The sequence below is a fragment of the Equus asinus genome, chromosome 29 (genome assembly GCF_041296235.1).
Source record: "Equus asinus isolate D_3611 breed Donkey chromosome 29, EquAss-T2T_v2, whole genome shotgun sequence".
Taxonomy (NCBI): domain Eukaryota; kingdom Metazoa; phylum Chordata; class Mammalia; order Perissodactyla; family Equidae; genus Equus; species Equus asinus.
In genome coordinates, this window is record NC_091818.1 from 32853410 (window position 1) to 32997588 (window position 144179).

General features: G+C 43.6%; 1 protein-coding gene and 1 pseudogene across 6 annotated transcripts; both read left to right on the top strand.

The window, feature by feature from the left end:
• The first annotated feature begins 3668 nt into the window (after positions 1-3668).
• FAM107B (family with sequence similarity 107 member B) lies at positions 3669-87465 on the top strand. 6 transcript variants are annotated; one of them, XM_070500872.1, is made up of 4 exons: positions 3669-3732; positions 76212-76395; positions 83610-83760; positions 84732-87465. In XM_070500872.1, exons 2-4 carry the CDS (start codon positions 76268-76270, stop codon positions 84846-84848), a joined length of 396 nt encoding a protein of 131 aa, XP_070356973.1. In that variant the 5' UTR covers positions 3669-3732; positions 76212-76267; the 3' UTR covers positions 84849-87465. The 6 variants fall into 6 exon arrangements, with proteins under 6 accessions (XP_070356973.1, XP_014711412.1, XP_070356971.1 ...); XM_014855926.3 differs by lacking the exon at positions 3669-3732 and adding an exon at positions 11179-11345; XM_070500870.1 differs by lacking the exon at positions 3669-3732 and adding an exon at positions 23710-23805.
• Positions 87466-93175: 5710 nt separating this feature from the next.
• On the top strand, positions 93176-93351 carry LOC123282173 (U2 spliceosomal RNA; annotated as a pseudogene).
• The last annotated feature ends 50828 nt before the right edge of the window (positions 93352-144179 follow it).

Genomic DNA, 144179 nt, shown 5'->3' on the forward strand with positions numbered 1-144179 from the left:
TCTACTTCCACCTTTGTTCCTCTAGAGTCTACTTTCACCAAAACAATCAGGTTAATCCTTTAAAATATGCATCAGACCAGGTCTCTCCTCTGCCTAAAACCCTCCAGTGGCATCCCAGCTCTCTCAGAGAGAAAGCCAGACTCCGTACAATAGCCTACAAGGCCTTAAGTGATCTGTCCTGCCTCCCCCCGTTACCTCGCTGACCTCATCTTCCATCATCTCTCTTTGCTCATGCTCTCTGGCCATGCTGGCCTCCTGCTGTGCCTTGAATTGACTGTGTGTGACAGCCTCAAGACTTCTGCCCAGTAAGCTTGTCCTTCAGAGGCCTGCACAAGGCACTCCCTCCTGTCCAGTAGGTGTGTTGGCTCAAATGTCACCGTCTCAGAGAAACCTTCCCTGGCCATGCTATTTAAAATTACACATTCCCATCACCATTTTCTATCCCCTTCCCAGTTTTATTATTTTTTCTACAGCATAGCAATAATGAATGCTATCTGACATACTATACGCCTACCTTTCTGTTTTTCTTTTCTTCCCCTTCCTTTCTTCGCTTCCTCATTCCCTCCCTCCCTCCTCCCCTGTTTGAGTCCCTCTTCTAGAAGATACATCCCATAATGGCAGGGACTTTTTTCTATTTTATTTACTGTTGTATTCTCAGGGACCAGAACAGTGCCAGGAGCAAAGAATGTGCTCAAGAGCTATTTGTCAAATAAACAAATGAATAAATCCCCTTTCTGCTGATGAGGGAACTGAGTCTTAGAGAAGCTGAACAACTTGGCCAAGGTCACTCAGCTGGTAAGCAGGGGATCTAAGACACAAACTCACCTCAGTTGGACCGTGGACCTGATCACCATAATAACCGGCCCTCTGGTAGGCAAAGCAAGCATTCTTCATCTTCCACAAAGCATGATACTGCTCTCCAAGGTGTTTTTATTATATTACTTGATGACTTCTCTATAACATGAAAAATTTAATTTTTTTCCCATTGTTGGGAGTTACAACTTGCTCAAAAATAAATAAAGATGGTAAAAAAAATTAATTTCAAATCCACACATCATTTTATAGATTAGTAAAGGTTTTATTTTGGGATTCAGTTCTGTTTTGAGAAGATAGGAAAAATCAGGAATGGAAATAACTTTATTATCCCAAGTAGTACCGTAGATCAGAAAAATTCACGAAGGAAGAAACATTCAGAGTCCTTCATGACTTGGCTTATCTATTTTCATCCTAAACATACAAGGAAAAGAACTCATTCAGAAACGATTAACTAGACATATGTTTTGATAATTGTTCCTAAATAAGAACATTTAAGACCCAGCTCCTTCTAAATCCTTAGGAAGCTATTATTTCTGAAGATGTGCAAAGTTCTTCTTTCAAAGTAACAATTCTGATCAGTAACTAAATTCTTGAGAAAATGCATTATTCTATAAGAGTAAATGTCCTCTCCCCCTATATGTTGAGCTCAGCTGAATTCATTAGAATTTGCTCCTTAGGACAACTATTTAGGGGAAAAGAAAATCATTTCTTTTTTTTTTCCTAATAAAAAGTGGATATATTTAAGGCATATATATACAATGGACATATATAAGGCATATAACATGATGATTTGATCTACATAGATATAGTGAAATGATTATTACAGGCAAGCTAATTAACATGTCATCTCTTGACATAGTTGCCATTTGTGTGTGTGATGAGAGCATCTGAAATTTATTCTCTTAGCAAATTACTGGTATTCAATACAGTATTATTAACTGTAGTCATGGAGTTGTACACTAGATCTCTAGGCTTATTCATCCTACATAATGGATACTTTGTACCCTTTAACCAACGTCTCCCCATTTCCCCCACCTCCCTGCTCGTGGTACCCACCATTCTACTCCCTGCTTTCACATATTCGACTTTTTTAGATTCTACATATAAGTGAGATCACACAGTTCTTTTCTTTCTTTGTCTGGCTTATTTCAGTTAGTATGATATCCTCCAGGTTCATCCACGTTGTTACATATGGCAGCATCTCCTTCTTTTTTCAGGCTGAAAAACATTTGATTGAATACATATATGCCACAATTTCTTTATCCATTCGTTCACTAGTGGACATTTAGGTTGTTTCCATATCTTGGCTATTGTGAGTAACACTGCAATGAACAAAGGAGTGCATATATCTCTTCATGGTACTGATTTCACTTCTCTTTGGTATATACCCAGAAGACAGATTGCTGGATATTACGGTAGTTCTATTTTTAAGAAAACCATTTCTTAAAGAAGGAAGTAACTTTGAATTTTAAACTTTGAAGTTAATCTGAGGAGGGAAACTTTGTATAACTTGTTATGCCAGATTAGCCTGGCGGACATGGCCCGCTGGTTGGTCTGTGGCTTGGGTGATAGTGTAGGCTGTGTGGGGAAGATGGAAGGAAAGCTGTATTCGTGGGTATCCATTCAAAGAGTATTAAGTATCTGTGGTCCAGGAAGAATTTGGTAGAGATGGAGAGGAAAGTGGGGATTTGAGAGAAAGGATAGAGAAAGCAATGGCTTGTTTCTGTGACCTAAGTGGATGTGGGATCTGAGAGAGGAAACGAAGACTAGCCTGAAGTTTGTGGGACCAAGACTGTCATGGGACCTCTTGATAAGGGGACATTTGGTAAGTAGAGAAGTTCAGAGTGAAAAGAGAAGTTCTGCTTTTAATTAGTCATGCTGCTAAACTGTCTTTCAAAAAGATTATCTCTAACCAAGCTAAGAATTGTCGTTAACAAATTATTCTTAAAATCAATTTCCATAGTACTAGGTTCTTCCTATTCTGTGAGAAAATTTTAATTGCCCATCCAATTCATTGAAAGTTTGTGGGAGTCTCTGAGTTTCCTATTTCATCCTAAGTTGTTTGTTGCAAGTTGTATTTTTCCAGGAATTTTCCCATTTCATTTAAATTTTCAAATAAAGTTGTTCATAGTGTTTCCATATTCTCTGCTCAGCCTTTGACTATAGATAGTTATGCCTCCATTTTCATTCCTAATATTTTTTTACTTCTCTCTCTCTGTCTGTCATCATTTTGGACAGAGATTTGTCAATTTTATTGGTCTTGCAAAGAAAAAAGACAGTTTTGATTATATCTGTGCATTTCTTTCTTTTATTCTTTAGAGTAGTTTATGCTCTGATGTCGATGATAGCAGATGGTTTAAGCAGTTGTTGCAAAGAGAAATGATCTGGGGAAGCAGGTGCCTGTCGAAGTACAATTTTCTGCAATGTGTTTCAGCTGTTGACTTGCAAAAGGGAGATCATCAGGGAAAGTCAGAATCAGGACAAGACAGGTCATTCTGAGCGTGACAGTGGCTGTCTGAGAGGTGAACGGGGAGGTAATGTTACACAACATCTCCAGAAACTGGCTTCAGCTGCCCGAGAAGGACTCTATCCTCTAATCATTCATTCTTTCTCTCCTTTTCCTTATAAATTTCCAATTTTTATTAATATTAACATTGTCCAGCTAAAGCTAACAGTTAGAATGTTTGTTCATGTTAAATTTTGGTGGAACAGATAGAAGAATGTTATCACTTGGAGAGCATTTTTTTAAAGCCCAGAAGTCACTCGCACTTCCAACATGTAAGCAGAGTTAATAAGCAAACTTTCTCTGGCAAGATTTAACATTAGCTACGGTTTGGACTTTGACTGGAAGCTCAAAGTGGATTGATCAGCTTCCCTTTCCAGCCAAGCCTGGCCAGCAACGGGAACACCTGTGCTGTAAGTTTTATATAGAAGTTACACACACACACTTATGTATATATACACATATGTGTATATATTAGTATGTAATAGCAATGTGATTTTTATGCAGAAGATATAGCTAGAAAGATATAGGTATAGATATATATCGCTATAGAATCAATAATCATTAAATCCAGAGGGAACAGCCTACAGTGAGTTAATATCTTCTCCAAAGTCACAAAGCTAGTTGGTAGCAGAGCCATGATTGGAATCTCTTCTGCCCTAGCTGAGTCTTTATTCCATTACTCCATGAACTTATTTTACTGCATCCCTTAAAAGGCATGAGTATTCTGTATATAAATGGCATTCAACCAGTTATTATCTATACAAACGTTTTCAAGGATACTTCCTGCTAATAGAAATGTGTGTATCTGGAATCTATATTGAAAAGAAAAAAAAAGTTGGAGCACAATGTGGAGTGTTCTCTTGGGGCTGGCCCTATGGCATAGTGATGAAGTTTGGTGTGCTCTGCTTCGGCGGCCCAGATTTGTAGGTTCGGATCCTGGGTGCAGACCTATGCGACTTGTCAGTCATGCTGTGGCAGCAGCCCCCATACAAAATAGAGGAAGATTGGCACAGCTGTTAGCTCAGGGTGAATCTTCCTCAACAACAACAATAACAAAAAATGTAGAATGTTCTCAGTGAGTTGGCCGTTTGTTTTACATGTTATTTGAATGAGGAAACACGTAAGAATTATCTTTCTTGTCTTAAATACAGAGATGTTTGTTTACTCATTAATATCTACTCTTAAGATATCTTAATATTTTGACAGGATAAGAGTTTCAGTGTTTTTCCCTCCTCTTAGCTTTTTAGAGATTTTAGTTTTAATATATAGGAGGGCTCTCAGGAAATGCTTTGTTCTGGTTTTGGATTTATGTAAAGAAAAAGATGTAAAACTCAGATCTTTGCATCATTCACTAATTGTTTATGTGACTAACAGCTGTTTCTCTTGATTCTTAGGTGATATTTAGTTACAAGTCTGAGTCACCATTTTATAGAGTCCCTTTGATTTTAAAATTATGAGTGACAAAGAGCAAGTGTCTTGTAAAAACCGAATTAAGCATTTTAGGCAACACATATCTTAAAGGTTTCAAAATTAAAACTCCTAAATTTTAAACTCTCTAGAAATGGCGAAGTTTTCAGTTACATCATGAGCTACAGCTCTGTCGTGGAGTTTGCAAAATGCTTTGTAGCGAATATCTATTAAAGGGGAGAATATGCATTTTTCTTATTGGTGCTATTAGCATATTTAATGAAATGATTCCATTTCTTTGCTCACAAATGCTCCTGCAAAGAGGCTATTTTAACATAGCTCATGATCTTGCATATAGCACATTCTTTTTGAATTGGATATATCATTTTAATCCTTTCTAAGTGCTACTAATTTTAAAAGGTACATATATACTATATTTACTTGGCAAGCCATATATTTTTTCACAAAATTTTTCCGTAAATGAGTTCCATAAGTCTCTTCGCTGAAAAGCATTGTCTTTGTGGGTTATAGACCTTGCATTAATATTATGCAACAATGGTGCAAAGTTGTTAAGCAAAATAAAGGAAACACTATTATATTCATATTATTACGCTACTAAGTAATAAAATTAGTGTGCCATATTCTTAACTTTGTTTTTCTTTCCTAATTTTTCAGTATTCAGGTCATCAGGGTTTAATGAAGACTTACTGCCCATTGGGCTAGGTGGGAGCTAAGTTATTACCTAATCAGAATTCCTTTCTAGGCCTGGCTTCTTCTAGTTTACCTAGGCTTCCTAGGTAACTGATGAGCTTGTATGACTTCCCCAAGGCTTTCTTCTGCCTATTCTCACATTCCATAGGTTTTATACTAAAGAACATCTGTCTGTCTGCCTATCTGTCCATCTACCTATATTCTGGATTGCATGGGCAGAATTCTAAGATAGGCTCCAAGATTTCTGTCCCTGGTGTGCACACACCTTCTCCCAATTATTCAGTCATACCCAGATGAAAGGCAGGTCTCAAATCAGTTGACCTTAAAATAGAGAGATGATCTTGTGGGCCTGACCTAATCACATGAACACTTTAAATCTGAGTCCAGAGGCAGAGATCAGGAAGGCAGAGATGGAGGGGCTGGAAATGGAGTGGGCAGAGATCAGAAGCACCAGAAGGATTTGATGTGTCATTGCTGACTTGATGGGGAGGGCCACATGCTAAGGTATCTGGGCAGCCTTTAGGAGCTGAGAGTGGCTCCCAGTTGACAGCCAACAAAGAAATGGGGACCTCGGTCCTACAACCACAAGGAACTGAATTCTGCCAACACATCCTTGAGCTCCAGGTGAGATGAGCCATGAGTCCTGCCAAGATCTTGATTTCCACTTTGGGGGCCTTGAGCAGAGAAGGCAGCCAGGGAGTGCCTGGACCATGAGCTAATATGTGGGTGCTCTCTTAAGCTGCTAAGTCTGTGGTAATCAGTTATGCAACAGAAGATAACTAATACACTGATTTAGAACCTGGTCAACCTTAGTGTCTTTAGTGTTAAAGCTTTTTTTTTTTTGTCCCCCCTCTCATTCTTATAAGAAACCAAAAACAAACAAGCAAAAATCAAGTATTTACTTTGATCTATCAATTCAGGACATGAGGCCAGCACCAATTTATTGAATCTGTTGTTGTGGGGTTTATATTCAATTGCAAAGGGCTTTGGGCTTGTTTATGATCAGAATGATTTCCTGTGAGACTACGGTTGTCACCTGTCACAGTTATCCTCCACTATGTAGTTTCTCATCTCTCACTCAGGGGAAGACTTTTTTTGCCAAGATAGCCACAACACTTCCTCCTATCCTAGCATCCTAGCACTCAGGTCCTTTGATAATGTGGCCACCGCTCCTACCATCAAGAGGTGGAGTTTGTTTTCCCCAAACCTTGGATTTGGGCTGGCTCTGTGATATTTTCAAATGGTAGAACGCAGCAGAATGACCTTGAGGCCAGACCTCGTGAGGCCTTACAGCTTCCTCTTTCACCCACTTGGACCCAGATGCCCTGTGAAGAAGTCCCAGCGAGCCTGCTGAGAGGCTGTGTGAAGGGCATCTGAAGGACCCAAGCAGACAGCTCCAGTCACCACCTGGACTTTGAGGCAACCCAAGACGAGTCAGTCCCTGGTCGACCTCCCAACTGACTACAGGCCCATGACAGAGTCTAGCTAAGACGAGGTGGAACAGAAACGAGGTATCCCAGCTGAGCCTTCTCCAGATTCCCAGCCCACAGCACTGTGAGCAAATCATTCGTCTTACTTTAAACCTCTACGTTGTAAGGTGATTTGTTATGCAATAATAGATAACTGATACAGATAATAAAGAATGAGACTTTAAATATATGATTTTAAAATTAAAATTTTATTTCTTTTCAAATGGATTATTACCTATTCCAATGGCCATGTACACAGTGCAAAATTTAAGATACAAAAGACAAATACCCTCCTGTAGGGCACTGTTAAGCTTTTCTCGTCTTTTTGGACCCCTTCGGGATGATGGTTAGGGCATAAAATAACAATCTGGAGATCATGCATCGGGAAGATGACCGAGGTAGAAGATAAATAACAACATATCTCATTCCAAATTGATTTGCTTTGCTCCACTTTACATCCCAAAATGTTCATCTCTGCTTTCTTCAGTTTTCCTTAGGAATGAATTTAAAAGGCCTCCAGATGTCAAAGTTAAAGGATGAACTTAAAGCTGAGTATATGCGTGATCTTGTGGGCGAGTGTTATAAGATGGAAAATTGTTATGTATGTTTTCTAGTAATGTGAGATTAGGGAATCTATCTCCAGAGATGGGTTAAGGGACTCAAAAGCATTCAGAGGAGTGCTTTCTTTGTGTTGTATTTGGAGAAAGCAAGGCAGCAAAGACCCTCCAAGCAGTGATAAACCATGTCAGCCCAGGAGCAGAAACCCACGTGGAACACAGCAGGTGCCTGGGCTGCTGGCTCACCTGCCCTTTCCTAGAGTCCTGTCCATAGCTAGAATATGGAATCTACAGGACACTAGAGTCAGGCTGACAGTTTGGTGTCACCTGCCATAATCCTGGAAAGTCTTGTTGTTCCAGGCACTGTTGGTAGATGGTGTGGATATGAATGTAAATATCACTCTAGTCCATAACCTTAAAGTTCCTACTCTGGGGTCTACCCACAGTGACTCCAGGGGCCCCAAAGCAATTTGGATACTTGAGCATTGTTGTGATGTGTCATCAAGTCAGCTCTAACTCCTGGCGACCCTGTGAAGGAGTGATGTCCACAATGTCCTGTCCCCAAAGCCTCACTCAGCATCTGTAGACTCATGCCCTTTATGGAGTCAAGCCATCTCATGTTTGGTTTTCATCTTTCCTTCTGCCTTCTACTTTTCCCAGTGTTACTGCCTTTTCCAAAGAATCCTGCCGTCTCATATGTGCCCAAAGTAGGACAGCCTCAGTTTATCATTTTTGCCTCCAGCAACAGTTCGGGCTTAATTTGTTCTAGGGTCCACTTGTTTGTTTTTCTGGCAGTCCAGGGTGTCTGTAGAGCTCTCCTCCATATTTGAAATGAATGAATGAATCAGTCCTACCTGGACCAAAGTCCCCCTGAGCCTCCCTAGGAATTTGAAATATTCAGCCCCAAACAGTGGACTCAATGAATGGGTGTTGGTGTCCTGTTTTTTAATAAAGCTCTGACCCAAGAAGTTCAAAGAAAATATTTGATCTGCTCTTATTGTTTTTGGCTTGGGAGAAATTACAGTTCCTGATACAAGGATAGGGCCATGGCTGAGAGCCTGTGGGCATTTATACCCCAGACTATGGAATGAACTGCACGTCTCCATTTCTCTTAGAGGGCAGGGAAGAGGCTGTGCGGTCAGCTGTCACATCCAGACACTCTGCCCACGGTCCTGGCATCACAGAAGTTTGGCCAGGCTGCGTTGGGGGGGACATCACAGGCTCACTGGTGGGTTGGTGCTTTTCCAAGTTTAGTATCTAGAATCTAATGCATGCTTCTTGTACTAGCTTGCTTGGGCTGCCATAACAGTGGCTTAAACAACAGATGTTTATTTTCTCACAGTTCTGGTTCTGGAGGCCGGAAGTCCAAGATCTAGGTGTCGGCAGGGTTGGTTTCTGGTGAGACCTCTTCTGGCTTGCAGCTTTCTAGCTGTGTCCTCATGTGGCCTCATCTCTGTGTGTGCACAGAGAGAGAGAGATCTCTGGTGTCTCTTCATCTTCTTATATAAATTCACCAGTCTTACTGGAACAGGTCCCAACATGACGACCTCATTTAACCTCAATTACTTCCCTAAAGGCCCTATTTCCATAAACAGTCACATTGGGGGTTAGAGTTTCAACAGATGAATTTTAGTGTGTGTGTGGGGGACATACAATTCAGTCTCTAACACTTCTTATATGCCAGACACCATGTTAAGTATAATGATATAAAGATACGTATATATATCAAGCACAAACCCTGCTCAAGGAGGGCACATACTCACAATGCAGTGCAATAATTACAAGAGCGTGCTAGGTATGAGAGGAGCAGAAAAGGTCCATTCAGTCTGAACAGGTCAAGGAAGGCTTCTCAGAGGAACTTGGGTCTCAGAGATGAGAGGAGCTCTTGACAGGTGGGGTGGTGTGGGGTGAAGGTGTGCTGGGGGGTGGTGTGGGGGGGGGAGCCATGTGGAAGAGCATGACAGGTGACAGATTCTTTCATCCTGTGTTCCTATTCACCCAGCAGGGTCATTTGACAAATACAGCCCTCCGGCTGAGTGGAGCCCTGGGTGTCTGGGGGATGTAGGAAGAGCTCACGGAAATGGTCAAAGTGATATCAAGGAGTAGGCTGCCCTATAGTGTCCGGTACTAAGGAGCTTGGACTTGATTGTGTAGTCGGAGTTGGGCATCCACCATCCACTAAAGGATTTTAAGCAGAGGAAGACGCTGAGCAGATTTGCACTGGGGAAGTAGTTTGTTAGGAGTTTGAAAGAGGGTGTGAGATCAGAGGCTGGGGATTGTGGGAGACCAGTGCCACAGTGCGGGAACAGCCCCCAAAGGCCAACTGTGGTAGTGCCAGTGGGGTGGAGAGGGGAGTTATTTGGACATCCTGTGGAATGCGCAGGACTTGGAACCGACTCCCAAGTGGGGAGTGAGGGGAAAATCTAGGCTGGATCCCAAGTTAGAGTTTGGTGCTGAGTAGATCCATTGTCAAAAATAGAAACAACACAATGCAAGGACGGGAGAGAAGGAAGACCCGCGGGAAACACCATGGATAAAGTTCACACTGGTCAGTTTCTTGGGCTGGGAAGGAGTTTTTCTTTCTCTCACTCCTGTGGCACATGATTGCACCCCTCCCCCTCCACCGGCCCCCGTGGGCTTCAAGGCCTGGGGATGGCCAGGCCCTTACACGGCTGTGGCTTTACAGCATCTTTGGAGTCAGTCATTTGCTTATTGAAATCCATAATTTATATGACTTTTCTGTGGGGTCGTGTGACTCAACCTGTTTTAGTCAGAAAAGCTTCCCAATAAATAAACCCTTATTCATCAGTTGCCAAGAAAATTAAAAAGCTTTTGATCTAAAACCCATCAACTGGCTCTCCTTGCTTGTTACTCTGAAACAGCTCTCTCCCATTTTTGTAGATGCCGTGATTCACGTAGATGGTAATCTAAGAGTCTTAGGGTTGGGCAGAGGAGCAATTTGCTGTAAGAGAAATTAAAAAAAAAAAACCAACAACGAAAATCAGAGAGGAAAAAAATGGGAAAAGAAACCCTTTCCTCCTTGTGCACAAATTTAAATCTCCATTTTTCCCTTTGATGATGAGCAGGAGAGGGCGAGGAATAGTAGTAAATTCCCAGGTCACTGGGTGTCAAGCTCCTGCTTGACAGTAAATCTGCACATTTACAACAAATGTTTCCTTTTCCTCTCTGAATCCTGTTGAGTTTTCTTTGGTGACGTATTGGTAGGATTTCAAAGGGGATAGTCTCTCTCAACATCACAGGAAGGGAGAGGAGATGGGACCAGACACCCAGCAGCCAAACACTCCCCAGGACTTGTGGTCGCGTGTGTGTGCGTGTGTGTGTGAAAGAGGGACGTGGGGGGGGGGGGGAGAGAGAGAGAGAGATCTTTAATTGTGAAATCCCCGAATGTGCGCCTGCCCCCTTAGATTTCCCATTTCTGTCTGTCTCATCTGGTGACACTTAATTTTCTCTTCCAATATTCCCTCTCCTCTTCCCAGAGTTTCCCAAGCCAACCAAACTACAGCAACAGCAAGCAAACCTCCCGGACTGAATCCCAGACTTTCCCGAACTCCCTTCTCGCGGGGCGCGGTCCCCACGGGCCGCTGGGGTCCCGAGCCGGGCAGCCAGAGGCCCTAGCGGCGGGGCGTGGCCTGGGCGGAGAGGGGGCGTGGCCTCGCCTACGCCCCGCCCCACCGCCCCGCCCCACCGCTTAATTCGGCCGCGCGGGGCCGCGGGGTGTGAAAGAGCTGCCGCTCGCTGGTCCGGCCGCCTCCGCCGTGGGAGCAGCCTTCCGCACAGTCCCCGGGCCGCCCAGAGCCGCCGCGGCCGCCCGGAGCGAGCGCCGGGGAGGGAGCCGCGTGCCTTTGTGTGCGCGCCGAGGTGGGTCGCCTTCCGCGCTTACTTTGCACACAAAGACTGGGCTCCTGGGGGAGGCGGGTGCCCGCCGGAGAGACTGCGCTGCTGCCCGGTCTCCCGCCCCCCGGCCCGGGGACCCCCGGCTTCCCCTCCCCGCGGCGGCGGTCCGCGCGGGCGGGCGGTGGGGCGGGGGTCCTCGCGTGCGCGCGAGGGACGGCGCGCAGGGCGGTGGGCGTGCGGCGAGCCCCGGTCGTCCCGCCGTGCCCGGGGAGGGCCCAGGGGCGCAGGGCCGGGGCGTGGCGGGGGCCGGCTAGGTGGCCCCCGGCTCGGAGGGTGCTGCGGCGGCGGGGGGCGCCGCGAGGGAGGGGAGCCCGGCGGCCGCTCCGCTCTGCTTATTGTTTTCTTGGCCCTGAAAATGGAGAGACCCTGCCTGGAGCGAGGATGCACTGCCCACCGGGTGCGCTGCGCGCGGCCAGATGCCGAGCCCTCGGCGCCCGGCTCGCCCCTCGCTGCCCGGGCGCCACCGGGGTGGCCCGAGCGAGCCCCGGGGCCGGCCGAGCCTCCGCCTGGGCAGACAAAGGAGGGGCCGCGGGGGGGTTGTCCCGCTGGTTAAAAGGTGACCCTGGCACTGTTTCCAAGCAGTCTGCAAGTAACTTTTCCGTTTTTGACTCCTCTCTGTTCCTGTTACTCCACTGAACCCGCTATCTTGGATGGCGCCTGCACCCAAGAAGTCCCAAAATCTTGGTTCCTGTGATTTCTCTCCACGCAGGTTAGGGTCCCTTGGGGATGGCGAGGAGGCGTATGGCCAAATTTTAACGTGCTGTGTAGCGGATGGTAAATCCCCTTCTGAAATGTGCACAGACATCCTGTTGAGAGGATAAATTACAGATCTTATTCTCTGCAGCAATATCCCATGCCCTTCCTGCCTCCTACAGATTTTGCTTAGAATGTGTGTGATAATCAAGGAAAATACAGAAAAAAACAGGACGAGGCCTGTTAGACTTCACCTTCTTTAACTTGAGGATTTCTTACTAACAGGTTTATTAGTTTTCTTCCCGGGCTGTTTCTCCCTCTATCACTTTGGAGATTTTAGCTGCCCAAGTTGCTTTAAGTTGAAATAATATTGGGATGCCTGTCTGGAGAAGATTTCTTAGAGTTGGTAGTTTCAAGTTTAAAACTTTTAAGTATAAAATTATATATGTTTATGAAAAAGATTGAAAAAAATATAGAAAAAAAGTCACTCATATACCCCACCACTCAAACACACCCCGAGGATGAAGGCGTCTTTGCTTGATTCATGGCTTGGCAGCCATGGGGGTGTGTGTGTGTGTGTGTGTGTGTCTGTGTGAATAAATGAGAAAATTACTGATTCTTAATCTTTACCAGTCACATCAGTCTAGAATATGATGTCTAATAACCGTGGTCTGCAATAGTGGTTTGCCCCTTTCATATAGGACTGATACCAACAAGTTCATTGAAATATATTTTTTTATAGCCTTGCTAATTATCACCTGTACAGACTGGGGAGGGAAGAAATAGGAAAAACAACGCAAGTTCTGCTTATTTTGGAAGAATGGACTGACAGAAACGTTTTGTGGACTCTATTCTTTGGATTTCTGGAGTAGTTTTGGATTGACTTTTTCTTTTTTGTAAATAAAAGTGATTACTTTTGTCTTTCAGCTTGTAAAATATTTGAAAAATAAAATCGTGTTCTGAGATTCATGAGAAATATGTGATGGAAAGGAAGTCTTTTTGTAGAACGAGGAATAGCAGTGATTTTATAGTTGGACGCAAGCTGGCTTTTAGAGAACTGCATTGAGAAAGTAAAATAAGAAGGATTTCCTTATGAGTAGTGAGTAGTTTTGAGTGTGTGTGTTCTGGGAAAAAAAAAAAAACAACCAAAAACCCCCAAACAACACATTGTTCCACCACAGATTTGGCCACTGAATGCTTTTGTCATTACATACTTTTATTTTCCACTCATAACATTTTTGGACATTTCATTTCTCCAGTATGCCAAGGAAAAAGAGGTCCTGGAGACAACTCTGTAGAAGTAGATTGATCATCAGGATGATGCAATGCTTTTCAAAGTTAGAAGACTTTACAAGGAGGAAGTCGTGGTTATGTACGGTCAGGTGCAATCTTTGTTCCTGTTTGTAAGTTGGGGCTCCCTCGGCTGCTTCAAGAACTTGGGTGGTGCAGTAGTGACCTTTCAGGAAGCGTATGACAGATGTGATCTGCTGTCATGATCAGCAGTCCCTCAGAGATAATGGTACCTTTCTGCATACAGAAGTCAAAAGAAGCTCAGATAGGAAATAGCAGAATCGCTAAGCCTCGTTGTCAGCCCTCCTGTGGCCTTGAACAATGGAAGCTGCACAGCCAAGCTGGACCTGAGTCAGAATTGGGTGGCTTTGCTCTTCTTCTGTTGGCTCGCAGAAAGGAGAGAAAAGTTTGGGAGTGGTCCATTGTTATGCCTTGCTGTGGCTATTTGTGATGGCCAGCCTCTTGTCCTTGCAGACCGTGGAATCCACTCCTGGGATGTTTAAAAGTAGACTTGGTTTGCAATTGAGAGAAGTATTGTGAGAAATCCTGTTCCTGAGCTGTGGCAAGATGGATGCTGTTATTCATTCCTTCATTCCTTCATTCCTGTGATTCCTTAATTTGTTAAAATGTCGCAAGTAAGGTGGAAAAGATTTTTACTGATTTTCTTTGGAAACGATCGAGGCCTGGAAAACTTTGCTCTGAAAAGAGGGAGCATAGTAGATTAGTAATATGGCTTAATGTTGTTATTAATGCCTCTTCGGCCCCTTCCCTGCAGAGTTCTCTGTGCAAGTGTTTTGAGAAAATGGGTCAGGAAGTTTGGTTGAGTGAGATCTAGATTTTTCAGGCATTTTTAGAAGTCCCTGGATGTCTTGAGATAGTGAATTGTCACCCTTCTTGAGGTCTAGAGAGAGTGGCTGTGGGCACCGACCCATTTTGCCTCTCCCTTTGGGCACGGTGGTATTGGGAGAGCTGCTGTGTGAAATGAGAAGTCTCTAAGTGCCGCCCGGGGCCATGTGGTACTGGGATGACCTGATGAGACTTTATTTCCTCGTGTAATTTCCTTGTCTTATCTTGGCCTATTTTTGGTTTTCCTTCATGAAGCAAACCATCTTTCTCCCCTTTTCCTTTCCAGTGCAGGAAGGGTGGGTCTTACCCATCAGAACTTTTCCTTACCCTAAGTACCTAGGGAACATAGCCGAAAAGGAACAAACACTCTTACCTGTCTGATATTATTGATTCCGGTACTCCATCAGGAAAAGAAATCAAACCGTTTGGCAAGCTGCCTTAGGTTGCCTTTACTCGTGGTCAGTGGACGAGATTCTATTTCTGAGGCTGAAAGGGGAAGCTTTGCTTCTGATTCATGCCTTCATTTAACAAACATTTACTTAGAGCTTCTTCTCGGCCAGCACCGTCCTAGCGTCGGATGTGCTGCAGTTGACAAGACTGATGGAGACCCTGGCCTCCTGGGCAGGGGAGGCGAGGAGGATATTTAAAAACAGCACCAAATCACGCACAGATTGTTTAAGGACAGTTCTGTTAAGAGCTGTGAAGGGAAAGTAACAGTTGGTGAGTTCAGGTATCTCGGAAAGAATGATGCAAATCTCAGCTGAGGCTGCGGGGTTGGGTTTCTGACTGTAAGGTGCGGGCTGGGAGAGACGCATGGAGGAAACAACAGGACCTGCACGGGGCTGATCAATGTCAGAGCGTGGCGGTAGGGGCTTGGCTGAGCAGGTAGGGAGGACTGTTGGGTTTCATCTAGAATTTGGCTGAGGGGTTGGGACCCTTTCTAGGGCAGAATTGAGGAGGGACTAGGAAGCTGGTCTTGTTCCAGTGTTCTCTTTGAAGGTAAACCTCAAGGCCAGCGGCCCTGGGAAGCCAGCGGTGGTGGGGACATGGTGTCCCCAGCTGGTCTGAGGGGTTCCCAGAGGCAGAAGGCTAGTGTTAGGTAAGGGGAACTGACCACATCTGTGCCCACTCGAGGTTCTGTTGCAAATGAAGAGATCAGCCAGGGGTTTGTGGGGAAATTGTGGCAAGACTTACTTAAGCATCTTTTTGAGACTCAGGTAAACTGTAGGAAGGAAAACAGAGGAGAGAGCCAGAAAAAGGAGGGAATGCTGCGTTAAGGCTCGGTGAGCTCTTTAACCCTGCAGTTCTAGCAAAGATTCACTGAAGGTGAAGCTGGGGCAGAGCAGTTGTGACGTGGTAGCCATATTCTGTGCTCCACAGTTGTGTGTGTGTGGGGAGGTGAGAGGGAGGCATGGTTTGCTCACAGTAATGTCCCCTAAACACAAGATCTTAGGGTTCTGTGTTGTGAAGGAAAGCCCTCCTTCTGAGGCCGTGAAACAGCAGGCAGGGGCCTCTGGGCTGTTTGCAGTGCTGTTCCTGGTCATGCTACTGAATCGTAAATCCTTAGTGGTCCTTAAACTGAGAAGTCTTAAGTGGGGGATTGCCGAGCCTAGGCAAAGCAAACATGCAGGTGGACCAGCTCTCCGCATCCTGGCAGGTGGTAGATAGGGGTTGTCCGGAGGATTTTCTTGCCTTGCTCTCTTCTTTTTGTTGTCAGTGCTGACTTGTGTTACACTGGGGCATCTATGGGGCACAGTCCTGCTCTCTGCCAGCCTGAGCGAGTGGGGTGGGATTGGAGAACGGGGCGTGTTGCTCAATGTAGTGGAGGAGAGCAGTTTCGAGCTTTGAAGTCAGGCACGTCTGAGTTAGCGCCCAGGCGCCCCCAGCTTTGTGACCCCCAGCAAGTCACTGAGCCCCTGGGAGCTCTGGCGTTCTCACAGGTGAGATGAATTTCGGAAGATCTGTTTCCCATGGCATGGCGAGGGCACATGCAAGGTGGTGAAGCCCCAAACACACCGTCCCCAAGGTGTGGACCGCCATGGGTGTCAGGCTGTTGTGTCATTGCCCACAGCTGTTTAACTCAGATTTTTAGTAACAGCAGCGGTGCCAAGATGCCGATGAGGGACACGTGGCAGGGGAGGGACTTCCTCTCTTCTGTCACCTGGCTCCTCAGCATGCCTTCAGGAGAGCTGTAAAGATAACCTGGCTTTGGGATTAGAAATGGCATATTTTCTTCTATTCTTGGACACAAGTCTTGGCAGTCTTCACAAAGTGTCATAATAAAGTGTATAGGGGAGATGGCTAGGATACTGTGGCATAAGCTTTTCTGTGTCCTTATTAATATATGAAATACAGAGGACTCTTTGAGAGTGAAAATTGACACTCGCATTTTATCCAGGGTCTTTGGGTATCTGAGCCTGATGCATGCTAATGAGTTGACAAAGCCATCCAGTCCTATTATAAACTCCTACAGTAGAAATAATCAGAAGTGGTTTATGACTCTCTAAGGTGAATGTCATTGCCCATATGGTCTGTAGAGGGACTGTCCTTGTAATGTTCTTCTCCCTTATAGCTTACTGTCATTTGAAATGGGGAAAACTATGGCCAGTGTTCTTTTTCTGGCCTTCCTTTTTTAATGAATGCATGGAGTAGTGTAGTGTGCTGGAAAGATAGGGGCCTAGACTTGAAAAATTTTCAGACTCTTAGGCCCAAGTTCACCATTAATTAGTATACGATTTTTGCCTCAGTCATTTGTTTCCGGTTTTCTCCTTCCTCATCTGTAAGATGGGGGTCATCACACTCGCCTCCTCGTGGAGCTGTGTTCGGGGTGAGGCGGAAGCCTGCCTTCTTCCTAACTGGCAGAGCGTCCTGTGACTATGAGTTGTCTTTCTAGGGACTGCCCGGGCTCTGAGAGCATGCGGGCCAGCCCTCCAGGATAAACGTGACTCTTTGAAGGTAAGAGGTGGCAGGGCACAGAATAGTAAGAGTTGGTTACGTTGTCCTTTGCTTTCCTGCTGGGATGGGAGCATCAGTTATTCTGTGCTCATGGAATGGAGACATCATGGAAGGACTAGACTGCCAGACTTAAGAGTTTGACCTGGTTAGCCAGTTAACCTAAGTAGGGCTTCCATATTCTTATCTGTGAAATATAATAATAAATATAAAAATAGGATTTTTATGATTGCCAACTGACAGTTCTTGAGCACTTCCTACATAGCAGACTTTGTGCTAAGTGCATTATGAGATGTCGTCATTCATTCAGCAAATATGTGATGAATTTTCCAGGCCAGAAAATTCCAGGTGCTGTGCCAGACCTGGGGGTATGTGGTAGGACAATGGGTCGGACTGACAAAAATCCCTGCCTGTATGCCGTTTATATTCTAGTGGGAGGACAGAGTGTACATAAATCGTAGATAATGTGATTCCAGGTAGTCAGTGCTGTGAAGAAAAGTGAATCAGGTGAAGGGGCTGGAGCCCAGCGGGAGAGGAGGTGGTGTTTTTCATGGTGCGAGGCCCCTCTAGGGGGAGAGTTTGAGATCTGGGTGGAGGAAGGAGTGAGGCTCGCTCCCATCTTTCTGGCAGAAGCAAGTGCAGACAAGGGCCCAGAATGCAGAGGAGCTTGCTTCTGGAGGAATGGCAAGTAGGCCCATGTGGATGGAGCCAAGTTGGCGGGGCGGGGAATATGAGATGAGGTCCAAGTAGGGGCTAGGTCCTGTGGGGCCTGTAGGCCATGATCTGGACTTGGTTGATGGGGAGACTGTGGGAGGGTCTGAGCAGGAGATGGTGGAGATGGGCTTTGTGTATGTATATATCCCTCTGGCGGTGGAGTGCAGCCCGAACTGCCCAGGGGCCAGACTGGGGATGGGGGACATCAGTGGGAGGTTTTTCTGAGTCCCCAGGGCTGTTGTAATGGCTGGGGTGGAGCTGGGGAGAAGCAGTTGGACACCTGATATATTTTCAAGATGGAACCATCAGGCCTTGCCAGTGGATTGGAGCTAATGTGAGAGAGAAATGCATCTTGAGTGACACCTACATTTTCAGCCTCAGCAATTGGGTGCAGAGGGGCACCATTTATAGATATGGGAAACCTGGGGGCGGATTATGTCATGCTCACAACAAGCCTCTGAAATTCCTGCTGTTAAGATTCCCACTTTACAGATGTGGAAACCGAGGGTTAGAGCAGTAAAACGTTTGTCCTAGGAAGAAGCTGAGTCAGGATTAGGATCCAAGTCTGATCCTTGCCCAAGCCTTGTGATCCTTGCCCAACTGTTTTTTGCTACGCTGTGTAAAATACCTGAATTTGCTTTCTTAACAGGTTATTGTGAAAGTGCCTGTGCGAACACGTTGAAACCACCTCTCTTTTTCTTTTAGTGCAGCTTGACTGAGGTATAATTCCTATACCATACAATTCACCCGTCATAAGTGACCAGTTCCATCATTTTTAGTAAATTTGTGCAATTGAACAACCATCACCTCAATCCAATTTTAGGCTTTGCTGTCAATTCCTGTTCCCATCCCCAATCTTAGATCTTTCTTCTGTCTCTAGAGTTTTGCCTTTTCTAGAAGTTTCATGCACACAGAATCATACAGTCTGTGGCCTTTTGTGTCTGCCTTTGTTCATTTAACAGAATGTTTTCGAGGTTCATCCATTGTTGGCTAACACATCTGCTTTTAAGGAATGTTCTTTGCCTCTTTCAGAAAGAGGGAGTCTGTGCTGATGAGAATGATTTCCACTCAGACGGGCCTGAAGATGATGTTAAAAGCAATAATAGCTAGCATTTATGGAACATTTACCGTTTTGCCAGGCGTGGTTTCCTTCGTTTTCTTCTGTGATCCTCCTAGTGATTCTCTGAGGGAGGTACCATTATTAGTTTTCACAAATGAGGAGACTAAAGCATAGAGAGGTTAAAAGGCTTGCTCTGGGTTAGAAGAGCGGGAATCAGACTCGTTCCTTCTCTCTGCAGACCTGCGTCTACACCGCTTACTCTGTGTTCCCTTAACCGTGTTGATAAAGCTTTGGACTTAGCTTCTGAAAGGGCTTCAAATCCTGGCTGGAATAATACTCTTGCCAGGTAAATCTAAAATTTATTTTGGCCTTAACCATATGGAAATTAGTGTCTTAAAGTGATCTATTTGTGAAGCAGCTTTCTTAGGCGTAACGTGAGGATGGCGCCAACTTAAAAACACGTAATTATGTCATTAGGCAGAGCTTGTGTGTTGTGGTTGTGTTTCAGATATTATGTTTACCAGAAATGCCATTTTTGTACGAACTATCCTCAGGCTCTTGCCTTATTATTAATGGATGGAATTTAATTAGGCATCATGCATTTTTAAAGATGTTTATGTAATTCTATGTTAATACATTTTCCCCTCTTTGTAACAATTCTGTATTAGAACAGTATTTTTTTGTATATACATATAATCCATATTGGTGGAGTTCATAGTCCCTATTGAAGAAGAATTCTTTGTGTATCCCAAGCATCCTGAAAATTTTGAAAAGGTTTTAAACACCGCCTATCTATCTATCTACCTATCTACCTACCTATCTACTTTTCTATCTGTCTATTTTTGTTTTCTGAAAGGTTATAAATTAGCTTGATGAGAGCTAGTTATCTAATTTTAGCCATGATGAGTGATAACCTCTTTGGAATAAGGACTAACTTGACACCAGAATTCTGCCCTTGGTTTCTGTTAAGGCACTTTTTCCTGGTGTCACGGCTTCCTAACTTTCTGAGATGGAATTATGGCATCGTTAAACTAACTCTTTAAGTGTAGTCCCTCTTTCATTTTTAGGAATTTTTAATTAGAGTCCCAAGTTACCAGTTCAAAATAGCAAACAAAAAAGCTGCTTTTTATTTTAGAATGCCTGGTTTTAAAAGTAAAAAATTAACAGTATTACATTTTGATCTAAAAAAGATTTCCTTCAAATCTTTGTAAATTGTTTTTACGAAAAGATTTTGCAGTAAAAGATTTTTGCAGATCTTTATTAATCTTTGTAAATCTTCGTTTGGTATGATTAGAGCCGCAGGGGAGTCTGCTCTTTTTTCAAAGATTTACCAGTGAAATGCAGGTCTTTGAATTAGTGAAAGGGGACGATCTTTGTTCTATATCCATTGGACAGTTCCGGGCAGTGGCAGATGAAAAACCCTTATGACTTGAGCTAGAAGCTTCAGGAAAGGAGGATGTTGGCACAGAGGGAGAAACTTAAAAGGTGCATTGGAGAAGCTGTATCTTTACTTGCCATCTCACTATTCACCTTTACTCTGTGTCCTGGCTGGACAGCATGCCTCAGCTGCGCAGGTTGTCAGCATACAGAGCTCGGAAGCTGAAAGGGAGCAGGTCCCAGCTTGTTTCTTTTTTTTTTTTGTATTCCAGTCTTGGTTCTGACTGGCACTAGCATTGAGGAGAGGGGATGTGATATTGGAAAGCCAACCCAAATAAAATTAAAATTGCAGGAAGTAAAAATTGATGGAGCTGTGCCTGTAAGAGGTGCACCCTTTACTTTATAAATTATACCTTAATTATGTATATTTAAAAAAAGATAGACAAAAGCTAAACAAAAACAAAATCCTCCAGGGAGCAGAGGTGGTAGGATGGAGCACCACTCAAGAATGCGAAATCTAAGTTACTACTTGGGTGTGCTGTCTCTTCTCGTCTCTCCTCTCCCATTTCGTGGGTACCCTCCTTGTTTCAAATGCTGATTTCCTTGCTCCAAGCAGCAATTTTATGCATTTTACGTGAATGGATTTCAGATGAAGCTTGGTGTTGCTAGAAACCTGTTGGAAAAAATTGCCAGCAGGGGAACCTGTAAATTTCCTCTCTAAATAACCTCAGGAATTGCCTCTTGTTCCACCAACCACGATTCTTCTGAATCTTCTTACCTAAGTTTCCCCTTCCTGTGTGGAGCTGGGTGTGGCTCAGCCATCCAGAACCCAGTTTCTGCTGATGGGCCCTGCCCTTTCAAGTGGGGAGCAGCCAAATGTGCAGGTTCAGAGCGTCTGATGGCAAGGGGTCGGGGAAGCCCAGAGGTCTGCGAAACTCCTCATCTCCTAGCAATAATTTCACCCCTATTTGCTTAAAAATGTCTTTTCACAGTAGGTTTCTTCAAACTAGGCTCTGAATGAAGCCCACACAGCACTTTGGATCGTTACGCCTCTTGAAGCATCTGATCTCTAGAATACCTCTTCTTGTCCCAGCCTTTTCTCCCCAGGCTATTAATTTCTTGAAGAATCAGGTCAATTGTCGTGTAGAATGTCCCACATTCTGGACTTGGCTGGTGTTTTCTCTTTAAACTTGTTCCACGAGTCTCTGTATTTCTGACACCTGGAAGTGAGCACTAAAGCTTGATCAGATTCGTGTCCAGCTTTTTGGGCAAGATTAGTTTGTGGGTGGTGGTGTTGACCTCATGGTGCATCATATCAGGAAGACGTCTCGTCGTCTCCCTTCTGGTGCTGTTGAGGGTGATCTTTGGGCACATATGGTCCTTTCGTTGTGAATTTCCCATCAGCCTTTCTCCCAATGTCTGTTAGCATCCGTTGAGGATGGTTGCCTGAATTAATTATTTCATTAGAGGTAGTTGATTCTTCTCTCTTAATGAGCCTGTTAGTGTGAGATGAGATTTCAGCTGGCCAGGGCGTCAGGGAAAACGGTCAATGTTGTTGCATCTTAGGGACATCTAGAGACTTCACAGAGAAGGAAAGATTGGCCTGGCTTCATCCAGGCGTCACAAATACTTCCAATCATTAGTGCTAATTACCTTTTGCATAATCTTTTATGAATGTTACTGTGTCAGGTTAATCTTATTGCAAGTCCTGTTTAACAGCAATGTTAAATTCTGTCTGGATATGCTCACTCTTCTGTTTATATAACTTGGGTGCCTAGGCACCACCTAAATTAAGAGATTAGGACATGGGTTTATAGGAGAGAATTCCATATCATGGTGCAGATCATGATAGCTTACCCTTTTTAATAATCATTTTAAATTTCCTGACATCATGGGGACATTTATTAAGGAGAATGATAAATCTGAAACAGTTTAGTTTCTGTTCTGCCAAGATAGAAGAGAAATGGACCTGTGGTGACAACTTTCGAATTCATTGTTATGATTGGAAAGCAGAGATGATTGCAGTGTTTCCAGCAGGAAGTAATTGGGAGTTCCTTTTAAAGGAGGGTGGTTATAGCAAATGAATTTAATTTATGTATGCTCCAGCACTGCTAGGCTACACCAGCAATCTGATTTTGGGACAGCCTCAACGTTGAAGGCCACTGGAATGGAAATATATTAATTCCTCCTATCATAGGCAGTCCTTCCTTCTCCCACAGTGTGTTCCTGGAAACCTCATTGTGAAAAGGATCCTCATAAAGAACCTTCTGGGATTGCCGCAGGCACAGTCTCATGATTAGGAGTTGTGCTTGTGACCACACACTTCTATCAGATAAGTGTGGTCATGGTCATGGCCATGACCAATAGGTTATAAAAGAAAGGTATGAAACACAGAAACCCAAAAGAATTTGAAATGAAAACTCTACTGTGTTGTCACAGATGGTTTGAGCTTGGAGAAGCTGTAAAGATCAAGAGATCATCTAATCTAGAAGCCTCGTTTTTTAGTGAATAAACCAACACTCACACACGTTAACTAGCTTGCCCAAGACCACACAGCTAATTATTGGTAGAGCTGGAACTAAAACTCATCCCAGAATAGCAATCACTGATGCTTGAGTTTTTTACACACATGCTAAATGCTTTGCATGCACCCTTCTTTTTGCTTCTCACCATGCGATGCAGGACTATGATTGACTGTATTTTATTGAGGAGGGCAGTGAGGCCTAGAAACGCTCAGTAACTTACCCGAGATCACACAGGATTCAGACATACTCACTACACAGCATGTGCGCTTATCCACCCTGTGGTCCTGCCTTTCCCTCCACCCCTTCCTTCTTTGCTTCCTTCCTTATTATTATTATTATTATTTTTAACTTTATTATTCCTCATGAAAGGAATACCTTATTCCTAATGGCCCATAAACATTGCCTTTCCAGGGCTTCCCATATACTCTAAAGGTCTATTTTAAACCCACTGGCTCTAAATTGTTCCAGATATGGTCAATGGAAAATGATGCACTAGCTGTAATAAATATTTAAATAATTAGTAATTTTGCTTGGCTTCTTAGCATTTAAAAGAGCTTTGGCTGATAGTGCAGGCTGCTTAAAAGATGTTAAGGTAGGTTTGAACTGATAGCTTTTTCCTTTTGATCAATACCCTGGGTAACCCAAAGCTTTAAAAAAAATTCCTTTGATCATTCTTTACAAAAAGAAAAAGCACTACTGATCTTTTAAATACTTGAAAACATCACGAAGGAGCTGACTTGCGTTGGGTTCTGGAAAGCAAGTTTCTTACATGAGAGCCTCATCATTTCTTCCTCCTCCACTTCCTCCTCTCTCTTCCCTTCCTCCTTCTGTGTAAGCTGTGTGGGCAGCCCTGTGGCAGAGATTTCACAAAGAGCGAGTCTGCTTTGGGGAGCACATGTGCGAAGGTTGGTGGGCAGGCAGTGGAGGTGAGAAGTCAGCTCCCTGGAAATTGGAGAGGGCCCTGGTGGTGAGTTTCTGAACATTAGCCTCTCGTTCCTTAAGGTGGGAAGACACGCCCTTTTCTCTGTCTGCGCTGCCTGCCTGGTGTGGGTGCCACAGAGGTGTTTGTTAGACCAGATGATCCGGATTAAGTGAGTTCACACAGAGAGGGGAATGTAGAGATCCTCCTGTGTCCAGGGAAATGTCCACTTGGATGTGGTTTGTACTCTGACCCATGGGTGACTTTAAACAATTTGTGACAAAACAAAAACACAGTTGGCTTTGCAGCTCTCCATCGATATGCCCAGAGTAGGATTTCTTGTTGTGTTTGTTTGAAGTGCTTCTAAATTGCAATTCTTCATGCGCTTCCTGTTTCACATGTACAGCTGAATCTCTAATGATTGGATCTACCAAGACTGTTTCTTTTTTCTGTCTATTTGTGCTAGAAGCGAAACAGCTTGCTGATCCAGTCTGGACCATGTTGCGTCCATGTGCTTCTTGGTGAGCCATAGCACAGAGCTGACTAATTTCAAATCCTGCTATTTATAGCCTCTTCAGAATAATCGTAAGACATTAGACATTCTCTTGTCTAACGTCATGTAGATTAACGCTACTTTTTTAGTGGAGATAAATTATTTTTTACTCATGGATGATTCATTTGTAGTCCTCTTTAAAGACACACCCCACCGTGTCTCTGAAGTACGTCACTCTAGTCATCAGCCCCTACTGGGGTTTTCTCGATGGTTAGAGAATCGAATGGGGAATGTGGCCTCACAGAACGTGCAGCCTTTGGATTTGAGAGGGGAAACTGAAGCTCAAAGGAGCCGATGATGATAGCAGCATCTTACAGAGCTCCTTGGTGCATATGGAGGACAGAACTGTCTTCCTGTGACTTCTAGTTCAATACGGTTTCCTTGCTCTTACTCTGCTTACCTCATGTGCTGGCACTTGCCGCCCAGAAGAATGAAAACAAGAACAAAAAATAAAGCTTCCTAGTTACCGGGATGATGGTGACAATTTTATTGTAGAAAAAGAATAATGTTAACCAAAAAGCTCACACAGTTCTGTCATCCTAAAAAACTGTCTTCTTCTGATGTGTGTTCTTAGTTCTGGTTCATGCTAATACAAAGTCTTAAAAACATTAAACAGTAAAAACAGTTATTCATACCATAAGCAAACGCCTAGGTATTTATTTCAGTGTATGAGAACTATCTTTGCCAACTATTGTCTTTTATCTACATTTTTTTTTGTTGGTTGTTGTTGAGGGAGATTGGCCCTGAGCTAACATCTGTTGCCAATCTTCCTCTATTTTGGATGTGGGATGCTGCCACAGCATGGCTTGATGAGCGGTGTGTAGGTCCATTCCTGGGATCTGAACCTGCAAACCACAGGCTGCCAAAGTGGAGTGTGCGAACTTAACCACTATGCCACCGGGCTGGCCCTGTATTGTCTACATTTGACTTCTAGTGCTAAGCAACTTCCTAAGAGTGAATAAATATATGATTTCTTTCTAAATAAATAAATATATAAGCATATATTTCTCTGAATAAGAATATATGAGTTCTTTCCCTGATTGTGGAAGGATGCTTTTCACATTACCATTCCCTGCAAGGCTTTTTCTTTTTCTTTCTTTTTTTTTTTTTTTTTGAGGAAGATTAGCCCTGAGCTAACTACGCCAGTCCTCCTCTTTTTTGCTGAGGAAGCCTGGCCCTGAGCTAACATCTGTGCCCATCTTCCTCTACTTTCTATGTGGAACGCCTACCACAGCATGGCGTGCCAAGCGGTGCCATGTCCACACCCGGGATCCGAACTGGCGAACCCTGGGCCGCCAAGATAACTGCTGCGCCACCGGGCCGGCCCTGCAAGGTTTTTTCAAGTGTTTGCTATCATTTAGTAGTTCCAACATGGGTGTACTAGAAAGAACATGAGGCTTATTTTAGATAGATCTGATGGTACGTGATAAGTTCTCTTACTCTGAGCTCAAGTTTTCTCATCTCTGCGATGTGAGAATTAGGCAAGTAATGCAGGTAAGCATCTGGCACAGTGTGTTAACACCTGCATATAGGTGTCAGCAAATGTTAGGGTCTTCCCTGTGTATGCTGCTCCCAAGCTGGTGTCTGGACATGATGTCATACATTATTGTTTACGTTATTGTTTTCACTCCCCCTAATGGAACAAAACTATTCAATTCCGTTGGGACTCAATTACAGAGAGTTTGCCCCAGCTCTGGAGTGATATCTGCTTCACCTGCTCCATCCCCACAGGCCTTCTGCACCTGGAGTGCTGTGCCAGTTTTATAAGTAGTGGGGGTCGAGGGATGAGGTAGGAAGCTGGGGGTGCAGGGCCAGAGCTGGAGCTCTGAGGCTTATTGGAGAGTGGAGGAGGGAACTTTGGGGTAAAGGTGTGGACGGCTGTCTCAGTCAGCTCGGCTGCTCTAGCATATACTGCAGACTGGGCGGCTTAAACGACAAGCATTTATTCGCATGTTTCTGGAGGCTGCGAGGGCCAAGATCAAGGTGCCGGCAGATTTGGCGTCTGCTGAGGGCCCTCTTGCTGGTTTGCAGATGGCCGTCTTGCTGTGTCCTCATGTGGCAGAGAGAGAGTGAGATCATCTCTCACGTCTCTTCTCATAAGGGCACTAATCCCATTCATAAGGGCTCCACCCTCATGACCTAATCACCTCCCAAAGGCCCCACCTCCAAGTACCATCACACTGAGGAGTGGAGCCTCAACATGTGAATTTTGGGGAGATACAAGCATTCAACCCATAGCAGTGGTCAAGGTGAGCAGAGGTTGAGAGGGGCAGGCAGGGGTCTTAGAAACAAGAAGCGGAGAAGGTACCTTCTGTAGAGAAGGTGGGTTTTCAGTGGGCCAGGATGGAAGTGGAAGTGAGGAGGACATGATGAGTGGAAGTGGGAGTGAAGCTGTGGGTCAGGAATCTGAGCCAGCAGGGGAAAAAATTAGGTCAGTAGGTCACCAATAACTAGGAGTCGGCAGTGACGCTGAGTGAATCTCCTCACCCAGTTCATTTGTTGGTTTGTGGGCTCCTGTAACGCAGGGACTGATTGCTGGGTGCGGGTAGCCCTACACCCCAAGCAAAAGGGATCCAAGGTCAGCAGTCAGTGGCAGAGCAGCCCACCTGGTACCTTACACTCAGGGAGGGTGTACCTCCTGTTTGGTCCGGGGTGAGCTTGGTTCGCATCTTTTCGGTCCGGGTGTAATTATTAATAGAGCCTTCATCCGCACTCCAGGGTGACCTGGTCTGGTTTGTAAATAATATAGCCATCCTGTGTGGACATCTTTGGTTGCTGATGGGTGTTTGTTGTGTATGTGAATAATGATCCTGATCAGAGGTCTGACTGACATGAGGTTCTCTGGGGAGCCCATAGATGAGCCAAGGCTTACCGCCCTCCCTGGGGGACCTTGGCCCCCATCTCTGTGTCTGCTTATCCTTTGAACTCTAAAGAATATGCATGACATGTCTCAGCGTTCTCTTCTCTCTTGGTTGATGTTTTTGATGGCTGGCTGTTTTGGCGGTGATCCGCTAATGCTGTAAACTTTCGTACAGTCACACCCAGCAGTGTCTAATTGCACCTCTGCCTGGAGCTCCTCGGAGACTCTGCTCTTTCCCTGGGGCTCCCTGCGGTGTAGTCGCCCCGCCGCCTAATGCCCTGGTGGCAGGGACTGGTGAGAGAAGGAGAGGATACTTTGTCTCCTTTTATGCGTCAGCCTGATTCGAAGGGTTTGGGGAAGTCTTTTTTTAATTTTAGTTTTTTTTTTTGAGGAGATTAGCCCTGAGCTAACATCTGCTGCCAATCCTTCTCTTTTTGCTGAGGAAGACTAGCCCTGAGCTGACATCCATGCCCGTCTTCCTCCACTTTATATGTGGGATGCCTACCACAGTGTGGCGTGCCAAGCGGTGCCATGTCCGCACCCGGGATCCGAACTGGCAAACCCCGGGCCACCGATGCGGAACATACGAACTTAACTGCTGTGCCACTGGGCCGGCCCCCTGGGGCAGTCTTATTTGATCGCCTGAAAGTTGGGGCGTGAGGGAGTGGAGGGAGGTGGGGTGGGTAGGCAGGCCTCAGGGTGCCATGATGGTGCTGTTGACAGCACACCCCATGCATGTTTCTTGTTCTTTTGGCATAGGTTCCCCATCCCTTCTGGTAAGAGCTTCATTTCCCAAAAGACGAACTGGCGTTCTGTCCTGAAGTTCTGCATGAACTCTTTTGTTTGGGTGCCAGCATCACACAGGGTCTTGTTGCGTTTTGAGACGGCTTTGTTTATGACAAAGTGGAGTGAAAGATTCAGAGCGCTCGAGGGCCCTGGAACAAGGAGGCGGAACTCATCCGCACATCGCCCGAAGTGCTTTTCCACTGTAAGATTTCTCTCTGGTCACTGGATCATGCTCTTCCATCTCTGATCGGAAACTCTGAGGCCGGCACCTCATCTCGTCCTGCAGAGAGCCAGTGCTTTTTCCTGAGGAAATGCTGCTGTTCTGGGTCAGACACGGACGGCCTGGATTCAGATTTGACTGTTGCTGTCTGTTGAGGGGCAGGGCAGGCTTCAGTCTTAAAGTTCATAAAGCATGGGAAGAGTGCCCGGCCTCTTCATCCATCTGTGTTTCAGACTCAGTGTGTGTCAGCCTCTGAGATCTGCAGGAGTCACTAGGCGTTTCTTTTAAAAGGCATTGTTCACTTCCATTTTTGTATCATCCTACATGCCCTGAGCTTAACACCCTCCCTCCTAAGGACCTGCCTTGAAATACACACACACACACACACACACACACACACACACACACGAAGATCCTTCTAGCAAGTGGACCATCTTGTGCGTTTGTGTGTTTTCCTTTCCTTTGCTTCTGTTCTTACTTCCACGGTGAACTTTTCGCCTTCCTCTGTGGCGGCTGGTGTTGGAAAGTAAATGTGCAGATTGGGTGGGTCAACCCTTCTCTTCCTCCTCCATCCCCACCCACCCTATCTTTATCATTTGGGTGGGGTGGGGTGCCGGGCCACAACTTCCGTGACTCCTTTTTGAAAAAAATAAACGAAGAGTTAAGCAACAAGCTTAGATGAAAGAATATTAAAATGCACAGAAGGGCGGCTGCTGGGTGGGTGGGTGCATGCCCGGGAAGGAGGGCATGCATCCTGTTTTCAGAGTTCTGCGGGCCATACTGTGGTTCTGCATTTCACGCCACTTGTCATTAGTGAGCAGTAGATTCTTACCCTGGAGTGTCTTTAGCTCTGGGTCATATATGTGTCCCCAAAGAATCCTGACTCTGGGTCTTAAGTCACAGACTGTCTCATTCACTAAATGGAAAAGGATATGTGCTCCCCTCGCTCTCTGGGTAACTTATGTCAAATGAGTAATTTTCCTCTGCCCAGTTTCTTTAAATGGAGAAGTCATGTGATTGGCAGGCTCTGGAATCAGACTGCCGGGGCCCACCTGGGTCTGCAGTTTCCTCGCTTTCTCAGTAAGATAGGGATAATGGTAGCACACACCTCAGAGAGTTTTACAGAAATACAGCTAGTGCGTTAGCCGCGTGCCTGCATATAGTCAGCACTCAGTAAAATGTTAAAAAATGTGGCTATGTTATGGATAATAGCATACACCTCGGGACTGTGGTTCTGTTTTTAGAGCCATTATCTACCTCTTAGAGGGGCCGTCACTGTCTCTTCTTTAGTGAACAGAGTGAATTTTCTGAGAGCTGTGCATGCGTTTCTGGGGACGGCAAGGAAGAGTAGTTGAAATTGGGAGCATCCCAAAAAACCTGGATCCCTTTCTTTACCTGCAGCACATGAGCTCATGATAATACACTGTATGGTTGAAGACAGGGTTTTATTTTCATGTACCATAACCTGGAGTTGTAACTGCTGTCACAAAGAATGTGTCCCTATGCCACATTGAAACTGTCACCCTGAGCAAGCATCCTGCCAATCTTAAACAATAATCCTGAGCTCCCCTACAGTGTGTCTTCTTGCGGTAACTGAGCATTGATTTTAAAACTGCTGCTGGGGTGGACACCTGCACAGGAAGCCAAAGGTAGACATCCCCTGGGACTCTCCTGATCGTTTCATAAGGCTGGGGCAGGGGCTTGCTTTAAATTTTTTTCAGGCCAGTTAATTTCCACCAGTTCAGTGGTGCAGAACTCTGACCTAAATAAACCATTTCTTCAAGTGTTGGAGTGAATCAGAAGCTGGCCTCGCCCCTGCCACCTCCCTGACCTAATTTCCAACCACTTTCTTCTTTCAAGTGCTCCAGCCACATTGGCCTCTTTCCTGTTTTTCCTAAACAAACCAATCTCACGCTTGCCCAGGGCTTGCGGGGCTTTCCAGAGCCGCTCTCTGGAAAGCTCATCCCAGATAGTCAGAGGCCTCTCCATCACCCTTTAGCAAACCAGCCCTGACCTGCTGCGTCCTCTGACCCTGCTTGTGTGTCCTCCCGACGCGTCACCAGATGCGTTGCAGATGTCTGGGATGCTCGTTTGTTTCTCGCCTGTCTTCCTCTTCCGCTCGCCCCACCACTGGAACATCCAGGATGTCCATGAAACCAGTGTGTCCAGCAAAAGCCTCTGCGTTCTCTTGCAGTGGTTTGCTGAAACCCTGGGCGTCCTTCCTATAGGTGGGATGGCTTCTCATACTTCCAAAGCAACGCAGAAGAAGCGTTCTTTAGGTTTTGATCACTGAGGGTAACCGAGTCGTCTGTCTTCTCAATAAGCTGGCAGAGGGAAATATTTGGGAAGGAAATTCTGCAGAATATGTTCCATCTTTTAAGTTCCGTCTTGGTATGAAGTCAGGATCTTGGGAGGCCAAATATGAGGATCACGTTAGCCTTTCCTTTCAGTGACTTAAAGTGAATTAAAGGCCAGTGAGTTAAAGGCCAGGCACGATCCTCTGACTTTTGCCTTGAGCAGTTTGTTTTTTTAAAATAGAAAATAGCCATGTGTTCTGTGCACTTCTATTTTTGAGTAAATGAATATAGGATCTTGTCTACGCTGTTGCTCGTTGTTCCTTCTAGAAGGTCTCAAGGGGGAACTTCTTGGAGACTATCATGCCATGATATCTTTTTCTTTCTCTTAGGAAGGAAGATAGGATGCCAATTTTTCTCTAATAATAAAAAGTATGTAAGTTTTTTTTGGTCCTGGCCACTGGGAAGCTCAAACCCACATTTGGTACTTGGTTCTGGAAATTATAGTTGCCTTAATGTGCCACACTCACCGTTTCGTCTCTGGTCTGGCCTTGACTTTTTAACTCTATGTAGTTGCGTACATGACTTTTATTTTAAGGTACGCCACATCTTCTTCGGAAAGAACTAGAAAATGACCAGACAATTTTGTCCTAATGAGAGGGCTTGAGTCACCAACTGGGTTTTGAAGTTCTTTTGCGTTTGTGTGTTTTTACTTGGGTAGCGCTACTGCAGACGTTTCTGTGCTTGCTTAGGTAGAGTTTCCGTTTCTTTGGCTGATCAGCATGGAGCAGCAATTTTAGGGCGGTTGCCAGCTGGGTAGGGAGGGAGGGAGGTAGAAACTGGCAAATAATCAGAGTAGAGTTTTGAGGTGAATCTTTCACTAGTTTTATCTGGTCTATTCCAATTGCGAGATTTTGGTTACTTTGCAGTAGAAGGCTTTAAGATAAATATGTGCTGTTACAGGGAAACCAGGTAACTGGTTTCTGGACATTAAAATACAGTTTCTTTTTAGCTGTCCGTTGTTGTCAATGGACTTGAGTTTTTTAATTCGGTAGCTTAGTGCCTTTCTAGTTCAAAGATTTACAGTAGTCGCCGGATTTTTATAAGTGAGGTTTAACTAGCTGATCCTACCTTCGAGAAGTTTACATTTTAATAAATTAGTGTTCATAATTGCTTTGTCAGGGCCTGCCCGGTGGCCTCGTGGTTAAGTTTGGCGCACTCTGCTTTGGCAGCCTGCATTTGGTTCCTGGGGGCAGACCTACACCACTTGTCTGTCAGTGGCCATACTGTGGTGGCAGCTCACATACAAAAAGAGGAGGATTGGCAACAGATGTTAGTTCAGAGCAAATCTTCCTCAGCAAAAAAAAAAAAAAAAAAAAAAAAAAATTCAAATTGATAACTAGTTCATAAGCAGTTAACGAAATATTTTTCCCCTTAGAAAGTTTATTTACTGACTCAAGTTTAGTGCCTAATCTAACGAGTGGGTCTTTTCCAGGTGTTTGGTTCCAGGGTTTCTCTGAGAGGCGTGTAGAAATTAATAGAAAATGAGTGTGTGTTTTTGCTTTGTTATGATTTTGGTAAAATTTTAAAATGAAGTTTGTGAACCAGGCTCTCATTTTTAGCACGCATTTGCACGGAAACATCCTATACTGGTGGACAGTATGACTGGAAAGGCACTCACGAGAGTGGTAAATCACAGATGAATGAAATCATTGCATTCTTTGGGTTAACTTTGGATTCTGTTGTTGTTAGTTTCTCAGCAGTGGTTTGTAAGGCACAATGTACTTATTTCTCTTCTGCCTCTTTCTCCCTTGTTTTAATCTCTTCTAAAATAGTCTCATTTTTCTTTTGCTCAACAGGAATTCCTCCATAAATACTTCTTTCTAGTGACTGAGGTGCACTCTGTATTTTCTTGCCTTATCAATGGCCCCTATTTGCTTCCTGACTATGGGGTGTAGATCCTAAATGAAGAACGCTATTATTTACTTTATAGCAAGGACCAAAACGTGAACAATTCGGCAAGATCCCATCTCTTGTCAGGTCTGAGATGGATTTTTTTCTCCCAGTGAAGACTGGTCATATTTATAAGCTGGTGGTATTATTTCAGAGTCTCCAAAGGAAATGTGTATCCAGGATAGAGAAGGAACTTATTTATTCTAGATTTTTCTTCGCTGTAGTTCTCCCATTGAGAAAATTACTCAGAGTGGTTTGGCAAAGTGAAGAAAGATGAAAAGAAGTGGGTTGAGTTTATGGAATGTGTTCATTCAACTGATGTTTCTTAAACTCCTGATGAAAGACCCAGCGTCCTGAACAGAGATAAGTAGGCAGGATATTTACCCAAGGAGTTTCCATCTGGTTGGGGGGCCAGGCCCATACTTAGCGTCAGCAAGTATGTTACACCTTTGCTCCTTCTGTTGGAAGTGCCGTCCATTTTGCTTATTGAACTTTCCTCACGGGGAGAAAGCTTTGTCCTTCCACACTCTTGCTCTGGGCCTAGAGACTGAGAACCCTGTGAAGCCCTGTTGAAGCAGAAAAATAGTTGTCAGCCTTAGGACTGAGCTTAGTTTAGGGGAGAACTGGGGGCAAAGGAACCATTCTTAGGTGGCATTAGTGATAGTACCTTTAATAAAACTTAGTTCAACTCATTGTATTTCCTGGCCTACTGCTGCCACAGAAATATTAATTGCCCAAAAATGTTTATTTGGAGAAAATGACTTTAATACTGAAGTTGTATGTGAATAGAAAACTGTGGATTGTAAGTGACTATGTTTATTTACATTTGTGGTAAAAACATTGGGCCTGCTTGACCAGAGTTCCCAATGCGGACATGTGTTGTCAAAGTATAGGTTTATAGATGTAAGTTTAGAGGGCTTGGTCCTTGGGGACACTAGGAGTGAGATGAGGGTAAGAGAGCAAGGCCTCTCCTGCCATCTTGAGAGCTGAAATCCTCGGATCTCAACCTAAAAAAGCAAGGGCAAACACTGTAATATTAATCAGCATCTTTAAAATAAAAGGAGTTTTAGAAAAGAATTTTTTGATAAAAAAAACCTTGCGTGATTATACTCTTTTTTAAAAAGACGATTTTTATTTTATTGAGGTCATGTTGGTGTTTAACATTATGTAAATTTCACGTGTACATCATTATCTATCAGCTTCTGTGTAGACTGCATCGGGCTCAACCCCAAAACCATCCGATTATACTCTTTTTGATTTACTGGGTGAAATCAATGTTTAATTTCCTCTTTTCCTAGTTTTTAATAGAGATGGCACATTACTGATCCCAAAATAATTTGGGAAGCTTTAATTAATGAGATATCCTTTGTTTCTTCAGTGGTCTGATAATTTCTGTTCTTCTTAACTAAATTTTCATAGCGTTCTCAACTTTTTCGTCAACAGATATTTTCTGAGCATTGCGAACTTTCTTTAATTTTATAGTAAACATCCTTATTTCTTTTATAGCTGGGAAAAACTAAGGAGCTATAGTGTAAGTTGAGTACACTGTTAGGATTCTCCTTGTTTTAGGAGAAAAACCGCACACTTTCCTCCTGTCCTTCTCCTTTACTCTCCTACTACCACCGTACTCACAACGCTTGTGACACCAGATGTATAGAGATTTTCTCCCACCAAGCAGTTCTGATACTGACTGGGCGACCTGCGATTTAACTCAATCCTGACACTGTCTACCTGGAGACAATGTCGGATCCCACAGGTTCAGCGCTCAGTCCCGCGAGACTGCCCGCTCCCCGCTTCAGATGCCAATCGCAAGTAGTAGGTCCCCAGGTTACCCACAACTTCTGTCCGACTTGGCTACAAATCGGGGATTCCCATAACCTCCTCCTCCTTGGATTTGATCATTTGCTAGAACAGTAAACACTTACGTTTACCAGTCTGTTAAAAGAGAAAGATGAACAGCCAGAGGAAGAGATACGTAGGGTGAGGTCTGGGAGGGTCCTGAGCACAGGAGCTCCTGACCTGTGGATTTGGGGCGCACCACCCTCCCGGTATATGGATGTGCTCACCAACCCAGAAGCTCTTTGAACCACGTACTTTGGGGATTTTTACGGAGGCTTCCTCACGTAGGCAGGATCAATGATTAACTCCATTTCCAGCCCCTCGCCCCTCTCTGGAGGATGGGGGGTGGGGCTGAAAAGTCCAAGCTTGTCATCATGGCTTGGTCTTTTTGGTGACCAGTCACCATCCAGGAGCCATCCAGGAGCCCCTCCAGAGTTGCCTCATTAGAAAAAGATGCTCCTAGTGCTCTTATCACTTAGGAATTTACAAGGGTTCATGAGCCCTGTGTTGAGGACAGGGGTCAAAGAGCAAATAGTAAAACAAGTTCCTGGTGCTCTGGGCCAGGAACGAGGGGAGAGTCCACTATATATATTTTCTGTTATCTCACACTAACGCTACAGAATACGACTGTAGATAGTTCTTCCCAATTGTGCTGATTTCCTGATTTCACTAATATCACCTAGTATAGAAAGCCTTCAGTTGTTAGGGGAATTTCCCAGTTGTTCTCTGCTTTCTAACTCAGTGTTTTCTGTTTTTGTTTTTCTGGTGGTAAAACATACATAATGTAAAATTTACCATTTTAACCGTTTTTAAGTGTCCAGTTTGTTGGCATTCAGTTCATTCACATTGTTGTGCAACCATCACCACCATCCATCTCTAGAACTTTTTCATCTTCCCGGATGGAAACTCCTTTCCCATTAAACACTAACTCCCTATTCGCTCCTTCCCCAGCAGTCCCCGTTCTGCTTTCTGTCTCTGTGAATTTGACTACCCTGGGTACCTCATAGGTGGAAGCAGACAGTATTCATCTTTTCGTGACTGGCTTATTTCATGTCCATAAGGTCTTCAAGATTCATCCATGTTGTAGCATGTGTCACAATTCTCTTATTCCATTGTATGTCTATACTACGTTTTGTGTATACATTCATTCTCCAGTGGGTCTAACTCTCTTTTTTATACTGTGGGTCACAGTCAGCATTTTAAAACATGAACTACAGTAGGAAATGTGTACCATATTAGGGATCAGTGCTGTTGGGTGAAGTGGGTGTGTGTGTTTTATTAAACCCTGTTGGTTTTTTTTACATTTTTTACGGGCAGAGTAGAGCTGAACTCTTAAGTATCTGCCAGGTCTTATGACACTTTTCATGTTGAGAGCTACGCAGCGCTTCCTGTGTTATGGGAGGGGTGGGGCACGAAACGAGGAGCAGGAAGAGCTGGTTAACTCATGGGGCCTAACTGGTTTTTTAGGTATCACGTGTCCACTGTGATACCCTTGGAAAGAATTCAGGTGAATCAGATGTGAGCCAAACAGCATTGTTTGTAAACAGTTTTCAGGGTTTTCCATGGCACCTGTCTCCATCGTGTATCTGGGGTTCTTTCTCCCAGTGTTCCTAATGAATCAGGGCTGTGTCACAGGAGAGGCTGGATCTCTGTGTGTCGGGCTGGGGGCAGGAATTCAGCTACACTGTGGACCAGAGCTGATGTTAGTTCTCCACATAAATGTCGTTTGTGCCTCTGCAGTTGTAATTCTGCACTCCTTGCCTTCATCCAGATTTGATGTTTTCTAATTTAGTAACAACCATCTAGAACTGGAAAGAACCTCCTTGGTTTCAAGAGGCAGACCCTTCAGCCTGGGGGTCACACAGCTCTTTGGCCAGAATTGGGACTAGAGCTCAAGGACCTTCTTCACCTGATTGCAGGGTTTTTTTCCACTAGGTTAAACACTTGCCCCAAAAGAGAAAAATCTCAGCACATTTCATGACTGGACAGTAATATCATGAATTATGACCCTGAAGAGTGCAAGTTTCAATTTTAAAGGCTTTAGGCTCTCAGTATTATGTGGCCTTATAGTGAATACTGAAACTCAACCTCCTCTAGTTGGGGAGGGTACTTATAAGTAGTTGGAAAGGTGAATGGGGCATGGTTAGGCTGTGTGAATGTTGGGCTGGGGATGGTGCACATGCCGGTCGGGGAGGTCCTAGTGCATTTGATTTGTGTGTATGTGTGTGTGTGTATATATATATATATAGTGTCACACTGCCTAATGAGGGTGCTGATTCAAAGCGGACGATGTTTGTTTTCGTTAATAGGTTTCAGTTAGCTTGTATAGAGGGTATTTGCTTCCAAGCAGCGTAGCTGATGTTTATGTGTTTATGCACATTCTCCTTGTGCTGCCAGAGACATGTTCCACTGGTCTGGGAGGTCAGTAACTGGTACCAGAGCTGGAACAGTTTGTTTTTCATTGTTTGCTCTTGTTTCTATGCCTTATGAGGTCATTCAGTTGCCCACAGAGATGGATATGCAAACTTCCCTGCTTTCTGAAGTTGCCACAGCGTCTCCCTTTGAACTTGAACTGGGACTTTTTTGATTTCTGGAAAGAGAGTTTCTTGGTAAGGGGAATGGGGCTGGTGGTAAATTCTTGTTTGGGGTGCTTTTCTTCACCGCTGGCAGGAACCTCGACTGTTGGGAGGTGCGTTCTTACTGTCATCTTTTTAATTTGTTGCCTTGAACAAGGGCCTGCAGGTATCTAAAGAGGTTAGTGTTCATTCTGTGTAAACTTTTGTCCCTTCTGCCTTGAACAGGTGACAAGTGTGGGGCAATATCCTAGGCAAACTTAATCTTACTAAAGGATGATTTTTGAAAACTTTGTTCCTGATTAAAGCATAAACAAGAAAATGCATCTGAGGTCAGAATAAACCTTGAGATCTTCCCACGGGTCATTGAGTAATCTGGTCCTTCAAATGTGTGAACTTGAACTTGTGGGTTCAACCGAACAGCAGACTAAATAAAAAGTTGTGTCTTGTTATGGTTTTGGACTTCGTGTCTTTGCTATCTATAAGAGGCTGTCTCTCCTGCAGGCATAAACTATTTTTCCCTCAAGATGTCTTCAAATGCCCGGACATCTCTGTCAGACTCTGGTGGAGTTGCCCTTTGCTTGCCCTTTAAAAATGTCTTTGTATGCTCAGTAAGTTTGATCTCCTTTATTTTATTCATGTTCTGTTCAACGTCTGGGATCCTGCTGATTAAACTGTGCATTTTCTTTGAAGGTATCCACTTCCGGTACAATGCGACTACCCAGTGAAAATCAGAGGACTGATAAGTATTTTGAAGTACTTCATCTTAGCAAAATAGCACTTGATTTGAAATTGTTTTGCTCGTTGCCTTCTCTTTCTCCATAGTATTTGTGGATATGAAAAAACACAGACGTGCGACAACAACAACAGAACACTCGATATGCCCTGAGTTTAATTTGCTTCTTATTCCTCAATTGGGATTAGGAGATGTGGTTTCTTGGGCATCCAGCATGGAAACAGTATTTTCAGTCTCTGCTATTACCTATCTAATGAGAAAAGATAATGCTTGCCTTCATCGTGGTGTGATAATTACTCAGTGGCTGTGACTTGTCTTGCTGTCTCTACTACCTGACCACACTCCGGCCTGGCCTAGGTGTGCTCAGATATTTGGTGATGACGTAATATTGATGTAGACAAACAGATCACGCACACCATTTTTTTTGGTAGGTACATTTGCACTGTCTTTTCATTTAAGAAAACATACGGGTTACCCTTATTATCATAGGGTTCTCATCTACCTTGTGCACATTCATATTTATTTATATAGAAATAAAATTTTCAATAGCAGTGGTACATGCCTTCTTAAGTAATGCTGGCTTGGCTTTTGAAAGCTTTAATTTATAAAAGAATTCTGTTTCTGTATCCAGTGAAGTGATTTGGAAATATTTCTTTATTGGTAACTGTGTTTGTAGAAATTGGGCTTAGTTGGGGGTGGTTTGTGCTCCAGTTTCTGTGTCTGGTTTCTGATGAGCCTCTGGCTTTCCACCCAGCTCCGTTGGGTACTGGGCTGAGGCTGGGCAAGGATCTGACTCCGTCGCTTCCCCAGATCCTGAGAAACTGCAGGAGCACCCCGGTGAGGCGTGAGAGTGCCAGTTCTCCTTTGTGAAGCCCGGCCTGGAATTGACGGGGAAGACGGGGAGCGAGGACTTGTGGGCCGTGTGAGAGGAGGCAGAGGGCCCTTGATCACCCTCCCAGGTCCTGAGTGCTGAGTAACCATCACATCTCCTGGCCACCTGTGAGCTCACTGTCCTGTTTTGTTTGGTTAGGGCCCTGCCCCCTGGGCCTGGCTTGACTCTGTCTTCCCCACAACTTGAGAGCAGGTTAGACCGAACAGAAATACTTGAGCTGTTCTTGAGTTGAGGGGATTTTTCTGCATTTTTTTTTTCTAAATAATACTAAAAAGTTTTTACTGAAACAGTGTTTTCTTGTTGAGACTTTCTAGCTGCCATAGGACTTAAATCTCCAGATGGTGTAATCTTAACACACATGTACGCACACGTGGGTGTGTACAACATGACAGAAAACACAACTCATCGTGATGCAACACAACACAACACATACTCTTCCCTTCTTCCTTCCATAGTGATGTAATAACTTTGGCATTTTATTGTCAAGAAATATATTTCTGTGTTAGTTATCGACAGTTATATCAGCAAATCCGTGAGGGTTTTCTGGATTCAGTGAACATACACATGTTATTAGTGAAATATGAGAGATTTAGGAAGAATCTGAAGGTTGAGCGACGGTTTGAATATCAGAACAAAGACGATTATCTGTGAAACAGACATCTGAGAATTAAGTCTCAAGAGGAAAGGACTTTTAGACAAGGCCCAGAGGAACTCCTTCTGGAGCTTAGAAAATTTCTAATCTCTTTTCTTCAGCATGAATGTATATCTTTACACCAAACAGCTGTCTCAGTGTCTTAAAATACACCTATGGTCATGTCCCACAGACTTGGGACACCAGCTCCCCTCTGGTTGCCATTTAGTGTCTGACCAGCCAGCCATCCCACACACCACATGGGGTGCACCTCCCACCCTATTCCCTTTCTCTGTGGCTTCCCCCAGCCCTGGGATTCCTGGGACTTTCCTTCTGGAACTGCTCTGTGCTTCCCCCTCTGACCCTAGCCTTCCAGACTTTTCCACCATGAGCTGTGACTCTTGCCCCATGGTCAGCCAGCTTCTCCTGGACCTCACTGATACCCGGCTCTCCCAGCTTACTGCTGCCCCCGGTCCTTGTGAGTGGAGACCGCCCTTTCTTGCACACCGTGGGGTAGGGCCCCTGCTCCTCCACTGTCAGATCCTTACTCTTCTCCTCGCTGCTCCTTTGAGGCTCATTTTAATCCTCTTCTGTCTCCTCCTCAGTGCTGTCATTTACTGGTCATATCTCCTTACTCGTTGAAAATGTTGGCACCTGGATCGCGGTCTTCTGCTCCAGGCTTTGGTGGTTGTTAAACTTTCAGTTTTGAAACCATCCAAGGTTGCCTGGGTCTTGGGCATTTCAGACATGGGACTTTCAATCCTCAAACTGGGATGAGAGGGTAACCCTCAGAGTCACCATTCTAGATCTTGTTAGTACTGGGAGCTGCTTCTGATCTGAAATTCAGAGATCCCACTTGCTGGCTAGAACCTTCTGTCCTTCCAGTTCATCAGACAGGCTATCCTTAGTAACATCAGATTTGTCCCCTTCCAGGCCCACGTCCAGCCCCTCACCCCTGCTGTCACCATGCCTGTCAGTCACGTCCCGCCTCTACTTTTCTAACTCGGTGGCCAGCGTTTCCACTATGCACTTATCAATACACTGAATTCCCTTCCGTCTGCTGTCTTGGCACATTGCCACCCTGGAGGATTTAGCGGCCCACTGTCCCCACACCTGTCCCTGGACTGCCAGGTCTGCCAGAGAAAGTTACACAGATGCCACTACAAAATCTGGTCCCCAGCTTCACTGGGACCTCATCACTGCCTGAAAATTAAATGTTTTCCTCATCAGCACTCTCACTCTCCATAGCGACTGTTTCCAGTCTTCTCAGCACCTCTTAATCTCCAGTTTCATGGTCACCCCATCCCTCCTACTTGTCCCTCACTCTCAGCAGATTTTCCACTACTAATAAAATGGTCACATGAAGGCCATTCTCTCTTCTCCCTACTGCCCCTTTGCAAATCTGCTTGCTCCTGGATCCTTTTCTCATTTTTCTATTTATAGTGTGAGAAGCATCCTCCTCACTTCCTAAAACTCATTTTCTCCACAATCATCATCTCCTATTTCAACCTTGGTCCTAGTGTTCCTTTCTCATAAGGATTTATGAATGCTCACGTCTCTCGCATCTTAAAACAAAAACAAAATAGAACAAACACTGTGGAACCCAAGCGTTCCATGGTGCCCTCCTCTTTTGGCTGCCGCTCTCTCTTTCCTTTCCTCTGATTAAACTTCTTGAGAGGATATTTTACTTTCTGGCTTGCACTGCTGCATAACCATTTATCATAAACTTAGTGGCTTAAAACAACACAACATTTATTATCTCACAGTTTCTAAGGGTCAGGAATCCAGGCACAGCTTCTCTGTGCTTCAGAGTCTCACCAGGCTGCAATCGTCATCTGCACCAGGGCTGTGGTCTCATCAGAGGCTCAAATGGGGAAGAATTGGCTGCCGGGCTCACTCAGATTGTTGGGAGAATTCACTTCTTTGCAGTTGTGGACTTAGGTCGCCCTCAGTTCTTACAGGTCATTTCCATTTCCAGGGCTGGCTGGGATTTCACTTACTTCCTGGCAACTTGCTTCCTCACAGATGGCAAGGGAGAGAGAGAGACGCCAGCAAGATGCAGTCATGAGAGTGACACCCTGTCACCTTTGCCATGTTCTGTTGATTAGAAGTGAATCACAGGTGCTGCCCATACTCAGAGGGAGAGGATGATGCTAGGGGGTGACACGAGGATCATGGGGGCCACCTGAATCTGTCCACCACCTGTCTCAGTTTGCTCATTCTCATTCACTCACTCCTCAAGCCACTATAGTCTTTTTTTTTTTTTTTTTTGTCTCCATCACTTTACTGAAACTGATCTCAGAGAGGCAGAATTGGCCACACAATGTGCAGGGCCCAGTGCAAAATGAAAATGTGGGGCTCATAGTTCAAAAAGTATTACAAGTTTCAAGATGGCGACAGCAAAGGATTAAACCAAGCATGAGGCCCATTGAGCGTGGGGACTGCAAAGGTCACACATCCGAGAATCCAGCCTTGCGGGGAATCCTTCCTCCTTGTTGCTGAGTCCAGAGGTCACTTCGGTCTGCTCTCGACCACCAAGCGTCTTCCTTGACAGAGTCGACCACTCCTGAGAACATCTTCCATCCTGAAACAGTCTCAGATCTCTGAGCTTCTGAGACCTTGCGCTCACTAGATTTTCCTTTCCTTTCTGGATGCTGCCCTTCAGTCTCCTTTGCAGGCTCCTCTTCTTTACCCACCCTTTTATATTTGGGGATTTGGGGGTACCTTTATCGCCCTATTGAGTAATATCAGCAGTTTCCATAGCTTGTGGACTTTGGCTCCCGAATCTGTTTCTAGCTGTTATCCGACTCTTGAGCTCCAAGCACTTACATCCAATGCTTCCTTTACACAAAGTTCACTTGCATGTTTCATGGGCATCTAAAACACGGCATGTCTAAACGGACCTCTGTGTTGTCTCTCCTCCACCACGCTGGTTTCTTCTCAGGGTCTTCCATTTTGGCTCGTGACTTCACTCTCTCCCCAGGTGAGTTGGGATTTCTGAATAGGCCACGCTCCTGGTCTGGAGCCCCTCCTGTCTTCTCATTAATCTTACTTATACTTAAAGGCTGTGCCACCACATGTCTATGAAGGGCTCTCCCTGGGGCCGTATTTTATCCTGATGATCTCCCTGGATTTCTGCAGCCTGGTTTCAGGGTCTTCTGGGCTTCCTCTGTTAAAACCCAGCACACCTCCTTGCTTCTCCTTTGTCGAGTGTCTGCTTCGCCCATTAGAATAGAAGCCTCACGAGAGCAGGAACTTTGCTCAGGGCTTTATCCTTAGGGTTGAGAAGTGTGCTGGGCACCTGCTGCACACTCAGTAAATACGTATTTTAATGGAAAAGTTTTTTATTTTCAACCTGGTTTTTTAGATATGACCGTTTTGTTCCTTTGTAGAAACTATGTTATGGAAACACAGGACAACGGCATGAATTCGTGTTCTTGAGATACTAGGAATGTCTGTCATAGTTAGGGGTGTTTTGATTGCATTGTTACTGATTAGAAAGTAAAGCTGTAACGGGAACCTAATGGGTGTTTTCTAGTTTCCCGTGAGTTCTGGACACTGAGAGCTGGAAGGCTGTGTGCATCGTTCGGCCTGCAGCCTTCGCAGAACTGCTTGTGTAATGTTGGTCGGAGGAAGTATAAGATGATAATAACTGTGAAGATGAGTGAGTGTCAGGTGCCATCATCTGAATCGCTCTGCTCTTACCCCAGATGGATTTTGACATTTTTTTGGTTTTTTTTTTAACCAACAAGTAGAGAGGTAGTTGTGGTTAGAGATGTACATCTCTGATTTTGTGGGGCCCTGTTTTCCTTGCAATATCTGCTTTACAAAAGGTTTTGGTAATAGGATGCTGAACTGTGTTAAACACAGTGTTTGGGGGTCTAATTATTTAGAGACTAAATGTGGGCCAGAGAAGGATTCCACTCAAAGAAGACACTGCTGATCTGTAAAAGGGCTTGGAGCAGTCTCATTTTAAGCAGAAGTCAGTTACAAACAAATAAAATGTAGTACCTGGGTTTATTTATTTGTTGCAGAGACTCTTAATTCTACAGCCTAGTGGTTTGCAAACTAAACTTTCTGATCTCAGGACCCCTTTAAACGCATTGTTAAAAAGCATTTGAGGACCCCCAAAGAAGTTTTTCTGTTGTAATATCTATTGATAGTTACTGTTAGGAATTAAAACTGAGAAATTTTTTTTTTTTTTTTAAGATTGGCCCTGAACTAACATCTGTTGCCAATCTTTTTTTTTCTTCTTCTTCTTCTCCCCAAAGCGCCCCAGTACATAGTTGTGTATTCTAGTTGTAGGTCCTTCTGGTTCTGCTATGTTGGATACCGCCTCAGCGTGGCTTGATGAGTCGTGCTAGGTCCGTGCCCAGGATCTGAACTGGTGAAACCCTGGGCTGCCGAAGTGGAGCACACGAACTTAACCACTCAGCCCTGGGGCCGGCCCCCAGAACTGAGAAATTTTAAAAATTCACTTATATGATAAAAATAACAATAAACCCATTACATGTTAGCAAAAAGACTGTTTGTAGTGAAAAATAACCTTTCCAAAACGAAAAAAATAGTGAGATGAATAGCATTGTTTTACATGTGTGCAAATCTCTTTAATGATTTCTTTTAAAGGAAGAGTAACTATTTTCCAAAACAAAAAAAAATTTAGTGAGAAGAGTTTACATTTTTTGCAAACCTGTTTCTTCACCGGCTTTAATGGAAACTGGCTGGGTTCTCCTGTCTGCTTCTACATGTGGTCTGCTGATAGGTTGTTTTGGTTGAAGTATAAACTGAGAATGCGGTCTCACACAGATATGTAATTGGGAAATGTAGGAGTGTTGAAATAACCTTTCAGATAATTATGGATGTTCTTCTTTGATACCATGCCAGAGCTTGACAAGTGGTAGTTTCTTAAAGGTTAGGTACAGTGTGGATTCTGAAACCATAACAATGACCTTTTCCTACTCTGTGACATCAAAATTCATTGGTTTATCTTGCATATTGGATAGGACAGGAGAGGGGTAGTTAAGTCAGTTATGACACATCCGTGTAATGGCATGTTGATGCAACCATATTTAATTATTTTATTGACATCATATTGGCTTCTAACATTGTATTAATTTCAGGTGTGCATTATTATATTTCAGCTTCTGCATAGACTGCATCGTGTTCACCACCAATAGTCTGGTTTTTATTTGTCACCATACATATGTGCCCCTTTACTCCTTTTGCCCTCCCTGCACTGCCTTATCTGTTCTCCTTATTTATGTGTGTGTTTGTTTGTCTTCCATCTATGAGTGAAATCTTATGGTATTTGTCTTTCTCTGTCTGGCTTATTTTGCTTAGCATAATACCCTCAAGATCCATCCATGCTGTTGCAAATGGCACAGTTTTGTCTTTTTTTATGGCTGAGTAGTATTCTATTGTATATCTATACCACATCTTCTTTATCCATTTATCCATTGATGGGCACTTGGGTTGCTTCCAAGTCTTGGTTGTCGTGAATAATTGTGTGACCATATTTAAAAAGTATTTTATCACAGATGAAATGCTTACAAATATAGTATATCATCTACTCACTGTGATCCTAATTTTGCTAAAAAATGAAGAGAGGCATGTGTTTGTATTAATTGAAAGGAAATAGATCAAAATATGGATATGTTTAGTGACACATTTACGGATGATATCTTCTTCTCTCTATTTTCCGGATTTTCTATAATCAGCCCATTGCTTCTAAAACCAGGGAAAAATAAATTTTTTAAAAAAAAATAAGTATGTCTATTAAACTGTTTCCCCTATTCATAGGCTGCCTTTTACAAGTAAAACCCCAGTATATACAGTTGGAGTGGAACAAAGATGATTTTTTTCCCCTTAAGTTTTTGTTTATTTAGCAGACGTATGTAAACTTTCTATGGCTGTTTAAGCCTCACAATTTTTCCTCTTTATTTTAATGGCAATTAATTGATTGATTTGCAAAACTGTATTCAAGAAAAGTGTTAAACATAATTTGCTTTTCCTCATTTCTGTTATGCCTTAGGCAAGCACTGATTCTTTTTTTTTTTAAAGATTTTTTATTTTTTTCCTTTTTCTCCCCAAAGCCCCCCAGTACATAGTTGTATATTCTTCGTTGTGGGTCCTTCTAGTTGTGGCATGTGGGACGCTGCGTCAGCGTGGTTGGATGAGCAGTGCCATGTCGGCGCCCAGGATTCGAACCAACGAAACACTGGGCCGCCTGCAGCAGAACATGCGAACTTAACCACTCAGCCATGGGGCCAGCCCCAAGCACTGATTCTTTATCTAAGTAAAATGGCAAAAAGATCTTGTTCTACCATGGTAATAGAGCTGCTCTCATAGTTGAGAAATATCCTGGAAATTAGCACGTAATTAACCTCTCAGTTATTGCCTCTGCCTGGTTTTGTCAGGGTTGTGAGTCTCATGTTTCTCTCTGCCGGAGGTTGAAGTGGATTCAGAGAAATGCAGAGGGCACTCACCTCTGGGGATCAGCTGTCTGCTTACCCCGGGTTTAGAAAGGCTGTTTGCTCGCTGTTACGTAGCAGACATGGTGTTGTCCTAAGGCATTGCTGCTCTAAGGCTTTTGTCCTCTGTCTGTGGACAGCAATCTAAATCTGCTGATCGTGTGTTTTCCCGAAAAACAGAGGATCTCATCCTGTTGATGTTTCTTTGATTTATGCTCCTTATGATATAATTAAGTGATGGTTAAGATGTCTACAGAAGCTACAAAGCATCCACCAAGCAGGAAACAGGCAGTTTTTGCATCTTACACTTAACCGTCTTAAAGATGAGAACATTGTCATTTTGACTTTTCCAGCTGAGCATCCACTTCTGTGGCTTTAGTTAATAAGTTAGTGACTCAATGTTTGCAGTCTCTCCCAAGACTCTTTACTGAGGCATGGCTCATGTCGAAGTGTAAACTCTGATGGGAAAGGACTTGATTGCCTATTTTGTTTTACACGAGAAGACTCTTCTATCCTGTGCTTAAAACAATTGAGAATATTCTACTTGGGGCATCCCTAATGATTAAAGTCATCAATAAATTTGGAAATATTCTAATTTAATTTCCATTGGATTTTATGAGTTGAACATTCTGGAGGCTAGGAAACGCACTCTAAATATATCTGGTGGTTTCTTCCTTATTGAAATCGCTCTTTGCATTTAATTATTTCTTGGATCTGTCTGTCGTCTTTTCTGTAGTAGCCTGGGCTTGGAAGGCTTTGCAGATTCTTAGTAAGGAATGAGGCGTTATTGTTATTGTATTACATAACCATAAACTGAAGAGGAGTTTTATCCTTGCCTGCTTGTGGTATTAAGAATAAAATCTGAAATGCTGGGGCTGGCCTGGTGGCGTAGTGATTAAGTTCACATGCTCCGCTCTGACAGCCCAGGGTTTGCAGGTTCGGATCCTGGGCATGGACCTATACACCTCTCAGGCCATGCAGTGGCGGCGTCCCACATGGAACTAGAATGACCTACAACTAGGATATACAGCTATGTACTGGGACTTTGGGGAGAAAGACAAAAGAGAAAGATTGGCAACAGATGTAAGCTCAGGGCCCATCTTCCTTACCAAAAAGCATACTTTATAAAAAGAAAAGAAATCTGAAATCCTTGCCATAATCTGGCACCACCTTCCCTCCCTCCTGCTCCGTGTGCTGCAGCCGTGGGGGCCTCCTTGCCATCTGGCCTCGGCCTCTGCACTTGCTGGTGCCTCTGCCTGGAGCAGAACTCTTTCCCCACATAGCACATGGCTTGCTCCCTCGCTTTATTCAGATACCACGCAGGTGTTTGCTCTGTCCTCAGTGCAGTCTTCCCAGAACATCCAAGATAGTGCAGCCTGTCCCTCTCTGTTTCCTTCCTTGTATTTTTCCCATAGAAATTATCAGTGCCTGATGTTATATTTCTATTGTTCGCTCATTGTCTGTCTGCCTGCCCCACAGAATATAGGCTTCATGAGGGCAGGATCTTCGTTTCCTTTGCTGCTAATTCCACACTGGTTAGAAAAGACACGGAATAAGTACTTGATGAATTATGGGAAAAATGAACTCACCAGATCCTCACTCATGGGCTACTATAAACAAGATTGTGTTTGCTTTCCAAGTGTTATACCTTCTTTGAGAGACGGAATGAAAGGCTTGCTGTGTTGTAGCTTGACTCAAACAGCAACAAACACTGGGCCTGACATACAGCTGATGGTCAGATGTTTAGAGAACAGAATTACTGGTAGATGGCCAGCTAGTTGGCTGTTTATCTTCCTGTTTGTCAGTGGCTCCTTGAATAGTAATAATCTGTAAGTGGAGAAAATGGGAGCATGAAAAGCCCAGCAAAGTTGGTGGGAAGCCATTTGAATTTCTAATTTGTCAATATGGGACTTTGGCATACTTTGATGTGATTTTTGCTGCTACGAATGGAAGTGGTATGAACAACCCTCATGGGATTCTTGTTGAAAATAATTGGTGTGTCAGTCATTTGTCACAGGCTCAGTCAGAGCGTTGATGACGGCAGTTTTATCTGTGTGCCTACAACAGTTTCCATCATGCCTCCTCCTTCTCAGGGGCCTGCCACACCTCTGTGTGTCTGACCGTGTCACAGGTGAGCCACATCTGGTTTCAGAGCTCTGTGTTAACTCCTCCTCCTACCTATTCGGTCTTATTTCCTGCCACTCACCTGATGAGTCCTCCCTTGATTCAGTCAGGCTGGTTTCTGCATCATTTCTCCCATCTATGGGCCCTCGGTCCTCCTTAGAACATCCTGCTTGGTCAGTGCTGGCTCCGCCTGCCCAGACCCTTCTTTCAAGGCTTGCTTCAGTGGAGTTTCACGCTCTGACTAGTCTATTGTCCCTATTCTTTGTACACTTTAGTTCTGAATCAGTATGTACTATTCTGTAATATTAATATGTTATATATCTATTTAATTTAGTTTTTACTAAAAGACTAAATATTCTTCAAAGAGAGTCTTGTACATCTCTTATATTCCCTAAACTTGTGATGGGCATTTGTTCCAAATGAAAAATCTAAAAGAAAAAATATGAAATCCAGAATGCCGATGGGACAAATTTGATTTTGGAACACTCCGGTTATGCATTCTGAGGATGGGCGGCCAGTAAGGGGCACTGAGCAATATTGTTTGATTGTCTGGGTCAAGCTGTTGGGTAGAGTAACGTGTTGGGTACCGCCTGGCCTGTGAGTTGGAATGAGAGTGGACAGGCAGGGGTTGTGGATTTATAGACCTGGAGAGAGAATAGGGTCACTTAAATCTCCCCGGTGTGGTTTCCCCTAGAATGGAGGCTCCTTGAGAGCAGGTCCACCAGTGTTGTTCACCATGTGTCCCTGGTACTCAGTGCTGGCCCAAGAGGTGCTCAGTGACGGAGATAGATGGATGGTTGGTCGTTTCAGCCACTTGGTCTTAGAGATGGAGGCGGAGGACATGTGGGGACTAAATGGCTGCAGGTGTTACCAGACTTCCCCCTTTCCACCATTATGTTGTGGCCCAGACCCTGTTGTAGGTGTGGCTGATCATGCTTGTTTCTCCTTCAGTGGTTCTCCGCTGGAGCTGGACGCCAGTATTTTTCTTATTTTTGAAGCTCCACAAGTGATTCTGATGTGCAAGCGAGGGTTGAAAACCATAGCTGTACAGTATTGGAAGGAAGACGGACGTTCACTAAAAGCCAGTTGGTTCACCTGTAAATAAACAGAATCAGCAAGTCCTTTTGGGGGATGTATTATTTTGCTGTTCTTTAGCTGGACCCACCCAACTCAGTAGTCGAAGGGTTTTTTTCCCCCTATGTCTTCATCTGCTGCTTTGAGCTTCCTTTCACAGTTAGCTCTTGGCTGCTCATAAGAATTCAAGCTCTTTGGGCGTATTTTTATTCTACCTGGCAGAACATATTATTAACGTGTTGCAGTGTTTTAAAAAATTCAGCAACAAGCTGTAGGTGTTCGCCATCTCCAAACACTAGGTTTTGAATCTCCCTGCTTGACTCCCCACCCGTCCTCCAGGTCTGCGCTCTCTAGACCCACAGTTAGGAGCCACTTAGACTGTGAGTTCCGAAGCAGAGGAAGGAATACAGTTAGGAAAATCTGGGTCAGGTGAGTGGTTGACAGTTGGCCTCCCTGTGTAATTATCTTCCTGGACACTTGTTGAAATTTCCATCCAATTTTGGTCATTTTCAGGCTGCGTAATAATTCAAACTATACTTTGCGAATCAGTAACCTTGTATAAGTTAGGCATTTTGGCACCTCTTGGAAGGTTGGGTGGTTTATTTACCTTTTACAGTACAGAGTGAAGTCATTTAATTCGGTGACTTCTTTACCTTCTGTCTTCTAAAAGCTAGAGAGAGCAAACAGGAGTTTGGAAACAGGAGTTTGTGTGTGCGTGTATGCACACGCTTGTGCACACGCACTTGCACAGGCAGGGGAGGAAAGTAATGAGGAACTCTGTGATGAATTCCAAAGCAGAGAGAAGTGTCAGTGTTGGGGGAGGTCAGGGAATTGGGAAAGCACTGGGGACATGAAAGGACAGCTCGAGGAATTAGGAGGGAATTGCATAGACCAAAGCGGAGTGGGTCTAAAGATAAATTTAGTCTTTTTTCTAAAAATGTTTTAAAATGGTGTCTGGGACATAGTAAGCACTGAATAAATGTTAACTAGTAGGAGGAGTCGTATTTCTATGGATTACCTGGGAACCAAACCATCATTGATAATATAGTTTCTGGTACAGATTTCAAACAATTTTTTAAAATTCCCATTTTAATCAAGAGATTGCAGTGGGGCACCCACCCAAGCAGGATAGGTATTTAATAGAGAGACCTAGAGTAGAAATTGTTTTTGCCCAAGACCGGTGAACAACTTTTTTTGTTCCGTGACCAACGGCACAAGTGAAAGGATAAGTGAAAATGTTTATGGGCCACATCTTTTCTCCATGCAAAGTTTATTGACATATTGAATCACTTTAATAACAAATGGTGATTGAACATTTCGTATATTCTAAGCCTTGGAGAGACAGTGGTGTGGCCCTGGCCCACAGGTGGCTATATATCTAGAGGGGAGATGATCAGATAGCATGCACCCAGCCATAAGCTGGACAGTTCCAGACTGCGAGAGGTGGGGCAGAGACTGACATGGAGAGACCCAAGTTAGATGGGGAGATCGGGAAGGTGACGTTTGAGTAGAGATTAAAAGGGCCAGGATGAGGCAGTGGTAGGGAGAGATTTGGAATGGGTGTGGGTTGGGAGGGGGGTGCTCCAGGTAGGGGGAATTGCTTGTGCAAAGACTCAGCCAGGTAAGAAATGAAGGAAGGCCCAGTGCCACTGGAGTGCAGGGAGCACGGTGGAGGGAGAGAGAGACTGGGCTGAAGTGAGACGTAGGCTCAGGCCAGATCAGGTAAGGAGTGAGGGCCAGGAGGTATTGGGAGTGACCTGACCTACTTTACCTTTTTTTTCTTTAAATTTGAATAACACTTTATTGATATTGAAGTTGCTTTTTTTTGTTTGAGCAAGATTAGCCCTGAGCTAACATCTGCTGCCAATCCTTCTCTTTTTGCTGAGGAAGACTGGCCCTGAGCTAATATCCGTGCCCACCTTCCTCTACTTTATATGTGGGATGCCTGCCACAGCGTGGCTTGACAAGCGGTGCCATGTCTGCATCCGGGATCCAAACCAGCGAAGCCCAGGCCACCGAAGTGGAATGTGTGCCCTTAACTGCTGCACCACTGGGCCGGCCCCTAAATTTACTTTTTCAGACAATCCCATGGGAAGAAAATCAATTCTTAGTGCAAGTTTCCTGCTCTGACATTTTTCTATTCAGTGACGAAAATTTTGGTATTGCTCTTTTAGCCACGGAACTGTTGGTATCTGGGTATATTTCAGAAGCTGCAATGCCCAGACAGCCTTCTAAATTTTTACCTTGAAATTACATTGTAGCTGAACTGTGAAGCCAGGCCAGTGGCCTGTGGCCCAGGTCACATCCTACAGATTCCTGTTGAGAAGAGCACCCAGTAGGTTGCAGATAAGGCTGGAGGTTCCACACAGCTTTGTTGTGCTGAGCAGAACTCTCGTTCGGTCAGGGCTGTGACAGATGAGAATATTGGGACCTGGCCGGTATCTGGCATGCTGAGTGCTGATGGGCACGTTTCCTTTGTCAATCATGGCATCCTGGCTGAGCCAGGAACTGTCCAGAAACTCTGTGATCAGCACTTGTAAATCTTTTGTGCTTTTGGGGGGAGTAATTACAGACTACTTTATTGTAAATTTCTGACATTAAATTACTGACTTTCAAATCAGTCAGTTCTGATGACAAGGAAGGAGTCTCTGGAAGCCCATTTTAAAGGAATCGTTTTAATCACCTAGGGCTCTTTTTCATCTCGAATATTGAGAAAGGCGTGGAATGCTCTGTTACATTAGTTTGCATTATCTCTGTGCCGGTCACCTCCAAGTATTGAAAGCCCGGACGCGGCAGGGTGGGGCTGCATTTCAGACACAAGCTTTCAGAGGGCTTTGCTATGGGTCATAGATCTCTTATGAGTCCCCTTATTATTCCATATTGTAGCTGCAAACAGGTGAAAAACTGACTTCTCACATTTCCCTTTTTTAGAGGGGGTTGGAGAAGTGTATGTGGCTTTGAAAGGCCTCTCATAGAACCTGACTCTGTTGTCTGGGGCAGTGTGCATGCGTGTGTGTGTGTGTGTGTGTGTGTAAGCCTGCAAGTTTAGATCCGATGTCCTGACTAGTGAGAATCTCTGATCTCTTGGTCCGGAGCTCACGGGTGAGGACACTGACCCCAGGGGCGAGGTCACTTTCTGAAGGCACAGAGCCTGTCATTGTCACAGCTGGGAATAGGACCTGGCATTTCTGATGCTTGGACCTGTGCCCTGTGACAAAGCGTGATGTTCAGTTAATTGTAAAGAAAATGGTCAGTAACAGATACAATGAGGAAGTAAATAATGTCCAATTATTGCAGGTTACTGAGTTGAATCTTTTTATCTGTGTAGTGAACCATTTTAAGAGAAAACGAAATTTGTTTCTTGCTAATGAGGTGGAAATAGAACTTATTTTAAAAAATAAGAATGAGGCAAAACAAAACTAGATTAAAGACAGAAATAAAGTGTTAGTCTAGGATACTTTGTATATTTATTTTATAATCAGGCATTAAGTTATAATGTCAGTGGGAGTGACAGTAACGATTCTGAGTTCATAATATCATCAATACTTAATTTAATTAAAATGATAGATGTATTAGTAAATCTAATTTTGTTAGATATTATTATTTAATCTGGCGGTTGGTTTCATAATCAGTTTTTTTCCTAAGGCTGAAAAACAAACATTGTCTCTCTTTTGATTATTAAATAGCTTTATAATAACAATGTCTTGTTTTCTGAATGTTCATAGTTCAATTTATGTCGTTTAGGCTAACAAATGCTTTGTTCCAAGTCAAAGTTATGGATTATATTCCTCTTTGGTTTGGCAAACTAGTGATTTCTTAAAACTTGGAAGGTAGTTTTTATAGTAATTGGTTGATATGTATATAATGTGAAAGAAAAGAGCTAAAACTGCTAAATGCCAGTCCGAGCAGGCAGTGTTGTCCAGTGTTGCCATGACAGTTAACGATTTGAGTCTAACATTTATAGCTAATTTGTTAATAGGGGACACATAATCACCAGTTATTCTATATATTTTTTTAAATGACCTGATTCAGTAATTAGGTGATGGTATGTTATCGCTTCCCTGTCTTCCATCAGCTTGATTAAATGAACTTGGTTGATGCAGTTTGGTTATTTCCATTGAACAGCCTGTCCATGCCTCCGTTTACCCACTTTTTTTTGGTAAGGAAGTGGAGGGGATAGCATTTGCCAACTAACGTAGACGGGAAAGGAAGGAAGCCTGTAACCCAGTTTTGAAAAATTCTGTCAACACTTACTCACTACTTGGTACTGGTACTTCCTGTTTCCAAAACTGATGTTAATGCAATTCTACCCTCCGTTGTGAGATGGTTCATTGCCCTCAGCAGAATTCCTGGCATATTTTTGGCCCTGCGCCTCTAATTTCTGCCGTATCCCAAACCACAACTCGCCCAGCCCGCTGCACAGCAGCACCACCAGCACCCCCGGTCTAGTCTCCCCTGCCTTCAGTCTGTCCGTGGTAAAGACCTTGTTGAATAAATAAGTTTAACCCCAATGATAATTCCAGCCCATTTCCACTGCACCTTGCAAGTCCCAGGCTTGATGGCTCTCTGCCTGTCTTTGTCTTGGCTTTGAGTTAAGCCTGACAGCTTTGCCCTGTCTTGCAAACATTAGACACCCATCTCCCTTCCTTTAGTAAATATACTCACGATAGGTGTTATGTTACCCCACCTCCAGGACTGATGAAAAGGTCATATTTCCTGAGGTCAGGGAAAGCTCTCTGTGGGGGAGGTGTGTTTGAGGGGTGGGGCAGTGGGAGGGTAGAAGAAAAAGAGATAAAGAGAGTTTCTGACTCTGAACAAAAGATAAAGACGTTTCTGACTCTGAACAGGTGGAAGCCGGCTTACCTGAGATCCTTTGTGACCTGTGTGGGTGGCAGCTGTGGGACTGGCTCCTGGAGAGGATGCATCCTTATAGGACAGACTCGAGACGTTAATCCATATAGCAGCCCTGAGAGGGAAAAATAAGGAACCCGGGGCTTACAAGGCAACCCCACAAAGGTTTTGAAATGAGTTGGCCTGTGTTTGAATTCTGGCCTTCCCATGACGAATTGTGTGAACTTGGGCAAGTTTCTTAGACTTTCTGGCCCTCAGAACCGACCTGAGAAGGTGGTTGTGAAAATTCAGTGAGATGGTGGTTGTGGACATTTAGGACTGTGCCAGCTCACAGCTCCTATTTATCGAGTAATTATTTAAAGTGTTTTTATTGTTGAACTAAGCTCACACTCTCACACACAGCAGAGCTGTTTGAATTTCTCAGACTCTAAAGCTTCGGCTCTTTCTGCTGTTCCATATGACCATGACTTTTCCCCTGTCTCTCCTTACCAGGAAGACAAATAGATCAATTCTTAGTTTTCTCCCTTAGCCTCTTTGGCCCCGTTTCCTGTGTGGTGGGGATAAGTGGCCTTTGTTTGGTTCCAGGTACCTGGGACACCGGAGGACTTCCTCTTGCTCATTGTTAGCTCTAAGTGTGTGGAATTTTACTCTGCTTCTTAAAAAATGATGCAAATAGAATTATTGTTCTGGCATTAAGAAACATAGTACTAGCTGAGCTACACTGTGATTTTTGGAAAAATAGGCAAATGCCATTAAAGTTAGTTTTAAATATCGATGTACTACACCTGTCATTTTGTTTGTGGATAAACTATTGAAACTGCTTTAAAGAATATGTTAATAAGGGGAGAAAATATTTTCTCAGTCATCTCTATTCCCCACCTTCTGTCAGTGCAGGAAAGAAGACTTATCTAACTATGCACAAGTACAGTGCTCTGAGCAATTGGTAATGTGTGTTCCATTAGTCATTCACACACAGAGAGAGAGATCTGAGGTTATTCTTTAACAACTGGAGTAAGGGTCGTTTAAAGATTAGGCAGAAGAGAAGATGATGGCTTTAGGATCAGCAATACCAGCCAAATAAAACTTTTAAAAGGTCATGGTTTTTAAGTGTGTCCTTTCTGGAAGGGATGACGACGATTGGCACACGGCACCTCATCCAATTTACATTTCTGATGGAAGTTTCCAAGTGCCTTCCCTGCTCTTCCGAGGGCTGCCAGATTCTTGTGGCAAGTTTAAGCAAGTGAATTAGGGCAGGATTTTTCAAGCTGCATCCATTAGTGGGTCATGAAATCAATTTGGTGGGTCACAGCAAGAATTACAAAAAATGAAACAATGCAAATATCAGAGTGTACAGGATGTGGTAAAGGCTGCCTATTGTTTCTGGAAAAACGGACTTCAGCTGATTTTAGTAGGGTGTGCATTAGGTCACTGTGTGTAAAGAGGATTCCAGACAGCAAAATTCAAAAGCCATTGATGTGAAGTATTTTGGAAAGCTTTAGAACTTCAGAACAAGTCTAATTGTGCATAGAAGGAAAATGCTTATAACCGAGTCCTTAACATTGCTGTCAGACATAATGAAATTTAGGAGTGGTAGCCCAGAGATTTTTTCCAGAGCTACTATATTTTCTAAGTGGAAAATAAAGTTCATGACTTCAGTTCTGCAGATTCATAGATAAAATTAGGAAAATAAAGTTGTCACTGTCCTTCCTGATGGCCATGTCACGGGTACCATTGTGTATGTAGATTTTGTACTGTGAACTGAATTTAAAAATCTTAGATAAACTGTATTCCCAAATACTTGGAATCTTATTCAGTTTGACATTTGTAAGATTATAAACTAAAGAGTAGAGGATTTATTAACAGCTTTTGTCCTTTGAATCCTGAATTGCTTTGAAAAACTTTCAAAAGAATTCTCTCACTTTTCCTGGTCCCTTGGCTACATTTTACTTTGAATACTTAATTTAATTAGGTGACACTATCCTGTTTTAATTAAGCTTTTCAGATTAATTTTTTTAAAAAGATGGAAGGGAAGTAGTTAGAAATCACAATACATCTGTGGTTTCTTGTTAGAGAATTATTTTATAATTGTTCTTCCAGAGGCAGTTAATGATTTCCTTTATAACCAGCTGTAAGTAGAGGACAAGTTTTTGTTATGATTGTGTTGACAGGTCGCTTGTCCTTTTTCATTTAATTAAACAGTAGCTCTTATTTGGATGGATTTTCAAACAGATACTATTAAAATAAGATTCTGAATTTTTGACAAGAGCTATGACAAGAGTCAGTTGATGGGAAGTTTCTGGATTCTGAGTTCTTGAGTAATGAATCTTAATTGCGACAAAAGAAGTGAAACCATTTAAAACTTGGGTAACTTCAGGGAGAGAGAGAAGCAGAGTTCTCTATTTCACGTGGAGCTGGTGTCGGGCAGAGCATTTGCTAGTTACCAGCCTGTCCGTTTCTTTTACTTAATCGGTATTACTGCTCCGGGATTTAGGTAGCTTGACTATGTGTCAAGACTTGGGGCCAACATTATTTGACTGTCGTATTATAAGGTAGTAACAGATTTGCTTGAAATGCCAGAGTGAGTAGCCTGATGGAGGATATATTGGTTCTTGGGGCAAAAGTCCTAAATCCCTGGTGGCCGAGGACGTGGGGGCCATAGACACAGTGCTAGGTGGTTTGAGTTCTACATATTTGCATGAGGGGAGGAAGGGGTGATTGTCAAGGCTTTATTTTACTGAGGGTGGAATCGACCAAGTAAATATGAGACAGCTGCCGTAGTCATAAATTGTCCTTAAAAGCATCCTGTTTGAATAAAGGTGAATGAAATCAGCTTCTACAGGAGCTGGATTATGAGTGATGATGGATCTATTCCTCATCACTGAAATTAAGTGACTATTTCTCTAAGGCCTCTAGTTACTCCAGAAATAGATGAATTTTTAAAATCTTGAATATTTCCTAAAACAGTGGGCCCCTTCCTGTTCCAGTGAGAAGAAAGGCTCACCCTTTTCACGCGTTCCCCTGATGTCTGCTCGTTTACATATGGGCTGCTTGTTTTTAAGCTTTCATTTTTCTCTGTTCCTTGCCTGCCAGGTAGGTTGCTGTCGTCGTTTTCTGTTCTCATTTGGAAAGTGTTCCTCTGCCTGTCACTGTACATAGACATAGTCAAGCCTTTGGCGACATCAAGTCCAGTTTTTGATCGGGTGTGCCTGTGAGGCGGAGGGCACTGGAATAGCTGTTTATGGTAAGAAGATGGCCTCATGGAGCTGGGGGTGCCTTGTTTCTCTTTTCCTGTGACTCTGCAAGACAGCAGAGTGGGAAAGTGGTAAGGCCCGGTGTCTTAGAATGACAAGCCTCCGGAGGGAGTTGAATGAATGTGCAGAGTTCAAGCCGGGAAAGTTAAGAGTCAGAGTAGTTTACCCCCTTCTTCCGGGGCCCACACCCACTGCAAATGTATTTCCATTTGAACTTTTGCCCAAACTCCCTTAGTTTAAAAAGGAAGGTTTTTGAGCGGATGGAAAAGCTAAGGATAAAAGGGTTTCCATTTGAAAGTCTCCCGTCTTTGTTGCTTATTGCAGCTCTCACTATAGATGCTGTGAGGACTCAGCACTTCTAAGAAAGGATCGTTGCTGTGGTTTCTCTTTCGGCTTTGGAGCTGAGGTCCAGAGCAGCTAAGCGGCCTCACCCAGATGAGCCCCTTGTCAGGAGGTGGGAGTGCCTTTGAAGTCCCCTGAATTGAGTATGTGTGTTAGTCTGCCGGGCTGGCTAAACAGAATCCCACAGCGGGGGTCTTAGGCAACAGACAGTTATTTCTTACAGTTCTGGAGGCTGGAAGGTCAAGATCAAGGTGCCGGCTGATTCGGTTCCTGGCTTGCAGATGCCCCCACCTCCCTGTCCCCACGTGGCAGAGAGAAAGTGAGCGAGCTCTGGTGTCTCCTCCCTTTACAAGGACACTAATCTTTTTTTTAAAAATATTTTTATTGTGGTCTGAATAGTTTATAACATTGTGAAATTTCAGTTGTCCATTAGTGTTTGTCAAACAACATATAAATGTACCCCTGCACCCCTTGTGCCCACCATCCCACCCACCTTGCCCCCCATCAGTAAATTATTCTCCTTGTCCGTGAGTTTGTTTATATTCCACCTGTGAGCGAAATCATCTGGTGTTTGTCTTTCTCTGTCTGGCTTATTTCGATTAACATGATGCCCTCAAGGTCTATCCATGTGGTTGCGAATGGGACGATTATGTACAAGGACACTAATCTTAATCTCATCATGGGAGCCCCACCCTCATGACCTCATTCATGACCTATTCACCTTGCAAAGGCCCCACCTCACGGTACCATCACCCTGGGGCTTAGGGCTTCAACATAGGAATTTTGGGGGATGCATTCAGCCCATAACTGTGTGTGTGGCAGAGTTGATTGTCTCCCTGACGGCCTCTCCTCTCTCCCCTCTTCACTGCTGGATGCCAGGTCCCCATTTCCCCAGCTTGTACCTGTAGTGGTCACATGACACAGTTCTGGCCAGAACTGTGAGAACAGGGAGAACTCCCCCGGGGGCTTCTGGGAGTGACTTCCTCCCAGATAAAGAGACTGGTGAGAAGAGGCTTTCCCTGCCTGCCTTTTCTCTTGGAGGTCCACGGGACTGCTGAGAGAGAGCAGAACCACAGCAAGAGCCCCGGTCCCCCATGACACCACTGAGCTCTGAAGCCGCTGGGGATGCTCTAACATCAGATTCTGTGTGAGCTGAAAATGAGCACCCGTGCTCTCAGCTCCTTTTCGTCAGGTGTTGATCTGTGTGTCCCAGAGCATCCTCACTGATATAGTCTTCAAAAGGAAACCATCCTCCTCTGGGTAGGAGGGTAGAAGGCAGTTTTAGGATGACCTGAGGCCTTTCTGTACTCCCCACCCTCAAGGTGTACGTATCACTCCGTATTTCTTGTGTGTCTTTGTCTTCTCCCCTAGGTGTGAGCTCTGACATCAGGGACCACGTCTCACCCCTCTCTAGGTCTTTATTGCCCAACCCCTGCTCATACCTGGGAAGGACACCGTGAATGTTTATGTACACGGGTGGGCATTCTTGGTTCTGGTCTTGCTGCCAACTGTTGGTTTAATATTCCTGCCTTGGTTTTGGTGGCCTCCGTAACAAGACCAGATCTTTGTTGTTCACAGAAAGCCCACAGGGTAGCCTGAAGTGAGTGGGAAAACAGACTTGAGCTAAAAGTACCTGGCCTGTGTCAGTAGTTGCTCTCTGGGGTTTAGTTAGAGCCAGACAATTCTCTGAAGACCCAGAGGGAGACATGCCCCATTTTCATAGTAGAAGTAGGAATCAAGGAAGAGTCAACTTATATCCTTACAGTCAGGCAACATTTTTTACCATTCAGAAAAACTTATAATCATAACCATTGTTCTGGCATGAAAGTCTCCCTTTTTCTTTAAGGGTGAAAAATCAAGTTCTCCAGACAAACTCCAACAGGGAGATAGTCAGTTCAATGACTAGGTGTCAGAGCACATTCTTCCATAGAAAAAATCTATTTGACCCACAATATGGCCGAAATTTAGCATATTTGAGATGAAAAACTGTAAAATGGTAGAATTACTGGCTATCCTTTTACCAGTAAGGAAACAGACCCAGAGAAATGCTAAGTCAGGATCTGGGTTTCCGGGCCTTTTATTCGAGGTTCTGTCTACCCTACCACACGCTACTGGTAACTTATTAAGAAAGAGTGTGTTGGGGCTGGCCCGGTGACACAGCGGTTAAGTGTACACATTCCACTTCGGTGGCCCGGGGTTTGCTGGTTCAGATCCTGGATGCGGACATGGCACCGCTTGGCAAGCCATGCTGTGGTAGGCGTCCCACATATAAAGTAGAGGAAGATGGGCAGGGATGTTAGCTCAGGGCCAGTCTTCCTCAGCAAAAAGAAGTGGATTGGTGGCAGATGTTAGCTCAGGGCTAATCTTCCTCAAAAGAAAAAAAGAAAGAGTGTGTTGACTCCCATCAGCCAGCAGCCGCCAAGCACACATGTGTGGTTATATAGAGGATTGGCTCATTTAGCTTGCTGCGGTAGGTGAATGTCACCCGGGGGAACCTTGGGATTCTCTTGGAAAGGCCGAGTTGGGTTGTGCTTATGCTGGATGATTTGAAGGTCGGATAGGAAATGGGGCCAGATCTGGTTTGCATGTGGTCAGGAAGCAGGCACTGTTCAGTGATTGAGTATCTTAACAATATTTATCTAGGAGGCAGGGCTCCTTCAGATGACAGCAGGGCTGATTTTCACTTTTCTAACAGTTTGTTATTTAATTTTATCCTGAACACTGATGCTTGAGGAAGGGCGGGTTTTAACAGGAGAAGGATGAGGTGGGGAATGGAGAGTCTAACGAGGGTGTCTGAGTGGTCACTGTTTTTTAACGTTGTAGTTGCTCAAGATTCATATTTCAGGGGACGAAAAAAGGCAAATGAGTGGTTTCCTCCTACTCTGAGAGGCTTTAAAAACAAAAAGTCATCACAATGACTTTGTACACTTCTGGAATTTGGCAGGATGTGGAAGCAGATAGAATGGTGGTGCTGCTATGAAATTAGACTTATAATTTAAGCAGATCATCATCTTCAAAGATGCCATCCAGTTATTGATCAAGAAGTAATGTTAATGGTGGTGTTAGTGATAATGCCCAAAACACACCCCACATGTGCAGAAAATGTAGAAAATTAATTTAGAAAATTCCGTAGAGGGGTCAGAAGTGAGAAATGCCGTGTGACAGAGCGGAGGCTGGACCAGAGTTGGATGCTGGGCCTAATCCAGGTTGCCACCTTCTCTGTGGATTTAGCCAAGCTATTTTGCTCCCTGGGCCTCAGTTTCCTCATCTGTTGAACAAACGGTCTCTGTGCTCCTTCTAAAGTTTCTGTCCTAAGTCCTTCTGAAGATAGTCTCCTCTTTTGAGAATGTTTGTTTGGTTGGTTGGGCCAGGTCATACGTTTTGTGGAATGGTTCTTCAGCTCTTGAAGACGGGAATGTTTGAAGGCTTTGAAAGCGAGTCCAGTGGGAAGTTTTTTCTGGTGTGTGGTGTGCGTGTCCTTGCTCTCGGGAGTGCTGAGGCCTAAATCAGCCATCTTCTCAGTCCACCCTCTCCGTGGCTTCTTGAAATGAACGACTGAGGCGTTTCCTCCTTAGAAAATAGCATATAATAAAGTGCTCAGGGAGAGGCCTCTAGGAATTTGCAGTTTGGGAATAAAGTCTGGTAGCATTTGTTTGCAAATTTGAATTTTGTGAAAATGGAATAGCCTAATATAAAAATTTATGATGTGCAAATTTTGAAATAATGCGGAAACCAAAAAAGTAGAAGAAATGGATCAAAAGCTGCAGTCTCTCAAAGATGGTAGGCCAAGCGGGGTGTAAAGTGTGTTTGTGGGATTGCAATCGGAAAGCCTCTGTATGTCGTCGGTGTCATGCTCCACGCTGCCCGTCGCTGGTGGGCATGAAGCTTCCTGCTCGTTTGGGTGGGTATTTAAATATGCGCTTCATTCTAAACATGTTATTATAGGCTTTAAAGATGTCAAGCAGGTGTTCACCAAGAGGAATGTCAGTGGTGGTGCCCGCAGTAGTGTCCAAAACCCCCACCCCCAATCCCCAATGCATATCTTGTAACAGAAGTGCTAAAATGCTGTGAAGAAATGGGGTGCGTCATGTGATTAATTTAGTGGAAAGAAAGCGGAGCACACCTCCAAATCTGAGATTAACCTGGGAGCACGAGAGCAAAGTGGTTAAGAGCGTGGACTTTGGGGCTGGCTGTGTGTTGCTGCCACTTACTAGCTTTGTAGCCATAGGTGAATTACCCAGCCACTCTGGGCCTCGGTTTCCCCATCTGTACAATGGGGCAAATTTTAGGATTTACCTGAGAGGTTGTATGGCACATAGTAAACATGAGAACATAGATTGCTGGCCCACCCCTGGCGATTCTGGGTCAGTAGCTCTCAGCCAGGCCTTTGCAAATTAACGAGGTCCCTGCCACGCTGTTGTGCTGGTCCTGGACTATGCTTGGAATGGCTTTTCTACACAAAAATTCACATGTTAGAAAATAAAGGGCTTGCCAATTTGCAACCGATATTTTTTGCCCATTTGATACATCATGAGTATTTCCCCTTTTAGTATTTATTCTAATAATACGATTTTAAGCTGCATTGTATTCCATTACTAGATGTTTGAGTGGTTTCCATTTTCTTCCCTTCATGTGTCATAGATAAATGTTCTTCTACTTACATTTTTGTCTACATCTCTGATTATCTCTTGGAAGTAAATTCCGAGAAGTGGAATGACCAGCTTCAAGGGTGTGTACATGTTAAATTCTTTTGCCACAGACTGCCAACAAATTCTTCAGAAAGGAAGTAGTAAAAATTTATCTTCTCACAAGTAGTCTTATCAGAGTAGATACTGATTTTCTAAATGTAAAGGAATGAGGAAAAAAATTGCCATTGACTTATGAAACTCACACGTGTTTGGTCTTTGGTGGGGATAAGCAAGAAGAATATGTATGGATTTATAGAGAAGACAAAGGTTTGTCAAAAGAAACGAGGGGAGGAGTAATAGGACTGAACTGGCTTGATTCCAGCGTTGTTTTTAGGATTCAGACTTGAATTGATTTAATATGGTGTAATATATACTCAAGTTAGGGGATTTTAGGCAAAGAAGAATAAACAGTGCTTCCTTTTTATTTATCATGTGTGGTATATGATGGTGTGTTTCTTGACTGTGGTATCAGGAGCCTCCTGGATCTGGAGTTTGGGTTTAATAAAGTCTCGTCCACACTCCATCCTACGTGGACATCTCTGGCCCTTGGCCACACATTTGAGACTCTTTTAGGGGGACTTGGAGGGGCCCTAATGATGCGGCCAGAGCTCTGCAGCCCTGGCTGGAAGCCCCTGTGGTGGAAGGCGACAGATAAGCCTAGCTCCTCCGTATTAGCAGGATGTTAGAACTAGAGAGGGATCTCAGGGTCATCTGGTCCAGCCTTCTCTCTTTACAGATAAGGAAGTTAAATAATTTATTATTTTCAATTCAACTTTACCTCATAAGTTTTTAAAATCAGAGAGTCAAGCTTGGAACAGAATTGGCTGGGCTTTCTTTCCTTGTTCGGGAAGAACTGAGGCTTTTGAGAACTGCAGTGGCCGAGTGGTGGGCAGTAAAGCAGACGGCAGGGCTGAGTGTGGTCCTGGGGCTCAGCCCTGGGACGCTGAATTGATTGAAAGTCAAGCCTGCACTGCCCCTGAGTCGCGGGAACTTTGCTTGTCCCTTTCTTCAGATCCACTCACTCCTGCACCATCCCTGAAGGCTTCAAAGTAACCTTGGATGTGGGGTAGCTCTCTTCTTGTGCCAGTCCCAGGTTTTCTGGAATTCACACACACTAAATTTCTTAGTGCAATTCCAAAAAAAAGAGGCTTTCTTCTTTTCCTTTTAGTGAAGAAACACATGTGACAAATATTGCTTTGAAAAAGCACCAGCTGCTCTGAATACAAACTGTGCCGTCTACCACTGGGTGACACTCTTAGACCGCAGAACAAACTTTGCTGGTAGAATCCAGGGTCCTTGACCTTCAGGTCTCATCGGGCTTCTTTCTGTAGGAGAGAGAAACTCAGAGTCACTTAATGGTCATCTCTCAGCTATTATTTGATAAGTGTAATTTATCAGTCTAAGGCAATTTTAAGGCCAAAGAGTTTAAGGTAGTCGATTATTAAAGAAATCTACTAATTGGACAGCATTTCATTTGCATAGAGATTTGTGCAGATTAATGCGCTGCATGTTAATGATGTACTAATTAATTACTGCATGGGAATATGTATGCAGGCCAACGTACTAACATTTATTTCCCACCAGACAAGAGTCTGAGATACTTTCTGTGGCAGAAGACTGCTTATACACAGCAATTAGTGTTATGGACTTTTAGTGAGGGTTTTATTGGGTCATCTTATTCGAGAGAGAATAATCTGCTGGTTTAGAAAAATGGACATTTGGTTCCCTGTGCTGATCTGCATCGAGAGAAGCAGGAACTTGTCTCTAACTCTTCTGAGCTCCTTCAAGATCAAACGAGGACAGGGAATTTGTTCAAAGCGCTGGTTGACGTCCCCTCCCTTCCCCTCCTCTGTTTTTGGCAACCTGTAAACCTGAGCTCTGCACTTTTCTTGACTGGAGTAACAGTTGGTCAGATGTAGTTGAACCATACGTGGAAGGCACAGTGGGATGTTTCTGGGGAGAAGAAATGAGTAAAAGTCAGGTCTTCTCTTTGTGAGTTTAATGTGAGGGATAAGAAAACTTCTGGTTAGAAGGTTATGTAAGCATCTTAAGAGAAATGTTGACAGTGTCCCACTGGGATAGAAAGGAGGGAACCCTCCAGAGGACTCAGGAAAGGTTTCATGGGACAAGTGACTTCATTTGGGTACTCTCCTCCCTTAGAGGATTTGCGTATTTGCCCCATCATTCAGTACATTTTTTTTTTTTTTTGAGGAAGATTAGCTTTGAGCTAACTGCTGCCAATCCTCCTCTTTTTGCTGAGGAAGACTGGCCCTGAGCTAACATCGTGCCCATCTTCCTCTACCTTATATGTGGGATGCCTACCACATCATGGCTTGCCAAGTGGTGCCATGTCCGCACCCGGGATCCGAACCGGCGAACTCCAGGCCACTGAGAAGCAGAACGTGCGAACTTAACCGCTGTGCCACTGGGCCGGCCCTCCGTACGTTTTTGTAGAGTGCCCACCGTGTGACAGACAGCATGGTGCTGGGGACGCAGTAGGGATAAAACCAGGTAATTGCTGGCCCGCATGGAGCTCAGCCAAAGCCACAGGGAGTCGGCGGCCCCAGCTTTCTACTGGTTTTTCTCTGTCAACGAGTCACCATGGAGCTGCTTCTCCTTTGTATGGCTGTGTGTGAGGCACTGTGCGAGAGCTAGGGGAGTGGCTTACGTCACTCAGGCCTCCTCTCTTCCAAAGGGACACACGTCTGTCCTTGAAGGGAGACAACAGGGAGACACGTGAAAAATTAACTCGTAACTGTCAAACTCATGGGGGAAGGGGTCATCCAGTAAAACTGTCCACAGTGGTCCAGACGAGAGGGAGATGGCTCTGGAGGAGTGGCCATGGGGAGGTTCCTGGAGGGGTGAGCTTTGTGCTGGGGCCCTGCAAGGTGCCTGGACTTGTCATCCGTCTTGAGGAGGGAATTTTACCTGGGAGGAAATCAAGAAGAAAAATTGCCACTGGCCCCTCCTCTAGGATGAGACAGGAGTGCGCACGAGTTTGGGATGTACTGGTTTGCCAGAGTAGAGAGTTTGTGCTGGAGAGGAGGAAGCAGACCTCTGAAAAGGTGGCTGAAGACTAGATTGTGGAGAGCCTTGAGAGCGGGGCCCAGAAGTTTACTATTTTATCCTGATGTGGCAGTGATGCTCGACCTGGCGGTTCTTGATCTGGTTAAATAGTGTATCGGATTTCCTGAGAATGCAGCTGGATTATGGGAAGAGTGACCAGGAGGGATGGAAGCCAGTGAAGAGCTGAGCCATTTGCACGATTCTAAGAATGAGGGCTGAGAGTGTGAACTAGGATTATAGCAGCGACAGTAGGCGATGGTTTCAGACATTTATGAAAAAGAAACATTGATTGATTATATCTCAAGGCCAGGTGTGGGACATTGTCAAAGATAACATAGGTTTGAAAGCTGGGCGATGGCATCTTTGAGAAAAATAAAGTTAGGGAGGGCAACACGGGGTTATTTCTGACAGCGAGAGAGAATGGTGCATGTGGTGTCTTCTCTGTTGCTATTGAGAAACCATACTTGAACTTAAATTAGCCTGGGGTGATTTCCACTAAAATATAAGGGGTCTGCCCTGTCCTGTGTAGTGTTCTCTCCCTGGTCTGGCCCATAGGGAGCACTAAGTAAATGAGCCAGCGGGGTTGAGCTCAGCTTTAAACTTGTTGCTCTGGAAGGGGAGTATCCAGTCGGCAGTTGGAAGTTTTGACCTGGAGCTTGAGAAGAAGGGAACGGTCCTCACAGGCACTTTAGAAACCGCTCACATAGTGGAAGGGCCAAGAGCGTGTGGGGTCTCCAAAGGCAATACGGAAGAGTACAGGGCTAGGGACTGCTTCTGGAGAACTCTTGGCGCTGAGAGATTGGTAGGCAGGAGGATGCTTAGGCAGATGGATGGGGCGAGACCCAGGAGAGGGTTGTGCAGGGGACTGGCTTTGAAATCGAGGAGATGGCCAGTGGCTTTGGGTTCCAGGGAGAGGTCGAGGAGAATCCCTGAGAAGCCGAGAGCCCAGGAGCCCTGAGGAAACCCCTGGACGTGGTCTCTTATGCAAATAGGAACATACTGCGCAGGCAGCGAATGTCGCTGCAGGGAATTTCTTTTCTGTTAGTGATCCAGTGGTGGGCTTTTTGTCGTTGGATGCCTTACAGAGCACAATCCTTGTGGACAGACCTGAGGGCCAGAGCTCAGGACCCTTTATCTGAAAGAACATCTGCCTGACCCCGTGGCCGCAGCCCCGTTGACAGCAGCTGGTAGAGGGGCTATTTGCTAAGGCCCTTCTCAGGCTGAAACGTCTCTAGCTGAGGACCCGGACCCAGCCATTTTCTAGGCACTAGGCCCACATGCATTTGTTTCATTGAGAAACTGTGTTGTGCTTTTGGCTTCAGCTAGCACCGAGGAGTCTGGGGCATGCAGGGCGGGAAGCCTGGCAGGCTCCAACACACCGTGGTCTAGACTGAATTCCCACAGCTGTGCTGCGTGTCACCATCCTCCATGGGATGCCCAACACCTGGTGGTCCTCTCTCCTTTCTTTCGGATGCCTGCTGCTGTTGGCCAAGGCTGAGAAGTGCCTCTCCCTCCCTGTCTCACTGCTCACAGCATTAGGGTGGTACTGCCAGCCACGAGGGAACTCTGGAATCCATGCTGGAGGCAGAGGGAGGGAGTGCACAGAATCAGTGTCTTCCGAGGGAGGGGCTCTGTAGAATTAGTGTCTTATCTGAAGTTCTAGGACTCCTGTGAGTCTCTGAGTGAAAAAATCGCCAAGGCCCCGCTGCCTGCCAGGACAGGGGAATGTCATCATTGGCTCAGGGCCGTGCGAGGATTTTACTCACCTCTTACACCATTTCCACTTCCTCCCCCAACCCAGCCAACTTAGTGAACTTTTATTTCTTTTATGTTAGTTTTGTTCTACCCAGAGACTTCGCTTTTCTCATGACCCCCCAGTGTGTTTTGTTTTTGTTTTCATTTTCCCTTTCTATTTTGTTTTGACGCTTTTCCAAGTTAGCCTGAATACGCAACTTGCTAGCAAAACTGGATTATTCAAGAACTGCCTTTGCTTTTTTTTTTTTTTTTTAACTTTTACTTGGCTTTAAGCATGATATCATTGGGCAATATTGAAACTCCTCTTTTGAACAAAGCATTGGACTTTGGGGAGCTGGAAGGCACCTTCGGTTGCAGGATTGATTTTCTGGTTTCCATGGAAAGCAACCCACATTTTGATTTGTTGCCTGTCAGCGTCGCTTTCTTCTGCTCAGGCCTCAGCAGCATCTTGGGCAAGCAGCTTCGGCAGAAGTGCTCTCAAGTCCTGCTCCAGTCATTTGCTTCCTGGATATCCCTTGTATGTGTTTAAGTTTTTGTTAGATGTGAATGCAAATGCTTAATGGTGTAGAAACTCGACTTTAACCATGAAAGAGCAGTAAACACTACAGATGGTACCCATCTAGTGAAATGCAAAAGGGTAAAATACTGCAGTGTTTTTGAACACATTTTTATTATCTGTTCTTTACTCATTGCTTATCTGCTTGCCCCTTTTCCACAGGGTATGATTGAACATTATGCAAAACAGACCTCTAAAAAGATCTTGCCTATTTTCTGCTTTGCCTTTTTGTAGAGTTGTTGGCTACCAATGGGTTGTTAGTTCCGATCCCCCGGGGAATGTGGGAGGTTAAGTCAGTTGTGAACATTAAGCAGATTTATTTGATGTTTGAAGAGTTAAACTCTTTATATAGGGCTAACCTAGGGGGTGTTATGTTCTTGCAGATCCCTCATATTTACATAATTGCCCTATGCTCAGAATAGTTATTTACAACAGATGACTGAGAAATCAGAGCGAAATGGCTATCAGTGGTGCAGATAAGAAGACCGATGCGGAGACTGGAGAATGATCAGTATTCTCAAGGCATTGGCAGGCTCTGGCTTTGCCTATTGGGAATTTTCTTTCTTCTCTCCACTTTCTCCCTCCCTGTCCCTCTCTGTTACTCGTCTAAGTCCAAATTGGAAAAATGAGAAGAGGTCAAGACTGGGTTCATCCATTAAATTTTGTCTAAACTAGCATACTCGTAGTGTATGGTCATCCATTTTCACTTTGATAGGCATTGATTAATGGCCAGTTAGATTAAGGAATTAATTTGTTAGAACTATTTAAGTGTCCACTTTATTGAGCCTGTGCCATGTGGGCAGGTACTGTGTATGGTGAATGCTTTCAGTAAGTTTTCTGTAATGCTTGGAGCCACTCTGCAGGGGTAGGTCTGTGAGCTCTGATTTACTGTTGAGGAAATTAGGACTTGGGTTAAGTCATTAGTACAAAATCACATAACTGGTCAGTTACAGCACCAGGATTCTAATCCGGGAGGGGTGGTCTTCAGGCCTGGTGCCCTGTGCCGTTATACCGTATTACTTCTCATGGGCTGGACAAGGTTTCAAACAGATGAAATAACAAAATTGTAATAAGACAGCAGCAACCAAATGATCTCTAGATAGTAATTTTAATAGCTATTTAATATTTAATGTGGTATGCATTTCTCATTTACTCTTCATAACAACTCCATGAGATAATCTACTGTTCTTTCTTTTGAGGAAGATTAGCCTTGAGCTAACATCTGCTGCCAGTCCTCCTCTTTTTGCTGAGGGTAGCTGGCCCTGAGCTAACGTCTGTGCCCATCTTCCTTTATTTTCTCTGGGACACCTGCCACAAGACGGCTTGATAAGTGGTGTGTTAGGTCTGCACCCAGGATCCCAGCTGGTGAACCCCGGGCCAGTGAAGCGGAGCTGCTGTGCCACCGGGCCATCCCCGATTTTTTTTTTTTAAACTGGTGGAGAAACTTTGCCCAATGTCACCCTTACAGTAAATCAGAAAACTGGAATTTAGACCCAGTTAGCATGATTCTGAGCCCATGTTCCTGAAGCTGTCCGAACCCCTTTTGGAGACTACAGTCATGTATCACATAATGATGTTTCGGTCAATGACAGACCGTGTATATGACAGTGGTCCCATGAGATTAGTACCGTGTAGCCTAGGTGTGCAGTAGGCTGTACCATCTAGGTTTGTGTGAGTACACTATATGATGTTTGCACAACGATGAAATCGTCTAACCGTGCATTTCTCAGAACATCTCCCTGTCGTTTATTGACATATGTCTGTATAGGGAATGAAAACTACTCATAGGGCCATCATGAGGATTAAATGATGGGGAGACACACAATGACTGCAAAATGGCTTCCTTTCATGGGTGTCTCCAGTGCTTTCGGTGTGTACTTTTACTAGTGATGCTGAGGGTCAGGGTGAGGCATCCCGGCTCTTCTGGTTGTCAGGATGGAAAGGGACACCCAGTTATTTGTGGAGCCATCGCCACCTACTGGTTGGTCCCCACTTACTCCGACCAGCTCATCTTTGATATTGGCATGTGTTGTCTTCCCGAGGTTTCTTGCCTCCTTTCTCATTTTCTAAATATAAAATACGTGCCTTTTTTGTAAAAATACATTTTTTGGGGGTGAAAAAGCTGATGAGAAAACGAGTTTGGTATTTTCCCAAGAGCGTCACTGTTTGGCCTCTGTACAGGAGCGTATTGGCGGCCAACTTATTGAGTTCAGAGTTCCACCCGCAGTGGGGCTGGGCAGAGTTGAAAAAGTCACGTGTCTGTGCTTGCACAGATTGTTCTGGTTGGGCATCCTTTGTAAGCCTCAGTTTAGATTTGTGGCCATCAAGGTCCTCTGGGCACTTGTCTGATGCCTTCGGGTACCAGATGGTGTCACTGTCTCCTAGTCCAAGCCTGAATTTTTAGGTCTGCCTCAGATCAGGCAAGTCAGGAGTTTGTCAGCAAAACCCTTTGCTGTTTTGGAGAAATTCCTGTCTTAACTCACTCTGCCCTCTCTCTTACCCTTTTTCCTCACAGCCAGCTGCCCTTCTGGGACCCGTGGGTGCTGAGGGAGATAGCCCTGGATCCAGGGAGAGTTCTTGCCTTTTCTGGCCGACCCAGGCCTGCAATCTTAAGACTTGGATGTTTTTGCATATTGCCGGAGGATTGTTAGAATCTCTCAGAGCCAGCCTGGGAAACAAAGTCTCTTGAAGAATGCCTTGGAATTACTCTTAACTTCCCAAAAAGGAGTTGTGCAGTCCAGAAGTTTAATGCTTGAGCTTTGATTGATTATAGGACACTCGTAAACTGTATACGTTGCCATGTTTCAGTGATTGTTTTAAAAAGGACTCAATGGTTAGTACTCCTAGGTAGAATTAGATTTTAAATATTTAGGTAAACATGCAATTTAGCATAATCTCTAGATTGTGGTTTTTAAATCTCATAGGATTAGGTTTTAAATGTTATCTTTCTGATGTAGAAATATGCACATGAACTACTGGAGCCAAAACAGGATGATGGGGAAACTCAGATGTACCAAATGTTTGTTTTTGTTTTGTTAGTCCAGTTGTGAAATTCTTCTGTGGGAATGGTGGTTCACCTCTGAAAGCAGTCAACAAAAATTGCCCGGGATGGGCATAGAGCTGGGCCCAGAATGAACCTTTGAAAGGGAAAAAAATGAAAAGCAGCGACTCAGAATTCATCTAGAAGGATGGGATGTCCTTATCCTTTGGGATAGTGGAATTGAGTCATGACTTCCATTTGTTGATTCGCAGAAATTAAAGGCAGAATTCTCATCAGGTGGTGTTTTTTGGTACATTCTGTTGTATCTGTCTGAAACACAATTCTGCGTTATTCACCTGCTTAAAATCGTTCAGCAAGTCCCCTCCCCCTCAGAACAGCATCAAAGCCCCTCGCCACCACACACGTCTGTCCTCCTTACATCCTGCACACCAGCTGGAGCTGTTCAGAATTCCGTGTAGTGCCTCAAAGGTACGATAGACGTATTAACACTTTCCAGAAGGTTCTTAATGTTTGTCGCATACCAGTGAGAAGGTCTCTGGGTCATTTGGTTGAACTCTGACGTTTCTGAAGAAACCAAGGCCTACGGAGGTGGAGTTTTGTGTATAAGGTGTCCGAGACCTCTGAATAAAATCTGGAATGGTGTTGGCTAATAATAGCTTCCATTTATTGAGTTATTAGAGACATGCCAGGTTACACACACAACTCAGATCCACATTTCAACCAGTTCTTACAACAACACTCCTTTCAGCAGATCAGAGGACTGAGAGTCAGGGAAGGTCAGCTTTGTCCGGGGTCGCGGGCCAGGTTTATGTCTCCTGGACTGAGCTGACACTGGTTTTCCTTTGTTGACTTGATAATTAAAAAAAAAAAAATTTATGGATTGCTTATTCGACCGGGGGAGTGAATATGACAAGAATGCCTTCATGTTTATTTCTGGAAGAATGTTTCTTGTCCTAATAATAATATCCCCTTACAATAATATGCACTTACAAAATCCGGACGTTTTTATCTCGGCTTTCCTGTCTGGCTCCTGGAGTACGTGATGCTGCGGAGGAAACTCTGGCCCCTAACTCCACGCTCTTCACCTGGTTGCTATGGACGCTGAACAGCTCAGGGGCGCCCTCTGGTGGTGGTTAGCCCGCGAGTGTGACTTCATTTAAGAACTATTTGTTGACCCAGTTCAAGGAGTCTGAGGAATATGAGCATAAACCCGAGGTGGTCTCCACCGTGAAGAGATGCTCAGATTTATGTCCATGTTGCTGTAACACAAGGTGGGGATTGGTGAGCTAGGACAGGGGACCAAAGGAAATGCGTAGTTCTTTACAGGTCAGAGAGTCTAATTGCAGCCGGGGAGTTAGGGAAAGCTGCGTGAAGATGTGGCGTTTCTCTGGCTCTGAAGGGATTCATGGGGTTTGGCTTTGTGGTGACCCAGGGATGGGTGGGAAGAGGATCAGCATCTCTGCTGGAGGGAACCGTGCCAGCAAAGGCCTGCTGGGGAGGAAGGCGAGAGGAAGTGTGGAAACATGGGGAGCGGTAAGTGTTCATTCCCCTGTAAGCGGAGGATGGCATCTGTGCAATGGAAGAGTTCCCTTAGGATCAGAGTGGCATTTCCCAGCCTTGGTGGCAATGAGGATGACGGTTGGCAGAGGGAAGAAAGCTGAACAAGAAGGTCATCTGGATGATTATTGCCATGTGTTGGTCATGGCTCCAGGGTGGAAAGTCACTGAGAAGTGGCCGGAAGCAGATCGCAGGTCCTTCCCCAGCCGCCACCACTGCCGTGAGTGCTCAGAGTCTCACAGAGGTTGCCCCTGGCCAGTTCACCCTCTCCTTACGAAATGCCCTCTTCCAGACCCCAGTGTGGTCGACTGCAGGAGGGGCCACAGGGCTCAGCTCCTTCAGCCTGGTCCACAGGCCGGCTTACGGTCCACACACTTGGCTCATGCTGGGGGGCTTCCATGGCCCCTTTCCCAACTCCAGTTGGGAGGAAGGGCAGACCAGTGAGAAAGAAGAAGGAAAACATTTGAGTCTTCATTTCCAGCAGAACTCCTCCAGCCCCTGCCCACCTGCTCCCGTGTCTGCCTCTCTCCACTAGAGACAAGCTGAGACCCATGCACTGCACTGGGCCCGTGGGAGAAGAAATCTGAAAAAAGCCAAGCTTGAACTTGTTTCCCAGACTCAGAACTGCAGCCTTTTCATTCTGCACACTGAAAGCTCACCCTGCCTCTTACGCCGGCACTGACCTCCAGGAAAGGCCAGGCTGGGCATCTTGTGTTGGCTCTTGTTGTGGGCATAGTGGGAATGGACGGGCAGAGGGAAGGGCTGGTGGGAGGAGGGCAGGCAAAGGGAGAGACCATGGAGGTCGGATCAGTAACACAAAGGAAAGAGCCACCCAGGGTCTGGGCACTGGCGGCCTTTGCCTTCTTGAGTCACCACTTAGATATCTAGCCGATGTCTCAAACTCAACGTGTCTCAAACGGAAGTCCCGATCTTATCTCCTGTCCTGCTCTACTCACACTAAACTCTTAGTTGCTCAGGCCAGAAACCTTAGAGCCATCCTTGATTCCTCCTATCCAGTCCTTCAGGAGATCCCAGAGCTTTACCTTCTAAATGTATCCTGATCCATCTGCCCTCCCACCTCTGCGTCACCCAGCCTGGTCTACACCGTCTCTCACCGGTACTACTGTAATAGCTGCCTCCCCAAGTCTTTCTTTGTCTGCTTCAGTCTGTTCCAAACTCAGTAGCCAGAGCGATCTTTTGAAAACATGAGTCAAATCTTGCCGCTTCTCTGCTCAAAAGAATCCTTACGATGGCCTTCGAGTTCTCACACCTCCTGCCCGCCCCTCCCCTGTGTGTCCTCACTGTCACTCACTCCCCTCCGGCCACACCGGCTCCTTGCCTATTCCTCAGACCCATCGGGCAGACTCCTGCCTTAGGGCTTTGCATGAGCCTTTCTCTCTTCTCCCACATGTCCACAGGGCTCCCCTCCTGACTGTAATCTCACCCGGAGGAGGCGGTCGCCTGTTTGGTTTGGTGTCATGGAGATTGTTCATGGTTTAGGGCAGAGGAACATCCTTTTATGGAAGCATATAGGCCTTCTTGTCTACTGATTAACTAGAGTGAAACTGCTATCGGCCTTTAAAGACAATTGGGGCCACGTAAAAATGTGCATGGTACGTTTCAGGTTTCAGCCTAGGGGCACATTTCTCCGTGGGGCAACAGTCAGGCTGGCTGTGATGGGTTCACTGACTTTCCATGTGCAAGGTTTGTAATTCTCCCTTCAGGGCGGGTAGCAAGGCGTTCTTACTTACAAGATCAATGCAGTAGTGTGTAAGGCATGTTTGGTGTAATTTGTTATCCTATATATATTATCGTTTCGTAATTCTGAGCCTTAATTATGCACTTATACCTAAAATATATAAACATATGATGCCGCTACAATTTTTCTATTTTAGTGGATTTATTTATTCTTTGGATTTTCACTCTCCTTATTTTCACATTAATTTTCAGAAGATTTTGCTATAAAAAAGTTAAGTATCATAATTTGATTGATAGAACATAGGTGTTGAGATCAGAGGACATTATTTTCGTTTGAACTGTATGCTACTATCCATATTAGCACGGGAGAATTGTTTAATTTTTGTTTCTCCATCTTGCTGTCTGTAAAGTGAAGGTGCTAGTTCTTCTGTTTGCAGGGTTGTGGCTGGGACCAGGTGTGATCATAGACCCGCACGTGCCATGTCTGAAGCACTGGCTCATTGTTGGCCGCCAGTTAGAATAGCATTTCCTGTTGGACGCCTTAGAGTACAACAGTGTTTTGGATCCATTTAGGGATTCAGGAAAACATCATTGATGGCTTTGAAACCGAAACTCCTGCTTGTAGCTGACAGTTAGCCACTGGACCTGGCTTTTTAAAAAATTGTGGTTGAAGACACTTCTTTATGCTTTTGCAGTATCTGTCCCCTCGCACCCATTCCAGAGTCCATGGGAGGACACCCTGTGTTCTTTGCTCCCTTCGCCCTAGCCCCCGTTCTCTTAGGTGTTTGCTATTGATTGATTTCTTGGGCAGAAACCAAGATGGAGCTTGTCTTCCCTCTGGGGGCTTGTTCATGGAAGAACTCTCCACTTCTTCTGTTTAGTCCAGATTTGATTTAGTTCAACGTTTTTTTCGGCTTCTGCTATGTGCCAGGCACTTTGCCAGACCTGGGGATTTAAAACTAGAAAAGAAGTGGTTCTAGCTCTTGCAGAGGATAGATGGAAACCATGATTACCCTTTATTAGGATGCATTTTATGAGGGCAGTATGTCTGCAGCGCTGCTGGGGTGCCGAGGGCATGAGAGGCGGGGAAGGTGGCGGTCCTGGGTGTGAGCCCGTTTGGATGGGGAACCTGCCTCCCACCCTTGCCCTGTTCTCCGATCACCATTCCAGCTGGTGCCATAGAGCTGGTCAGAGAATCGGTAAGTGCACACTCTGGACTTTCTAGGGAAGACCCATATCAGATGCTCTGCTCTTGTCAGGCACTGCATCTGACTTTTGGTTTGGAAAATAAAGTCGCCATACAGGGACAGGGAAGCATAAAATGGCGTCTTAGTTATCTTGAAGCATTGGCCAGGTTTGTGGGGGGACAGCGGATCAGGGATGAGGTCAGCACCAAGAGATGTGCCTTGGGGTCTCTAGCAGTTGGATGCCTGCCACATGGACCCGCGGAGGACTTCCAGCCTGTTGCTCAGCCAGCTTTCTTCCTCCCAGCTCTCGCCCCTCATGAGTTTTTTCTTCTATCTCATTAAATATAACATATGTGCATGGACCACCCACTGTGTGTTGCACGCGGGGGGGCCCCCGATAGCTACAGGGGTGTAGGGAAGGAGACGTACGCGGCTCTCCAGCAGCTTCTCTTATTGGGGAGGACACACTCAGTTGAATTATAGAATGAACAACTACAACTGAACATGGGGGAAGGGACCCTAGAGGGATTGTCATCTGTCCCCTTCACTTTGCTGATCTGGAGTCCAAGCCCAGCAAGGCTTTATGGCCCTGCCCAGGCGTTACAGCAAGTTGTTCTTCTCCTGTACTCCAGTGACCACCCCTCCTCCAGAAAAACAGAAAAGCCTGCAGAGACAGGCTCTTGCTCCTCCCTCCCTCCCTCCCTCCCTCCCTCCCTTGCCTCTGGCACTTCCTCTTAGGTGCTGTGCTGCTGCTGGGGTTAGAGCAGCTGGGGCTGGGCAGAGGACATCCTTGTCCTCAGTCACACGTGCTCTGGAGAGCCAGTAACAAACCAGTAAACCGTGCAGCACCGATAAAGCAGGGAAGTGTCGGGGGTGGGATTGCGGGTTGAAGCAGGGTGGCCAGGAGGTCAGGCCTCTGAGCAGGTGACAGTTGAGGAGAGACCTGAGAGGATGTGAACAGGATGAAGCCCCAGGGCTCTCGTGTAAGGGGTGAGGGGACCAGGAGTGGTAACATGGCAGGATAAGGAGCATGGCTCCGTGCTCTAGACACTTCTCATCACTGATGCAGGGCCAGGGGTCTGCACATTTCTGGTGTGTATTAACTTGGCGAGGCTGAAGGAAGCGATAAAGGCCCTGGGTCTGGTGCCCAGGTGCTCACTGTGGGTGAAGTGGGTCTTTAGACCAACCTGGCAGTGGGGGGAAGCGTGCCATGTGACCCAAAACTCAAGGTGTGACTGGTGGTGACCAGAGTCAGGTTGTGGGGCTCCTCTGCTTTTGTCCCAGGTGACACAGAACAAGGCGGACATTCGTCTCTCTCCTCTCCTCCCCCAGGGGCTTTCACAAAGCTTCCGAAGAGTGTCCAGTGAGGGGGGGAAGTGGACTGAGAAGGATGGCACGTGTTCACGTGCCGTACCTCCACGGCCACGTGGGCCTCCGCCACCATGCACGACACCTGAGCAGAAAAGAGCACAAAGGAGCCTTGGCTTTCTCTTTCAGACAACCCGTTTGAGGACACCAACCTGAAGGACGCCTATCTCATTCCGAGAAGCATCATGGCTGAGCCAGACTACATAGAAGATGACAATCCTGAACTAATTAGGCCTCAGAAACTAGTCAATCCTGTCAAAATGTCCCGGAACCATCAAGATCTTCACAGAGAGCTGCTCATGAATCAAAAAAGGTAGGATGGTTGCTTGAACAGAGTTTTCCTTAGCGGACTTTGAAGGGAACCAGATTTAATTTTAATGACATTTGCAAAGGTTTCGTGGGGTTTTTCAGTTCGTGGCCGTCTGCAGGGCTTCCCTGCTCCTCCCAGCATTCCTGAGCCTGGGCGTCCCCCCAGAGAAGTGCCGGCTGCAGGTGCAGCTGCCACCATCAGGGTTGTGCAGAGTTCTGCGGCCTGAGCGCCCTCCGAAATGGTTGCATATTTAAAATGTGGATGGAAGGGGCTGCATTAAGGATAAAAGGGAGTGTCCTAAGTAGAAGAAAAATATGTTATTTCTCAGATTTGTAAAAATTCTAAATTTTACCCCTACATGGCAGAAGTGTTGGAATCAGATGTAAATATCGCCTGCCTTAGCATTCGTGAGTGGCAGAAGTCTCTAGAACCACATCAGACTTAGCAATCCATCAGCAGCCTCTTTCTGGTGTTTTTGTTTGTTTTAAGTAACATTTTAAACTATTACTGTCATCATTTTTATTATTAATTTTTTGGAGAGGAGCGAAACATTTACTCTTCCATCTTCTTTGTAAACCGTTTGTTAGCTCCATCTGGGCTGTGAAAATTTTTGGATGTTGGGCTGATGTACTCTGCTTTGTAAGTTATTCTGGGCAGGGTTAGTAAACATGGGTGAGCGGAGGAGACACAGGTACTGTATTTATTAAGATATGAAGTTACTTTAAGAATTATTAAGCTTCCTTGAGAACTATTTTCATGTCTTCCAAATGAAGCTGTTGATCTGAATTGTGGGCCTATAGATTACTCACCCACTCTTTGCTAAGCCCTGGTGAAAAGGTGGCTACGATTGAACCGAAAGGTATGCAGACCAAGTTAAGTGCTAGGGTACTCTTAGAGGAAGGGCTAATTAAAAAAAATTCTTGAAAGGGGATGAGGGGGCGTTTTTGTTGCATTTCTCCTTCCTGAGTACACACCTGCCAGAAATGTTGCCTGTCCTGGGAATTCTCTGTAAATACATCCTCCCTCTAGACTGGGAATGTGGCTTATTCCCTTTTTACCCTGTCACACCAGTGCGCTTTTGGGTTAATGCTGATGAAATCGAAGGCAAGTTTGATTCTTTTTGAATGGATGTTTAGCTTCTACCTGTCTTTATCAGATAAAAGGAAAAAAAATATGGATTTGGTGTCATCATGCCCAAAGCAGAACACGACTGTGTAAATTCCTAGTAAGGCCACAGAATTTTGAGGCTGTCCTGCCCTGGGAAACCTGTCTGCGTTTTGGTGGAAAGATCGAAAGTTGAATGTATGCCAAAAGAGAGTTGCTAAATTGTTTTCTAAACTAGGTGGTATTCTGATTGTTTTCACATCTTGGACCTCAGTTCCCTTATCTGTTAAATGGGAGTAAGGGGCTTAGTTAATCTCTAAGAAACATTCTTGCTCAAACTGTTTATTTTTTTTTCTGTTATATCTATGAAAAGGCTCCAAGTCAGAATAGAGGCAAAAGTAAAACCAAAATTGGCAGAAGAACTGTTCTCTGAATTAGAGGCTACAAATTATTCTGCAAAAATTTCTATTAGTGGCCTGGGTTCCAGCTCTGGGAAATATATGGGTTCGTGCACTGAATAAGTTTCCGTATTTCCTAGAATAGGCACATTCTGTGAAGATGGACCTCGCTCTGTCTGACCTGCTCTCGCCCATGCTTTCTTTTCCTTGTTTACACAGCTGACTTTCTAGCCAGGCCCAGCTCAGCTAGTTTTGGAGAATGCTGCTGTGCCCTCAAGTACCACAGTGTAGAGAGGACGTGGGGTTGAGGTCAGAGAGAAATGGTATGAATCCTGACTCGCCACTGAACTTGACCTTTTTATGATCTTGGACAAGCTCCCCCTTCGTGTTCTGTTTCTTCATCTATAAAGTAGGAGATAAAAGTCTCTTTCTTATAAAATGGAATTAAATAATAGCATGTATAAATACCTATTAAAATACCTGGCATACAATAAGTACTCGATTAGTCCCATCCATCTTCCACTTCCTTCCTATGTAGCATCATCTGGAAATTCCTGTTGCTTTTTCCTCTTTTTCTTTGAAAGGTTCTGGTCTGGCTGTACAAGTACCTTTTAAAAAAAAGAAAGAAGAGAAAAGGCAAGTTTCAAAATTAAATGAGTATATCTCATCCTGTGTCTTCAGGTTTTTCAAGGTAAAATCTTAGTTGGGTCAAGTCCTCCTATTAGAAATATGACCTTTTAGAGTAAAAACTTCTCAGGCAATTTCTTCTCTTTTGACCGTCTTCTATCACATACTTTTAAGAGACTGTAGGCTTTTTATTTCTAAATTTTGGTGCCAAATAATAGGAAGGATCACATCGATAATATGTAGTTAAAGATAATCGTTCTTAACTAGTGGTTTGTACCATAATGAAAGTCTGCCTACTTTTCTACAATTTATCAAGGGCCTGCCCGTATTTTATCTTATCCAGACCCTTTCCATTAACTCAATATGTGTTATCTTGGAGTTGCCCTAATTTGGCATGTGAATAAGAGACAACTCAGAATAACAGGCTAAGGATCTTCTCAGGATCACACAATAGTTTTCTGGAATAAAGAAGGGTAGAAATAAACAGAATTAAAGGCAGTTTATAGAAATAAATCAGATATAGTAATAATATAAGAAGAAGGGGGTAGGGAAATTGGAGGGAGACAGAAATGAGATCAACACAAAACCAGCTGTCCATGGAGCCTTGGACCTTTGCTCTGCCTAGCCACAGATTTGGCTCAAAGCCCTGTGGCAGTTAGTTCAAAGGGTTCTTCCTAGTTACTTTTTAGAGATTAGAAGATAAAGCCCAGTCACTGTTTAGGAGAACAAACACTGATAGGTATTCTAATGTTGAAACCTACACTCTTGCAAGGTTATAATTCTGCTCCTCTATTTGCCATCTTTTGGACCCAACTAACTTTCAGGTTAAAAGTCTTTAAATTTCAATTGGGTCAGTTTCCCACTAGGTCTGATTATTAAGACCCTTTGTCAGGTTCTCAGGTTCTTTAGATGTTCCCAATGGCATAAAAAGGCAGATTTCAAGAGGCATTATTTTTTGTAGTTGAAAGATCAGTGTTCGAGAGGTCTTAAAAAAAATTCTCATATAATTTAGAGATGCTGTCTTCTCTACAAAGAGTACTTTTTTGGGCAAATATAGACTACCCAACTACTTAAGCACATTCCTAAATTTGGTTCTTTGGCTTGTACATATCGGTCAAAGGTCTAGTTTCCTGTGTTTTTAGTTGATTTTCATTTCGCATGCTTTGCTAGACAAATAAATCCTCAATAAATACTTGTTGCTGTACGACACGGGAAAAAATAGGGGAAGTTGTGATCAGAGTATTTGCATTTGAATCCATGCAGATAGATATCGCTCAGCCAGAAATGTGGATGAGGCAGGCCAAACCAGAAGGTTTCAAGATTAAAATCAAGGGCTTGAACTCCAAATGCAGCTCTCGCCCGCCACCCTAAGAAAATAATTAGGCCAGGAGATGTTCTGTTTGGGTCTGAGCCAGTCCTGGCCTCCTGCTCAGTGCTGTCCCAGGTGAGGAGGCAAGTTCACGTTTGTAGGTTCAAGTGCACCTGGAGTGGAGGTGGGGCAAGTATGGACGCTCCCAGTGTGCCCCTGACCTTATTCGGTTGTTTATGTGAAACCTGAAACGTACCATTGAAAGTTGTCTATGCATTTCATCACTGGTAGTGAAAGTATATACGTTGCTGCAGGCTTTTTGGAGGGGAGTTTGGCAATGTATATCAAGTATAAAATGTACACATGCTTAGCCAACAATTCTACTTCCATGAATCTAGCCAACAGAAATACTTGTATAACAGTGCAAATATAAACGTACAAGGAAGTTCATTGCCTCCTTGCTTTAATAGGGTACAGCTGGAAACAGCCTGTTTGTCAGGATGGGAGTGGCAAAATTATGACACTTCTGTTGTGCAGATATTAAAAAGAATGTGGAAGAGCTCTGTTGGTAAAGGTGTAGGAAGCATGGAGGAGCATAAATGATTAGTTATCTCTGGGTGCAGCGAGGGGAAGAGTCCACGGGGGCAGGGCCTCTAACTTGTACAATTTTCGGGACCACCACTCACATACAATACAGCGTAAGTTTTAGGTGCTCCCAAGATTTGTTTAACGAGGAGAATTTAGGAGTACGTTCACTTTTTACTTTACATTTATGTATATGTTCCCTAACCTATTTTTTTGCAACATGTACTTACTAATTTTAAAAATTGGCTTGGCCCACTGTAATCGTCACAGGAAGCAGGCTTGGGAATAACTGGTCTTGAATGGTACAAAGCCACCAGTCCTAAAAGGATGGAAATTCCTTGTTAATTGTGTATATGTCAGAATTGATTCAAGAGAATCAGCTGTTCTCGTGCAAAGAATGATATTATAGTTTTTATGAAATTTGGAGAAGCTCGTTTCTGTCTGTCTACGCTGTCTGTGCAGTTGGATCCATTTTTGGACTCAGCCATATGGGCGAGTACTTAACTTTTCCATTCAGCAAGGAAAGTGAAGTGATCCGCTGAGATAAAATATTAACTAAATTTGGATGACTTCTCGACTGTTCGAAGTGCAGAACATTTATCATATAAGCACCATTTTCCTGAGCTTTCTTTTGCTAAATATTTTATCTGACTGCCACCATTGTGTAAAATCTTTGAACAGAAAATGAATACTGTGTATTAGTTAAACCCATTCATACATTGCAATAGAATGTCAGCTTGCTGTGTCATACATCAAAGCTTATTTCCACAGCTTTTGCATAATCCAGAAGAATTTAATAACAGTTGCGGTTAATTTTGCCAGTGATATATAGGGAAAGAAAAATGTTTGAAATTTAAATTATGCAGAGAGCTAAATTCTTAATCCTAAAATTTAATCCCTTAATTCTGTAGTATCATACTGAGGCTTTTTTAATAGTCATGAAACGGATGGGTCTTTACTCAGATTATTTACAAACAAATTTTCCTGTGCTCTTGACACATTTATTGTGAGCGAAGTACCATAAGCAGTTTTTATTACATTAATTAAAAATTTAATTTCCAGAGTAATTCATCTATACCTCTATTCCCCTCATGCGATCTTCATAACTGTGAAACTGTAATTAAATCACAATGATAACCTGTCTCTTTGGTTTCACTGGAAATTTAATTTAACATTTATCAATATTATATGAATTTATGAATTTAATACTTTTAAATTTTTTAATATATGATTTTAATATATTTTTCCTCCTTCTTTATTGCCAGAAGTTCTGCTAATGCATATTGGGAATGTGAAGACATATGCTATTTTGACTATGAATCCTTTATCTTTATTGACATACTGATCTTTACTTTGTAAACAGCTACTTTGAAAAGCTTATTGTGATTTAAAAGAATAGGTAGGTAGGAGAGATGCCATAGTATTTTTTAAAATGATAATTAGATAAATGAGGAGTGTGAAATTGAGGTTTCATTTACAGATGTGATAGTGTGAACCTGAAAGAGATGGAGAGGAGTGTGTCGTTGAATTTCTTACAACCAGAGCACACATTCTGGAAATTATTTGATTGAACAGCTACTCAAATGACTCCCAGGTACTTAGTCCCCTCGGGTGATTGACGCAGCTTAGGGAACAGCCACAGAGGTAGACGCTCCTCATCTGCAGACTCGCAGTCAGCAGCAGCAAGAGCAGAAGGTAGGGGGCAGGTGCACAGGCCCGTCTCAGGCCGGGGGGATTCAGCAGTGTTCATTTCCGCAGCCCAGAAAAGCCCGTGTTACTATTCGGTCAAGTGTGTGTGTGGACGTGTGCGTGTGAGTGTGAAAATGCCCACCATTACCTATATCCTGTGCTGCCTGGAATCGATAGTGTTTTTCCTGTGCTGTGAGTTGTTTCCTTTTTATTTTAAATGCTGTTAGTAACTGTTATCGTCAAGTTGAAATTACTTAAGAGCTAACGTGAAGAGAAGGAAGACAGTCCAGAGGAGGTGGACGGGCTCAGTCAGCATCTTGGGAAGCCTGGACTGGAGAAATCCTAAGGAAATGGCAGAGAAATAGACAAGGAGAGTCGTAGCTAACAGTTAACACAGACATCCCGCCTGAGGAGATCCTGAATGTCCTTACCCTGACCTGCATCCCACCTTTCTGAGGGGAGGGCTCCTAGGGAGTGGCCTCAGTTTTGGGTTTGGTTCTCCCCGATTGAAGAGACGGCAGCCCTAATTTACCCCTCAGAAATGTGGCGCTTCCCCTGAAGCCTGGCTCCCGTGCGTGGGTGTTAGTAAACGACACACGTGACATGGCACCCTGCAGGGAGCACTGGACTGGGAGTCGGGGGTCAGAGTTCTCCGCGGTCGTGCCCCCCAGTAATGAGGAAAGCTTAGAGCTGCCTTTAGATGTACAAGAACCCTCTTCCCAATCTGAAAAATTCGGAAGAGGTTTTCAGGGCCATTTTCTCTTTAAATTTCTGTGCTAGCCTGTCTCTAGGCTACATTTAGTGCATGAAATCGGGGGCTAGAACTTGGGAAGCTTCCCCTGAAACTCCAGGAGGGGGCATTTCATGTTCTAGCCATCTCCATCTCCATCATGGGTGCTCGTTGCATCCATCAAATGAGTGTGCTGTTCCCCACTCCATCCTACTCTCACTAACCTCCTTTGCATGGCCTGATGCCTGGCGCACAGTAGGTGCACAATACATTTTTATTGAATGAATGGATTTCCTTTGCTTACATTTGGAAGATGCTCTGGCCCTTGCTTTATGCTTGTGAATTTCTGAGACCACCGGTGTTGATTAGTAACAGGTAGTTGGCCTCAAAATCATGCTAATTTGGGGGCCGGCCCAGTGGTGCAGCGGTTAAGTTCGCACATTCCCTTTCTTGGCGGCCTGGGCTTTGCCGGTTCAGATCGCAGGTGCAGACATGGCACTGCTTGGCAAAAGCCATGCTGTGGTAGGCGTCCCATGCATAAAGTAGAGGAAGATGGACATGGATGTTAGCTCAGGGCCAGTCTTCCTCAGCAAAGACAGGAGGATTGGCAGCAGATGTTAGCTCAGGGCTAATCTTCCTCAAAAAACAAAAAAAAAATCATGCTCATTCGGTAGACCCCTTTTCTGAGGCTGATGCCTTCCATTAAATTTCTCTGCATGAAAGCTTGGTCCGCTAGATTAAAATCGTTTATTTTTCTCAATGCTTTTTTTTGCAGGGGTCTTGCCCCTCAGAATAAGCCAGAACTGCAGAAAGTGATGGAAAAGAGAAAACGAGATCAAGTGATAAAGCAGAAGGAGGAAGCAGCGCAGAAGAAGAAATCTGACTTTGAAATCGAACTATTAAAACGGCAGCAGAAGTTGGAGCAGGTGAGGGTGAAAATTGTCTTTTTTTTTTTAATGGAGAAATACTTGGCATACAACCTTGCGTCAGTTTAAGTTAGTGTCAGTTCAAGTGTACAGCATATTGATCTGATGCCATCATATTACAGTGTGATCACCACTGTCGCGTTAGCGGACGCCTCTAATGCATCACGTTATTATCATTTCTTCTAGCGTTGGAAACAATTACGATCTAGTCCCTTAGCAAGTTTAATGTTCAGAGTACAATTTTTTAGGCTTTAATCATGGTACCGTGTATTAGGTCTCCAGGATTTACTTATCTACAGTGGCAGTTATGTTCCCTGAAATAACGTCTCCCAATTCCCCCAGCCCCCAGCCCTTGGTAACCACCGTTTTACGCTCTGCTTTTACAATTTCGATTTTTTTAGATTCCACATATAAGAGAGATCATACAGTATTGGTCTTTCTTTGACTTACTTCAAAAATAGCCCTTTTTGGTCCTGAGAAATATGGATGTTGTAAAGAGCAGAATTCGCCAGACACGTCAGGTGTCAGTGTTGATACCATGACAGGAAAATAGGAGACAAAATGTCAGCAAATAGGCTAAAATACCTTCAGGGTAAAGACAGGGATTCTGTCGAGGGCCTGGAAGAGATTCAGGGGCCAGAGCCCAAACCAGGGGCTGTCACGGATTTCACGGCAGAGGGTTGGGAAACTCAGCTTCACTGAGACAGACTACAGGGCGACGTGTTATCTGAGCGTCTTGTGTTCTTAGCCTTGATTTTTAGGTTCTCATCCTCTCCTGACATTGCTTGTGGTAACAGCCAATGGGCTGCTGCTCCTGCACAGAATTACTGCAGGACCATATGCATCCATATGTGTATATATTTAAAGTGGAGACCGGGAGAGACTTTCTCCCCTTGGGAGATGAAGTCGCCAGGGACTTTGAAAAGCCGCTCAGTTTGTGAATCACTTTCCTGTTTCTGAATCCCATCTAGCTGGAACTCGAGAATCAGAAATTGCAAGAAGAGCAGGAAAATGCGCCAGAGTTTGTGAAGGTCAAAGGGAATCTCAGGAGAACAGGCCAGGAAGTGGCCCAAGCCCAGGAGTCGTAGGCCCGGGCCGCAGAGACGCGCCCGGCCCGTCGCGCTCGGAAGCGGGCTGCAGGCGTCTGCTCAACACTTCCTCTCAGGGCCGGAGCCCCTGGGGAGAGTCCCAGCCAGCAGAGAATTGTTACCTTCAGAAGGATTTGGTTTGGTTTTCCTACAATCTCGGTGGATAAACTACCTGTGACAGTTGCAGTTCTGTTCGCCAAACGAAGGACCTTGACCAGCACTTGAGTTAGGCTAATGGACCTGTGTTCACAGACCTAATCAAAAGAAGCATCAGCGACAGAGGAGGAGGACACTGGAATAAATTCTTGAGAGTTGCACTACTTGGTTTTTCTTCCGGTCCAAGTTTAGTGGGGCACAGAGCCTTTTTTCTTTGAAAACCTAAAGAAAATGTGTTTCCTTGTTCCTTTAGTTATCTATTGGATTGCACAGAAATGTGTTTGATTTGTTACACCCAATGTTTGTAAATTCCATTTTGAGAACCCAACATTTTCTTGGTCAATTTCAATACTTTCACCCACGTTACAGTTAACGCCGGAGAATGTTCGTGTGGATGTTGAGCACAGCTACTACCTTTGTTGGCACTAAGACTCAGAAATGGGGTGAGAAGGTTTAAAAATACGTAAACAAAAATACGTCAACATCCATCTTGATCTTATTTTAATTTCTTTCGGTTCTGTGATATTAGTAGGCTCCACAGTGACATTCCAGTTCAGAGAAAGCACATCATATAAATCCATTTATTGCTTTGATAACTATTAGGGTTTTTGTTTTGTTTTGCTTTTTAATTTCTTGCTGAGCTGGCCCTTTTAAATGAAATAATCTCCCAGTCATTTGGAGAATAAAAACTAGTCCATATAACCCAACTTCAGTGTCAAAAGTAAAGCGTCCACATCTTTTGATTTCTTTTGAGAGCTGTTTGAGGAAAGCTCCCATTGGGAACTGGGCAAGGAGTTTTTCGGGTATTTTAATGTGAAACAAATGTGGTTTGGTCTAAGGAGGCCTTCTTGGAAGATTTACAGCTTTTGTACATTTTGAATATTATTAGAATCCAAGTTTTGAAAGTTTCTGATTAATGATCCCCCATTTCTTTGCCTTGTTTTTCTTGTGAAGAAAGACTGGTCCACCACTCTCTTAGTGATGATGATGCTGTTGATAACAAGGACGTTGATGACTACTGTTCTGCATCTCTCAGGAAAAATTGAGGTGAAGGGAGAGGCTGCTTGGTTTCTGCACTCTAGCTAGCATGCTCCTCCAAGTGATGTCCGAGTTAAGAATAGTAGCAAAATTCTTACACAAAATCCATTTCATACAGCTGGTCTGGGCAGAGGTACATTCTACTTGGGGTCATCTGGAAGAATTTGTGTGGATTCAGTATGTTCTCCATGGAGATGGTACAGCCAGTAATTTCTACATTGAAGATCTTCTTATACTTCCTTTAAAGGCTCATAGAAAGCTAGATCCCAAGCTTTTGAATCCTTAATAAACATAGTAGAAATTAGCTTTCTATGGGAATGCTTTAGTTTTCAGAGTTGATGATTAGGCTCATACTCAGTCCTCATGTGAACAAGATACGAATAAATGCAATGAGAATATACTGCTAGTTAGGGAACATGTTGATTACACCTGAAATGGATTATTTCTCTCATCAGCAAGTATTATTTGAATAAAATATGAGATGTTTAAGGTAAAGTGTTGCTCTATCATAGTTTGCTTTCGAAGGATGGAATGGTAACTATTTTTTTCCATCGTTCTTCCTTTTGAGAGAAAAAAGTACATTAACTCGTCATCTTCAAAGTACATTTCTGATTGCACATTGACTAGAGTTCTTTCTTCGTGTATATGGACTAACAATGTGATTTGTAAAGTGAAGATTCAGGACCAGCTCCTAGCCTTTCATCTAACTGGGTGTTAGATCTTTATAGATCCTGTGTTCTGGAAGCAATTCTGCCACTTGATAAAATTCCCAAGGGCCCCAGCAGGCCCCTTTCGAAGGACCAATCCTGTTCCTAGAACTTACCAAGAATTCCTTCTTCACTGGGAAAAAGAAAATCACAAAAGCGTTTCCCTCCCAGTCTCACTCACAAATCTGCAAAATTTTGTGTAGTTAGTATGCAAGGTCTACTTGTAAATAGCGCAGGCTGATGTCTTATGACGAAAAGTGGACTGTCCAGGGAGGGGAGCTCTCAGAAGTTGTCACATCAGGTCGGCTCACTAGCTTGATTACATAAGCATCAGTCTCCCACCTACTGTACAGTCCAAACCCCTAGGACTCATAAATATCCAAGCAGTTTCGTGCTTTGAGCCACTTTTTGACAAAAATGGCTCCATTTTTCCACTCTATGGTTTTCTTAAAATAGTCGAGTGTTTTATAGTCTCGTAGTAAGGCACTGTTGCTTTCTAAGCTATAACAGTTGACTCTATTCTTCTACTCCGAAAAATCTTGACTTGTTTGAGTGTATATAATATATATAAAGGGAGCCTTAATGGGTTTGTTTTCATAATTTAATATTTTTTGTATTTGCTCTTGTATAATTGTTTTTAATGAAAGTCTTACAGAATCGAGGGTGGAATTCTTAGAACCAAAGTTATTCTTAATAAAAATCAATACTTGCTTGGACCACGCCGCCGAGTGTGTCTGATCTGTGGAGGATGGATGGCAGAGCTGACGGTGGGGGGCCGTGTGCAGTTGGAGGGTCAGAAGGCGGTTCTAGAGTCTCCCTTTGGTGACTGTCTTCTTGCACAGCCTCCCCCTCAAATAAATTATGTCCTCTTGCCTTGTGTCACTCAAGGCTGACTATTCATTAGGTCAAACAAATTCATGCTAAGAGGTTATGCTACACTTTGCGTAGGATATGTGGTATTTTAGCAGCAGTTGTCAGTCCTTCCGATCAAAGTCTTCTGAATTTGGGGAGCCTGCTAGGACAGTGGGAGATGTATTCTGGGAAAGGCCATTTCTTGGTGCTTTTGAGCTAGTACACATGGCATGTCTGAAGCATGACCATGAAATTCTTTTGCTTATTCAGCTGAATTCAAGTCATCTTTGAGTTAGTTTGGCAAGGTATATGCATGATTGCATTATACTATTGGTTAAAATAGTTGGGAAGTTCAAGTCTACTTAGAGTTATGCCTTTATTTTCCAACCCCAAATTACTACTCGGCTCGATCACCCAACCCCTAGTGTCTTTGGACTCTTGATCACATCTACTCAGGGCAGTGAAGACTTGCTGCGTCCAAGTTAAACCATGAGTTCTGAAGGCCAGTGCAGAAGGTGGGTTCCCAAAAGGATTTGAGTGGTAACTGCATCCTTGGAATAACCGGGCAGTTACCAAGGTGACAGTTTTGAGGCTGTCAATCCATGTCATTGGGCCACTATCTGTTTGTTTCTTACAGGAGTAGTAACAGATTGGAAAGAAGACAGAGGGCAATTCAACGGGTTTGGTAAGATTTAAAATGTTATAGTGCAGCTACAAGAGGTATTAAAATAATACTGCCAGGCTTCCATTTACTCGTATAATGGGAAATGATGTATTTTATTTCCAAGGTCTTAGGATAAAGAAAATCTTCATGAGCTAGCCTCACAATTGTAATTTCTACTTTTTTTTTTTTTGTCTGCATGAGGAAATGCAGCCTGATTATCAAGTGGGGAGGTTTTGGAATGTCTTCCCACGTGCTCCGAGATTTCCTAGCAAGATGGTAATACTGAACAGAATCTGGTACAAAGGACATTTGGTAATTTATTGAAAGTGTGCTGGTTATTACTGGGAAATTGTTGCTCCAAGGCCCCTCAGAATTAGGAAATATATGTGTGTGTGGAAGTGTAAATATGTATTCACACATTTGCATTGATGTTTTTTGGAAATCATGAGCTCACATCGATACTCCCAATTCTAACCCAATAGCGTATTCCAGCTTTCCCCACTTCCATGTTTGTGGCGCCCCTGTCTAGCCGTTAAACCTGGCTGCCACCCTCCTCCATGCACTTAGTTATTTTCTCAGTCACCCTGTATGTAGCCAGTCTCCTAGCTTACTCACTCTCCCTTGTCCCTCTGGCCCTGCCTAGTGGCTTTGATTGAACTATTCAGGAAGAAAAGAGGAAACACCAATTTTTCTTGAGCATTTAAACCTTTATTGTAAATTTAATTACATTGCCTCAAACAACTTAAACTGTAATTACAGATTTAGTATACCTGACTGTTTTGAACCTGTCTCATTCCTTAAATGGTACACAAACCATTCTCGATGTTTTAGTTAGGATTCTCCAGAGAAACAGAGCCAATAGGAAATGTATATATGGGAAAGATATCTATAAATATATATAAGGCAAGAGCCAATAGGAAAGATATGTATGTAAACACATGTAAAGCAAGGTATATTATGAGGAATTGGCTCATGTGATCCTGGAGGCTGAGAATTCCCACAGTCGGCTGTCTGCAAGTTGAAGACCCAGCAAAGCTGGTGGTATGATTAAGTTCAAGTTCGAAGGCCTGAGAACCGGGGGAGCGGATGCTGGAAATTGCAGTCTGAGAGCAGGAGACCATGTGCCAGCTCAGCGGTCAGGCGGAGAGAGAGGGAAGCCTCCCATCTTCCACCTCTTGTTCTCTGCAGGCCCTCAACTGATTGGGCGAGGCCCACCAACATTGGGAAGGGCAGTCCACTTTACTGAGTCCTCTGATTCATATACCAGCCTTATCTGGAAACACCCTCTTGGACACACCCAGAAATAATGTTTAATCTGGGTACCCTGTGGCCCAGTCAAGTTGACACGTAAAATTAACCTTCACATTTGAATACAATGATTAGCACGTTTAAAAAAATAATTTTACAGAAACCTATTTTTAAAAATCAACTTTTGAGCTTTTTGTCCAATAATTTTTACTTTCAGAATCGTTTACTATTAAGGCCGTATTTATTTTCATGTCTTCTTAGTCATTCAGTTATACTTTATTATATTTCTTGGGTTGGTAGTAACCTTACCAAGCCTAAAAGAAAAGGAATATTTCTTCAGACTAACAGGGAGCATAATCTGGGTCGTTGACTGATTCTTGCTTAGGACAAAGCCTGGCTGCACAGTCCACGATGATTCAACCACGAGCCACAGACATTGGGCTGAGCCCTTTTATCATTAATTCTTACTTGCTTTGTCATGGATTTTTAATATCTTGTCATTTATATTACTTTAAATTTTTGAAACTTGCTATCTTTCCTAGCAATGAAATGTGCTTTAATTTTGCAAGGCCAGCGTTCTCTAACTCATTGTCTTGCTTTGATGATAAATTGATCTTGTCCATTAGCATTAGTGAAAACTTGTGTATGCGTCGTCAGTATCTTGTATAATTACTAGGCTCATATTGATATTTGTCTGTGAAGAGTCATCAAGTCTGCATGGGGAATTCTTTTAGACATTTGGTTATTTATCATCTGGGACATACTCTTGAGTCCTTTCAAATTTGTTATTGTGTGTGATGAACAATTCCTTTTCTGCTTGATTACTACATGTGACCACTGACAATGGTCAGCTTCTTCTTGTACTATTGTTTTCTATTTTCTCTATTGTTCAGATTTCCTATATTTATTCTTTGCTGTATGCATCGCTAGAAATAAGCACATGGCCATACTTTAAAAAAATGTTCTTAGTAGAACAAACAAAATACCCTCATACATGAATATTCCCTTAAACATATCCTATAATCATCCTTATTTTGTATTAAAATTCCTTTTTCTCTTAAGTATCATGAATCTGTGGCCTTCTGTAGATTCAGCTTATAATTTTCATCTTCTTTTTTTGATGTTCAGAATATTGCAGCTTGGCTAGTGGAACCCCTTCCAGCTTCTTCCTTTGTTTTTGTTTTTTGATTTTTATAAAATAATTGCTTCTAATAGCTATGAAAGCATCCTTAATTTGTTACAACAATAGGATGTTTCAGACCATCCTGATTTTTTCTCCTGACATAGGATGTAGGACTATGTGCCTTTCAAGAAGTCCCGGTTCCTCTTGATGGAGAATCGAAGGAGAGGTCAAGATCTGGCGTAAGAGGTGACAAGGGCGTTACGAGTGTGCTCCTGCACGCGTAGGAGTGATGGCACTAAAGGACAGGAAATCGCCCTCGTTTCTCCATTTTAACCCCTTATGTGGTTCTACCCTATATTTCTTATGGTATGAGTCTCATTGAACCAGAAGTGTTTTCATTACGCTTACAAAGATTAACTGAGATATTTTGTTATAAAATAAGAATTATGAAAGGGGACTTTCCGGACCAGATGCCAAAACACACTTTGAAGCAATAGTAATCGAACTGGTCTGATATTGGCCCAGAGGACACCAATAGATCAATGCAACAGAATATAAAGTCCAGAAAGAGACTCATTTACATATTGAAATTTGCTTTATGATGGAGGTAGAATTTTATTTCAAATCAGGATAAACAATTCAGTGAAAAGCTTTGGGCCATTGAAACCAAACAAATATGTATTCCTCTATCTAACACCATATGTAAGACTAATTTCCAAATTTGTTCAAGTGTTCAGCATAAAAATAAAACTGTAGAAGTTTAGAAGAAAATACAAGGGAATATTTATATAATCCTGGGAGTGGGAGAGGCTTTCCTAAGCAAAATATCTAACCCAAAATTTATAATGAGGAAAACTGACAGATTAGTCAAAATGAAACATTCTTGTACAAAAAAGAAATCATAAGAAAGGTTAAAAGACAAGTAACAGACTAAGATACACTACATACAAATCGGCAATGAATGATACCTACGTTACATACAGAATGTCTATAATTGTCAATCCAATAAAAAAAGTGAATAAATATGTAACAGGCAATTCCCAGAAGAAGAAATACAAATGTCCCATTAATATATGAAGAGATGCTCAATGTCACTATCAGTATCAGGAAAATGCAATCTAAAGCAACAATGGGGTCATGTTACACAAAAATTCACAAAGCAAAAATTAAATAGATTGATAATAGCTATTGTTGATGAGGATGGGCAGAAACAAGTACTGTTGCACACCTTCAGTGGGAGTGCAAATTGGTAAAGCCAATTTTCAAACACCCATATCTTCGCACCCACCAGAATGGATATAATCAAAAAGACAGATGAGTGTTGACTAGGATGCTGGTGGGAACGTAAAATGGTGCAGCCACTTTGGAAAAATCTGGCAGTTTCTTGGAAAGTCAGACTTAGATATGTCCTGTGACTCTAGTTCTAAGTATATACTCAAAAGAAATGCAAACAGAGATCCACGTAAAGTCTTGCATGCAGATGTTCATAGCAGCATTCTTCATAATAGCTAAAAAGTAGAAACAACCCGCATGTCTATCAACTGATGAATGGATAAGCCAGATGTGGTCTATCTATACAATGGAATATTATTCAGCTATAAAAAGGAACAAAGTCCTGATACATGCTACAACATGGGTGAACCTTGAAAACATGCTCAGTGGAAGAAGGCAAATGCAAAAGACCACATAGGGGAGCCAGCCCTGATGGCCTAGCAGTTAAACTTCAGCACACTCTGCTTCAGCGGCCCGGGTTCAGGTCCTGGACATGGAAGCACACCACTCGTCTGTCAGTAGCCATGCTGTGGGGGCAGCTCACATGGAAGAACAAGAAGGAATCACAACTGAAAATATACAACTAGGTACTGGGGCTTTGGGGAGAGAGAGAGAAATTAAAAAAACCACATAGGGTATGGTTACATTTATATACTGTAACCATACAATGTAACCAGAATAGATTAAACTATAGGGACAGATACTAGATTAGTGATTGCCTGGGGACTAGGGATGAGTATGGTGGGAATGGGGATGATGGAAATATTTTAAAATAAAATTGTGGTGATGGTTGCACAACTCTTTAAATATACTGATAATCATATTAGTATAAACATACATGCTAATAGTATTAATATGGGTAACTTTTATAGTATGTGAGTTATACCTCAATAAAGCTTTTAAAAATGCACATATCCCTTAATACACAATTACATTCCTTGGAATTTGGCCTTTGGAAATATTTGTGTGCACGAAGATTGTTGTTCAAAGATATATTTGCAGCATTTCTCATAATTTCTCTTGGAAACAACCCTCCTCTACAGTAGTAATTTACTAGAGTAAGTATATTACATCCCTCTTCCCTATTGTAGACTATAACACACATCTTTAAAAATAAGATGATTACGTTATTCTATGTATACAGAAATAAGACTTTGAAGCTATACTGTTACATAAAACAAGCTGCAGAACATTCTGTAGCATAATCTCATTTATATGAAAAACAATTTAAAGTCTATATATCCATACATCTATGTAAATGCTTCCAATCACTTCTCGGCCTTTTGGCTAAGATCAAGTGTAGTATATAAATGCTTACAAATAAGCATTTATTATTTGTTTATTTATAACAGCAACAGTGGGGAAGCAAAGGGAATTGGGGTCAGAAATAAAGGGGAGCTTTTATGTTTAACCTGCATATTTTTATACTTTACAAAGTTTGTGCAATAAGAATGTGTTCTTGAATCACCAGTGTTTAAAAGGGCATAAAGAGCAAAGAAAAAACTTGGAAAATACGTGGGCTTCCTACAAAATTCCCTCTTAAAATTTAAATGCTATTCATTTCATAATTATTTGCATGTAGAGTGCGTGTGCGGTGAGAAAGGACAGCTGAATGATTTCAGTGTTCCCCAACAATGAAGTAAAAGTGAATCCATTTTGAGAAACTGTCAAGAATTCAATTATTTTCAGCACGCACACGTATCATTGATGTAGAGGGTCAGAGAGAAGAAGGGTCCAGTGGAGGAATAAAGAAAAGCTTAGACTCCAGAATGGCAGTGAGGAACAGTTCCAAACTTTGTCAACCCCCTAATGATGGAACAGAGGCCTAAGCCGGGACTCCTTGTCAGGGATCCAGTTGTAGGCTTCGCCATGAAAACAGCTCCGCTACTGGAATTTAAGGTAATGTGGTTACAGTATTGGTTTTTCCTACTTGTTTTTACTGGCTGAAGTCAAGGTGACTGGGAAAAGGAGGAAATGCAGCTCAGAAATGAACCACTGGTACCCCGGGCGTGCAAGGCCTCGCGAGACTCTAGGTGGGCTAGTCAAGGTCTTCCTGGCACCTAATCTCTCTTAGAAGATGGTGAAACTTCTATTTACCTTCTCCCGTGCTTCCAGATGGAGTCTTCGTCATATTACTAAGAATACTTTCATTTCGCTTTCTGCTCCTTCTGGATGACTGCCTAAGATTTAAGCTTGGAGAAGGAGCTAGCCAAGGACTGCGACGTGATGCCTCTTGGCCCTTTATGTAGGCCAAACAGAAGCTGGAGTGGAGGCTGGCTTGGAATACCCTTCGCAGCAGAGCACGTGGGTGAAAGCAGCGCCTGGTCTGCCTTCAGTATCGAAGCTTGAGGTGCACGCACGGGGGTACCTCCTTGGCCATTTGCCCACGATTGTTTATTCATTCAAGAGGTTCCAGGAAATAATCGCCCGTGTGCCAGCCAAGAGGGAGGCAGCGTGACTGAAACATCCATCGCTATCCAGGAAGACAAAATCTTACGCAAGGAACCGTGAACTGGAATCAGAGTTCACAGGAAGCCTCTAGAACTAACAGCCACCCTAGGACCTTGAGAAGGAAAAAACTCACGGCGTAAACTCCAGGGAGTGAAGGCGATTTTCTGGCTACTATAAATTGGCTGTAATTTGATAAATTGGTGCTCCGTGATCTGCAGAGGGTTGCCCCATTTGTGCTCTTTCTTTCCATCCCTCTTTCCTTCCTTAGTGATTTCACTGTTTCTCAAAGATAAGCAGCCAGATTGATCCGCTAAAAGTACTTAGCAAATGTGTTTACAAGATAGCTCGCTAGGAGCTGGTTCAGGCCTTGAGCTGTGTATAATCTTGTTCAGAGATGAGACATTGCATAAGATGTAATAAATAATAACAAGCATTAAATTAAATTAAATGCCACATGAATACCTCGATGATAAGGACTAGAGGAGCAAATTAAGAACAGAAACACACTGAACCAAATGGTTTTATTGTTCCATAGATGCTCACGTAAATCTTCTCTGAAGGAGGCAATAGAAATGAACAGTTCAAAGGACGTTTTAAATTAAACGTGCATCTTATTTATTCTGGATCTTCCTCTTCGCTTCATAGACTCTTGTTCAAAACTAAGACTGGACTGTTTGAAAACCCAGGTTCTTATGAGTGTCAGTAATAGGACACTGGAGCATGGAGAGCAGGGGACAGCAAATAGGCTCACAGCCTCCCCCATGCACAACCTTCGATGGTGTTGCTGGGTAACGTGTGTCGTCGTTTATTTCCGAGAACTTCAGAGTGTTTGGGGTTAGGCTGCGGGTGAGTTTCGATCTACTTCCTGGCGTGAAATCTGAAGTACTGTGTGGTTTGCTGTGGCATTGTTGATAGCAACCCAGTGGCGGGCTGTCCCTCTGGACCTGTAGTAGGATACAGGAACAAAGAGGGCTCTCAGGAAGCAGGCATTTGCATCTAGGCGGTTTGTCCATTTTTATCACCATGCTCAGTGTTGGGGATATGATGTGGAGCAAAATCATATTCGGTCCCTGCCTTTTCGGAACTTAAAATTTGATGAGGAGGGGCTGGGCTGGTGGCCTAGTGGTTGAGTTGGCATGCTCTGCTTCGTTGGCCCGGGGTTCACAAATTTGAATGCTGCGCGGACCGTATGCTGTGGCGGCATCCCACATAAAATAGAGGAAGATTGGCACAAATGTTAGCTCAGTGACAATCTTCCCCAAGCAAAAAGAGGACGATTGGGAACAGATATTAGCTCAGGGCCAATCTTCCTCAGCAAAAAAATAAAATAAAATTTGGTGAGGAGACAAATAACATTCAAAGAATCACACAAATGAATAGAAGATGACAGCTATGGAGAGTGCCACAAACATCCCCAAAAAAGCAGGAGCCCAAGCAGTGAGTGTGAACTCCCCAGGGCAAGTCATGACAATAAATCTACCCAATTAGAAACTATTAGAAGACAGACAGATCACGGACAAGTCTGACTAGTACAAAAGGGAATGCACATCATTGCCCCTTCTCTTCCACATTTTATCTTTACCCAGGGAATTGAACCCATAATGAAGACTTGGGTGATCCCAAATGTAGGCTATGTATTTGCTCTTCCTGATAAACTTTCAGTCTTAAAAATAAGTCCCCTCTCCCCTCATTCTCAACCAAACTCATGAACTTTCCCTCTCTCTCTCCCTTCTTCTTACATAGTGACACAAAAAAGAGATCTTAACTGCTGATCATGAATCATTGTTTAGCCAGGAGAGTTCTTTGTTGCAAACCTACAACCTTGAGGCTCTCATGAATCAACTTTTCTGTGCTGGATGTTCCCACCTTCTTTACCTTATTTTCTGTGATGGTGCATGTTTCTTACGCAAGCCCTGCAGGAACCTCTCCGATGTCGTATTTATCCAAGCTGGGCTGGCCTTTCCTGCAGGGCTGCACAGTTTTCCTCCTCTCTTACTTTACCCAGGATGGCTTTGGGCTCCGGGTGTGCATTCTTACACCCCTTCCTGTTCTGTGATGGAATGTGAGAGAGGACACATGCGGAGGCCCGGGGAAGCCTGGTGAGGGAGCAGCCAGGTGGAGGGGCGGTCATCCCGGGCAGTGAGGGCAGGAATCGAGAGAAGACCCATCCTTTCCCAAGCCCACCCTCTCCTCTCCATAGGATCTGCTTACCTTTTATTTTGTGTCAACTAACATTTATTAAACACCCACTGTATGCTAGTAAGCATGAAGATAAAACATGAGTAGCATAGAGTCCTCATTCTTGGGTCTATATTCCTTGGAGGCCTGACAAGTAAACAAGTGTCCCCAACAGGCAAGGAGAGTATGAGGGAAGTTCAAATCCAGGTGTCACGAGAAAGTACCACGGTCTTGTCTGTGTCCCCATATGAACACACCCATAGGCTCACACACACGTGTTCTGTATAAGAGCAAAATACAGTGGCCAAAGACTACAGCCAACTCAACTCCTGGTCCTCTGCTTCCTTTCCCCAGCTTGGCACTAATTGTTAGACTAATTCTCACTGGCTGACAGCAAGAACCAGGAGGTCTTTGGGGCTGGCCAACTTCAGTAGAAGGGCTGTGCACGTGTGTGTGTGTGTGTGTTTAGGAGGAGGGGCTGCTTTCTATAATCAAGGTCAGATGGAATTCACATTGGACGTCAGTTTCGAGTTTTGGGAAAAATTGAGTGAACAATAGACAAGGTTAGGAGTACAGGCTCTGGTTTGGATCTTAGCCCGGCCACTTTCTAGCTTTGTGATCTCGGGAAAATACATTCTCTGGCCTCAGTTTCCTCATCTGAAAAATGAGGATAATGGGGGCTGGCCCAGTTGGATAGTGGTTAAATTCGCATGCTCCACTTTGGCGGCCCAGAGTTTGGGGGTTTGAGTCCTGGGTGCTGACCTACACACTGCTCATCAAGCCATGCTGTGGCAGCGTCCCACATACAAAATAGAGGAAGATTGGCACAGATGTTAGCTCAGGGACAATCTTCCTCAAGCAAAAAGAGGAAGATTGGCTGCAGAGGTTAGCTTAGGGCCAATCTTCCTCACCAAAAAAAAAAAAAAAAAAAAAGAGGGTAATGAATGTACGCATCTGCTGCATTGAGCTGTACAAGTAAGAGTCGTCAATCCATGCAAAGCACTTAATAAACATTAGCGATGATTATTGTTGCTGTTCTTTTGTTTATGCTTGTTGTCTACATGTTGTATTTATGAGGTTCGAGCCATGGAGGCTCCGTCACCAGAGACCTGCGTGGGGTGGAATGGCTACAGGACAGTGCTGCCCACAGAACCCACACACAGGGCCAGGGCGGTCCTCGGTACAACACGCTCTGCCACGTTGTATGATTTAAAGCCGTAACAGCTACCTGCTCCGGAATTCCTCTTCTAAAAGCTTACAGCACTAACCTTTAAAATCTCGCCAACACTTTCGATCTGTATAGGGTCCAACACGCTGTTCTTGGAAAGACGCCACACATTTACCCCTTACTGCATAGCAGAGCCCCCTCGATGCATTCTCAAGCACTGGGAACAGCCAGGACAATCCCTTTTGGCTTGGGAAGGGAGGAGACGAGGCCAGGCCCTGAGCCTCCAGGATTGGGGGAGCCCTGAAGAATCTGGAAGAGGAGGATGGATGGGGATGGATTGTGAAGGGGTAAAGAATGTGGGGGGTTGGTAATTGGGGCATAACGCCTGGTGCAGAGTAGATGCTCAATAAATATTCGCCAAAATCACAGGACCTGGAAAGAGTCTATGCTTGGGCACTGGTAGCTGTGGTCTGTCACTAGGGTGCCCAGGGCTGGCCCTGCCCAGCTGAAGCCAGGGGCCAGGAAGGAAGGCAGCTGGTAGGTGTTGCTGGCACCTTCTAAGGCCCAGGGAAGGCTGTGTCCCTGCCACACCTTCTTAACTTGGAAGAACCCCAAATTTAGAGGAATCAAGTCTTCACCCTGCTGGGTTTCTTCAGCGACAAGGCAGCCAAATAAAACCTCTGCATGCCCGTTCCGGCAACAGGAAGGTTGGTGACATTAGCCTTCTGCAACTAGAATTTGATCCTTTTGGTTAGGATGTTTTAGTCTACAGTGTTGAGCGGTTGTGAGGCTTAAATAAAATAATAAAATCAAGCCCTAGCTTGGGGCCTGGTCTATGCAGTCCCTCAATGGAGGCACGCAGTTTCTAGGACTGTCCTTGAAATGATGCAAGATGCTGCCATCTAGTGTGCCTCGGCAGAACTTTTTAATTAGAAATGTAATTCATTAATTAATTTGTTACTGTTATTATTATAATTTGCTCAGTTGGTCTTAGAATTTTTTTTTTCAGAATGCAAATCTTCTGTTCTTGGTCTGAGGTGATTTGATATGAGGGGTCCTGCACAAGGAGTAAACGCTCCTCTCTTCTCACCCCAGCGCAGCCTCTTCCTGTGGGGCGGCCAGCAAGTCCCTGAGCCTCCTAACATTTAGCTTTCCTCATCTGAAAGATGGGCTAACCATCCTTTTCGTATATTGTGAGGATTGTAGTTTCACCCGCCCATTCATTCATTTATCCAGTGAATATGTGGGGCGAGCCGGCTGTATACCAGCCCTGGATCCCCAGGTGAGTAAGGAAGGCAGCGTACAGGGAGCCGGGGTTCTGGGGAGGAAACAGATACACACACAAAATGAACAAACCATTAAACCATTCCCCACACTGACTAAGACAAAGCTTTCTTCCTCCATTCTCTCTTCCAACCCCTCTCCTTTCATAAAACTGCCCGTTCTTTCCTGAAACACAGATCTGAGTACGTTACAGCCTTGCTCAGAAACCTTCTTCCCTGTCAGTGTAATAAACTCCAATTTATCTGTCATAGAGGTGATGGCCCCCATCCAACTGGCCAGCTTCATCAGGCTACTTACGCTCTTCTGGAATGATAGCAGTTACATTTTCTGCTATGTGCTTTATTTGTTAATCTTCGCAGCAACCCAGGAGCTACAACCTATTGTTATCCTCTGTTTATCTATGGAGAATTTGAGTCAGCGAAAAGCAAAGGAACGTGCTTAAGGTCAAACAGCAGCACGGGAACTCAAACTGAGGTCCACCTGATCACGTAGCCTACGCCCTTAGGCACTTGGTCACACTGCCACATTGCTTCCTGCTTCTGCACCTCTGCTCTCCCCCCCTCACATCTGGTGGGCTTGCTTTTCCACTGCCGCCTGTTGAAATCTCACAGATTACTTATGACCCAGCTCAAACATCCTGACCACCAGGCTGCTCCTCGCATGCACACTCTGTTCCTGCTCTGCTTTCCGCAGCCCCAGAAGCGTCACTGTGTGTTGTGCCTTGTCACGCGTGAGAGAGGTCGCACACTCACTTCCCTCCCTCGACACACTGCACGTGTCTTGTAAATATTTGCAACCGTCTGAACTAACAGAAGGTTTGCGGAACTGTAGTAAATGAACAGCGCAGGAGAAAGTGCTCTGTAAACTGTAAAACATCAGAGAAACTTAAGTCAGCAGAGGCTTTTAAAATTTCTTTATGAAATGTAAACAGGTCTAGAATACAGAACATTCATTTGTGCCTGAGTATTTTCTTTTTTTTGATTTTGGACCACTTTCCGCACCAGCTAAGGATGGCTTCTGCCCTTTGAACCAGGGGCCACTCCGTGGGGAAATGTTCCCATTACTTACTGAGAAAGAGATTTCAAGCTGTCCCTGTACAGCCTGGTACAAAAGTAAGTCTGACACTCTTTGCAGAGCTTTCAGAAGCTTCCGTGAATTGTTGCCTCCACTTGGGGGAAAACCCTGCTAGATAATGGGAGGGACCCTGGCCTACGTGTGAGCTACTTGGTTCCGGCTAGGGCTCTGCCCCTCACTGGCTGAATCTCATTAACCGTTTCAGTGGAACAAGGAAGCCCTCGAATGATTTCTGAGGTCCCTTGCAATGCTGGGGTTCTTAGATTCAGATCTTAGCTCTGCAGCCTCACTTGGTGGAGTCACTTAATTGATTTTTGGAAATCAATTTCCTTGCTCCAGTAAATTGGAGCTGGTCTAACTTATCAGAAAATTGTGGGCATTGCAGAGAAATATGAATGTAAATTGCTCATGCAATTCAAAATCTAATAAATGCAGGGAAGAATGAAGGAGTACTGAGTGTTGCCAAAGGTAAGTTAAAAAGGATGGCTCCCCAGTAGTGGCCAGTTTTCTCTTTTTGGAAGGTGTGTCAGGTAGGTGAAACCTGAAATCGCTTTTCTTTCGGGTGACAAACTGAGATTTACATAATCTATGACATTAGAAACTACGTCGCTTGTTCTCTGAGAAAGATTGTCTTCCTCTTTCTCTGGTCATCATCCTCTCTCATCTCTGGGCAGGTCTGTCCCATCACTCCTCTGCTCTTCCTGTACAATAGTTCGAGACTCACAAGCTAGCAAGCTTAAGACCTTCTTGTGGCCTTTCTTTTGGTTGCTAATCAAAATCACTTTATATAAAAGAGTTTGGAGTCAGGGGGAAGGGGGGAATATCACATTAAAAAACCAAAGTACTCTTGATTAATACTACATGCTTTAAAAATATTGAACAGTGATCAGAAAAATCTTACGAGTCCCGGCATAGATAGCTTCAATGGCAGGTTCTACCAGATAGTTAAGAAAAAATAATTCCAACTTTACACAAATCATTGCTGAGCATAGTAAAAGAGGAAATGCTCTCCAGCTCTATTTATAAAGTTTCCAACATCTTAACACCAAAACAAGGACAGGTAGGAGACAGGAAAATTACTGGGTGATAACACTGATGACCATGGGTGCAACATATCAAAGGGACAATGTGTCATAACGAAGTTTGTTGATTCCAGGAATGCAAGGCTGGTTTAACTATGAATATTAATTAATGTAATTTTCTAAACTATATTAAAGGGTAAAAATTATGATTATTTCAATGGATATAGAAAAATATTTAATAAAATTCAACATCATTCATGATTTAAAAAAATCCTTCACAACCAAGAAGTTTTCCTTAACATAATTAAAATATATCTAAAAACCCCAAACAAAACAAAACAAAAATCCTGCCATAGATATCATTCTTAGGGGTGAAAAGTTAAAACACTGGTTTTGAGATAAGTAATGATGTAAGGACTATCACAATCTTTAGTCATTATTGTCCTGGAAGTCTTAGAAAGTACAGCAAGGCAAGAAAAATAAAAGTATAAGGATTTTAAAGGAAGAAATAAAGCTGTTATTATTTGAAGATGTCATGATTGTGTATACAGGAAATCCAAAAGAATCTATAGAAAATTTATTAGATTTAATAAAAAAGTTTATCAGGATTGTGGATAGAAGATCCATGTATGAAAACATTATATTTATATACTAGCAACAAAGATTTAGAAAATGAAATTAAAGAGATGTCTGGGTTTCTTTTTGTTATGAACTAAAACTACTCTAAAAAATAGTTTGCTACTTTAAAAAAAGGTTTAGAATAGCATAAACATTCTAAAAAATGTTAAATATTTATCAAAAGATGTGAAAGAAGTTCTAAATCAAAGGAGAAATATACTGTGCTCATGAATTGGAAGATATTCTCCCCAAGTGATTTATATAAGGTTTTGCATGGTGTGAATATGTGTGTGTAATATTTGATAAGCAGATTCTAAATTCCTATGGAAGTATAAAGGGCAAAGTACAGCCAAGGAGAAGAGATCAGCCAAGAAGGCAAGCCTTACCAGACATCAAGACACAGTAGAAAACTATAATAATTAAGATTGTGTGTTTTGGATGCAGAAATAAAAAAAAAAATAGAACATGGAACAGAATGGGGTCCAAAAAACAGATCTACACAGATATTGCCATTGGATATACAACTTAGGTGACACTGCAAATCAGTGGGGGAAGGACTGACATTTTAGTAAATGTGGCTGAAATAATCAGTTATCCATGGGGGGAAAAATAAACTTGGATTCTCCTTCATACCATACACGAAAACCAATTCCAGGTGGATTAAAGAACCTAAATATGAAAGCAAAAGTATAAAGCATTCATAAAAGAGTATTTTCAGGACTTTGGAATAGTGAAGCATTTCTTAAGACAGAAATTGTAAGGAAGATATTAGCAAAATACTAACTAACAAAAGACTTACATACAAAATAGAAAAAAGACAAAAAAAAAAAACAGAAGGAAATTGAGTTAAAAGATCTGAATAAATATTACACAAAAGAAGGAAAACTCAATGGCCAAAAACATATGAAGGATGATCAGCCTCATTAGTTATTATAAAAGTGCAAACTAGGGGGCCATCCTGGTGGCATGATGGTTAAGTTCACACTCTCCACTTTGGTGGCCTGGAGTTCATGGGGTTCAGATCCCAGGTGTGGACCTACATATTGCTCATCAAGCCACGCTGTGGAGGTGTTCCACATACAAAATAGAGGAAGATGGGCACAGATGTTTGCTCAGGGCCAATCTTCCTCACCAAAAAAAAAAAAAAAAGAGCAAACTAAAAAACTATAGTGTAAAACCAGTACATGCACACCAGACTTGAAAATTTTAAACAACTGACAACATCATGTTTTGGCAAGAATATGGAGCAACTAGAACTACTGTACGCTGGGGTGGGAGTAAATATTGTTGCGACACTTTGGAAAACAGTTGGTATTGCTTTGTAACATTGAGCATGTGCACACTCTAGTACTGAAGAATTTTACTTGTATGGATGTTGTATTAGTTTTCTAATGCCATGTAACAAAAATCACCACAAATGTAGCAGCTTAAAATATTACGTGTTTATTAGATCACAGCTCTGTAGGTTGGAAGTCCAGATGGGCTCGACTGGGTTCTCTGCTTAAGCTCCCTCAAGGCCAAGGTCAAGGAGCTAGCTGGGCTGGGCTGGGCTCTTATCTAGAACTTTGGAGAAAAATCCTCTTCCAAGCTCATTCAGGTTGTTGGCAGGATTCAGTTCCTTGTGGCTGTAGGACTGAGGTTTCAGTGTCCTTGTTTGCTGTCGGCGGGGGTGGGCGGTCACCCTCAGGTCCTAGAGCCTCAGTTTGACCAGCCACAGGATGTGGAATTCTTCCTCTGCTTTGAGTCTCTCACTTGTCCTTCAGTGACCAGCCAGAGGAAATCTTTCTGCTTTTAAAGGACTCACATGATCAGATGAAGTCCATTGGGATAAACTTCCTTTTGAATAACTCAAAGCCAACTGATTAGTAACCTTAATTACGTATACAAAATCTCTTTTGCCATGTAACTTAACATCATCCTGGTGGTGCTAGCTCATGACAGTCCCAGTCCCAGGGGTTAGGGTGGGAAATCTTGGGAGGCTATTTTAGGGTCTTGCTTACCCCATGTGTACTTATGAGAAACTGTTCTGCAAGTGTACCAGGAGCCAAATACAAAAATGTTCGTAATAACCCCCAAATGAATACACGCAATGTTTATCACGATGGAAAAGATGAATAAATCTGTGATACAGTTATAAGATGGAATTCCGTATAGCGGTAGAAATAAGTGAACTCCAGCTACCTTCATCAACAGGGATGAATCTCACATGCAATATTAGGCAAAAGAAATTTATCACAAAAGAATGCATACAGTTTGGCTCCTTTTGGATAAAGTACAGACAGAGGCAAAATGAGACTATCGTATGGCAAAATCTATTGCATAGGAATGTGCTAAAATGTGGTAAAACTATAAAAAGGGAAGGGAATGATTCTTACAAAAATTGGGATGCAAGTACTTCGCTTCCCTCCCAGGGATTGGGAAGGAGGATCCGTCAGGGAGAGGAATGCAAGGAGCTTCCAGGTTACCCTCACATTCTCTTTCTTAACCTGGGTCGTGGTTGCATGAGCGTTTGCTGTATAATTCTTTACAATGAAGATGTACGTTTTACACTCTCTTCTATGGTATGAGATAGTTCACATTAAATTTTTTTTAAACGGTGAATTTTCAATGAAACCTCATGGTTGCTCTTAGAAGAAAAGTGTTGGTCATGTAGGAGGTGGACATGAACACATCTGGAAAGGAGAAGGAAACCAGGGGCCGGTGCAAAGAAGTCAACCAGCAGACTTTTACAATATGATGGTCTTGAAAGAAAGGGTCTCCCATTTCATCTTGGAGCAGGTCCCTGTCCCACCGCTCTCCAATGATACCTTGCCTCTCAACCAGCACTCCCAGTGGGGTCTAGCAACTACCAATACACAGTGGTGGAAATACAATTTTACTGTCCTCAGGGACAACTGGGAGACAATTTGAGTGCATTAATATTGCAGCAAAGGGACTTAGATTAGATTTGCTTTCCTTATTAGTTTTGAAAATCAATGGCACAGGCAACAATTGAAATAAATCTGTAGAATGTTGTTGGCCTTCCATGTTTGTCACTGCAAACCCAAGACCCCCTCATTTTCATCTCCTTTTCCCAGCCCCCTGTCATGAGGCTAAGAGAGGAGAAGCATCTCCCTGTAGGAAATTTTCATTTGGAATTCCCTTGAAAAACCAGATCCCTAGAAAACTAAACACATGGAGATGCAGGGGAGGTGAGCGCATGCGTAACAAATTACTCTTCACTTTCACTTTATCTGCTGTAATTTCTTTTGACCCTGAGCTCTATGTTCATGTCTGAGTTAAAGGTTTAAGAGATTTTCTGCCTCTGAGGGCTATGGGGCTCTTGAACATGTGGCCCTCGAAAGTTGGAATCTCCTTTGTTCTTTGAGGAATGACTTTGAGATGCTCCTACTAGAAATTTGGTGAAGGGCCCTCCCTCAATGTACCATTTGGTGAGATAAAATCCATGGGCAGTGTCTTAATTCAATTAGTTCCTTCCGTAAAGGATTTTGTCATTATTTTAACAGAATGAGTTTCTTTGAAAAGATCATCATGTGAGGGATGAATAAATTTTGAATAAGAAAAATTTAAATTCGTTCCAATAACAGGCCTTATCAGTTAATTCCCCCCAGACCCTGGATGTGCCCCCTGTGATTCTGCACCCCCAGTACCTGGAAGGCGGCCTAGCAGCCTGTTGGGACTCATCGAATCACGTTGAATGAGATGGTCGGTAGACCAAGCATCCGGGCTTTGATGAGTGGTATGTCTTGGCCACGCTTTCAGGATCACCGGATCAGGACACGTTTTTTTTTAGCTTGTTATTCTGTGAAATTTTGAATGGACGAAAGTAACAAATTTTTATTGCACCAAGCACTGAAGTCATAAATAACCTCAGGCTTGAGTTTATGCTATTAAGATCTTAAAGACTGGGGGCTGGCCCCGTGGCCGAGTGGTTAAGTTCGCGCGCTCCGCTGCAGGCGGCCCAGTGTTTCGTCGGTTCGAATCCTGGGCGCGGACATGGCACTGCTCGTCAGACCACGCTGAGGCAGCGTCCCACATGCCACAACTAGAGGAACCCACAACGAAGAATACACAACTATGTACCGGGGGGCTTTGGGGAGAAAAAGGAAAAAAATAAAATCTTAAAAAAAAAAAAAAAGATCTTAAAGACTGAAGATTCTGTTTATATCAGAAATGAAAAGTTGAGCTGTGCTAATTAATGTGGAACAGTACATCACTTGCATCTTTTCCAATAAAATGGGTTTATTTAAATGAAATGTACAGATAACGGATGAGTTTGGATGGCTTATCAAGGTAATTAAAAGAGACACCCAGTATTATCAGGCTCTGAAACCTTGCATTAGATCTGAAGGGTGTACTCAAACCATGAATCCTTCCCTTGATGACTGTAAAAGCAGATTCCTGTGTCATGAGAATTAGAAAACAAGTGTCTGGCCATAGAAGTCACCCAGCATGTTTCCAACCACAGATTTTCATGAAATAAAAACACAAGGATCAGAATTTAAGGCAATGTGTAGTCGGTGAGAAATATTTTTTGTTTTTTTGTTTGGTTGTGTATTCTGAAACCAGGCTGCCTGCAGTCCAGGCGCACCAGTCCGGAGCGATCAAGCACAGATTCCCTCCTCAAGGGCACGGGTGAAGGGCCTGGTTCCTTCTTCCTTCTTGGGTTGCCTGGGAGCCTCCTTGGCCTCTCAAAACATCAACGTGCCCAGGAATCAATGATTATGGTCCACAGTGCCCATCGGACCAAGATGCAACTGCGTCCATGAGTTAACTTTCCAGAGTGCATAGAAAGTGAGTTTGTCTTCCTTTCTCCCTCCCTTCTTCCTCTGCTTCCTTCCTACCTTTCTTTCTTCTTTCCTTCCTCCCTCCCTCCCTCACTCCCTTCCTTCCTCTTCTTTCCTTCCCTCCACTTCCCTCCTTCCTTCCTTCCTCTCTCATTCTCTTATTTTGATTTATAAATACTAGTGTCTTATGACTGGATCTTCTGGGACATTCACACCTGATTCTAAAAGCATTTAATAAAAGCCCCATCACAGCCTAGAAAATCATCAGTCATCTTTGGGATGAAACATGCCAGTTAACTCTTCCCCTTTTACCAGAAAGAGGCTTATAGCCAGCTAGAAGGTCAGGGAGCACACCAGAGTGAATATAACCACGCGAGTACTTTCCAAGCTTGAATGAAGGGAGTGAGTGAGCGTGGAGGCTGTGGGAGTTCATGGTTTTCCAAGTAAAGCAGACCTAAAGTCAAATCCTACTTCATGTATGCATTCATGTAACAAACATTTGAGCGCATATTATGGGCCAGGTTCTGTTCTGGACATTGTGGTGTGTCAGTAGACAGACAAATTCTCTGTGTTTATGGAGCTTGCAAACTAGTAGGAGGTGCATGTAATAGACAAAGGAGTAAATTATGTGTTTTGTTGATTCTGGGAAGTACATTGTTTCGCATTAGCAACTCTCAAGTTGGGATGCATTCCGTAGTCACTGGCATCTTACAATGGCTGTTGGCCACACAGCTGGCTTGAAGCAGTTGTCATTGCCTCTGAATGTGCAAACCTGGCCATAGCTGTTCACATTGTTGCTACTTCACTTCAGTTATACACATTGTTGGCACTGTATGTGTGGGATTTAATTTGCCATTTAAAAATCTCTTCATAAAGATTCCATGATGATTCAGTATTGAAACAAAAAGTTTTTGTGTACACAGAAAGGCATAGAAACCAGGAAGCAAATATTCATTCCTGGAAGAACGACCATAATTCCACACTTTCTTATGAACAACAGCAATGTTCTGACACCACAGGAAAGGGAGATAATCCCAAGTGGATGAAGCTGTGTCACGACTTATTAGTGAGCTATATTTGCAAAGGGATTGCCTATCACATGCCAAGGATTTCAACTGAAGTCCAGAGAAATCTCTTAAAACCTCTGAATCACTAAAAGAAATTTGAGAGTTTACATTAAGGCCACGACTCATTGGCAAGTCTTCTGTTTTAGTGACAGACGACATAACGGTGTGCCTTAAAGTTCATGTAGATGAATATGATATATTGAGTGTGAGGGTGCAATTTTAAATGGTGTGGTCCTGGAAATACTCACTGAGAAAGTAACGTGTGAGCCAAGACCTGGAGGAGGTCAAGGAAGAGCCGTGCTTCCTTCCAGGGGAAGAGTGTTCTGGGAAAAGCAACTAAAAAAAAAAAAACCACTTAAGGGTATGCTCCAGGCAAACATGCAATAATTTAAAAGCTCTCATTGGGATGTAAGCTCCAGGAAGACAGACGCTCAGCTTGTTGCTGCTGGATCTCTATGCAGGACACACACCAGACTCTTGGTTAATATTTGTGGATTAAGTGAATCAACTCAAAGAAGGGAGAGAAATGCTGTATGAGCAATGAAACCAATAAGACTTAAAATTACATTTAAATAATTGCTGTTAATGTAGTCTGAGGTTTAATACTGTTATGGGTGAATGTTTGTGGCCCCTCCAATTTATCCGTTGGAATCCGGATGCCCAAGGTGATGGTGTTAGGAGATGGGGCTCTTGGGAACCCTCGTGAATGGGATTCATGCCCTTATAGAAGAGACCCCATAGAGCATCCTCTCATCTTCTGTCGCGTGAGGGTGTAACGAGAAGTCTGTGACCCAGAAAAGGGCTCTCACCTGGCCATGCTGGCACTCTACTCTCAGATTTTCAGTAGGTGAATGGATAAATAAATTGTGGCACATCCAGACGATGACTATTATTCAGAGCTAAAAAGAAATGAGCTATCAAGCCATGAAAAGACATGGAGGAAGGTTACATGCATATTTTACCAAATGAAAGATGCCAATCTGAAAAGGCTACCTACTGTGTGACTCTAACTATGTGACATTCTGGAAAAAGAAAAACTATGGAGATATAGTGGTCACCAGGGGTAGTGCGGGGAATCAGAATTTGCCACAAAAATGTGTCTCTTTGGCTTGACTACCTTTAAGAATAAAAGACTCTGAAAGAAACTTTGAGCTTCTCCCTAACTGCCTAAAAGAATATAAGATAGAAGGCCCATTTCAGGAAGGAGCTACCACCATAGATAACTATAGGGATAGACAGGGAGGAACCTAGCAAGGCCCATTTGATCAAAGTCCTCCCCACGTCCCATTGTCTTTGCAAACTGTAGCAAACGTTTGTTTACCAAACAGTTGCTTTCCTATCTCCACATGAATTGCCTTCCTCCCCTTTGAAGTCCCAAACCACAACCTCCAACATCCTCCTTTGTCTTTAGCTGAAGATGGTATTTAAGGTGGTGGCTTCAGCCTTTTTGTTGAGTTACTCAGATTTCCTGGGTTTGTCCCATGTGTACATGTTATTAAATTTCTTTGATTTTCTCCTGTTATTCTGTCTCACGTCAATTTAATTCTTAGACCAGCCAGAGGGACCAGAGGGGAGAGGAATAGCTCTTCCTCCCCTACAGTGAGGAAGGATGAGTAGGCAGAGGACAGAGGGTTTTTAGGGCAGTGAAACTATTCTGTATGATACTATGATGATGGATACATGTCATTATGCATAGAGTGTACAACACCAAGAGTGAACCTTAATGTAAACTATGGATTTGGGATGATAACGATGTGCCATCGTAGGTTCATCAGTTGTTACAAACGTACCACTACGGTACAGGGGTTTCATGGTGGAAGAGACTGTGTGCGTGGGGAGGGGTGCAAAGGATATATAGGAACTCTCTGTACTTTCCACTCAATTTTGCTGTGAACCTAAAACTGCTCTAAAAATGAAGTCTATTAGAAGTAAAAGAAAACCAAAAAAAACAAAAAAACCCTGCAGTACAGTGCAGAAAAAAAGCCCCACAATAATAATTACAATCTGGGAACTAAAATTCCACATTATTCCAACAAAGCTTAAAGGAAAGGGACCATTGAGAAGAGTGGGTAGGAGACATTGTAAACATCTCATCTTGTTTGACTAGGAGAAGAGGAAGGTTATAGATACTGTTTAATTATTGATGTGGCTAGAAAAATGTAGTTTAACTGAGTTAGTTAAAAATTGAAGTAAAACTTTAGGAGAATAGAAATAGAATGTAGACTCTTCAAAAAGCATATAGAAAAGAACAAAGAAAATGTAATGAATCCAGTATATGTTAGGAAAGGAAAAGAAAAACACTAGGAAAATATAATGAGAAAACGTAAAATGGAGTTGGTAAGAATAACATCAAACCCATCAGGGCAAAGGCGAATTCCCCTATAAGCGACGGACTGGTCCTGGGTGTGGTGAGGGAGATGGAGGGAGCTGCAGGGGACTTCTCTCAGGCCCTCCTCGAGCCAGGTGGGTGCTGGCAGGAGGATGCTCTGGTGGCGAACCCCATTCCTCCAAGGGAGCCTGGGGTCAGCAAAGGAAGGGAATTTGCAAAAGCTAGTTCATCTCATTACAACAACCCATCTGCTTGTGAGACCTTCCAGATGCTGCTGGTGGTGGGAGAGAGGGAAGGCATTAACACGGAAGTGAAGCCATCATCAATTATCTTTCCCTCTTCCATATGCTGGGGCATACACAGATTCCCCGGGTACCACATTCTTGTGCTGGCTGGCCCACACATGGTAGGAGACTGTCAGGCAGATCCCCCCTTCAGGCAAACGGTCCACCCTGCATGAAGCTATTACAGCAGTTTCTCTGTTTATCCCTTGCTCAATGTCCCTTTGGTGCATTCCTATTTCCAGGCAGCTCCGAGCTGGAGGATTTTCCAGGACTCTGTTGGCGAAGTTCTTCCGCTTCTCAATGAGCCTCCCTTTGGAGATCTGACTCACAGACCCATCGGCCCTGATCAGTTTTTCTGTCAATCCCGTCCCATCTGCTTTACGCCGTCCAAAAAGTTCTCAACGATTCTGGGCTGCCGATGGCCCTTTCTGCTATTTCCCAGCAAAACTGGGGAAGAGAGAGATGATAAATACTATTTAATTATTGATGTTACTAGAAACATGTAGTTTGTCTAAGTTAAAAATTTAAGTAAAACTCTAGTAGAAACAGAATGGAGAACTTTGGAAAGTGCATAGAGCAGAAGAAAATTTAACGAATCCAGAATATGTTAAAAAAGGAAACATATGCTAATTTATATGTTCTTTGGTTATTTCAGTGGAAGTTTGAAAGGAAGGGGATGTAAGTGGAAATCTAAAGATGATTCTAAAAGGACAATTGTAAAATGATAGCCTCATTATAGACAAGTGCACTCTGCTTACTTCAAGGGTAGAAACACTCATTTGCCTGTACCAAGGCTGTTACAATATGTTTGTTAAGAAGCAAAGCCCAGCAAGCGGGCTTCCTCAGGGCCTTTGCACAACTCTTCCCATTGCTGGGCTGGTCCTTCTCCGAGATGCTCACTCAGCTTATCCCCTTTCTTCACTCAGTTCCCTGCTCAGATGTTGCCTCCTTAGAGGGAACATTCTTGAGCACTCTTACCCTCTTTCTCCTTCCTTGCATTGTTTTTATTTCTTAGCACTCATCACTCCTTGACATTGTATTATGTATTTATCTGTTTGCTTTTTGCCTTTCCCCTGGACAGGAATAAACTCCAAGAGGGCAGGACCTTTGCCACCTTCTCTGTCCCCAGCACCTAGACCAGTGTCTGGCACGTAGGAGCATCGATCGCTATTTGTGAACGTGAGGATCTGTGAGGGTGGAGAAGTCCAGCTGGTGGTGACTAGTCCAGCTGAACCATGGCCCTCACTTCACTCTCTGTAATGTCAGAGTCACACAACAGCTTGCCTTAGAGTTTTTCATTCCTGGATTAAAAAACATCTTGCCTTTCATTGCATAGTAATAAATCGGCATTCTGATTAACAGATCAGCCCTCTGTGATAATGACTCCCAAAGCCCGGAGCTGTAGCCACATCAGAGGTCTAATAAACCCTGCTGCCAGTTGTCTTGGTGTCTGGGGTGTCCCTCTGAGTATAACCTTTTGTTGGTGAGCACACAGCTCGCATCTGGCAGCTGGACAATCATTCAGAGATAATAAGGCGATGCAACAGTTCCCAATGGCTGTGTTTGGTTGGCTCTGTCCTCGCCTGACATGATTTTATTAATACCAGCAATCACTCTTTACCATTCTGCTATGTTCCGTGTGATTAATGGTAAGCCTACGTATGCAAGGAGCTTTACAATAGTAAATGATCGTGTAAGTCGTGCTTTGACTACCTCCAGCTGCCTGTTCAAGTACAAACTAACTGCTCAAGGTGGAAAGAAATTGCTGGATGTGGAATTTAAGTACCAAGAGGTGTTAAAGCAGGAAAGAGGTTCTGAGGAGGATTGAGTATACTTGCACACTGCAGGCTGACCTTCTGAAACAGCGTCCAGCCTGTGACGAGGCTTAGCCATCTCGTTAGCAATCTGCAGGTACTACTGGTACTGAAAGTCCTCCAGCAGAGAGACCTAAGCCAGGGAAAATGAAAGCTACAAGGAAGGAAGGAGGGAGCAGAAGAGGCAGAGAGGAGGCAAAAAAAGAGGAAATTATTTCTGTTGGGAAGTGATAGAATATCACGATAATAGGGGCTGGCCCCGTGGCCGAGTGGTTACGTTCGCGCGCTCCGCTGCAGGCGGCCCAGTGTTTCGTCGGTTCGAATCCTGGGCGCGGGCATGGCGCTGCTCGTCAGACCACGCTGAGGCAGCGTCCCACATGCCACAACTAGAGGAACCCACAACTAAGAATACACAACTATGTACCAGGGGGCTTTGGGGAGAAAAAAGGAAAAAATAAAATCTTTAAAAAAAAAAAAAAAGAATATCACGATAATAATTTTGCTCACTGACTTTGGTATAAGATCTTCTATCCAGAATACTTATTAAGTCCGGCAAGAATCGGTTCTCACTTTTCCATTGCCTTCTGGAGATAATAATACAGAAGTCAACAGAAGTCCTTTGATGTGGCCAAAATTGCCCTGGGCATCTTCAGCTCTGGAAGCAGCACTTCAGGGCACAGATATTAGGCTTCTAGAGGCTTCTAGTTCTAAAGTGATGCTGGTCCCAACGGACAGATGTAATAAACATTTGGATTGCTGCTCCCAGAACTCCTCCTTTCCCATTACTAATTCAGAGTCGTGAGTTATTGTCAAGAAGCCAGAGTCTGACCCGACTCCTAGAATGACTTTCTGGATATTTTATTGACCTCATGACCAGCTGCCATGTTAGAGCAGAGTATGGATATGGATAAAGACTAGCTCAAAGGGTACATTTTGTTGAAAGCTGTGTTAAAGGGAAGATCTCGTCTCTCATGGGAATATTTCATAATTTCCGCTGGGTTTAGCGCCCCCTGTTGGCACCCAAACCAGATGTAATGTTATCTGGGATATCGTCAGGGAGGGTGGGAAGAACCACGCAAGGCACGTTTTGCCTCCAGTTCAGGCTTAAAGTTGCCTTCGTATGTTTTTCTGGTTCATGCTCAGCATATTCAGGCAGATAACACTCTACCATTACCAGTGAAAACTTTCCAGACTTCATTTAACGTATTGGCAACAAAGACATCATTTGGGTCCTCCTGCCATCTCCACTAGGAATATCTCAGGCAAATAACGCAATTGTGTAAATTCTAGCAAGAGACTTTGTCATCAACAAGGAGCTTTGATTAATGGTAAAACTGTGGAAGATTGTATAGGGTTAAAAATGTGGACTTGGGAGTCTGAAAAATCCAAGATCTCCTAGTTGGGGGCAATATGAACTTTGATCAGTTGGCCAGCTTCTGGGAGCCTCGGTTTCTTTATCTGTGAAATGGGGAACCTCTCTCACATGGGTTCTTCACTGAGGTTCTCAGTGCCAGGTCTTGCACATTCTAAATGCACAATAAATAATTGCAATTGCATGATTACTAATTTCATCATTAATTCTAGAGAATAATGGGAAGAAATGTTAGCCTGAACAAAATCTACTCCAGATCTTCTCTGGCCAGTCAAATTCCCCAAAATCGAATTCGAGAATTCGTAATTGAATGTGTAATTGTGATCAATACAAACTGGACTGTTGTCCCCTTCAATCCATCTTTCACAGATTCTTCAGTTATTATTTAAAAAGTGAAAATCTTACCATGTTACTTCCTGCCTCCTCCTCCAGAGTCCTGGGAAAAGGCCTCTAGATCTCCCCGTGGGGGTCCCTGAGGACACGCTGTCTTGGTTCCCCCTTAATTCCATAGTTCTCACTCGCCTTCAGGAGACACCCCAGACTCCTTAGCTGCATTCTGATCAGAAGGAGGCGTTTGTAGTGGTGTTTGCAGAGGCCAGCGTCCCCCAGAGTGTCCTCTTCCTCTCTTCCTCCTCTTGTCAACTTCGGGTACTGCTATTCATCTTTGAGGCTCAACCCAGTGTAGCCTTTTCTGTGAATCGTTGGCTTGGACCCAGCTGGTCACTCTCTCTGTTGTGCTGGAATCCCGGGCATAGCTCTCTGGTGGCACTTATTTCTCTTTCCCCCACTAGACTGTGAGGTCCTGAGGGGTTCAGACCATAGCTTGCTCATCTTGGTGGCCTCTGCACAGGACCCAGGCCCTGATAACAGAAGGTGCTCAGCAAGTCTGTTGAATGAATCAATGAATGATAATCAGTGTCACATAGGGGAAGCTGGATGCATCACTGGGTGGCAACCTTCCTTCCCATGGTGCCCTATAGGAAACCTAACTTCAGCCAGATCTGTGCTTTCCCAGCTCTAGCTTGCTCAGGACTTCCACTTCCCTAGGTCTGGAATATCCTCCTTAGTTTCGCCTGGCAGGCCAACTCCTATCCATCTTTGGAGCCCTAGCTGGAAGTGCCACATTTTTGAGTAGTATTTAGTCTTCCTCGTTGTAATGTGTCTGCTTCCCCCAATTATCTATGGGCCCCTGAGGGTAGGGACTGTATCTTTCGTCTCTGCAGTCTGGGGCCTAGTCAAGTGCCTGGAACGTGGGATTTATTCCATCAATGTTTGTTGAGTATATAAACAAAAGATTTACACTTAATATCCTTGTATTCATTTGGGACTTATTTGTCACTGGTATTCTAGTTGCCTTTTCATATTTTAGAATTCTTGAAATTACTTTTAGTGCCTATCCCAGGCCCGAAGATTTAGTAGACTCTTAATAAATATTTTTTAGTTACTTAAGGCTTTCCTTAATATCGTATGTTACAGCTTATATTGTACCATTCTTAAATTTCTTAAAGCTATCCCAGAGGTGAAAGACGAGTGCTCACTTTAGACATTTAAATCAAGGCTTTCTCAGAGAAACAGTATTGTACTGATCATAGATAAGTAGACAGATAAATACAGAAGTAAATAGATAGCAGTGCGAGGTGGCAAGAAAGTAGCCCAACGCTAGGGGTCCCTCTCTCCATATGATCCAGTGGCCCTGGCGGGATCATGGCCAGTTTCAGTGGCTTCTGACTTGGAACAAAAGTGAGGAGCAAAGGAAATTTGAACCAGTGCATTCTTTGTGGCATCGCAAATCAGATCTTATCCAACAGGCCCATGTTGCGGAGGCTCTGGCAGAGCCATAAAAAAAAGTACTCTCCTCCCCTCCAAATGCTAGCCCCAGTTTAATTTTTATGTCTTTTTAGGTCTGACTCTTGAATTCGCCGTGTGACTTTATTCGAATCCTTTTGTCTCATCCCCATCTGGGAGGCAATCTGGGTTTGATTGCTAGTTTTACAGTAAAATAACGTTGTAAAATATAAGCAAGGAAGGGTGTTCCCCTGTCCCTCATGATGGCATGTCAAATGGCAAAGCTAAAACAATTTACTAACAAGCTTGATGTCCTTTATTCAAGGGAAAACAACCCATGGATTGGGGGAGTCCAGTGCCTCCCAGGCCGTGGCATACTTGTCCCCTGGGATTGTTGGACAAGAGTGAGTTTTGTAGAGCACTAGAAGAGGCAACATGGAAATGGCAGGACTGGCTAGGTGGTTGGGGATTTCCTAATCAGGCCAGCAGGTTCTCTTTTCTAAGATAAAGTGAGCCAGCTAAAGCTGAGTTGGAGGATTGTGGTTGGTGTATGTTAGATGTCCTTGACAGATGCTTCCTGTAAGTTCAGGTTGACTCAGGTTTAGATTTGTGATGTGGGCTGGGGCCCTGGGGCGACCTCTATTTTGTGGTTCTCTGTATATGAATTAACTTTATCAGTTCCCGTTTTTTTGATCAATACTTGATCAAAATTTAATGTATTAGTACCACTCTGAGCTACTGCTTTTTGCTGATTTTGGAGTCAGGTTGCATCTCCAACTGGAATTCACCGGTCAGGATATCAAGTGTCTCTTAGTTGGCTGTTTACTTTATCCTGTTCTTGACATGCTAGGTGAAGGGAGATCATTTGTCTGGTCACCAGTGGTTGCATGTGTGCATTTAAAGCTTTTGGGAGAACACAGGGAGACTATTAGAATGACTATAAGCAGGATAATTCCCAATGTTTGGAGGATGCTCCCAAGCCACGGTCCCCATCACCCCAACCGACTTAGATCAAATAGATCAAAGAAAGATCCCACTGAAGAAGCCACTTTTTTAAGTCAACTGGCTTATTCAGTGATCTGATGTAGCTGAATCTCAGCTTCCCCAGAAGTGTCAGTCCAAGTGGTGCTGGCCACAGCGTAGACACCTCCTTGCTCAGCTAGAAGATAATCAAGGGCTATCCTGTAAGCAAGAACAACTTTGGCCAGAGAGCCTAGGAATTTTTGTTGGGCAGCTGTTGCTTTAGCAGCAAATTCTGCAGTATCTTCAAGAGTTAAGGAGAGGTTCCTGATCACAGCCTCATTCACACTTACTCCTAGCCAGGGGCATAGGGATCTGCCAAAATAAGAGAGTTTTGAAGAATGAATGCCTCCTGGTAATTCCAGGAGGTGAGTCTATAATGTAGAGTGAAGAGGTGCAGCCCAGCACAAAACCTCAGTTTGGTTGTGGACAGTCAGAAGTGTGACCAGGTAGCCCAGACCCCAGCTTCCCACCATTTTCCATCTATTTCACATGGAGCTGCCCATCAACAAGGGTGCGCTAGTCTTCCACAGATAAAGGTAAACCTGGGAGGAGCCCAGGCTGCATGGCTAAAAGTGGTATTTTCATGGTGGAGGCTATTGGAACAGTGGCACGCAGAGTGATCAGGCAAGGCTCTGAATTGGAATGCTTACAGCCCTGGCGGCCAGTAAGATTTAAGCTTCTGTAGACCGCATGGACAGTATTGTTCTGATTTCTCTTTCTATTACAGCACTGGGATGCGAAGTTTCCCGCGTTTGGAGTTGTTAGCTGGAGGCGGGGAAATTGATTTGTGGGATCAGGATTAGGGAGTCTGACACTCTGGAGAGGGGCCGAGTTTGGTCCAGAGAAACTAAGGCATTGGAAATCAGGGAGAAGTTCATAATGGGCAGAACTACATGATCGCCAGCATCATGGACTGACCGGGGTCTTTGGTGGCAAACCCAACAACCAGATGAGTTTCTCCTTTTCAAGAGCCCCAGAAATATGGATGATAGCATTATCTTTCTAAGCAGCAGAAAGAGAAAGAAGAATGGCAAAGCAGGTACAAAGAGGTGAAGAGTTTTCATGATGAGAGGGGAAGGGCCAGGACTCTTGCTCTGATGTCTTGGGTGGAAGCAGTCTACTTTGTGACATCAGTGTCTTCTCATCCAAGTAAGCTTGATTTTGAGGGCTCCAGGATTTGTGCAGGACCAGATGTCAGGTGGAGCCTTCTTCAGTTGTGAAATAAGGACCCGAATTTCGAGACCTTGTAATTTGGCAGCCATGTCAGTGGTTGAGAGTTCTTGGTTGGGTCCTTTCCATGAATCTCACTTTTGCAAAAAGCATCAGAGTAAAACAGTAACTATCTGTAAATGACAAAAGACTTAAAAATTCCCATAGTTAAAGATCTGATGAGAGTTCATTTGATAAGGAAATGTAATTATTTCTGTGGCATAAAATAACTTAGGATAATAATTAGACAATGAGAGTATTGACAAATTTCTAGAAATACTAAACAATTTCTGGAACACCTATGTAAGTAACATATATCCATACCCACATAACCAAAAAAGGGTTATCATCACTTTTGATTTGATAATGCCTTTCCATGTGATTTAACATACCAAATAAACCTAATTAATACAACTTGTCTCCTTTACATGGTGAGAGACAAATGCTTTGAGATTTTCCAGGGCCCCCCTAGGGAATCTCAAAGTTACTTTGAGGTAACTTCAAAATGACTCCATTTAGAATTTCATTTGGGGAAGTTGTCAAAATATCAATAGGTTTGAACATTTGATTAATAGAATCACAGATCATTATGAAATAATACTTAATTATCTATTTAACCAAAGTGATAATATAAGATGTTAAAAGCAAATACAGAAGGTTATGTAGTTGTGAACAAACTTTAGCTGTTTTAATATTGAGAAAATTGGATTTTCTTAAGTAATCAAAGACCTGATAAAGACAATGTGAGGCACAGTAAATTACCTTGGTAAGACACAAAATCTTTACTGTCTAGGTAAATTACTGAAAAGGTTAAAAAAAAGTTTCACAATCTCTTATCAAGAGCAGACCAATAGTCCAAGAACATTTTGTTCTTTTAACAGAGAGAAAACAAAATTCTAATTTTGTACCAGTGTACTTTTGATATTAAAACTCATTAAAGAAAACCATTCCAATCTTGACCACACCTAAAATTCCTCTTGCAATATTTATTTTCCACAAATATTCTACCACTATTTTTATGTCTATTCAAGTTTTGTCCAATTTTTTTTTCCTCTTTATCATTCTGGAATAATCAATAATTTTATTTTAGGACAAAACTACTTTCTTTTTCCCTTAACAAAAACACATCTCCGTACCTCATACCTTTTCATACCAAAACATGTCTTACTTTCTTTGAGTAGAAGTGTTTCCCTTATTATTACTAGTAGTTCTAGTTACATATATTAATCAGAATTCTTAACCCTTAGAATCCTTAATTTCTAGTGAAAACTAAGAAGTAAGCAGTTGTGGACTGTTATATTAGCATTCTGTGGAGTGGCAAATTTGTAAATATATTTCATAATTTATAAAAGTATAGTCTGTCTCATAGTAAGTTTTTCAATGTGGCACAAAACATGTTTGCTAATAGACTCAAATATCTTTAGTTTCTCTGTAAAAGGAAGCCAAAAGTGGATAAACCTATGTTCAGTAATTTATGTTTTAGTATTATATCTTATTTGGAAATGATCTAGGTATTCAATGAATATTCATCATCTAACTTATCTCAGTGTAGCTCTAAGGTTTCATGTTACCAAAAAATTTTTGGAAACTGTTTTTAAGTAGACATGCCATAAAGCATAATTATTGTTGAAAAGTTCATTTATAAACTTTTACTTACATCCATTTAATTTACTTGTCTTTAAGAATTATGTTTAGATTACTTGTGAATGTCTCATGAGACACTAAACAGCTAACCATCATCTTAAGTTGTCTTTCTTGCTGACAAATTCTGTAACAGAGTGAAGGGGAGCAGAATACACCACCCCAAAATATGCCTCTCTGGCATAAGGATTATTTTAAGCTGATTAATTGTCAGAAACAACAGACAGAGGATAAGCTCTGAAAGTAGAGCAGAAGTTACCCTTTTGTAAGAGAAATTTACATTTGTAAGGGAAATCATTTGTAAGAGTGTCTTCCTCTCTCTTTCCAAGAAGAAGAGGGTGACTAAATCTCTAACAACTCTTATCAATCGAGAAGGCAAGGACTTAAATCTGCATAATATCCTTGTTTACTGTGCTTTGCCTGATAACTTCCCATAACCTCCTCCTCCTACCGCTTGCCAACATCTTCTTTTGTGTTTACCTGGAGATGATATTTAAGGTGGTGGCTTGGGTCATTTTGGAGAGCTACTCAGTTTTCCTGGGTGTCTCCCAAGAATACAGGAGGTGTACGTGTCATTAAACTTCTGTTTGTTTTTTTCCTGTTAATGTGTCTTTTATTATAGGGATATCAGGCAAGAACCTAGAAGGGTAGAGGGAAAATTATTTTCCCTCCTCTATAAGAGATAATATGAGCTTATTTGACTTTTAGTAAACTCAGGTAGAATAAAAGTTGTATGTCTGCCTTATATTTAATATTGATAGCTCTAAAGACAGGCCTAGCTTTGTTTGGTTTTTAGTTTTTGTTTTTTGTCTTATTTTGCTGAGGAATATTTGCCCTGAGCTAACATCTGTTGCCAATCTTCCTCTATTTTGAATGTGAGCTGCCGCCACAGCATGGCCACTGACAAGTGGTATAGGTCTGTGCCTGGGAACTGAACCTGGGCCGCCAAAGTGGAGCATGCCAAACTTAATCACTAGGCCACTGGGCTGGCCCCATGTTAACTAAAACAAAAAACTTAAACTAGCTTTTATTTACCAAAGCTTTTCCTAGATCATGTGAAATTGAAAACGATTTGGGTTAGTTTCTATATTTCTGTGAGTATAGTTGATTAATATAAATGTTTAATTTTCTTTTAGCTAATTAAAAAGAGCTCTTTACAAACTAATTTTGGCAATACCATCCAGAGGTAGAAAAAACTTCACACATTTATAACATACATACATAGACATACATAAACATACAGAGAGACACAAACAAAGATCTTATAGCTTTTGTTTTAAAATTTTAGCCATGCCACAGGTACAATAATGCAAAACTCACTAGTTTATAACAGAACAGTTGGATCCAAATTGTGTTCCAGCAGATGGAATAAGTTAGGGTTAAGGTTACCTGCTCAGATGGCTTAAACTTTTTAAAGATTTTTCATTTGCCTAATTTCCAAATATCCTTTCTCTCTTTTTTTTCTTTTGATAAGAATTAACTCTCTGAAGTTTGCATTTCAAAGAGATGGCCCTCAGTTCCTAGAGAAGACTGGGTAAACATTTACACCTCCAAGCCACAAGGAAAGCAGGCAAGTTGCTCAAAGAAGGACTTTTGTTTCCTAAATCCAGAATTTTACTATACCTACAAACCTGTATAGAGGAAAAGGGGATGTTTGGGGATTGGTAAAAAGCTAAAGCGAGCTTGAATTGCTTCTAGAGCTGCATTGCTGTTCTTGTCAAGACTATTTTTATAAGACAAGTACAATTGTCTTTAATTTCTCAAGGAATTAGGTTACAACCTGAATGACATCAAATGGCTTCAAAGGGCTGACCCACCCATCCAACTACATTATCTTCAATTTGCTTCTTTATAACAAGGAGAAGATCTTCAACTAAGATAGAAATCAAAAGATTCCTATGTTCTAGATTTAGAACTGTGTGTCTTTGGAATGTTTTTCTTTCCCTCAGGGTACACAGTTTCATTTAGCTTAAGAGAGAAGGCCTAAAAAAAAGTTCCTATCAGGCTCTGAACATCAGCTTCCAGTCTGGCCAAGTTCTGACCATAGAGCTACTTAAAAAATCCTTTCAAATATCTTGTCAAGTTTTAGCCACCATGAATGGTAAATATTCCTGGAAGTACTGAATGACCTCATGGATACAAGAGGTGTCCTCAAAGAGGGTGCAAAAGATACTACCCTCCCAAGATCCAGTCATTCCCAAAGAAAGACAGCAGTCTCTGGGAGAGAAAGGATCAATAACCAGGGGGTCTGCATTTGGAAAGGAAGGGACGGTGTGAAATGTTACATTGCTCTCTCAGTCGGGCACTGGAGATCTGGGAGAGATGACTCTGGTAATACTCACCCTTTGTCAGCTTCTGCCAGCCTTCCCAGGATCCTGAGCAGTCTGTAGGCTTTGGAGTGATTGGGGTTTAAAGTAGAGAGTGTAGCCCTGGCAACTACCAGCGTTTGGCAAGGTTTTCCATTAATTTTAATTGTAGTCTCCCCTTGGCTTTTTAAGGGAATAACTGGTAGGAGTTTACTGGAAAATCCCTCATAGTCCCATCAACCTTGTGCAGGGTCCATATGGGGGCCCCCATAGAGGATAGATATGAGGGCGTCTGTAAGGCCACTAACTCGGCAGACTTTTGTTTACGACCTTGTCATCTCTTCAGAGTGGAAAGGCAGTTCACATAGAGGATGAGTCGACTGTGAGGACTCAGGTAAAGGAGGATCAAGGGGAGCAGCAGGAGCCAGGTCAGTCTTAGAGTCTTTTGTTTTAGGTACCTCTTCTGTGTTTTATTTTTCACTACCTTTTTGCAATGACTCTTTCAATGAACCTATTTTGGAATCTTGAAGCCATTTGAAGGCTTCCGCATGCCAAATAAAATAGGTATCCCATTCTGGTTGTTTGATTGGGAAAACTTTTTTTAAAATTTCCACAATGATATTTAATTTAAGGGACCATTTTTTCCCCATACAAAACTAATAACATAAAAAGTTTACATTCTTCTGTCAAATGAAAAAGGTAATTAAGGTCATGTTTCAGGCCATCAAAAACAATGTAAAGACCTAGGTAAGCATCCTATAGCTGGAAGGGGTTTTAGTGTCTATCCAACATCTCCTTTTATCCATAAGGAAGTTGAGGCCCAGAACGGTTCAATGAATTCTTTAAGCCCGCACCATTAACTGGGCTTGAAGGATTATAGGTTAGAAATAAGAACTGGCCTCCTGATCTCTAGGAAATTGCTCTACACCGAGCAAAAGTGACTTGACATCAGTTTTTGTGAGTTGGCTTGTAGATTCATTGTGGAACCAAGATTCTTCCTGCTTTATTGTGTTTCTACTACTTTCAGCAAAACATGGATAAGATGTTTAAGTCACTGGGCACTTTCTGATTCATTTTCTCTCTCTCAACATATATGTTGTAAATAATTATGTATATTATATGTTTACATAATCAATTTTATTCATTGTCACATGGTATCAATATAAAGAACATTTTTATTTTAATTTGAAAACATCTCTACACTAAATAAAATCACTTAGAGTAAGTTAGGGTAACTGGAGTGGTATTATTGAAAAAAGTAGAAAAGCTTTTAAATGAATAAAGTGAATACATCAACTGCTGAGGAACTGGGCAATGACAATGTCAAAATTGAAGAGAAATATGCAAATTCACCTTGATAAATGTAAGAGAAGAAAGGGGAGAAAAAATAAAGCAGAATAGAAGTCTCACAGAATATTTTTTCTTTCCTCTTTCTTTGAAAAGCGGAAGGAGGAAAATTTTAAGACACTGTAGTGAAATGAGCCAATCTACAAAGTAGGAAACAAATGAAAAATAAGCCTGCAACTCACTCAGATTAGCAAGGCCAGAAAGTTTTGGTTGCCACAAGGCAGCTGGTGTCTGAGTATACAAAACCCTGTTAAAATTTTTAAAAATTTTTTATTGAGGTATAATTGACATATAACATTATATTAGTTTCAGGTGTGCAACATAATGATTTAACATTCATATATATTGTGAAATGATCACCACAGTATAACACTTGTCAGCACACATAGTTACAATTTTTTTTCTTGTCATGAGAACTTTTAAGATTTACTCTCTTAGCAATTTTCAAATATGTAATATAGTATTATTAACTATAGTCACCATGCTATACATTACATCCCATGACTTATTTATTTTATAACTGGAAGTTTGTACCTTTTGACTCCCTTCACCCGTTTTCGCCCACCTCCCAACCACCAATCTATTCTCTGTGTCTGTGAGTTTGGTTTATATGTGAGATTCCACATATAAGTGAGATCATATGGTATTTGTCTTTCTCTGTCTGACTTATTTCATTTAGCATAATGCCCTCAAGATCCATCTATGCCATCTATGCAAATGGCAGGATTTCCTTCTTTTTTGTGGCTGAATAATATTCCACTTATATATATATACAGTACATTTTCTCTATCCATTCATCCATTGACAAACACTTAGGTTGTTTGCATATTTTGGCTATTGTAAATAAAGCTGCAGTGAACTTAAGAGAGCGAATATCTTTTTGAGTTAATGTTTTCATTTTCTTTGGATAAACACCCAGAAGTGGAATTGCTGGTAGTTCTATTTTTAATTTTTTCAGGAACCTCCATACTGTTTTCCATAGTGGCTGCACCAATTTATGTTCTCAACAAAAAGTGCACAAGGATTCCCTTTTCTCCACATCCTCATCGACACTTGTTATTTCTTGTTTTCTTGATAATAGGCATTCTAACAGGCGTGAGGTGACATCTTATTGTGGTTTTGATTTGCATTTTTATGATGATGAGTTGAGCATCTTTTTATGTAGCTGTTGGCCATCTGTATGTCTTCTTTGGAAAAATGTTTATTCAGATCCTCTGCCCATTTTTAAATCAGATTTTTTTTTTGCTATTCTTGTATGACTTCTTTATCTATTTTGGAGATTAGCCCCTTATCAGATATATGACTTGCAAATATTTTCTCCCATTCAGTAGGTTGGGAACCCTTATTCAAATGCACTTCTTAAATGAATCATCTTGTCTAATTGGAAGATTCCCCATAATGGCCATTGTAATTCTACATTGTCTTAGTACACTTTTGCTGTTTCTGTAGATATCTGCAGCTTCCAGGTCCACATTTCTTAGACATAGAATAAACAGTTTTGCTGGATAGTGGTGTGTTCAATTATCTGAAACTTAAGGATCCCATATCTTTAGCTAAGCTTTGAGTCTCTGGGAACCAAATTAATATCTAAGAGATGCGCCACTGGGTTGGGGATTTTGTGATGCTTTACAGTGGACCTCATTGCACGAAAATTTTCTTGAGGTTGCAGGTGACCTAGTGTCAATCTAACCCGTTCTGTGACCAGCTGATCCTGGCATGGGAGTCTTAGAGTTAGGCGATGATCACTCTAACAGCTTTGAAGTGCTCATCCCATGCACACCAATTTTGTGGCTTTGGCTTTTGATATTCCCATTAGCAATAGATCTATTACTCCATTCATGAGAAGACTTCTTTATAATAGCAGGCATCTAATGACTTTTAATAGTCCTACTTGTGCTTGCTTAGATTTTGAGGTGCTGTTCATCACAAAGTCCAAATTTCTTGTCCTAATTTATTTCCCCAAGTCCCCCAGTGGTTTATGCTATGGGCTTACCTCGAGGCATTGTGAGTCCCCTCATGGCTGCACCTTGCTTTCCTAGGTTGAGAGCTACCCATTATTTCCACATGTTGAAATAATCCTCCCAAATTCAACAGCTCCCTGTGCAATTCCTGAGACCTGTCAGGACCCCCCCAAAGGTGCTTACTTTGTAGATAAGGTCAGCCCACTGAGTCTCACCTGGAAAAATCTGGAGTCTCTGACACCCCAATTTTCCTCTTAGAAGGATTATGACAAACAAACTAGAAGAGCTTAGAATGAAAAACAAGCAGAGCTTGATCTGAGAGAAGCTTACTGGAAATCCTGGAGCCTGGCCCAAGATCTAGTGAACCAAAAGGGCTCTGTGGTTACTCTAGGGTAGGAAGAACTATTCCTCTCCCCTCTAGGGGCTTCTGTCTGGTCTGAGAATTAAATAATTGGCATGAGACAGAATAACAGGAGAGAATCAAACAAACTTTCATAACGTGTGTACAGGGAAACTGAGTAACTCACCAAAATAGTGGAAGCCACTACCTTAAATACCATCTTCAGTTAAGGACAAAGAAGGATGTTGGGGGTAGTGGTTTGGGACTTCAAAGGGGAGGAAGGCAATTTACATGGAGATGGAAAAGCAAACATTTGATAAACACATGTTGACCGTGCCTTGCAAAGACAATGAGAGACGGAGAGGACTTCGATTAAAAGGCCTTTGCTGGGTTCCTCTCTGTTTATCACACCTAGTCTATATTATACTATAGCTATGGTGTTAGCTCCTTCCTAGAGCAGGCCTTCTACCTGAAATTCTTTTAGGCAGTTAGGGAGAAGGTCAAAGTTTCTTTCAGAGTCTTTTGTTCTTAAAAATAGTCAAGCCAAAGAGACACATTTTGGGGTGGCAAATTCTGATCCCCCATAGTACTTCCACCTGCACCTAGGAGCTGCCCCTGGAATCTTCAACAGCTGTCTTCAGGCCCCACCTCATCATCAAAAGTGTCAGCTGACAAAACTAAATCCATTTAGTAATGAGTTTGATTGTCCTTTATTCAAGGAGAAACAATCCATGCATTGGGGGAATATGGTGCCTCAGAGGCGGTGGCACACTCTTCCGGAGGGATTTTGGGCAAGAGCAAGTTTTATAGAACGTTAGAAGAGGCAACACGGAAACAGGGCAGGATTGGCTGGGAGGTGGGGGATTTCCTAATAAGTCCAGCGGTCCTATTTCCTAGGGTCAGGTGAGCTAGCTACAGCTGAGTTGGAGGATTGTGATTGGTGTATGTCAGGTTTCCTTGACAGGTGTTTCCTATAGTTCAGGCTGACTTAGGTTTAGATTGGTGATGGGGGCCAGGCCACTGGGGTGACCTCCACTTTGTGGGTCTTCATATGTGAATTAACTTTATCAGGCATGAAGAATATGGGAATAAACTCAAGGATTACCAGGGTGTTGTAGCTCAGGCTGTGCCTTATCCAGGGCTGGCTTTACACCCCAAGGTCAGGGATCCTCACAGCCAGGAAGCAGCTTCATTAGTCACATGCAATGAGCAAGTGCCAGAGAGGAGAACAAAGTGGGTATGTTATTTTTTTCCACCAAGAATCAATAATTCATGAGAAAAGAAATCAGTAGAGGAGCACATGAAAAGGCTAAACATTGCTTTTGAATTGAGAAACAGAAAATTTAACTTACGTTAGAAAATAAAGAATAGAGAGATGAATTTCAAGGAAATAAGAAAATTAAGTTTCAGTCCTTTGCTATGGTGGTGATGGAGTAGTGAAGAAGAGGGGGCGAAAGGTAAAGTTTCGCTGTGGCCTCCTTGTGGTGAGGGCAAATGTAACTTTTTGTTACCGCACCAGGTTCATTTTTGCCCGCTGCCTGGAAAGCCAAACACCGAGACGACGAGATTGCAGCAGAGAGAGGGTTTACTCACAATGCAGCCATATGAGGAAGCGAGAGCATGAGTGTCAAATCCGTTTCCCTGAAAATGGGCACTCAGGGATATTTAGGGAGTACGGGGCAGGGCGGTCTGAAATGCAGAGACAGATGATTGGAGATGAGGAGAGGTGAGGTGATTGATGATCTGCGCAAGTGTAATCAGACTTCATGCTTCTTCATAGGACGCATGTTCACAAAACGGCAGCATCAGCATGATCTGAGGGTGGAGTTTTCAGCCTCTTGATGTCAAAAGGTGGCTTATTGGACATCTGCACAGGCCCAGTTGATGGGTCGGTGATCTCAGCTGGCCTGAAGTGGACAAGGGGTTCTAATTCTTGAAAAATAGCTCAACCACTCATTACTATGGTGACCCAGGCTACAGGGAGATGTTATCTGTAGGAGCCTAGTGGGAGTCAGCATATTGCCTAAGCAGCACAGTTCACAATGGGTGGGTAAACAGCTAAAAGCTATAATCAGTAATTGCAAAAAGCAAAAAAAACACTTTCGTTCATAGCTACTTAATCATCGGTGGCTAACTGTTTGCCAGTTTCGTTTTCGGGACTAATCTTGTGTGAACTCCCAATGGCGGAACGAGCCTGCTGCCTCTTCTCCATCTGCACCACAGGGAGCCTGCATCCACCTTCCCTGTAAACACCCATCTCTTGGCACTTTGTGTGATATATGCAGGCAGCACAGTCTAATCTACAGAGCACAGAACTGGGGAAGAGGCCAGTGGCAGCCATGGAAGGGGGCTCTGGGCAATTTGATGGTGGAATTCTGGGGTCTAGAAGTGGGGGCAGGAACTCGGGGAGTTGGGGGGGATATCCTCTCAGCCTTGTAAACTCCTCTCTCTGTGGTGAAGGGCTCAGCTGGAAAAGGACCAGCTCAGGGCCCAGACAGAGACCCTGGTTGCTCAGGTATCAGATGGTAGTAGGTGATCTCCAGGTCTCCGTTCTTGGTTCTTTGTCTTCTGGTTCCGTGTCTAGTGCTGGCTGTGCCAGAGCCTTCTCAACTCAGGACCAGGGAATATCCCATGACCAACCTAACCAAAGTTGCTTTTTGCACATCCAGTGGCTAAGTCCATGAGCATTTTTGCCAAATCCAGTGTCTTTGGACTTGGCACACAACGTGTGTAGCAAAGGAAATTTGAACCAGCAAATGCTTGGTCAAGGTCAACTTTCTTCTGATGGTGAGTTGGGACCTAGTTCGGAAGTGGTAGAAAGTTGTACAAGTATCAGTGCAATTCTACGTACATCAGTGGTGCCCTGACTTGTTCCAAAGTGACTTAGACTAATTTCAAAATGGATTAGACCGAGAGATGAGATCTCACACATCTTGGGCCTGTGCTGAGAGTCTATGAATGGGTTTTACAACTATAAGGCCAAACAGTGCTGGCCACATTCCCCTTTGCTGGGAGTGCGGAAAGCCAGAGAACAGAGGGTGGGGGTGGGGGTGGTGCCACAGACACACCCTGGCATTGGGAATGGTGCTGTAGACGTTTCTGACACCTTCATTTCCAAAGGGGAACATCACATTCTAGACATGCTGGTTTGCCATCCCGGAATTCTGCTTCTGGTTTTGGCAGAGCCTCTTAGCTGGCTGCGACCGGGCCACAAATCGGGAGGAAGCTAATGTGTTTCACATGTTATTGGCAACTCTGGGCCCACCCACAGGAGTGAAATAACTCAGGAAATTCCTTTGCTGACTCCTTACTGCTTTTATTTTCCCTCCAAAGAGATGCAACTCAGAGGCCTCTGTGATGTCCAAATCAATGAGCGGGAACACCTGTGAATTGCTAATGGCTTGAAACTTTGGGAAAAGAAAGCTCCAAACCTGACAACGGCATTCTGGTTAATTTAGGGAGAGGCAATGCGTAACTTTGGACTCGGAGGGAGCTGAATTTTCCCAGCACCTTGTGCCCTGTTTGGTTATGGATACACAAACCTCCTAGGAGGTGCCCAGACTCTGAAACGGAATCCAATTAACCTCCAGCAGTATTTCAGCTGGGAGACTGGAAAGCACATTTGTTTCACCTAATTCTGCTGTTGTCATGATGCTAATAGATGATAGCACATTGAGGGACCTAACCGTCATTGCGTTTTTATGGCCTGGCAATTAACTTCTCCATCTTATAGCCGCTTGGAAGGCTGGAATCTCAAGGCAGGGCTACCCCTCACAGCTTCTCTTGCTTCTGAGCTGTGGTGTCTGCTTGTTCAGCAGGTGCCTGCAAAGCCCCCACCTCCTCTCCTCAGTGGGATCGCAGAAAAACGACAATTAAGCTTCAAGGAGCGGCATCTAGGTTTCAAAACATTGCAATCACTTTTCTATATGAAAAGCATTTCTGTGGAAAGTGTAGAGTTTCTATTGTGCCAATGATTTAAAAATGTGTGTATTTCCATGAGATTGGGGGATTCTGGTTATAAATTGCTGTGTAGCAAACTACCCCCAAACTTTAGTGGCTTAAAACAACAATATTCATCTGTCCTCATTGTATGGGTTTTCTAGGGCTACCAAAACAAAGTGTTACAGACTGAGTGGCTTAACAGAAATTTCTTTTCTGACAGTTCTGGAAGCTGGAAGTTGGAGATGAAGGTGTGGGCAGGATTGTTTCTCCCAAGGCCTCTCTCCTTGACTTGAGGATGCTCATCTTTTCCCTATGTCTTCACAACGTCTTCCCTCTGCATGTGTCTGTGTCCTAATTAATCCCTTCTTCTTATAAAGACACCAGTCCTACTGGATTAGGGCCCACCCTAATGACCTCATTTTAACTTCATTACCCCTTTAAAGGGCCTGCCTCCAAATACAGTGACCTTCTGAGATATGGGGTTTAGGACTTCAACACATGAATTTGGGGCACGCAATTTAGCCCATAATAGTCAAATCTACAGTTTGGACAGAGATCATCAGAGACGACTCATTTCTGCTCCACAACATCTGGGCCCTCAGCTGGGATGCCTAGAGTAGCTGGGAGCTGGAATGACTGGGGTCAGCTAGACATCACTCTCTCTTTCCCCATGGTTTCTCTCCCCATGAGCCCTTTCCAGCGTTGGCTGCTTCAGGGTAGCTGGAGTTCACACATGCTGGGTCACGGATCCAAGAAATTTAGGAAGAAGCTGCAAGGCTTTTTACAACTAGGCCTTAGAAGTTGTCATTGCCAATTCCTCTTTACTCTATGGAACACACAGGGCCAGCGCCAATTGACCATGGGAAGCATCTAACAAGCGCATGAATACTGGGAGGTCTGGATCATTGGGGTGCCATCTTGGAGGCTGGCTACCACAGAGGAGAACCTGGACTCAACACACAGAGCTGAAAGGAGGATGCATTTGTACATGGTGCTGTCTAATTACATGCTGTTCTGTGATAGAGTGGTAAAGACTTGATGGTTCCCCAGCTCATATGTCTCCTTGGTCATCTCTCTGCCTCCAGGAATGATCTCACTATCACAATTTCCTGGCTTTGAGAGAGGGATCATAATAAGGAACAGACACTGCTATAGACTGAGTGTTTGTGTCTCCCGCCAAGTCATATGCTGAAACCTAACCCCCAAGGTGATGGTGTTAGGAGGTGGGGCCTTTGGGAGGTGATTAGGTCATGAGGGTTGAGCCCTCATCAGTGGATTGGTCCCCTTATAAAAGAGATCCCACAGAGCTCCCTGGCACCTTCTGCCATGAGGGGGCAACGAGAAGATGGCATCTATGAACCAGGAAGTGGGCCCTCACCAAACACTGAATTTGCTGGTGCCTTAATCTGGGACTTTCAGCCTCCAGAACTGTGAGAAAGAAATGTCTGTTGTTTATAAGCCACCCAGTCTATGGTATTCCATGACGGCAGCCTCAACACCCTAAGACATACCAATGTCCTTATGTGACATCTACACCAAGGTGACTAGGACAGAGGAATAGAGAATTTAAGCACCAGAGTGTGGGATGCTGCCCATATTCATTACTAGTCCATTACTAGACCAGTCAGAGGTGACGAGATGTGGCGGGTATTTGGGAGATCAAAGCACTGAGTCACATGAAGCTATGTCCCCCATGGGAGGTGACATGACACAGCATACAGATTATGAGCTTTGTTGTCAGAACTGGCTTTCCATCCTGGCTTCTTCATTGATAGCTGTGTGATCTAGAACAAATTACTTAATCTCTCTGGTCAGTTTTCTTCCCTTTAAGATAGGATTGCTATAACTCCCAAAGGCATGTGAATTGGATAGCACATCTGATTTAGGCGAATCACTGCCTGAATTGGGGGAACATTCTTGGTTCTTCCTTCAATGAGAGAAGCAGTTCTGGGGCAGAGGTACTTCCCTTAATATTTCTTCCTTGTTGCTGTCTGGGCAGCTGCATTTTCTTATCGTTAAAACAGATACCCCTCACGATAACCTGCGATGCATTTGTCTTTGAATATTTTGCCTTCGAGCTTCTTCTAAATAATGTGGAGGATCTCTATGGTTTTGCTTCTTCATCTGATCTGGATGTAAAGGAGGGTCCCAAGAACCAAATGTCTATCTGAATGTGATAAGAGGACAGGAGCCCTCCAAAAGAAAATGGAAGGAACCTTCCAGGACGGATGTTAAGAGTGAAAGTTCAAGGAGAATCTCCCTGGTCATGGTCTCCCAGCCCTCTTGTACACAGGATATGGGCTACACAGTGTTGAGTGGGGCTGAAAACATGAGGGGATTGTGAAATGAGAGAGGGGTCGGCTGTTTCGTGGACAAGTCTTGATCAGAATATCCTTATGGATGTAGATATCTATGGTATCATTTCCATGATGTCCAGCTGACATCATAACAAAATCTCCTTGGGACACTTGGGGCCAGATTGCTTTCAATCTTTAAGTGACCTTAGGACCCCAGAGATCTCCAGCTGTGGAGAAAAGGGTCCTGGGCTGTGACAATGACATGTGGTAAGGTTTTCAAGGGGATTAAATAAGGTTTGCTTTAGATGTATGAAGGGCCTGGTACCTGATAAATGCTAAACCAAAGTTAATTTCTTTCTCTTTGTGGTCTTACGATAATTTATGGTCTTAAAATAATTTCTTAAAAAATGAGATTTTAAAAATAGTAATTCCACTTCCCTAGCAATTTCAGAAAGTTTATTTTAAGTTTAGACACAGTTTATAACTCGATATAATAGATGAACCAATGAACTACAGTTTACCAAGGGGTCAAGACGACACAATCACCCAGTTTATGAAAAGTGCTTTCCATGATTACAACAGCTGTATTTTTTAAGTCGAGTGGAAAACAAGTCACAAGAAAGAAAGGGTGTAAAACGGTTTCTGGAGAAATGAAAAAATCCATAGGGAAGGACGTCAAGAGGCTATTCTTCTGACTGCCAACAAAAAAGAATAAACACTAGGGTCTGCCCTGACTCCAAAGCGTAGCTTTTGGAAAATAAAGATTTATGATCTGGATATAAATGGTGACGAATCACTGGGCGATACGTGTTTTCTGGCACAACCTGTCAAAGTAACGAGCCGTGGTCTGTTCCAGAGTTCATCTGGTTGTAGGTGTTCCCTATGAAATATGGAATAGAGTTGAACACAATTTGTCTGAGTCTTTGCACAACTCTCCTCCAATTACTGTGCTACTGTCCCTGTCTCCAGTGAAAATAAATGGGCTGATAATTACAGCCTTAGATACAGTCTCGAAGCCTGCCTTTCCCTGGGCTTCGCCAGCCTGTGTCTAATGGGGTCACATTATGAGTCATAACTCAAATTTTATTGTCTCCTACCGATGCCTCTTTGCCCCTCTGCTTCCCCTCTAACCTCGATTTCAGCGCAGAGTTTTCCCCGCACAGCTCAAGTGGGGCGTACCTTACTTGCCCTTAAATATTTTGCTCCTTGGAGCACTGTTTCTGCTGTAAGCATGCAGGGTTCCCCTGGGCACATTCGAGGTCCCACTGTTTTTGCTGGGCTTTATACTCTTCCAATGGTACCATCAGATCGTTCTCTGGGCACTGCCCCTAGTTTACCGGGATGCTCCTGATGCCAAAGCTGTGTGATGGTCTCTGGCAAATGAGGGAGAAACGATACCTCTCTCTTTGTTACTCTATGTGGTGTGTGCATGTGTGCATGTGTGTGTGCAATCTGCATTGCTTGCACCATGAGGTTTTACAAATATTTTAAGGAAACAGCCTATATAATTTTTTTGCAGCTTGCTTTCTCCCTCAGACCCAAATAAGAGCCAGTGAGTCCTTTCTACAAGCCCTCCATCTACCCTTGGCTCCTCTCCCCCCTAGAAAGAATTCTCTCCCAGGAAACACCTTAGTTCCCTGTGCAAATAGTCAGTCTGTCCCACCAGTTCATCTGACAAGTTCAACAAATATAAATCCCAGTGGAGGCTCAAGCTGGGACCTGCAGTGCATTTTCTTTTTAATGAAATATTTGTAGTCCTTCTGCAAAGCTTTTCACGGTTACCTAAGAGCCTCCTCTTGGAAGGTGGAGAAATGAGCCTTGTGGAAACGGGGGCATTGTGGCACGCCTCCTGGCTGGCTCCCAGGGCATGGTTAACGGTCGTGAGAGACCTTGACCCTGGTCGTGTTGCTTGATCCGTCCAGTAGACAGCTGACCCCAGCCATTCTCTTCTGTCTCCAACTGGCTGTGTTAGGAGTGCTGTCTGTGTCCTAGGAAAGCCACTGTGAGTGACCACAGGTGTGAGGTTCCTGTAGGTAATTCTGAGGACAGAATGCCTACTCGACATCTTCTGATTTATATTGCTTTTTAATCAACTCTATTTACGTATCTAACTTCAGAGCATAGTCTTTTTTTTTTTTTTTAATTATGGGTAGGAAAATTGAGAAAAAAAATCTGGGAAGTTAAAAAGCCATGATCCATGCCAGGGTATCTGTCTTGTAATCTTCAGTGACCGCCCTGGAAATGAACTTGAAGCAGAGCTTGAAAATGGAGAAAAGATTAACACCCCAACAGACGGATGTCTGTTTCCTTCCAAAGTTTGGGCACCATTCCAGGGTTTCAGCACCGCTCTCTGTCTTCCAGGACGATTTCATGTCATACTGTTGGTTTTCACGAGCCATGAAGGACACAAGTCCAGGTCACAGATGGATGGTCACAGTGAGCCACGCTTCCAGTTCCAGGATCTCACTCGGCCAGGATGATGGATGGGTGCGTAGGGAAGACTGAACTTCACCTTTCCAGAGGCCACCATGGACCCGGCTAAACCAAGCCGAGATTACAAACAAACTCGCATGAACCGTGTTATAATAACAGTAACAGGAATTTGGGAAAAAAAAAAAAAAGCACCCAGACTCCCAATGTACCAATAAATAACTATTTTATGTTTTCTGTGTTCACTTATATTATAAAAAACAAAAAGAATAGTATAAAGCCAAGGGTGGTTAAAACTTCGAGTCAATGAATGCACTAAATTGACTACGTAATCATGTATGTAAATAAGCTACTCGGGTGAAAAGCTATAGTTGATATCAGATACCCCTAATTTACTGAAAAGGATTGAAAAAACAAAATGAGAAAAATATATATTATTTTCACACATCCTGATGGAGTTCCCTTTTGTTTTAGAGGAAGAAGTACCTTAAATCTTTCTATTTTTAAGGGAAAACTGTTTATTGCTTATTAAGAACACTTTCTGATTATAGAGGTAATATGCACTTATGGTAGAAAATCAGTAAAACTAAGAAGAAGAAAATAAAAATCACTTCTAATTTCACCACCAGGGATGACAATCACATTTTGTTTCTTTTTCATAGTGTCTTCTCTGTGAGTGTGTACTTTAAAAACTGAATTAAGTCACTCTCCACTGAAAATATTTATTTCTGCTCTTTTCACTTGTTATGTCCATAGCGTTTCCTCAATGCCATTAAATATTATTAGAGGGCATCATTGTAAATGGCTGCATAATAGTTCATCCCAAATGGAAATTCTCCTATTGCTGAACACTTGGTTCCAAGGTTTGTTATTATAAATAGCACTGCAGTGAACAAGTCTGTAGACTCACCTGTGAGTTTCACATAAATTCCCTAGGGGAGATGCTTAGGCGACATCCTGCTATGAGCTTGAAAGTCAACGTTCTTTGTTGCTTTTTTCTTTTTAAATTTTTAAATTCTTCTTACTATCATTTTGGTGGTTATCTTATGTTTTACAACCTAATCCTTGACTTCTCAAAGCCTAATTGATACTTTCAGCTCTTTTTGGATAAAACAAGGTCCTTGTAACACTTTCTAACTCATACGCCATCATTGCTGCATATTTTACTTCCTTGTTTTATATCCCACAAAACGTTTTTTGTTTTTAAATACTCAAAACTTATTCATGTTTACCCACATGTGTACCCTTTTCAATGTGCTTTGTTTCTTCCTACGACTGGGAACTGCATCTGGGATCATTTTTCTTCTGCCTCAACAATTCTCTTAGTATTTCTTGCAGTGCAAAGTCTGCTAGTGATAAACTCTCTGCTTTTGTTTGTTTGAAAATATCTTTATCTCAGCTTAATTCTTCTTCTTCTTCTTTTTTTTTGATGAGAAAGATTGTCGCTGAGCTAACATCTGTGCTGACCTTCCTCTATTTTGTGTGTGATATACTGCCACAGCGTGGCTTGATGAGCGGTGTGTAGGTCCGTGCCCAGGGTCCAAACCCGTGAATGCCGGGCAGCCAAAGTGGAATGCACTACACACCCACTACACAACTGCGCCAGCCCCTCCCCTTAATTCTTGTGGATGCTTTCACTGGATATAGTTGGGAGTTATTGCATTTCCTTGTTTTCTGTCTTCCATTTTTTTCTATCGGTCTCACCATTTGCTCCTTTAAAGATAATTCGCTCTTTTTGGGGGGTTGATTTTGATTTTATTCCTTTTCCAGCAGTTTTATTCATATGTACCCATGCGAGGATTTCCTCTTGTTCGTGTTGTTTGGAATCTGTGGGGCTTGAATTTATGTCTTGATATTTTTGGTTAGTTTTAGACAGTTTTAATCGAATATTTCTTCTCTCCATTTTCTCTCGAGTCTCATTCCGAGACTCCAATTACAGTGTGTTACACCCTCACACAGCACCCTACATTCTACCTTCTTTCTGTATGCTCTATCCTTCTGTCTCAGCGGTTCATTCTGGATCTTTTATCTTAGCTGTATTTTATTCATCAATTCTTCCTTTATCTATCTAATCTGCTGTTAAACCCGTCCTTTGAATGATTAATTTCAGTTTTTGTATTTTTCCATTCTAGAATTTCAATTGATTTCTTTTTTCATTTCAAATAGTTTCACATTCTCTGTTGAAATTCTCAATCTTGTTGTTTGTCTCCTTGAAAATTTTGGTCATAAAGTCTGTGTCTGATAACGACAATATCTAGAATCCTGGAGGTCGCTTTCTCTTGTTATTTCTGCTCGTTTCCTTCATGTTGCCTTATATATTCATATACTGGGTTATTTTGATTGTGAATTTACAAAATTACGTGTAGAAATAATATGAGGCCTAGGATGACGTTCTCTTCCTTTGCCGGTAGGCTGGGTGGCCCTAATGGTCTGAGGTTTCCTCAATACAGTTTCAGAGCTTGAGATCATTCAGAGGTCCTTCTACACCACCAGGTTACTCTACTCCTAGGATGTAGCTCTTTGAATCCTAACCAAAGAAAGTGCTTCTCCATTGTTGGATTCTGGATCCTAACCCCCTTTTCTCGATCACAAGGCGTCCTGTCTTTCAGCTCTGGCCTTAGAAATTGGCAAACACTTCCAGGGGAAATTAGTCCTAAATATCTCCCTGGACCTCCATTCTCTCCCAGGTCCTGGCTCAGTAATTCTTCACTATCTTGTTAGCTCTTCTCTCTCCCACCATGGCCAGGAGCAGAGCTGGGAATGTCCTGGTACAGACGGGTCCCTCTGCCTCCTTTGAATTCCAGAACAGCACCTGGGAAGACACTGCAGACAAGCCACTGGCACTACATCAACCCAGCAGCAAGACAGAAAATCCATTTCTTTATCATTCTGGAATAAGGTATCTACTTATGTCTTGATTTTCAAGTTTTAGGGTTTTTTTCCTGCTTTAAGATTAAACCTAGTGAAATACCATTCTTGATGGCAATATCTTGATGCTTATGCCTTTGTCATATCTGCTTTAAGTGATGGCAGAGTTTTCTGGTAGGGCTGGGTCCTTTTCCAGCCTCATGTTTATTTAGGAAACAATGCCAGGTAACAGCCCAGGATAAGCAAAAGCAGAAATTTGAGGCCAAAACCACAGCTCCCATCATCAAAGCCAGTCATCAGCCAGTTGATCTCAGTTCTGATGTGTTCCAGATCCTCAAAATACCACTGCTTTATTTTCCTGCATGCCCATCAGCCAAGTCTGACCTTCAGATTGACAGAGAAAATAAGCACACTCTCAAGAAAGGAATCATGTGAGCTCCGGTCTCTTTGTTGCTTTTCATCCCTGGGGGCAACACAGCACATTTCCCAGAAAACCACATTAGCGATAGCTTAGCCACGTTTCACAAATTTTACAAATGTTAGGGCCCAAGAGTAGAGAAAGGCCCACGATTTTAGGGGAGGCATGACCCGACTTCTTCTCTCGCTTGTGCTTGATGAAATATAAGGCTGTCAATGGGAATGAAAATAAAAGTGGGAGCAATTGCACTTTTTATTGTGCTTGCTTTTCTTTCACCATATATATTCAGCTGGAAATGACAAAGTGGAAGCTGAGAGGATGCAGGGCTGGCTGCAAGGCTCAGCCATACCTGCGGAAGGCTGCTGGGATCAGGTTTGAAGAGTTACATTGCGCCGGTCAAAACTTGGCTCTCCGTGCTGACTGGCACATTTGTTCCTGGCCTGTGGCAAGTGCCTGATGGGAGGGTAGTGTTCAGTGTGGGGCATGCTGTGCAGGGTGGAGCCGGGCGGAATCACGAGGGGATGGAAATAGACATCATGGAGGAGGTTTTCCAACACCGCCCTTCATTTGTCTACTACCAGGCCTGGCAACTTGGCACCTTCTCCATGTCCTGGTTTACATCTTAGCCCCTAACAAATTGTTAGTCAACTTAAATGTAATCCCTACAGGGACAGGTATACTGCCAATGCTATCTATGTCTAGTCCCCAGCTTCCACTATTTGCCCTGCGGGCAGGCACAGCCTTACCGTCTGGTGCTGCATGGAGCTCCTACAGTGTGGCAGGCACAGCGCTGCATGCTGGGGATGCAGTAGTGAGCAAGATGCTCTCTGCTTCACGGAATTTAAGTTCTAGTGGGAGAGACTGATAGCAAATGCATATGAAGGATGTAATAAGCGCTATTAAAAAACATAGAGTCACAGGGAGAGGGAGTCACGGAGGACTGGCACTTTCTATGGGATGGTCAGGGCAGGGTTCTGAGAAGGCCACGCGTGAGCAGAGACCTGAGAGAAGTGAGGGAGGCAGCCATGGGGATGTCTGCTGGGGTGTGTTCTAGGGGTGGGGCTGAGGCTCTGCACGGTAGCTGGTGGGCTGTGTGTGTTTGCTTCCGTTATTGTATTCAGGTAAGCAAAATTATAGCACTCCGTGTGGGGTACAAATAAAATATTTAAACTTAAAATAATACTGTGAGTTCTAATCCATCTACTTTTCAATTTTTCAACTGCTTTACTGTTCTGAAAAACATTACTGTTAAAATTATCCATAAAAACATGTAGATAGAAGTAAACATTTCTCCTTTCAGCCCAGGCTCCAATATGACTTGGTGTGGCACTGCTGTAGCATGCCTTTTTTTTTTTTATTGCTTGAGGAAGATTGTCCCTGAGCTAACGTCTGTGCCATTCCCCCTCTATTTTGTATGTGAGATGCCACCGCAGCATGGCTTGACAAGTGGTGTGTATATCCACACCCGGGATCTGAACCTGCGAACCCTGGGCTGCTGAAGCAGAGAGCATGAACTTAACCACTATGTCACCTGGAGGGATCCATGCTGTATCATGTCTTTATTTACAGTTTTGATATTTTTTTCATCGTGGATATGTTTCCGTTAACTTAGATTTTTAAAAAATATTGTACTAAAACATTATTTATCTTGACTCCTGTGTTTTCTGGCACCCTCTTATATTTTGCATCCAAGGTGAGCACCTCGCTTGTTTTACCCTAATTCTGATCCTGATGGGGAGTGAGGTGGTCAGGGAGATTCTACCGCAGCAGCCCAGATGTGGGAGACCGTGGCTTGGACCAGGCTGTGGACGTGGAGGTGGAGAACGCTTTGGAAATGTAAATGATGGTAACCACGCAGGGCGGTAGCATTCTGGTTCCTTGTTGCTATGAGGATAAGAATTTACTGGTTCTTCCTCTTTGCCTTCTTTGGCAGTATGGAGTTAGGTTGTAGTTTTGCAAAAGCTGAATTTTGATATCACATATTCATTTTTCATTTTGGGCCAACTCTTTACACCCACAAAGCCGGCAATTTTCTCTTAACATTTTGGGTATAGGAATAGGAAGGAAATGGATTCTGGAGGCATTCTCTTTCATCATCAGGCTATGCAGACAGAGTAAATATGGCACCAAAGGCAGCTGATCATAATCACATTGAGTAAGTAATCCATTCTATTAAAAAGACTTGGGCCACAGATACACCAGCATGGCTTCTGTGGCCTCACAGGGTCATTTCGCATCTGAGACTCACCAATGTGGGTGGAAACCCAGCCTGTGGTGATTGCTGAGAGCGTGTGATGAGTGTTTTTTCTTAAGTCCTCTAAATTATAAATAATGACAGGTGAGGGGAATGCAATAATGATACTCTGAACATCGTTCTCATGGATGTGATCATTCTGGCATGGATCAGAAAATTTTCTGATGATTTTTTTTCCTGATGCCTCACTAATTTTCTTTCTGTCATTTTCCTTTTTTTTTTTTTTAAGGGAGCTTATTCTAGTATAAATGACATGCTCCCATGGAAAGAGCATGTGCAAATTATCTTCTGTTAGCAGTGAAAGGGCATGTCATGAACGCTTTTCCACCATAGGGTTTTGAAGAATGCATTCACCCTTTTGGACAGAGAAATAATTGGCTCTGAATTAACTATGCAATGATGATTATAATGTAATTTTCATAGCAGGGTCCTGTGGGTACCTTACATTTCTAGCATAGGTGACACAAGCCTGCCAGGCTTCCTTCTCTCTCGAAGTGCCACACTGAAGTGGGACATATATGGAATCCTAAGATGGTGTCATATTTGGGGGCCACAATGGTGGTTATCAAATCGACAGTGACCTTATCATTGGATTCTTCCACATTCATTTAGGACCCGTTTTGGAGCTAACGACTGTAAATACCCCAAGTACTGTGTCTTAGGAGAACTGGTGACATTAAACACCTCTCCTTATTATATTCAGTCAACAAACATATGTCACATGCCCAAAATGTGCCCTGCGTGGTGCTAGAGCTGGGTACTAGGGCCCAGGGCGTGATAATAAAAAACTGTTTTGTCAAACACCTGCAGATTTAAAACCTCAGGGTGTATTTTTTGAGGGTCTTTTAGACTGTGCCCCTTACAGGGACTCCTGAGACTCCAGATGGCAGAGAGGTCCCTGTCTTAGTCAGCTTGGGCCGCTGTAACAAAATACCACAGAATGGGAGGCTTAACCAACAGACGTTTATTTCTCACGGTTCTGGAGGCAGGCAGTCCAAGATCTCAACGTGGGGGCAGATTTGGTTTGCCATGAGGGCCGCTGCTTGGCTTGGAGATGGTCACCATCTTGCCGTGCGCCCACATGACCTCTTCTTTGTGGGTAAAGAAGGAGAAAGAGAAATCTCTTTGTCTCTTCTTCTTCTTCTAAGGACGCTCATCCCATCATGAGGGCCCCACCCTCATGGCCTCATCTAAACCTATTTCTCCCAAAGGCCCACCTCCAAGTACCATCACATGGGGGGGAGACTATAACAATGAATTTGAGGGGAGACAAACGTTCAGTCCATAACAGTTCCCCTTGGAGAGGGAACCAGCCCAGGAAATGCCTCTGGGAGGGACTTATGTTTGAGCCCTGCCTGAGCTCGGAGGAACCTGAGGAATGGAGGGAGAATTGCTCTGTGAGCAAACCCCTTCCTCCCTCTGCCCCTCAGATGCTCCGCCCCGAGCAGGCCTGTTGACAACCTCAGTGCACAAGGTGAATGCTGCCAGGCCCAGGCCTGCTGATGGCCAGAGTTCTCTCTCCCCTTGTGTAACTGGGGTGCATTGGCTCACTCTGCTCTGAGGTGACACATGATTTCCCCAAACATCCACTCCATCCCAATTTACCACTTCTTTGCCTCTCCTGTTCTTCTCTTTCTCCTTCAGCTCTATTTCCAAAAGGAAAGAGTTATTCTGTCATCTGTTAGGAGGAAGGAGCTCTTGCAGAAATGAAGCCTGCACCCCACCCAACCAGCATGAAGGCCTGGCTCCTCACGGGTCAAGAGTTCACCCTGGATGAACTGGAGGCCCCTCCTGGTGCCTGTCAGATGTGTCCTCACAGCCTCTTCCACTCATCTTCCTAAGTCCTGAATGAGGCCGTGGCCACGTGACCGGCACCCTTCAGAACACTGGGATTCTGGCTTTCTCTCTGCACCTGCCCTGCTCTTCGCTCCTCTCCCAGGAAGCTTCGAAATAGCATCTCTATTGCAAATGAGGCAATGCCAGAGGTGGAGTTCCAGATGTTGGCTGCATCTGTGTCTGGTTCAGTTTTAAAAGCTCTGTGCACATGTTCAGGTGCCTCTCAAGCCCTCCCTGGCAGATACAGACACGGTGGCTGGAGGACATACACAGATGCCTGGCTTTCCAGGGCCCAGTCCTCGCCCCTGTTTCTCGTCTCTTCCAGCATGCCCAAGGCCGGGGCTTTGGCCTATAATATATGACAGATTTACGAAGCAAGTGCCTTGTCCAAGGGCACACAGAAGAGGCTGTGGCACAGCCTGGTCACCGGAACTCAGGGCCTTGATTTGAAGTTCACTTCTCTTTCACCTCATGACTCAGAAAGTAGCTCAGAATAGTGGGAAATACACTGGGCTGGTGGCCAAGGGGCCTGTCGGCACGTCCTAGCTCTGCCAGTAACTCGCTGTGGGGTCTTGGGCAGCTTCTCTGGGCCTCAGTTCCCGTTAGAACTGCGATGGTCAACGTGGGCATACGTAATCCCATTTCCTGCCTCCCAAGACCCTGCCCTTTTCCCACTGGCTCCAGAATCCTCCAGAAAGCCGCTACCGATAACTGGACTAGCTCACACAGCCGAATTCGATTTGTCCTGCCTCTCCTCATATAAAACGAGGGATAAAATACATCGCTGGTTGTCCAGCCATCTTTATAGCAGAGTTCTTTCTTCGGACATTATCAGACACAGAAACTATCTACGAGTCTAGTCATCTTCACTATTCCTGGATTCTGTATTTGCAAATTCACCCACTGGCTAAAATTTACTCGTAAACCCAAAATCAGAACCCGTGGTGGTTCATGGATATGCACAGAGCGGTGAAATATTTGAATTGTCCCGTGCACATGTCCCCAGCTGAGGTTGAACCAGGCTCTGCCCTTCTATTTTAGCCCCCTCCAGAGATGACCAGAGATGGAGACAGACGATAGGTGGCAGGACAGTGTCAGGAGCTCAGGCTCTGGATATAGATGCGTATATATATATATATATATACACACAGACTTCCCCTAGAAGCAGTGATTCGATATTCACTAATTCAGAGTTCAGGCGACTTCACAGAACTTAACTACTGTGAATAACTATGTTCAACTATAAACCAAAATGCTGAGCTGACCCGGAGATCTGTCCGCTGACCGCTCTCAACCTGGAAGGGTGTGAGGAACCCAACTCGACAAGCCCTGCACATGTGGAACCGCTGACCGTGATGTCAGGGGGCTGTGCCCTGCTAGGCTGAGGGGGATCTCCCCTGGGTGAGCCAGGCAGGAGGACTGCTCTACTTGAGGGCCACAAAGGTGTGTTGCTTCCTGAAGAAGATTCCCCTCATGGCTCTTCCAGGCAGGGCTTGGCTGAATGACAAGCGACCCGTTTCTATTCGTGTGGTCAGGACATCAGATCCAGAAACCCCTCTGCATTTGGCTTTCTTTTCTGTTTCCTTTCCTGGAACGAATTGTGATCATTTGAGCATTAAATGTTGCAGTATGTGTGAAGGTGCGTATTTGTGTGTGTATATGTGTATACGTGTGTGCATGCATGCGTTTGTGTATATGTGTGTTTATGTGCTTGTGTGTGCACACGTGCATGCATGTGCCCGTATTTATGTATGTGTCTCTGTGTTTATGTATGTGTGTTTGCGTGTATGCATGTTTATGTGTTTGTGTGCACGCATGCATTTATGTGTACTTTCAGACATGTGCATGTGTGTTCATGTGCATTTGTGCAAGTGTGCACATTTGTGTATGTGTGCTGTGTGCATGTTTGTGTGTTTGTGTATTGTGTGTGTGCTTATACATGTTTGTTTGTGCCTCCAAACAAACAAAGGGCAGGGTCTTGGGAGGCAGAAGATGGGAATACATATGCCCATGTTGCCCATCGCAGTTCTAACGGGAACCGAGGCCCGGAGAAGCCGCCCAAGACCCCACAGGGAGTTACTGGCAGAGCTGGGACACGCAGACAGGCCCCTTGGCCACCACATGTTTGTTTTCACGTGTCATGTGTCTGCATATGTGAGCATGTGTATTCATGTTTAAGTGTGTTTGCATGCGCATGTGTTTATGTATGCATGTGTACACCTGCATCTGTGTTTGTATAGACATGTTTGTGTGTTCGTATGTGTCTATGTGTGCATGCACACATGCATGTATATGTGCTTGTGCATGAGCACACATGTTTTAAGTGTGTTTTGTATGTGTTATGTGTGTATGTGTTTGCAAGTGTGCGCGCGTTTATGTGTTTGTGTGTGCATGTGTGTATCTATGTACATACGCACACATTTGTGTCTGTTTGTGCATGTGTGTGCACACACATGTATGCGTGTTGGAGGTAGGGTGCTATGATTCGGTGGGGGCAGGCAACTAGCACAGCAGTGAATTTAAAGGCAGAAGAGAGATGTGAGCTTGCTCAGTGAGGCAGCTTCCGTGGCTGGAACTGACTTAAAAGATGTCAGAATCCCTCCCTATCGGCGTTTGAACCTCTGCCCAGATGGTGTCTTCAGCGTGATCAAAAGGAGGCAGACCCTCCCCTCCTTTCATCCCCGCTCCTCTCTCTCCCTCTGCACCTCTGTCCTTCTCCGGCTCTGCTTCCTCTAAGTACCGTCCTCCCTTCTCCTGCCCAGGTCCTGCCTGGATTCCTTTGTTGATAACTGTGGCTTGAAAGCCAGCCTCTGCCACACGTCCTGCCCCTGTGCCCAGCCACCCTGTCCTATTTATTTGTACAGAAGGGGGACCTTCGCTCATCCCCAGCAACCCAGTGGGGGTTGTGGGCAAGCAGCGCCAGGCTCCCCCTTCCCTCCGTGTCTCTTGGAGCTGTCACTCAAAGCTAACGACACAGGAGAAAGTGGGTGGCCAAAGGGTAATGCAAGAAAATGAGCACACCCGGCATCTTCAAGAGAAAGCATCCTCAAGGGTGAGGACACCTGCTTTCAACCACCATGCGAAAGGACATGTAGGGCGGGTGCTCTAATGTTCATTCATTCATTTGTAACCGGACAGATTGACTACGAGAGGGTCCAGGGCTGAG

What these genes read in the sequence shown, in the direction of transcription:
- FAM107B (XM_014855925.3), top strand. Translation starts at nt 73,434, where the DNA reads ATGTGCATGGTACGTTTCAGGTTTCAGCCTAGGGGCACATTTCTCCGT. An exon ending in ACTGACTTTCCATGTGCAAG is followed by an intron (nt 73,534 to 76,211) that starts GTTTGTAATTCT and finishes TTTCTCTTTCAG; the next exon opens with ACAACCCGTTTGAGGACACC. An exon ending in GGCAGCAGAAGTTGGAGCAG is followed by an intron (nt 83,761 to 84,731) that starts GTGAGGGTGAAA and finishes AATCCCATCTAG; the next exon opens with CTGGAACTCGAGAATCAGAA.